Source organism: Lissotriton vulgaris, chromosome 6 (assembly GCF_964263255.1).
Source record: "Lissotriton vulgaris chromosome 6, aLisVul1.2, whole genome shotgun sequence".
Classification (NCBI taxonomy): domain Eukaryota; kingdom Metazoa; phylum Chordata; class Amphibia; order Caudata; family Salamandridae; genus Lissotriton; species Lissotriton vulgaris.
Genome location: NC_141694.1, coordinates 123376606 through 123520784, shown reverse-complemented (window position 1 = coordinate 123520784; position 144179 = coordinate 123376606).

Genomic DNA, 144179 nt, shown 5'->3' with positions numbered 1-144179 from the left:
TCAAAGCTACCATTCTGTGGCCACTACAGAACACCATCCTTTTTTAGTATATCGGATCCATGTCTCATTAAAGGTAATGGGGCCGATACCATGTTTCGAATATAACTCATAAGTGGGAGTTCCAACCGGAGGGATCGGACAAGAGTCCTCCAGCTGGGAATCCCTATCACAAGAACAACAACACCAACGTTTAAACTTACTGAACCAAGGCATCGTTATTTCACTGGTCTCTTCTCAATCATCATGGGGTTAATGCCAATAACAATGCACAAACGTACTTACCCCTTGGCTTCGGCCACTGCAGTAGCTGAATAGAAACCCAAAACAGAAACAAAACAAATTTGTGGGAGCGACCCACCAAATACTTAACTAAGTGTCTTCTTACACCACCGGAGGTCCGTCCACCATCTCGCAATAGCAATCATCACCGAAAGGACCAAGGCAGGGCGGCAGTCAGGGCAGCAGTCGTCAGCAGCCAGCAGCAAAAAAGGGGAAAGCCGCGATGTAAAGACCTTCGGTCCAATTATGACATGCAGGGGCCAATCGTGTGGTGCACTTCCTCTGGAATTTCTTGCGGGGCTCCTCACAATCCTCAGGCTGAACCGCTCCCACTGAAGTCGCCCCACCTGGGCGTCAATTGAAGAACCGGAGCCTTAAGGGCCCGGCGGCGCAGGGTACGCCTAAATCTTCGAGTTCTCCTGCCTGGTCGAACAGAGACACCGGACACTCCGTTGGCGTAGAAGATCGTATTTTATTAGCTGCAGCCAGCACAGTTGTCCCTGAAGTACAGAAAGTATGTTCAAAGGAGACTGCTCTGGAACTCCGTGGCACACGGGTTTATATATATTTGAGATACACAATGAACAATCCCAAGACATACAAATCAGACAAATGCGAGGGGCTCGGAAAGCAAAGTATTACGTAACTTCAAACAAGCTTGGTTGTCGGCTGTTTTTGTTACCCAACCCCTTAAGCTATTTGCAAATGAACCCACACAATCCAACTTGCAGGTGAAGAAACACATTTGTATGTTTAAGAAGGACAGTTGTGGAATCAGAGAGTTCATGGAGGGAATGGCGAAGGACAGCAGATAAGATAGCCTCAGGAAAGAATGGTGCGAACCTACAGATAGTCTGGATGGGGATTAGTTAATGTTAAACTCGGTCAGACCCTGACACTTGACTAGTAAATAGAGGCAAAAAGGTTACTTAGTATGTGAATGCAGGAAAACGACAAAGAAATACCTGGCTGGCTGTGCTGCCTGAGTGAGGGCAACACAAAATGGAGGCAAGTCGCAAAATGGCAGCCGAACACGAACAAAGTCGCGAAATACAGAACCTCACAAATAATGATAGCGTTCCAAGCAGTGCGCTCATATATTGTCTATTCTCTGTGTATCCAACCAAGAAAATCCCAAGGAAGTCTTGTTTAATTGGAAAGCAAATTACGAATTTATTATTCAATCCAATTTTTTAACACACAAGTGCATTATCCAATTTATCCAGCCAATGCTGTTCGTCCTACGCGGACATCATCAGGGCTTCTAATATCATGATAATCATATGACTTTAAATTCCTTTTTGTGAGCCCATCCTTCTTCTCGAATCAATCTTTGTTTATTGCAAACGTCAATTACTTTCCACTCTTCCTTCTAGCGGGTCTCCAACACTGTCCTTTTTTCGTACACTGTGTGTGATTATTCTTAATAGAGGGGGCAACCCACTGAAAGCTAGGCTCTAGCCAGATACCTAACTCTGGCGCAGATCGAGGTTCTCTTTGATCCTTTAGCTCAAAATGAGTTGAGCCCTTGTGCAGCTTCTGCCTGCCACCACACTCTAACCACAATTACCAATAATCAAACACATGACAGTGACTTTTGATGTAAAACCGGGGAGACACAGACACCTGCTTAGAGGCTGAACTCCACATTATGTGCCAGTGTTCTTGCTTCACCAAATTGTGTGATCCATGACTATTTTATTTTACCAAGACTTCTTTTTCTTCATTGTCAATGTGAGATAATCTTCAAATATGTGAGTTTGCCATCTCGTCTACAAAAACCTTGTGAGGATTTATACGCTATACTGTTGTTGCATAACAATAGTAATCAAGGCATTGTTTAGGGTGCAAATGACAAATGACTTGGCTCTTGGTACACCAGTGGCATTGCTGTACGGGCGAGGGACATGAATATATCTACATACATGTGTAAACGCCTGTCAATGTAGTGATATATAGCTGCTGTACTAAGGTGAAACACATTTTCATTCATTATTGAAATGTAGTTGTTTGAATTTTGAACTGACTATACCACTTTTGTTTATACATCGTGAGTTACAGGGAAAAAAAAGTGCGAGGGCTCAGCTCGTGCACAGGATCTTGGAGCCAAGCCAGACCCCTGGTTCTGCTCTGGCTCGGCTCTCCCTGTTAATTTCTTTACTTGTATATAACACCCAACAGGTATGGCAAAAATGTCTTTCCTATACTCATTTCAAGAATAACAAAACTATGCATTACAAAACACAGAAAACAAAAAGATTTGGATGGAAAGTCCTCACCCACTCTTTTGTGGCATGCTTCATCATCAGCTACCACCAGGTTAAGGTGATACTGACATGGTGGTCTCAACCTTAATGGGGAGGGACATCAGAATATTAGTTCTCTGGTCATAAAGGGGGACCGGATATTTATCTAAAACAACCTTAGTTTAAACTCAGGTATTTCCTTTATTGGGTATACACGGCTGGGTTAAAAAATCATGAAGATGCTACCGGCAAACTATGTCTCAAGCATCATGTCATCTTATCCTTGCCAACATGTTTCGGCCTCCATAAGATCCCTCGTGGAAGGGTCTAGGGGCTTCATAAGGGCAGTCCTTGGTACACCTACTGTCAATCCATAATGCACCAGTTATCTGCAGGTGGGTAAGAATTAATCTTACCTGTCAGTCCACATCTTCACCCGAAAATTGTCTGGTGTTTTTCCATGCAGTCAAACCAGGCAGGAACCTCTTCTGCTGTCACACATTCCTCCAGGTAAAGGTTCCTGCTGTTAACTTATAGCAGCCACCGGTGCGTTCCTTCTTCTCTTTTAATTTCTTGGCTCGTCAACCTCAACTTCTTAACTCATTGGCCACCTACATGAGGGCAGCGGTTGCCCTGATACGTACAGATGACAGCGACGGATGTGAGAGTCTTTATACAATTCAGAGTTAATCTCTGCATAAGTGCTTCTAGAAAACTCTGATTAGAACCATTATTCCGCTAGGAGATTTTCTACCAGCAGGGAATGCCGCACATGAGAATTAATGAAATCTGAGGAGTTTCTGTTGTCACCCAAACCAGGCTATTAATAAGGTTCCATCCAATGCAGATAATGCAGTGCATTGTTGCAAAATGGATGCTTTCCATGGTGCATGACTGTATTTAGTATACTATAAGAGCATTCGGACGCCCTAAACAATGCATACACTGTGTACATTAATCAAATTGACATAACTCCTTCTCTGGAGATCTTTACATGTGCAAATTTCTAAATTATAGAACCCCATCACAATGTGCCTGGATCTCTAAAGAGGCCCAGGGGAAGATTTCAGGTGTAAGTGGCCATGTTTCCCAGGTTCTATTCTATGCACATTTTTTGCGGGCATGGCGGTGCGTATTCATCCCAGCGCTAGCAAGAGAACACAGAAACTGCCCAAGTGCTCAGGGGGGGGCATAAAATATCAAATAACCATATTTTTAGGAGTTTATGAAAAATTGGTTCATAGTTGTTGAGTCTCAGAGAGAGACGAAGGGTGTTCCATAGTTTGGCCACCTTGTAGCTAAAGGAGCGTCCACCACTTCTTGCTCTATATATGGATGGAACAGTGCCCAGGTATCCATTGGTGGTACGTAAGGCTCTGTTAGGTGTGTAGTGGGAGATCAAAGGTCTAAGGATTATAGGGCCTTTTCTTTGGAGTGCCCTATGAACTATGCAGAGAGATTTGAATTTGACCCTTTGCTTGACTGGCAGACAGTGAAGGGTAGCCAGGTGAAGCCAGGCAGGGTGATGTCTGGAAATGTTCAGCAGAGCTCAGCCTGATGCATTCTGCCCCGCTGTAGTTTTTTGCTGTCCGACTTAGGGGCTCCCAGGTAAAGTGAATTCCCATAGTCCAGACAGGAGAGAATAAGTGCTTATACCACAAGCCTTCTGGAAAGGTAGGGGGGAGTAGGTGTAATACTTTACGGAGCATTCTGAGAATGCCGTAGCAGCATGCAGAGAGTTTTATGGCCTGGGCTTCCATGTCCAGTGATTTCTCTAACCATAATCACAGGCTTTTAATAACCGCCTTGGGGGCATGGGGCACCTAAGCTATCAGGCCAGCCCAGGTTGATGTGGAGGTTGATGTTATTGCCCAGGATTCTGCCATCCAGCCTGCGACTTTCTTCAGGCAAGATCCTAGTGTGGGGCATTGAGGGTCCTGTTCTTGGGTTAGAGAACACTAGTTGAGCGCTGTGGCATACAAGACCAGAACCATCCCAAATGCCAGTACTATACCAGCCAGTGGATGCATGTATATATTAAAGAGCTTCAGACTCAGGGACGAGCCCTGCAGAACTCCACAGCTCAAAGGGAGAATGTCCGATTAGCATGTTATGTCAAAGACTTGAAAAGTCCTGTCCTTCAAAAAGGAGATAAGCCATTTTAGTGCCAGGCCCATAACACCTGCAGTATGGAATCTGTTGATAAGAATGTCATGGTTTACGTGTCGAAAGCTGCAGTAAGTCGAGGAGGATAATGGCCGCCATACCTCCGCGATCAAGTAGCATTTATGCTTCCTCTACTAATACCAACAAAGAGGTTTTGGTACTGTGCTTACGACGCAAGCCAGTGTGGGTGGGGAGAAGAGTGTTATATGTTTCTAAAAAATCAGAGAGATGTTGGTTTACATGTTTCTCTACTAGTTTACTCAGACCCGGAAGCAGGGTGATGGGTCTGTAGTGTCCTGGGCAGAGAGGGTCAAGGTTTTTTTTTTTTAGAAGAGCTTTGACCATGTTTCCATGTGGGGGGCACTATTCCTTTTGCAAGAGAACGGTTGGCCATTTCCATCATCACCAGAAAGGTGAGTTCTGCTACTTTTAGCGAGAATGTATGGTGGAGCTGGACATGATGTAATTTTACTGAATAACAGGAAGAAGATATCAGGGTGAGACTGGGAGAGTCCAACGAGCCGATATGCTCCATGGTTACATTATTATTAATTAGGCTGGGACTACAATCCTTGCTGAGATCGGGGAAAGTTTGCCAGATATCAGTAATCTTTTTGAAGAAAAACTTTGCAAGGCCATTGCATCGTGTTGCAGAGGGTTCAAGGGTAACACTATAGGATGGGGGTTCCATAAGTGTTTTCACTATTTGGACCATCTCACGGGGGCACTGAAGGAACTATTGATCCTTGCTTCATGGTAGGCTGCTTGTATCTTTTTGATTTCAGAGAGATACCTCTTCAATGAGTCTTTATAATGAGATTTACTGAGTTCTCCATCATCTCTCCTCCAGTTCCTTTCCCCCTTTTCACAAGCCTTTTTTTAACATCAGGAGATAAGGGGTATACCAAAGAGCTGATTTGTTATTGGTGTGAAGTGTAAGTGTTTTTATATGAACTAGGTGGTCCAATTAGAGATTTATCCACTGGATAACATTACCATTTGCAATATGATGGTCCTTACCAAGATCAGGTCTGGATTCCCTAAGGCTAAACCATCAATTATTGCAATTGAGTTTTCACCAACTGCGGTCTTTCCAAGTGAATAGACTGGCCGGGCTTGCTGCTTGGAGTGTTCACAAGGAAGGGGATCGAGTGGTGGTCTGACCACACTATTGGTGGAGGGGTATGCATTACAAGTTAGGCAGTCCCAGTTTTATCTTAAAATTCTGGAACTTGTAGTCTTATTCAACCCAGTATAAAACCAGGACTACAAGTCCCAGAATTCCACAAAATACCAGGACTGGCCTAACTAGCCATGCATGGACCAGGGACACTTGACAGCAATGCTTTAAGTAGCATCTAAACTTGCTATACTCAGAGAAATGAAAGGCATTGTATCAGGACAGCTCTCCGGGCCAGTGGAACTGAAGGGTCATTGCACAGTCCTTGTTTCAGATACTGCCTGCAGCCCCCGTAACCAATGACATTGGATACTAATGCGTGCTCCCTCAAATGTGAAGTTCCTTCGTTTTGGATGGTGACTTTCAGAGCACTACGTGATATCTGGTTGGAGCAAGAAAGTCATATTGTTCAGTTCAGTGTATGACAAAGTACTACTAAGCTCAGGATGCGCACAACGGCGAGTTGGTGTGACCTTGTTGTTTTTATGCTTGTTTTCAAGTTGTTGGAGTGGTGGTCGCAGTAGTATGCAACAAGGTCCTCAATTGTTCCTAATAGTCTTTACAGACCTTGTCGATTAGCAAAGACACACAGATTGCCCACAGCAATGATGGATGGACGTGCAATCAAAAGGGGGTATGCCACCTTTACAGTCTGCTCCAGTGGCCCATGGTGCAGAGAGGACAAGGCCCAAAAGTCCATAATCCTTAAATGCACATAGCACATGGGTGTTTGGCCACCTGCGAGTACCACATGCAGGCTGTGTCTCTGCAACTGTCTGTCTCACAGGCTTCATGAACTCTTGCCTCACTCTCATAAGTGACTGGGTGCAACAATTACTTCAAGCCCCCCACAGTGGATTGAGAGAAGATTCAGCATGTTCCACTCTCAATAACTATATTTGGCCAGGCAAGATATTGGCAACAGATATCAAGTGTTGGCCAACTCCTAGCAGAAAGAGATCCATGTGGCACCAATGAACCAGTTAGTCCTGTAGTTCCGGGCTAATCCAGACAGGTTCTCAACATACAAGGACGTTAGGTCTCAGCTACTGCAGTTCTTTTCCTCAGTCTGGAAATATAGTTAATACTCCTTGAGGGAATACAACTGAGCTTCCTTCTTATGGTTCTTCCTTTGTAGGAGCACAGAGTTCCTTCAGGTCAAAAGCTGTACTTGGCCCACTAGCTCACAGAAACTGTGGCTTCAGAAATACTGGAAGTTGGAGTAAGGCCAAGTGGGCACTCTGATGAGAGCCACATGTGACTTTTTGAAAGGATCTAATCAAAGCCAAGTGCATTTTCCTTTATATATAGTCCAAACCCACAAAGTAATACATTGCATAATATATACGGTCACCCTGGCTCCATGAGGATGGCTGGCACTCCATAATGGCAACTGGTTTTTGTGCATCGTCCCACACACTCCTGCAGCAAATCAGTGATACTGCTGGGTTGAGCTTTCGTTGCTCGAGCTCTTTACAAGGCGCAGGGATGGGCTTGCAACCCATCACGTTGTTGAGGTTTTTAGTAGTGACCAAGTCCTTGAAATCAGACCTTTCTCAGGCCACAGGCTGACCTGCTGGAATAGGCTTGAAACAGGGTTGGTGAACACAAATAATCTTTCGTACTCCCTATGGAAAGATGTGCATTCTGAACCAAGACACAAAACAACTGCCTTTAAATGGTGGCTGCAGAGGATAGGAGAAAGTAGTGCAGGAACCATATCTCTGCCTATGGCGCATGCTATCACCTGTGGCTACCTGCATACTGGGATTTCCCAACCCTTTATCCATATACAGTAGTGTGTCAAAATAGTGATAACAAAATTAATATGTGGCCTAAATAGGGATAGGTTACACGCAAAGGACAGAGCAGAGTGCAACAGTACTAGAGGGGACTTTATGAACACACTATGGCGATGGCCCCTCATTTGTGGGTATTGGACTGAGATCCTGGAGGGACTCGTGGAGAAGTGTGGCTCACTGGTCAGAGCAGGCAGACCCTGAAGCAGAGGTCAGACTCGGGACCAGGGTTCAATTCCCGACGCGGCAGGGTCTTGAGCTCAAATGTCCATGGACTCGATAATTCTCGCTTCGGTGCCTGACCTAATCATGGGTTCACACTCTGCAACTCTGGGCATTAAGCTTGCTTAATCTCCACAACGGCCCCCCTGCGGCGGGATGCCTGGCTTTCACCTTGGGGATGCCCTGTAGGGGCTATCTCACAGGGAAAAGCCAGGACGGGTTCCCAAGGCAAGCGCGGAGATACCCCTTCGGGGGTCGATTCAGGCGCTATATAAGAAACATAATAATAATAATAGTAAGGTCCTGGAGGTTGTACTTCCGGCTGAACCCGCATATGTCATATTGGGCATCCCAAATGAGGTACATATTACAAGGTCCCACGTTTTTTTCAGAGCTCTGGGCATAGAAGTTGTAAAACGAGATGTGGCGCGGAGGTGGGGGGTGGCCAAAGTCCTGACTATTCAAGAGTGGATCTTTACAAGTCACTGAAAAAAACGTTATGATGCAGCCAGCGAAGGCCACATCATGTGTTTTGTGTTAGGAGGGCCAGCACAATAAACTCAACATGGAGTGCACAGAAGCTCAGCATTGGCTCAACATTCTATTATTCTGGGCTTTCAGTAACTTTCAGCCCTGCTGAACAGCAGATGTGCTGCTAGACAACATGGCCAAAAGACATTCACCTGGACAAGGACAATAGCTCGGGCATGGCCAAGAACTATTAGCTTAGCTATAGCTTGTTTTCTTATATTTATAAATTAATACTTCTATTCCTATCTACCTCTCAAGGAGCCACAAAAGCTCCAGCTCGTCTTTGCCCACACGAGCGAACTGTACTTCAATCTCCTTGCGGGTTCAACTATGACCGCATTGTCATGTGAGATTTGATTTTGCGACACCCCTTTCAACTTGCAGGCAATTAAAAATCACCAGAACCCTGACTTGTATACGTATGTTGAATGTACACCACCTACAGTATACTATTGTTACATTTTCAAAACTACAAAACGCTATCACTTTGAAGTTGCTTCAAATGACATGTATTTTTTGAGTTCTTCAGTGAATAGTAATAACTTTACGAAAGTTTGAAATATCGAAGCAAAAAGGCACTGGAGTTTCCAAAAGGTAATGTATACTGCCTTAGGGTTAAAACCACTGTGCCAAACTGCTACCATGTTACCAGTTGATGTAAAATTACTGCAAAAAATGGAACTGGTCCTGAACAGTGTTAAAACCAGAGACAATTGCCTGGAATGCAGGCTATATCTCGTCAAATAATGAAACATTCTACAAGTATCTGACAGCAAATAGTTTCTATATGTCATAAGATTACATGGTCTGTGTGCCTATAGGGAAGTGTAGTAAATGGGGGAGAATAGCTTTCCTTTTTAGTTTTTTTTAGTGTGTCATTGTATGTATATAATGTTTAATGTGGTCACCTTGGTTCGCGTGCATTTTTTTGTGTGTGTTTCAAATTAGTCAGTTGGAGACTTACCTCCTCATACTGCGCCGCTGACTTTCCGTGAGCTCCTGTGTGATTCTGCAATAAAAAATAAAGCTAGATTGCAAGGTTATTCCAATAGTGGATTTTGGAGCCCTTTCACGCCTTTGGGTACATTAGACCTTTCAAAAAAAGCAAATATTGATATTCTTTATAAGTATTGAATATCTCCGTTATTCCTTGAACTGGGGTCGAGGGTTTAGATTTGCCCCACGCAGGACAGCAAATGCCATACGGCCAATTACGTGTGTGTGATTAGTTCAAGAACTTTGAGAGCATGACGTGGGTCTATAAGTGGCAGAGGTCAGCTACGTCCACGTGCAGCGCGTGCCGCGCGCACAGCACGCCGGCCGCCGGGGTCAGCAAGAAGGAAGAGGGAGTCAGATCGGCCTGTGTGATGTATTGATCGTGGCACGAGCTCTGCTGGGCCAGCAGCGTGCCAGGCAGGAAGTAAGATATGTCTCTTAGCTAATTATCGCGGTCGGTTCGTCGTGCGGTTCTAAGTATCCCACGTGACATCTTGGGTCAGTGCGGACTGCTATGGCCAGGCGATACACGGGACTTGAGCTGTGCGAGCATGCTGCATCTTCATGCCTAAGGTTGCAAGATTTTAAGTGGTAGAACAAGCAGTGGGGTAGATAAGTCTGACTGTATCATACATGCCAACGTTTTAGAAGAGGAAAGTGGGAAATAAAAAAAAGAATTTGGAGAATGTATTACCCCCATTGACTTCTATTGAGGCCTGGATAGGGATATTGACATGTTTTGGCCTTGCAGTGTGGTGCTGCAGGGTCGGATGTTAGAATTACAAATATATGTGTTTTTTTCCTTAGCTGTCAGGAGCACGGGGCTAGCAGAGAGAGGGTGATCAAAATGTTGTGCACTGGCCTGTAGGAGCAAGTTACTGGCAGTGCATCTTCCGAGTTACACAAAGCCAGTCCCTGTTGGCTGAAGCCAGCAGAGGAATCAGGTTTTTGCATGCAGGAGTCTGGAGACTGTGATGGTAGTGAGCACAGCTGGAGACAAGTGTTATGCTGGGGTCTAATGGGGCTACAAATGGGGTTACAGCGAGGGAGGCCTAACTATGCTGGCGCGCACTAAGGGACACACAAACACTCCTTTACCCGGTCCGCGCCGTCAGCCATGTGCGCTGACGTCGCCGTTTATGTATACTCCCTGGTCCGAGCCCGGCCTAGGGAGTTGAATCTGCAACAGTGTATGGGAGCGGCCAAGTGGCTCACCACAGAGACTAGCCTTAAAATCGGTAGTCTGTGGTCTGAATCAGGAGGGTTGGCATGTATGATCTATGTATACATATACATGCATGTGTGGGCTTAACTCTGTGTCCCCCACAAATTGGGTGTTGTAATATCACACCTGCAATTAGAGATGCTGAACCATTCCAACTTTAAGTTTGGGGACTACATGTTAACAGAACGTGTTTTCCCTTTAGAGGTGTGAAAAATTGGTGCTATGTTTGCCTACAGAATTTGTCCAGATTTTACCAGCAAGCAGAACTCCCACAACATCCTGATTAAGGTTCAAACTTGATTTGTGCAGGGATACGCATAAGTCCTTAAGGGCCTCGTTTAGAGCTTCATGGACAGGCTAGACCACTGCATAAGAGTACCTTTGCCACCAAATTGACCATCCACCCATTCTCCTTTAGAGTCAGACGGACCATCATATTTCTGCCAGCAGACATCTTACACCATCGGAAAGCCGGACTTGGGACCGTCAGAATAAACATTTCAGATTGTCGATTCAGAGTGGACATCTAATGTATTTTTTTTCTGTTCAAGACTGACAGGAAACACCTGACCATCTTTAACAGAAAAAAATGATTCGTAGACCATGGAAAAAAATTCCCAAGATGTTTATTTATTTATTTATTTTGAAAGTTTTATAAAGCGCGAACAAGATCCTAGCGGACATCAGAGCGCTGTACATACAATAAATGTTACTAAAACAGAAAACCAAAGCAGATCAGAAATATATGTACAAGGGAAATAGTAAAAACAACAAAATTAGGTGTAACATCAAAGGAAAGAAAGTGTCTTGAGGATGGGGGCACATGTGCGATTCGTCACAGGACTTCAGTAGGTTCAGTAGCATCATGTGAACTTGGCCATGAGGTTGGCTTTAACTTCCTTTTTAAAAAAGGTAGTGGATGGGTTGAGTCTGGTTTCTTGGGGTAGGGCATTCCAAATTCTGGGTGCCATCCCAGAGAAGGATCTGTTATACGTTTTTTTCTTATGGAATTTTTGTGGTTTTAGTAGTAGTTTTGCCGCACTTCTTGAGGATCTGGGACCACCCGAGATCGTCAATTTCTGTGCCAAATAGCTGGGTTATTTGTGATGCATGGCTCTGTGTGTCATGCAGGCAATTTTCAGCTGGATTCTCGCCGCCAGGGGTAGCCAGTTCAAGGATTGAAGGTCCGGGGAGATGTGGGAGGTACGTTTAGATCCAGTTATGAGTCTTGCTGCAGCGTTAATGGATGCTCTGAGTGGTGCAGTTGATGTTTTGGGTAGGCCACAGAGAGAGACACAACCATATTCCACTCCGGGTATAACCAGAGATTGTACTGCCTGTTTGAAGTCATTGTGTGGTAAGTAGGGTTTCATTTTCCTCAACGCGTTTATCTGGAAGTTGGCTCCCTTTGTAGCATTGCTGATATGTTTTTGCATGTTGAGGTTACTGTCCAGAATCATTCCTAGTGATTTCACTGAATCTACGATGGTAGGTTTAACGTTAAAAGCAGTAATATGTTTGATCCAATCTCATTTTGGGGATTTGAGCCGGGGGCGCTATTAGTAGGAATTCAGTCTTTAGGGCGTTCAGTTTGAGATGATTTTCTGCAAGCCAAGTTTGGGTGCTCCTAAGCGCTGTATTAAGAAGTTTGACGTCCTCTAGGGTGTGTATCTTGAGGTAGAGTTGAGTATCGTCGGCGTACATGTGGAATTGCACTTTAAAGGCTTGTAGGATTTCAGTGAGCGGTTCTAGGAAGAGATTAAATAGTGTTGGGGATAGAGCGGATCCTTGTGGGACACCTAAAGATACTGGGACGGGTTTGGAGAGAGTGTTATTTACTTTGAATTGTTGTGTCTGATTTTGGAGAAATGACGTGAACCAACTAAGAACTGTCCCAGACAAACCCATTCTGTGTTTCAATAGGTCTAACAAGTTCTCATGTTTGACCGTATCAAAGGCCGATGAGAGGTCCAGTAGGATGAGTAGGCAGGAGCTATTTTGGTCTAGTATTTGCAGTGCATCGTCAATGATGTGTGTCATGGCTGATTCTGTGCTGTGGCCTGCACGGAAGCCTGATTGGTGATTGTTGAGAAGATTGAAGTGATCAATATGTTTCGTTAGCTGTAAGTGCACACATTTTCCAGCAGCTTGGCTAGGGTGGGGATATTGGAGATAGGGCGATAGTTGGAAAGGTCCGTGGGGTCTGCCGAGGGCTTCTTTAGAATAGGTGAAACCTGACCTACTTTGAGGGTATCTGGAATGCATCCTTGTTGAAGAGAGCTGTTTATGATCTTGGAACAAAGAGGTAAAAGCAGTGGAATGAGGTCTTTTTTTTTTTTATAAATTTTATTTTTGTTGGCGAGGATAGTAAAGAAGGCACAATTTATACAGTCAGCAAGCCAGTTGACACATAAGGAACAGGTAGGCCAGGGCCAAAGGGAGTACACAGCCAGGCAAGGCCCACATCCCGGAGGCAGGGCGGCGTCACGGTGAACCTGTTAAACAAGTAAAGGGATTCGCTCTTGTGCTTCAAAGTTCAAAGAAACAATATCAATGTCTACGCCAATTTTCATGCAAGATGCAGTTCCAACCTAAACAACAACATAACAGCAACGAAAAACCCCATGAATGGCACTTGTAGCGCTGATACGATCACATAAGGAGATGAAGGCAAGGGCCCATTAGAGCGCGGTCCTCATAGTACAGTGTGGTCAAATGGGAATCACAATGAGAGACAAATGTATGCAATAAGGAATATCGGCATGGCTCAGGGGACTGCTACACTACCTCCAGACACCCCTCCCCAGGTCCCCCCCCATCTTCATCAGACTCCGAGGAAGCGGAGGAAAACAGCTCAGCGCTGGTGGCGTCTGAGTCATCCCCCTCCATCCCCTCGATACACATGGCTCTCCAAGCGAGTAAGTCATCCTGGAGTTTCCCATCCCTGCGAGTGCGCTGCATATGTGTCTCCTCTGCCAAGGCCCATTCCCTGGCGTCCCGCAACCAACTAGGAATTTCAGGAGCCCTCTGGCCCATCCAGGTAATGGCCACCCGTCTCCTCGCCAGGACCAGCAGGAGTTGCAGTAATTTGTAAGACAGTCCCCTCTTCCTGGGTTTGGGCACTAACGCTAGCAAACAGTGAAGCGGGACTAGTTGCAACTTAAGATGTGTGATCCGAGGAATGTGAGCAACCACCTTATTCCAAAAATCATGTACCAAGGGGCACTCCCAAGCCAGGTGAAGGAATCCCGCCCTTTCTGCACTACACCTCGGGCAAGTATGGGGCCTATCCGAGGAGATACGGTGGAGGGAGGCAGGCGTCATATATGTGCGATGGACAAAGTTAAAGTGGATCAATTTGAAACACGCATTACAAGATACTTTGCGAGTCAATAGTCCAATTCGCTTCCTCTGAGCCGGATCCAATTCAATCCCCAGGTCCGCTTCCCAAGCCACCCAAGCTGGCGCCAACGGGGGAGTCGAGTCTTTGCGCATGGCTGAGTAAAGGAGGGAAATCAGTCGCCTACCTCTGCCACAGGACAAAATGATGTCCAGGGTATTAGTGAGCTGGGGCGCCTCTGGGAATTGAGGCCACGTCGTCCTGGCCACATCCCGGAGACATCCGTAGTGGAGGTACTGGCCCTCCTGGAGTCCAAAGGAGTCCGCCGCCCTCTCAAAGGACACAAAAGAGTCGTCCGGATAAAGATCCGCTAGGGTCTCGCAACCGCCAAGGCGCCACTCCCGGAAAGACATATTTGCCTCCATTGTGAGTATCGGGGCCAGGATCCAAGGGGAGAGCTCCCTGTGAAACGGCGCACGACGCAGAACCCGCTCAACGAACTGTTGCCAAATATTAGCCGTATGCCTGACGACATAGGGCAGAGTGTCATCAGCGCCCCGACCCCGCATGAGAGCCTCCTGTAAGTCCCTGTCCGAAGCCGCACCCGCCAACAATGCCAATTCCCAGTTCCCGTCGTCAGCGAACCACCTGGCCGCTGGGAGAAGCTGCGCAGCATAGTAGTATAGATCAAACCTCGGGGCCTCTAGGCCGCCTTCATCCCAACACTGCGTCACTGTGCGCAACGCGACCCTGCTACGTCCACCCGCCCAGAGCAGGGACGTGAGGAGTGAATTCAGCGTACGAAACACCCGGGGGGGCAATGGGCATAGGGTATTTTGCAGCACATATAGGACTCTAGGAAGCATCACCATCTTGGCAACTGCCAGTCGTCCCATAAGGGAGAGAGGGAGCGTGTTCCAAAAGGCAATAGATTTACGGAGGGCCACAAGAATTTTGTCTACGTTATGAGTCAAGAGAGCCTCGTCGGAGGCGGCCACCTGAATACCCAGGTATCGGAACGCCAGGCGTTCGCACCGGAGGCCCAAATAATAAGAATCCGCAGCCGGGTCGAGGACACTAGGAGTTAGTGGAAACACCAGGGACTTATTGACGTTCATGCGCAGTCCAGAGGCCGCACCAAAACGGTCCAAAAGTCGCAACAAAGCGGGGAGGGCCTCCACCGGAGAAGTCAGGTAGAAGAGCGCATCATCGGCGTATAGGGAGACGACATTGGTGGTGTCTCCCACCACGATACCCCAGTCATGCAATTCCTTGCGGGCAGATACGGTCAGGGGCTCAATCGCAAGGGCAAACAGAAGGGGGGACAGCGGGCAGCCCTGCCGGGTACCCCTCCCCAACGGCCATTCATCGGAGCGGGCCGAACCCAGACGCACCCTGGCCCGGGGCGCTCCATAGAGAACCCGGATCCAGTCTCGAAATCCGGGACCAAATCCCATCTTTAAGAGTACATGCATCAGGTAACCCCAATGCACTGTATCAAAGGCTTTAGCCAGGTCAACAGAGACCAGCACATGGGGAGCCTCTCGCCCCCGGACCTCATGCAATACATGATTCAGGCGGTGCAAGTTCATCGCCGTATTACGACCAGGGACAAAGCCACACTGGTCCGGATGAACGAGCTGGGCCACGTGCGGGGCAAGGCGATTGGCCAGTAGCTTAGTCAGGATTTTTGCGTCCGAGTTTATCAAAGTGATAGGACGGTACGAAGCGGGGTCTGTGTTATCACCCCCCGGTTTCAAAATCATACAAACCTCACCCTGATTCAAGGTGGGTGGGAGGGTACCTGTACTCAAAGCCTCATTGCAGACCTGTAGAAGGAGGGGGGCCAGGGTATGCCCGAACTCATGGTAAAACTCCGCAGGGAATCCATCCCCGCCAGGGGTCTTGGCCCGGGGGAGGGCGGCTATCGCCGCAGTAATCTCACCCAACGTCAGCTTGACATCAAGGTCTTTCGCCGCCGCCTCTGGCAGGATCTGCAGGCCGAGGTCTTCAAGGTATAAATGATAGACCTCCTCAGATATGGACAGGTCAGCCTCATACACAACCCGCAGATGGTCTCGCAGAACTGCGAGCACCTCGGCCTCCGAATGGACCATATCGCCGCTGGGCGTCCGTAGGGCCACTATACGTTCGGCCGTGAACTCACGACGAAGTATCCAGGCCAACAATCGTCCAGACTTATCCCCCTCACGGTGTAGTCTCTGTCTATATTGGCCGAGCGTGAATTTATCGAGCCTCGTGAGAATGTCGTGGACCGACCCCAGGGCAAGGCTCTCCACCCGTCGATCCGAGGCGTCCGGATCAGGCCGGGTTTGAACGCGTAAAAGCTCAGCCTCCGCAGTCTGCAAGTCAGATACCAGCTGTTTCCTGACCCCGTACGACAGTCCCATGCATGCTCCGCGGACGACCGCTTTCAGCGCCTCCCATTTAGTGGAATAGGACAGATCTCTCCCCGCCCAGTTGAGTTCCAGATAATCGGAGAGTGTCGATGCCACGTGGTCCCGGGCCACCTGGTCTTGGAGCAGGTCAGTCGGCAGTCTCCACGTGCGTGGGCGCTCCGTCCAATCAGGCCATCGTGCCACGCACGTGACCGGAGCATGATCCGATAGGTATCGGGCCTGGTGTGTAACCGTCAGTGTGAGAGAGGAGGGGAGGTTGGCTGCCAGCACTCTATCCAGTCTACTATGAGTACCATGTGTCGGGGTATAACATGTGTAAAGCTTCTGCGCGGGGTGACAGGCACGCCAGACATCGATTGCCCCTATGTTATGCATCACTTCCTGTAAGCACGCCGTCATACGAGGCTTAGTGCCCGCCCTAGGTGGATGACGGTCCAGTTCATGATGTAGCACGCAATTGAAATCCCCGAACCAGAGGAGGGGTGCGTCCAGGCTCGGAGCCACAAGATCTTGCATCTGGGAAAAAAATGTCGGGTCATCAACATTCGGCGCATACGTATTAAGGATCAGAAGGACTTTATCGTCCAATCTGAGCTTCGCCAATATGTACCTGCCATCCACATCCGCATCAATATATTGGACAGCGCAGGGAACCCCAGGGGCCACCCAAATCAGAACCCCCCTAGCATACGTAGAATAGGAAGAATGGAAAATCTGGCCTCTCCATTTCTTGGCCAGCCACTGCACACCATCATCATCTAAGTGGGTCTCCTGTAAGCAAGCAACTGAAACCCCATGGCGTTTGAGGAAGGTAAGGACCCTGTGTCTCTTAGTGCATGTACCCAGGCCACGCACATTCCACGTCAAGAATTTAAATCCCATGACCACAAATCACGCCCTGCCGGGCAACAATGTAAGCACAGCCTATGCCGACGCCAGGAGGCCCTCGCCACACAGTATTCTAGGGATGCATCGCATAGAATAAGCACCCCGCAGAACGGAATCAACATGCGCCAAATGCCAGTGTCATCATTGTCACAACCCCAGTCCCACCCCCCAACAACCCCAACATTTGAAACTTTGACTTGAACCCCCTCAACCCCACCACCCACGAGCAATAGGATAGCAACAACCAAAACTGCCACCCCGCCCTCCCCCTGCCAGTGCCAGGACGTGCACAGCCACCCCATACAACACACTCCACACACACTCACACAGAACAAACCAACCCCACCCACCCACCGTCCCAGCTCCCCGAAAGACCCAGTGGATCTGAGATAAGAACCCGGGCACAACTCCCAGCCGTGTCAGCAATGCGGGAAGGACCTCTGCCCACCCCACCCCCTTCCCCCCTGCAGCACATGATCCAAATGCCAATCCCAGGGTACCAACCAGTGTTCAAGAAGGCCCCAACAACAATGGTGTAGTGCGTCAGATCAAAGAAGTGCAGGACCAAGGAGGGTCACACAAGTAAGGACGGAGTCACAGAGTGGCCATTGAAATTAGAGCAATGTTCATTCCAACCCTGGTGCCGGTAGGGCAGTCTCCGGGACCACCGGGGCCGTAGAATCTGTGTTTAGCGGGGTTTCCTGCAAAGTATCCGGCACCAATACGTCATTAGGAGCAGGCGCCCCAGTCGAACTCGAGCCAGGTCTCGACGGCGAGTCGTCCATAAGGATAGCCCCATCCGGTCCCACCACGGGTCGGGCCTCAGGAGAACCACGGGACCCAGAACGGCGTTTCTTCCTGCCACGCCGCCTCCTCTGTGGCCTGGTCCCCCAAGTGTCACGCGTGCCACCTCGCTCACCCGGGGGCAAGTCATCCCCCCTGATCTCAAGCCACTCCCACACCTCCGCTGGTGTCTCAAAGAAATGTGCCCGGCCCTGGGAGAGTACCTTGAGCTTGGCAGGATAAAGAAGCATGTACTGAAGCTGCATGTCCCGCAGTTTTTGCTTGACTCCCAAGTAGGACTTCCTTTGTTCCTGGACATGCTGGGTATAGTCAGGGTAGATCGATACGCGACTGTTCTCAATCATATGGGGCCCCGACTCCCTCGCCGCCCTGAGAATACAGTCACGGTCTTTATAGTTTAGGATTTTCGCAATGAGAGCCCTAGGAGCCTCCCCTGGTCGCGGCGGGGGCACCAGAGCCCTGTGTGCCCGTTCCACCACAAAGACGCCGGACAATCCATCTGGACACAGATGTTCTCGGATCCAAGTTTCTAGGAAGCGCTCAGGGTTCCCCGCCTCCAGTCGTTCCGGTACTCCCAGCACTCGTATGTTGCTCCGACGCGCCCTCCCTTCTGCGTCCTCGGCGCGCCTCTCCAATGCACGGGTAGTAGAGGTAAGTTGGGCAAGAGACTTTTGCAGGGTAGCGACCTCCCCCTGAAGTTGGGTGATATTGCCCTCCGCATCTGAAACTTTGTCTGACACTTTGCGAAGGTCTGTCCTCAAAAGGTTGACATCAATAGAGACCGTCTCTATCTGGCGTTCCAGGGCAGTGTGTGAACCCTGAATAGCCTTGAGGAGTTCCGCTCTGGACGGCTCCGATGGGCCCGGACTTCTAGCGTCAGGCTCCGTCTGCCGCGTGATCCTTTGTGACGGCAGGCGAGGGGTAGTGTACTGCTCGATTGTGTTGGACTGGGAGGCCTTCAACCCACGGCCCGTGCGGGCCATCATAGCACCAAGCTTGCGTCCGTGCGTCCCAAGACGCGCACCTCAAGGGCAACCGGCCAGGGAGGGCCCCCCCAACCAATCCAGATCAGGTCACGGAGGCGCAGACCGTGGCGCTCAGATGATGCTATATCATATTATGCAGCAAAGGTAGCACCCAAGGCCGTCCAGTCAGGCTGAGAGGTAAGGCAGCACAGGAGCAACAGGTATCCACTACCCACCGGTGGGGGTCTAGGATTCGGGACCCCAGCAAAAGCAGGAGCGCGGGCACCACCACCTCCTCACCTCCTCACCTCGTGGTTCCCACTGCGTGTGAAACAGCAGCACAGGATCTCCCAGGCCCCGCAGTTCCAGGCAGGGAGGGACACAGGTGGACTTCGCCCCCAGCAGCCCCGGACGCCCTGGAGGCCGCCCGGTACAGTCCTCAAGATGGCGGGCACGTGGGGGGAGGGGCGCAGGTCGGTTTCAGCCCCAGCAGCGCTGCCCTTCAATCTCCCTCGATGCTGCAAGGCAGCGAAGGGCAAAACCAGTGTCCAAGTCAGATGGCGGTGGGAGGAAGGAGCAAGTGAAAGATCTCCGCAGGTTGCAGCGAAGGGGCCGGGTCCAACTAGGCACGCAGCAGTCCGGGACCCCCGCAGTCACCCCGCGCTAAAATAGAGAGCCAAGGCAGGCAGTACTCACAGCACTCCCTGCGAGGTGTAGTCGCTCCGATGTCTGGGCCCGCAGTCCCCAGCAGCAACAATAGGGGGGGGGGGGGGCCCCCGAGCTCCGTCAGAGGATCGAGTCACAAGATGGACGGCGCCTCCGTCCCGTCTCCCTCGCCGCCTCTCAGCAGTAGGATCTCTGCGCCGCCGTCTCCCGATCCACCGCCTACATTCAGGGAGCCCCGGTCAGGCCACAGGCGCTCATCAGGTAGCCCGCTCAGATCAGGAAGCCCTGGGTGGTACGCCCGCAGTCCGGCCCCACCGTGCAGGCCCAGTCCGCGGTGTCGCGTGATTCAACGCGACAGCGCCGCCCCCAGGAGCATTAGCTTTGCTGCCCACAGAGGAGCGCAGGTCGCGGGTCCCTTCATTCGGGCTCAGGGGTACCGGCGGGGTTACCGCTTCCCTCAACACGCTTTCCGGCTATCGGGAGAGCCCGGGCAGGAGAAAGTACAGGATTTTGCTGGTCTTCGGGACGGAGCTGGTGGAGCTCACGTCCTGTCGGCCATGCTGCTTGGCCACGCCCCGAGCTTTGCAGCGTGGAATGAGGTCTTTAACTGCGTTTGCTGGAAGCGGGTCAGAGAGGTGGTTGGCTGGTTTCAATGCACTGAGAATTTTGCCTATGGCCTCTTCAGAGTAGGAGGTAAATGATGACCAGGCTGCATTATTTTTTGGGTTGGGCTTTGATAGGAGTTGGCATGGAGCGGTTTGGGGAACAGGGGGGGTTTGTGTATTGGGTCTTGCGTATAAGGATATATCGTTTAGGAGGTCTTTCTTGATGGTGTCTGATTTCAAGGTAATGAAGGTGGAGAATTCTTCACAGTTTGGCTGCCGGGATTGTAACTCTTGTGGACGATGAGGGGCCTCCTTAGTTTGAGTTTTGATTAGTTCAAAGAGTTTTTTGGGGCGATTTCTTGCCTGGGCAAGTTGAAGGCTGAAAAAGTCGGCTTGATCTTTCGGAAATATGCGTTTCTTTTTGTCCTGAGGATCTTGAGGTGGTTGGCGGATGGTATAGATCTCCAGGCCCGTTCCGATGTTCTGAGAGAACGCCTGTCCTCGTTGAGTATACCATTGTACCAAGGTTTTGAGTCTTTCAAAGAGGTTCTTTTTAGTTGAAGAGGTGCCACCTCTTCTATTATCGCTGTCATGGTAGAGAGGTAGTGCTTGGTGAGATCGTGTACTTTGGACGAACCTACAGGGGGCAGCAGAAGGTTGGAGCAGGAGGAAGGCAGGGAGTTGAGGTTGAGTTTTCTCAGGTCTCTTTTCTACACTTTAGGTCTTGTGGATTGCACTGAGTTCAATTTCACCTGTTCCTTAATGGTGAAAGTGATGATATGGTGGTCTGAACAGTCACATGGTTGGATCGATTCTAGCTGAATGGAGTCAAGTTTAGAGATTACCAAGTCCAGAATAGAACCTTTGTCGTGTGTTGGGCTGTTGCAGAATTGCGTTAAATCAAGGTCAATAAGGAAATTCTTGAGACTGTTTACTGCTGTATCATTAGGGTCGTCCCAATGGAGATTGAGGTCTCCAAGGAATATTTGGGTATTTTGTCGCCCAGTGTTTGCAGATACCATGTCCATGAAATGTTCAATGAAGGTGAGGTTTTCACCTGGCGGGTGATAGATGATGTGCAGAAAACAGACAGGTTTGCCCTTGCTAGTGATGTTGAGGTACATGTATTCGCATGACTGGAAAGAAGGGGAAATGGCTCTGTTTACTGAGATACTCCTATGATGTATGCAGGCTATACCTCCCCCGGACTTATCAGATCTGTCTCTATCTAGCCTGATGATGTTGTAGTTAGGTGGGACTAAAATGTCAATGATAGGTGTGAAGGATTCTTTTAGCCAGGTTTCGGTTAACATTACCAGGTCAGGCTCATGTGTGAGGATGAGGTCAGCTATGTCCGCTGCGTGTCTGGCAGCCGATCTGCAGTTTAGGAGTATACATTTGAGTTTGGGCGTACTGATGGTTGAGGAAGGTTCCTGAGTCATAGAAATTCTTCTAAGGTTGTTGTTAATGACACCTCTAGAGTTTAGTCTGCTGGATCTAGGGGATTGGTGGCGATAGTAGGAATCAGCGATGAAGCCGGTGTGGTAGGCCTCATGGGGGCAGAGGCATATGAGTTCAACAGGGCGCATAAATCACTCTCTGAAAGCGGATTGGTGCTTCTAATTGGCCTACATGAATTGTTGTAGAAAGGGATGGAGGGCCAATTGGGGTGGTAGGGATTCATGTTCGTTGTAGGTTAGAGTCTGGGCCGACTAGTTTTGGGATGTCTTGTTGCTCTAATTCCCCAACGTTGTTTCGCGAGATGATCCTTGAGTGCTTGGAGTTCTTCTTTGATTTGATTCAATGAAACAATGATCTCATCAAGTCTGTCATTTTGTGCAGGCGGACGAGTGGTAAGCGGTTGTGTTGTGGGTGTGGATATGGATGCGTGCAGTTGAGTCATGCCTGGTGTGAAGTTTGTTGAATGTGAGAGTGAGGATAGGATGGGTGAAGGAAGTGGGAGTGGGAGTGTTGGGAGAGCTGTGTGAATGGCTACGAGTGGGGGATGGGTCTGTATTAAGGGTGTGGGTGTAGGCTCAGGGTGCTGGCCTGGAGTGCGGGTAGGGGCCACTGTAAGCAGGGGCAGTGATGGAGTTGCAGGTGTGAGTGTGTGTATTACAGGGACAGTGGGGGAGGGATGCAAGACTGTTGGCAGTAGTGGGGTTGCAGGTGTGAGTGTGTGCGTTACGTGAGCTACGGGGGAGCGGGTCAAGACTGTTGGCAGTAATGGAGTTGCAGGTGTGTGTGTTACGTGGGCTATGGGGGAGGGAGGCAAGACTGTTGGAGCATGTAGAGTTGTGGATGAGGGTGGGGGAGTTGTGGGAATGGCTGGTTGGGGAGTGGGTATCGGCGTGTAGGTAGCTTCAGTTGAGATGGGTAGGGGGTTCGGTGTGGTAGATTGATGTGTGGAGGAGTAGGCGGGAGATAGGGGAGTATCAGAAAGGTCACAAGCGAGTAGAGATCGGGAAGGAGTAGCATTGTTGTCGGTAAGGATAGGGTGTGGGGTGTTAGCCGAGTGGGTGGCATGAGTGACTGTTTGGGGGTTAGACACTTGCTGTTTGATGAGTGGGAAGATGTTGTCTAAGAGGCTTAGATTGCGATTAGTAGATTGCAAGAGAATGGTACCATTATTATAGATGGTGACAGTTGCCGTCGCTTGGAAAAATTGGGATGGGGCGATGGAGATAACAAGACCATGGGGAGTTTTTCTGGTGGCGGATAGTGTAAAAAGAGTTAGAAAAGCATTTCTCCATTGCGCTCTTCGTTTCGTGTGGAAAATAATATTATTGGTTGTGTGTCCATTGAGAATTGAGAAATAGGGATCCACTATGGGAGTTTCAGGACGACGTTTTATGAGATTGTGTTTAAAGCGTTTGGCGGCATTCTTAGAGAGTTTGGAGGGGTAGGTGATGGTGTAAGTGTGTGTGCCTGTGAGTTCCATCATAGGCACTGAAAAGTTGGTGGAGTAAAGTGAGAGGGTTTCTGTTAGCAGTCTGTGTAGTATTGTGTGAGGAAGGGCTAGGTGGGGGGGTCAGGTGGTGGATGGTATCAAATAAATAGGAGGATAGGTGCTACTCTGGGAGTGGGGGTATAACTGTGGAAAAATAGATAAAGAGAGAAAGAAGTGAGTTCTATAGGTAAAAGGAGAGTTGACGGCCAATGTGTGACTCAAAATCTAGTGAGCAAAAAGGATCAGCAGGCCAGGAGATAGTGAGATATAGTAGTGGTAGACTGAGAAATAGGTAATGGAAGGGGGGTCAGTAGGTGGGGCGTAGATTCAGGTATAGTAGTGGTGGACTGAGAAATAGAGTAATGGAAGGGAGGGTCAGTAGGTGAGGCGTAGATTAAAGGCGTAACATGGGCAGTCTGACCTGATATAGATTGTTAGTAGGTTCGTCTGACGTAGGGGACACGTAATATCCGTGTGTTGGAGCCCTTCCAAGATGGCCGCCTCATTTGTACAAGGACTCCTAATCAGCACAGTCCTATTTCTATTTCCATTGATTAGGGCTGTTGGCTGTAATTTTGTTTTTGTCTCTAAACCTTTGTCCTACTTCAGTTGTTGATCTTAGTGCTCGATCCACCAGTGAAGGTATCGGTTGAACCCTAGGGGGGTGTGCCTATCACCCTTGTAGTTGAGATGTAACAGCCATTTTGCTCTACTTTTGATTCAAATCTCCATGCCAGCCAAAAGCCACAAGGAAAGAAGAACATGAGAGTTGGAGAGTTCCGTGTCTTGAAAGGGGTAAGCGGGACAAATTCCCCTGCTGTGCTGGGGTTTGGGGGCGCGCACAGCGCCCCCGTGCTCTTGACGAGCTCAGCTCGTCATGAGCCTTGGTGGTCGTGTGCTCATGACGAGCTGAGCTCGTCATGACCACACCTGTTTCTTTAGACTGCTCGCATAGCAGGGGAATTTGCCCAGCATGAGAGCGTTCTAACGGTCATGACGAGCTCAGCTCGTCATGAGCACACGAGCACCGTGGCTCATGACGAGCTGAGCTCCTCATGAGACTCGAAGGTGGTAAACATATGCCTGCTTAGGTTTTATTTTTTGTAAAACAAAACAGTTTGCTTAACAGCCCCATGAAACTGTGCCCATTCAGCAAACTTTAAGTGACTTCAGAGAAGCCATATTGGCATAAAGTGCATAGACATTTCCGCCAGGTGAGGAGACCTCTTACTGTGGTGGGATGTACGTCAGCCGGTGCAGCAGAGTACATCCTGTTGAAACAAAGTTCAGCCCAGGAGGGTCTAAATGACAGTGTAACTATCTTATCTCAACCCGATAAATATAAACAAAATGCTTACCAAGTATTCCTTTAAATAATGCAATGAAGTATTCTGGAATACATGGTCTTCTGTTCCAAGTATCTGATGTAGTAAGTGATGAATCAATATTACTCCCTCCCCCCCAAAAACAACATATGCAGACCTGGAACATATACCAACAAATGGACAAAGCAAATACAAACACAAAAAGATCTGGTTCATTAATTATAGTAATACATATATAAAAGTCAGATTAACAATTCTTTTTTTTGGTACATACATATATTGCTGAAGGACCAGGTGAAGTGCACAGTGAAACTTGGTAAAGTGAGAGAATACAAGGGGTAAAAATGGTATTGTAGGCCGTATAAATTAGTGCAGAATGCTCAGTCTTCAGTGCTACTTCTGTTTGATGTTTGGGATTCAGTCCTGTCTATTGGTGTTAACCCTTTGAGGCAAATAGTCTGTGAGTGTCTTCAGGTCAACGCATGTCCTGCTTCATCTACGAGAATTATCCGACTGATGTTACTCCATTGTGGAAGTAAAAATATTGGGCTCAAATGTGTATGGCTTACTCTGAGGTAGGCAGTTCCTGTTCGTTGGTTGTCCGGGCAGGATCCCATAGAATACAAATATATCATTGCCAGAGAAGCAGAATTAATTTGCTCAGCAGCAAGCAATTGATCAATGTATGTGGTGCAGCAGATGCCACTCAGGCACCATCAACCCATCACCATCAACATGGCATTGGTGGTGTGCAGGGTCATGAAGGGCTCAATCTTGGCTTGAGCCAGATGTCTCACTCTGGCTTGGCAAAAGGTCCTCCCGGACTCCTTGTCCAAAAACAAGCAGAACTTTCTGGTAGCTTGCGCCTTCCCTGCGCTGGTTGGAAGAGGCAAGATAAAAAGACCTACAGAGTCAGAAATCATGAGAATGGGAATGAAGGAGGGAAAATGAGAGTACGAGAAAGATAAAGAATGAAACAGTGTGTGTGTGTTTGTGTGAATAGAAGTAAATGTGTACTGGTTTGAATAAAAGGCAGAAGTCAGTCAGTCCTATTTTTCTTGTTGGCTCTATAAGCCAAGCCAAACCCCTGGCTCGGCTCTGGCCTACCTCTTTCCATGATTTGTCTCCCTTGCCCACGTGTATATGACACTGGAATAAGTAGGAGAAACACTGGCGGCTCCCCATACTCCGGGGAATTTTGCATGTGGCGTTGCCAGGCAATACCAATTCCTCGAAGATTGTACTAAAGGACACAGGGCTTTGGAATGGCCAGTTGAGGGGAAGAGTAATGGGGATAGGAACATCTGGGAGGAGATCTAAAAAAAAATCGAGAAATAATAACAAATATATGTACCTAACCCTACTATTCCCTGAACCATCCTCAATGGTAGTTAACCCGGTTGTACAGTTAGGGACAAAACCTTCCTCGCTCCCAGATGATTTATTTCCTTCCCAAACAAATATACATCAGCTGAGGCTGCTTATATGCACTCCACTATGAGGAATGGCATTCCTTGTCATGCCAGTGCAAAGTTCAAATGTAGATCACACAATTATGTTTGCAATGTTAATTTTTCCTGTCAAGCAGCACGAGCATTATGAAGGTCCCAAATAAATATAAACAGAAAAATCACTCCATTCCATAGCACACACCTAACAAAAAGCAAGAAAAGTGAATAAAAAAATGAGGATGCATCCACGTGCCTGCTTAGAGCCTCCAACGCCTACCAGAGTTGCCGGCTGCACTCTCCATGAGCCGAAAACTAGCATATACGCTGCACAGGGAGGGTATGATAGGAGAGACAGAGGGCGTTTCCAGCTCTACGATGATCTTCTGTGAAGAAGAGGACCCTCTAAACATTGGGGATTCATTTTTTGTCAAGCCGCTCAGCAACACATCCGCTGTGATGTTTTCCTCATAATACTGAGCAGGAAACAGTTGACATCACCTTCTTTTGACCCAGTTGTTTCATGTGGGATAGCCTCAGGCCTCTGGGAAACAAAGTTTGTCGACCACACCGATGATGTCTCGGAAGTCGACAACAGTATAAAAAGAGAACAGAGATTCAACCCTGCCAAGTACCACACATCAGGCATTAGACTAACGCATTTCAGTGTGGTGGTCCGCATCACAGCACTGAAATGTATTGTCACCATATATAGTGCCTCAGCTCAGCTGTCAAGTGTCCTGAGAGCGGCATACTCCTTAAGCTCCCCTTGGGCACCTTCGTTGCGGGGGTGCCCTGCAGTGCAGCACACATTGTGCAATCAGCAGAGCTCTGCGAAGTTCACTGGCTGGCTGGGAAGATGGTAGTCGATGGCACAGGAGTGACACCCACATTCACCTATGCACCTTGGGTCTCTAGGGTCTAGGAGAGGTAGCTGACAACTATCATCCTGATCACGGACTTTGAGGCTCGAACGTTCACTAACGTGATAACTGAGCTGTGAAAAAATTATATTTAAAACCTGTGTTTCTGCTACAGGCTCCATATGGAATCTACACATTGTGATGCTGTTCAGAGTTTCCAAGAAGTCTCTGTAATGCACTAAGAACATGGCTGATCAAAGACATAAGTCTCTGTCCACATCAGGAGAAGCGCTGTACAAGATACTGAACCTGCAGAAGGGAGCAATGCACAAGGAAATCAAGAAATCCTTCAGGAAACATGCACTAAAACATCACCCATAGAAGAGCCCGTACAATCCAGAGTCTTCTGAGAAATTCAAAGAGATCAGAAGCTTGGAACCTACTTCCACCTCAAGATCAAAAACCTCTACGACAACTTCGCCGATCATCCTCCAAACACCACAGCCGGCCCCCCGCCCTCCAAAGACAACAAGCCAGCCCATTATCTCCAACTGGACACTGATCATGACCGAAGACACCACCTTGACCATGAAAGGCACCCACTAAGGAGCCCCCACCGACTCCTGCCGTCCTCACATCAACCGCAGACCTGCGTCCGTCATCGCACCCGAACTACAACACACCATCAACACCACAGTAGAAACAGGCACCTTCCCAGACAACTGGAAGTGTGCTGAAGTCAGGCCCTTGTTCAAGAAGCCCACAGCCGACCCCACCGAGCAGTGACGTAGCAAGGTCAGGTGGTACCTGGTGTGGAAAAATTCTTAAATTAATGCGTATCAAGAGAGAGAGAGAGGACCAGGTAGCTAGTCCGTATCCCCTAGGTTTACATATGTTTAATCAAAAGGAGACTAGCTCATCTATTACCAAATTACCGAAAGTAAAGGACTCGGGTATGTTTCGTCAGCGGGTGGGAACACCTGGTAGGTGTGTTCATGAAGCCCTCACCCACCAACCTAGTTGGTGGCATGCTTCATCATCGGGCCCACCCAGTGACACCTAGCGTGTCCCGGGTGTGCTTCGACGCCTGATTACAGGGGAGCAGGTATGTTGCTGAGTGTGCAGTGAGGAGTGTCAGGGTTGTGATGTTAAAACGGCTTGGCGGGGGTCCCAGTACCGAAGGGTAAATTAAACTTTAATACCTGGGCCTCCGTCAGCGGTTAAAAAAATCAGGCGTCGAAGCACACCCGGGACACGCTAGGTGTCACTGGGTGGGCCCGATGATGAAGCATGCCACCAACTAGGTTGGTGGCATGAACACACCTTCACACCTTCATGAACACACCTACCAGGTGTTCCACCCCCTGACGAAACATACCCGAGTCCTTTACTTTCGGTAATTTGGTAATAGATGAGCTAGTCTCCTTTTGATTAAACACGTGGAAAAATTCTTGTCACCCCCTGCCCACATTGAAATGATTAAAATAAGGAAAAAAAGATAGTTACACATATGTTTGCCATTTCAATCAGATTGCTATGTGTGACATTTTCATATTTTCAGTGTAATTATGAGTGACATTTCAACAACGAGTGACACTTTCTTGCAAGCAAAATCAACCAGTGAAGATGAGGGAAACATATAAATATCAGAAATCGCAGCCTGTCAGTTAAGCTGCCGCGTACTAGACCGTGGTGTTGGCAGCTATGAGGACTGGTGAAAACAAATGCTTAACCTCATAGCTGCTGCGCCCGTCCAGCGGCCGACGGCACCACTACCTCGGAAGTGCTGCCGTCGGCCGTTGGACGTTCCAACTGCACCTGCGCAATGGAACGTTCAGCACTGGAGCTGGACGTTCCAAAGCAGCTAAGGTGTTAACTGTTCTCATGATTGGTTTACCCTAAATAACAATAGTTCATGAAACAGGAATTAGTGGCTTGTTACATTTGCCCAGTGCTCTGATGCTCCACCCCTCAGAGAAGCACTGTCTGCGGAGGCTGCTGTTGCCTTCTCTGCCATGATCTCTTCTCCCACACTTCACCTGCCCCCTCATTCGCAAAGGAAAGGATTGGGAGTTCAGGAGATAGGGACGCTTCTTGTATGATTCCAATGATGGTGACTGTCCACTCTCCCCTTCCCCGTGCAGATTCCTGCTGGTGCTTCCACATACTGCTTTGTAATTCCTCTGATTGTCACAAGTGGCCTGCTGCCGCCTTGGGCTTCTCACGCTACTTACCACAAGGGATGAACCTGATGTCCATCTGCGCACCTTGATTTTAGCCCGCACTGAGCCAACTTCCTTGACTGGGCTAATGGAACATGTGTTTGGTCATGGGAGGCAGATATTGGAAAGACAGGATGGAGTTGATCAGACCAAAAGTAGTGGTGCTGCAACGATTTTCAGATTGGGGGTGCTGCCATCAATGCTACATCACTGAATTCATAGGGATTCTGAAAATCAAGACTCACACAAAGATTAAGTGTCGCAAATGAGACACACCCATTCAGCAGGAGAGTGGTAAGGGTGTAGTATGTAGCCGGTGGTGCACACTATCACAAAGACATTATTAAAGTATGGTGTGGTAGTACTTTGTCATGTACAGACTGCACATTTTCCATTGAAATGACCACTAAATTTGCACAGACATGCAGTTTTACTGATAAAACTACATAGCTTACAAACAATAATGTGTGGAAATTGTGTGTCTGCGAATATGTGTGCATCTCCAAGTAAAGGGCTGTGGTTTGTTTTGATCTTGTTAAAATCTTTGCGTCCATCAGACCTAAGATTTAGAAAAAAAAGTGCTCCATTTTTGATTTCTTAACTAGTTATCTGAAAATATTTGTACAATTCATTTATAGGTACGTATTTCAAATTTTTTTTTGTTTGAAGAAAAGGATATCCTATTTCCTTTCCTTCCACACAAGCAAGATTGTCACATAGTTCCCTTCACAAAATCCTCACCCTTTGCAGTAAGAGAAAGATAAGTAAACACTGGTCTCCATGTTAAAATAAGCAGCAATTTGTCAGAAGACTAGACTGACATTCTACTTCTGCCACTCACCTTCAGAACTCCAGTGCCTGATCGCCATCTCCAGTGCAGCAGTGTGAACCAAAGAGTTTAGCGATACTTTAAGTAATTTCCCCATTCACATGACAAGTCAAAACTGAAGAAACTGAGGTTCAGAACCTTTAGCCATATTCAGAACCAGATCTAGAGGTCAGGCGTTCCTACATCGCTCCTAAAGTGTGGAATGACCCCCCACTCCCTCTCTCTAGCTCCTCTTCTTGAATTCCGCAAGAAGCTCATGACCTGGCTTTTTAATTAACCAAACTACCATAGGCAGGGCTAGGCAAGCACACCTGCTCAGAACCTGGATAGTCTTGCGGCTGATAGTGTGCCTTACAATAACATACCATAACATAACATAGCATAACATAACATAGCATAGCATAACAAAGCAACCAGTATAGCCCTCAGCAGCAGGCTTTAAGGATATAATAGAGCCTGGGGGAGGAGAAGAACGAAGCACGGATGAACAAGAAGACAACTGATTGGTGCAAACAGTCTGCTCATGAGAAGTTGGTCTTCGGTTTATTCATAAGATTGGCTGCACTCCAGGACATATGTGGCAACAGTGACTGCGTGCTGGTTCCTGATGTCGTAACGGAGCAGGCAAATCTCATTCTCCTGCGGGAAGCTCTGTGCTAAGAGCCCCAGCCCTGTTTATTTGAGAACTTAATGTGCTGGCTCAGATTGCTGTTGCACTGGGGTTTGGAACAAAGCACACTGCCGCTGCCCAGCTTGTAAATTTTTCATTTGAACTAAGTCTACATTTTATAGAAGACTATTTTCCAGTTTCTGGTAATAATTATTAATAACCCCCTGTATGCTGCAACACAAGTGTGTTCTGTGTATTTTTAGAATGAAAGGAAAGCATAAACAACTGGCTTTTGGAGTGTGGTCATAAAGATACCAGCAATGGCCTCTGTTAATTATTTCCATAAGTAGACATGCATATGAGATTTGCTCATTGGATCACGCCGACCTGCCAACATTGCACAGTTGCCTGGTGAGGAGCCAATATCACCAGTGAAACACAAGGTATGCTGGAAACCCTTGCATAGAGTGGGTTTCCAGCTCTTCTTTGTAAGATGAGCACAGCTAATGTTTATTATTGTCCTAGGATCCTAGGATGTGGGCATCTGACAGCTTTTGCTTTTTTCTTAATTTTGCTTTTTGGAGGTTTAAAGGGCTTCACAAGCAGTGCTAGGCACAAAACCCCACCGCCTCCAAGACAGTGGCGTAGGAAGGGGGGTGCGGGCAGCCCCGGGTGTTATCACTGAGGGGGGGAGGGTGACAAAATGTCACTGAGGGGGTGACAAAATGGCAAACATATGTGTAACTATCTTTTTTTCCCTTATTTTAATCATTTCAATGGGGGCGGGGGGTGACAAGAATTTTTCACACCGGGTACCACCTGACCTTGCTACGTCACTGCTCCAAGGCCCCCTCCCTGCCTCACACAGAGAGAAAAAATTTTTTAAGTGGTCAAGTCCGGTCATGTGACAACAGTAATTTCTGCTGCGCTAATAATGGAGCGGAGGAGATCTGTTGAGAAAAGAAAGATAAGGGTTGAAATGGAAATAAGGCAAATAGCATATGAAAATTAAATGCAACCATTAAAAAGGTGATTCTGATGTGGGTCAAATTACTTTGTGGAGAAGAGGGTCTAAAAATCAGTCAGTAGAATTCTTTGATAGTCCTTCCATCCCCTCTTGTGTATTTCATTTATCACCAGAGCACAGTAAAACTGGCACAAGAAAAACACTGTTTATTCTGTCATGAATTGCAAGTAACAATTACTTTACACAGAGAAACAACTACATAGTAAGGGGGTCACCTGTGATTTTACCTTACTGCACAAATGTAGCCCCTTGCATCCTGGTCCTGATTAAATATCTTTTGTTAAAACATATACATATGAAGAGAGGGGATACCAGGAAAATACACTCTACATTGCAGAGAAAGGGTGACAAACATTGAAATGGAGGATATACTGTTTTAGACACCCTTGAAGACTCCGAAGACAGGAAGGGATTGCCCAAGATGTATTACAACATACAGTGCCCAGCACAATTTGGTTATAAAGATTCTTCCCAAATATTGTCCAGTTCTGAAGAACAATTCCATCATAGGAGGTACAATCAGTAATAGACCCAATATGACTTTCTTTAAACCAATGTCTATGTTTGATAGATTGGTTCACAGAAACGTAGGGAGGTGAAAGTAAAGGGTTTCTTAGAATTGATCCAAATGTAAACCGGGCAGACATGAGGTTTATTTAAAATCACTTTAAAATCCCTGAACCAATAGCATAAAACCACATAAGGAACAATATACTTGCAAGGCAGAATATGTGCTATATATGCTAAGATGCACTTGCCTAGAAAATACATAAGCAGGACGAAGTTATAAGTACATAGGAGGTATTACAATATCCGAGAGCCACAGAAAATAAGAATATTATCTACCCTGTATCTAGACATTTCTGGAACCACCATGAGGGCAAGCCATTTTACTCAAGTACAGTGTGATAGATGGGATACCCAACACGGCATGAGGTGGAAAAAGGGAAAAGGCATTACGGAAACTTGAGAGCAAATATATTAACCCTGGGCGTAGTTCGCGTAGTAGCGCTACGCATAGCTACGCGAAGTGCACTGTGTAAAATGCTGTTCGCACTGATTGCATAGTGCTGGATGCTTGTCCGCACTGTGCAATCAGTGCAAACTGTATCTTGCACAGTGCAAGCTGTCGTTTTCTGCCGCTCGAGTAGATTTCTACTCGAGCTGCAGCTTTCTCAACGGGGACTGGTAGTTTCTCATCGCAACGGTCGTGAGCATATGCGACCTATCGCAATGAGAAACCTGAGCTCCCCGCGTTGAGAATTTCTCCGGGAGGTTTATTTTCCATACTCGGCAACTTGATGTTGCTGATCGCGAACAAGAAAAAAATCTCGCCGGGATGTCATTTTGCTTGCTCTGAGTCGCCAACTTGTCGTTGAGGACCGCGAGCAAGCAAAAAATTACCACTATGCTACGAGTGTTTGCACTGTGCTACGTGCAATCCGCGTAGTGCGAAGTAGCGCAAATTTCGCAAACTACGCAAGCGTAGAGTAGTACTTCGCTCAGGGTTAAAATATATCCTTGAGCTAGACACCAAGAAGCCTTTTGGGTAAACTACAGATGAAGAAATGTACGTTAATCTATGAGAACTGTACACTAGACATTTGCTATTCATAACAGGATTTGCCCATCTTTGCTTGGAGAGAAAGTGAATTGTTTCCAAGTATTTATGTTTTGTTTGTGTTCCAGAACTTCATCGAGTACGGAAAACTCTGATTGATGGGGTTGTCGTATGCATAGGCTCTTGACACCACAAGCTAAGGGACTCAGCCCACTTGGGAACAATTAATTGTAATTTCTGACCAGGAAGTTTAGATTACTGACATGGTTTACATTATGCATGCACTTCTTGAATTTTAACATTAATTCATAGGTTATCAGGATGGACTGAGTCCGTCTGGGATTTATTTGAGGGGGAGCAACATCAACATATGAGGAGATAACTATACAAATCGTATTGACTTGATTATGTTTCAATAAGTATATTTATTACATTATGGTTACTTTGAATGAAGAATTATTATTTAATTTTAGCTGATATCGGTGCATAGCGATGGAGATGAAATAATATGCAATTGTACATTTTTTTAAATTGTTATGGAGTAGTGGAACTTGTATAAACAATTTAATGTTCAAATATTTCTTCTATCTTCATTCACATAACTCACATGTCCACTGGTCAGGTTAACTCAAATTTCACTATACTAATCCACCACTAATTTTTTTTGAGTTCCAGAGTAGCGAGCTATTGATTTTTCAGAAAGACACACATTCACTGGATGGTGTCATCAGTGATGTCATGAGTGATGTCACTGACCATGTCATGAGTGATGTAATATGTGACGTGATCAGCAGTGCATTGTAGGCGCGCAAGTTATAGTGACTCCAACTAACTATAACGTGGGAATTTCAATGGTTTTATGTCAGTAAAATTTCCAGCTAACTATAACTGGTGTGAAACCTATGGTTTTTTCAGTGAATGTAATAGGTTTTTTAAATGCTAATTCCTAACTATAACTGGTGTGAAACCTATGGTTTTTTCAGTGAATATATATATATATATATAAATGAGAGAGAGAGAGACTGGAAAAGCTGCAGTAATGTGTAAATTCCATCAGGGGATTCTATGCCAGAGAAGTAATCATAGCCAAATTAAATTGATTTGTGAGACCCCGGTTATAGCTGTTTTTATACCCAGTCCTTGTGGGTAATGCAGGTAACCTCCTTCGCCTCACCTGGTATCGAGTCTAGGGCACTCTCTCTTTGTCTCTTTGAAGGAGAGTCCAGGCATCAATTTTACTCAGCAGAACATTCAGAAAAATTAGATCAGTGGAGAAAACACCATGAAAGAGAATGACGAATTGCTGATGCGTTTTTAAGTGAATTCCAGCTTTTAAATTCGTAATTGCAAGCTGGGATTACTAAACGATGTACAGTCTGTACTGTTTATGTTACAGCAAGGGGGAGGGGGAGCTTGGTTCTGTGCCTTTGCCCTCCCTCGGCCATAATACAAAACATGATATAAACACGAACTCAGACGTCTCTGTTTACAGTAAAGCACTAATGCAATAAGGCAGCATCATGAGTCTGTTATGAGCACAGGTGGTTACGCCTTATTTGTTCTAGCAGCACTTGGAGATGCATGCAAGGTTTTCCTTAAAATCTACACACAATTGTGTCTGTCTCGAGGAAATCAAAAATCACAAAACATTACAAATACAAATGTTCAATGCTGTCATTTGCCCTAAAAGATCAGTTGGGTCACAAAGATGTTTGTTTGAATAAATCTACTCTCCAGGTGGAGAGAGGGGGGAGAAAGGGCTTTGCTAAGGTTGGAACATCCACAGACCTGTACATTTGTTGGTACTCACAAGCCTTCGTGCAGGCACTTGTAGAAACGCCCAGACATAAACTTGAGCAACCACACCAACACATAGACATGCACACACATAGATGGGGTCTCCTCCCTCCACTGAAGCCCCAACTTGCCTAGAGATGTGGCAATAGAACTCTTTATGTGATCTGGCTCCCTGGTAGGATTCGGCGCGGTAGCTAGAACAACAGAAACTTAACAAAGCTGAAACTGGTCTGAGATTGCTTGTGTTTCCTTCTGGAGGAGGCCTTGCTTGGCAGTTTGTGATGTACTGTTCCCATGATGACCAGGGTCAATACTGTTTGCGTAAGGTGGAGCTCAGCTGAAAGTGGCAAATGCTACCCAGAGCGGTTGCTAGTGGTTTAGATTATTTGCAAACATCCCTCCCATCACCTTTTGTGTTATATTACTTGGTATTTGCTTACTGCACTTTGACCTTTGGTATGGCTGAGTGGTACTGTGGGTTACCTAGAAGGTATTTTCTTATAAGGATTTGAATTTTCTATAGTACCAGGGCGGACTATAGGACATTCTACTGTCAGTTTTTTATAGTCTTTGCTTCAGTGATTATTAGTATAGAGCTGATTCATCCCCATTTTGGTGTCTACCAGTATGGCCTTTTATTCTTAATGATAGCAAGAGACAATTGGCCCATGAGAGATAGATTGTATTTATTCTTTTGGCATTATTAATCTATTAGTCACTATTGGACTACTTAAACTTACTTCACCTTCGTATTTTAATAGTTATATCAAAAGACTACTCAAGATGGCTGAAAATCATTTTTTCTCTCTATTTACAAAATAGTGCCAATATCCCTAACATTCAAAGCGTTACAAAAAATACACCCTCTTTCCTTCTATATTAGATTTTTTCACAAAAAGCAGCAGCAGCCCAAGTCTTGTTAAGTACTGGGTCCGTCTTGTAGGTCGTCCACGACGTGTTTCGGTCTGATGAATTTCAGCTTCCTCAGGACTATACAAGGTGAATGATTTCTTCATTTGAAAACATAAAATCAACAAATAACCTATATGACTATGGTTATCGCTAAAACAATCATTTGTATATTAACACAGCCAATATTTAAGTCTGAAAATATATCAAGTGCTAATGCAGTGCCCAAAAAGTTTTACGTGTTTATTAAAACCATCCATAAATGTTCATTAGAAAGCAGCCATGCTCTTATGTGCCCCAAAATGAACAACACCGCGAGGTTCTGGATGTGAAAAACAAAGTTGCGTCATTTACTGAGCGGAAAAGGTGAAGTGACCGCATGCCACTCGTGCAATGAGAACCAGAGATTTCTACCTATGCACCTATCAGTGCTTACTCCTGAAATGTCTCACTCAGGGGTAAAAATCTCTTGAGTACTGCAAATAATGAGAAAGAGAAAGGTCACATGGCGATAGGAGACTGATGATTCAAAACCATCCTCCTTTCCTACTTTTCTATTCTATGGGGTGACACCCCTCGGTATGCAAAAATCCCCAATCTTCCAGCAGCTGGAAGAAATTCCCTGTTTTATCCAATAGCTACCCAGTGTGGGGAAAAGTCAGTCGTGCCTGGAACACTTGGTACAACTGTCTGCACACTGAGAACTGCACACTCTAACACAAGGTTGCTGCAGGCCTGATCCTCGCACTACGTTAGTCATAACACAAATAATGTTTGTGCCAACTTTGGGCTTTACGTGAGTTCAAGATACAGTTACAGGGAATGAGAAAATACACTTGATGCTGGACATGCTGAGAGCTGGTAGCTGTTGATGTGATCTCCTCCTACTGAGAATTTGAGGTATGGGTCCGCCCAGCTAAGAGCCCAGATGAGACCTTCTTAGATATAATATAATATGCTAATTAGGGTGCGCGAAATATAGGTGATACAGAATTCTATAGATTTTTGCATCATAATATGTTATCACCATTTGCTTACTATGGATTAGTGACTATGCTGCTGACTCTGATTTTTATAATATGTATGTTGATATTATACAAGATACTGCGTTTGAGAATGCTGCATTGAAAAATAAACATTTCAAACTAGTACGTGTTTTCATTGCCTCCCAGTTTCGGTTTGTAATGATAATATAACGAAAGAGTGTTCATGTGTTCCACGATACCTGAGGTATTCTAAGTTCATGTTCTGGATTGTCTAAGACATTGGGAAGTATATACTACTGATGCGATACTGTAGCTAGCTAGGTAAGGGGATTTCTGAAACATAGGTGAGATGTGGGTCACCCTGGCTCACCCAGGTTCTAGATCTCTGTGCACAGTTCTGTGAGAGAACGGAAACCCTGCGACACTGTGCATCCCACTACTCTTTATTTTCGTTCAGGTTGGCAGGCATAAAGGATGTAAAATACTAATGGCATACCTATATGAAAGACGGCCGCAGTAATGGTCCCGTCTCCTATTGGCAATGGCGCTAACAATTAAGTATCCAAGCAAAAAGTATTTCAATCATTCGTCTTAGGGAGGTGGTGGCGTCTCCTCCGATGATGTGTACTCTACTCTCTCTGGATACATTTCCAACCTGTCGCAATATGTATAAACACGTGTTACGTAGTAATGTAGTGCATCCCGTTTCTCGAAAAAACAAGACATGGGGATCCCCATAGTCTTACCGAGTGGGTTAGTTCACTTCCGGCATACGACCCCGTTCTTCTTTCAAAGATGACTGGCGTGGGCATGATCAGTCAAATGCGTCTAATTTATGCGGACTGCGCGTAGCCAGAAGTGACATGCATGTGCTCGGAGTGTCCTTTCTCTTCCTCTTACTTGTTCTTTGCGGTACTCAAGCAATTTTTACCCCTGACTGGGGTGTTTTGGGAGTAAGCACTGATCAGGATGTGTAGGCAGAAACTTCTGGTTCACATTGCACGAGAGCCATGCAGTCACTTTTCAGCTCGGTAAATGATCCAACTTTTTACTTCACACCTTGAACCTCACGTGTTGTAAATTTTAAGAGCATTGTTGCTTTTTAATGGACACCTATGGATGGTTTTAATGAACACGTAAAATATTTTGGGCACCATTTCAGCACTTGACATAATATCACACTTAAATATTGACTGTGTTAATATACACATGCTTGTTTCAGTGATAACCACACTTGTATAGTTTATTTGTTGATCTTATGTTTTCAAATTAAGGAATCAATCTTCTTATATAGTCCTGAGAAGGCCGGAATTCATTAGGCCGAAACGTGTTGGGGACGACCTACAAGATGGACCCAGGTTTAAACAAGACGTGGGCCGCCACTCTTTTTAGGTGAACAAATACTTATAAGGAAAGTGTGTGAATTTTTGGTAATACTATGAATGTTATGGTTATTGGCACTATTTTGGAAATAGAGAAAGGAAAATAAAAACTGATTTACAGCTATCTTGAGTAGTCTGTTGATATTACAAAATCGGAATATGAAGTACGTTTAATTATTCCAATAATTATAAATACTATCTATCCCTCATGGGACAATTGTCTCTTGCTATTATTAAATTGCCAAACACTTAGAGGGATATTAAGGCTCTCCCCTGTTACATAGAGACTTGCATTCTTAATCATCAGTAATCAGGGAAGAGACAAAATACTGAGCTCAACTAACAGAAACACTTTCACCTAAACAACAAAGGCTGCAGTCCCACCCATCACCCCCACCATCTATCAAACAGCAGTGAAACAAGGCGACAAATCAGCAACTTCTATCAGCAAAAGGCCTAATAGAATATCTAGAGAAACGTCTGTGGTTCAGTGTCTAGGTCTCCTCCCTCCAGCTTCAGGCATTTCAACAAGGCAATTACGCTGTCTGTAACAATAACCTTATCTTCATCTTGTGCACAAGAACAGACAAGGAGTTTCCAAAATGGAACATGCAGGCCTCCGTTACTCTGGCTCTCTCATAAACACAATGCAAGTACCCCACAACCACAAAACACACAACATACACTTGGGGCATTAGCGTTAGGATCTGGGTTAGCGCATAGAAATGGAATATTACAGGAGTGAGCCAGTTGGCCTTCACTTCAGTGGCACAGATAAAACGCTTTAGTCACAACCATAGATTCACCAAACACAGTACATTAACACCACCGCTCTAGTCACAAACCAAAGTATGTTAACACCACCACCCCACATGCAAAACCCATCAGCACAATTAATCAGTAAAATGAACACACATGGTGTGCCTCTCCAAGTTCCAGGACAGGTCCAGGATTTACTCATAGCAAGGGACAGGCCTAGGACCCTTCACACATACTAGATTATTGTGAGGTTTAGGCCAAAATCTAAACCCAGGGTACCTGATATTCGCAGTCACGTACCCAGACTAGGGAGCAGGGCTGTACACAATACAGGAGACATTCCCATCCCAACAGTATGTAAAAAACAACTTGAGAATTAGCGATGAAGGGTGGTACTATGATCTCTACACACTGAGTGTGAGTTTGTGTCCATTCTTGGGGATGCATTTTTCAGATGTGACATAAGAGTTCTTTTTCTGTTGCTGAACCTATATGTGGGCTTAAGTACTTTAATATATAACTGCAAATGCTTTTAAACCAAAATTTAAATATAGTGAACTTATAAAAAGCCTTGAATACTGGAGGACACAGTCTGAAGCTGGGACTAGATATATCTTGAGGGAGCCATCCTGTAGACTTTGTCATAATAGGTCTCAAAGCCCAAGCTGACATCATCAAACTAAACAAACAAAATAGTAGAGCGCCTTTTATTTTTTATAAACATATTTTTATTGGCATTTGCAGTTCACAATGACAAATAGCGAAACAAGTACATTCAATTGAGTTGCATGCTTCATCTTCTACATCATAGTTTAACGCTATCCATATATGAAGCTGGTTGATAGACATTTTGTCAACGGGGGAAGGTTCATGGAATTTCTGGTTACAGATATCAGGTGTGGCGTTTGGGTGTTATGAGTCTCACAAATCGATGCCGCTGTGTACTGTTGGAGATGTGGGGATGATTACGATCGGTCTGGCTCCAGCGACTGGCCGTCCAGTGTGATGTGATGTGTGGTGCAACTGACCGTTAGCATTATGACTGTGCCGCCGGGGAGGATCCGTTGTGTTTCTAGAACGCCTTTTGTTGGGGATTGTTAGAGATTGTAGCGATTCAGAGTTGTTAGAGATACAAGACTATTAGAGATACAGGGCTGGTTAAAAAGAAATGCTTCTTTTCTCTATAGTAGGTTGCCTCTTTGAAATCCATATCGACCGTATCTTGTGGTTTTCTCATGATTAACCGCCAGATTCATGAAAAACGGCATTTGCGATTCTGTAATAGCGAAAAAAAGCGAATCGCTATTCAGAAATCGCAAATCCGAATTCATGAAGATTTGCGATTAAAAAAAGCGATTTGCACGCGATCTTGAATTTTAACATTAATTCATAGGTTATCAGGATGGACTGAGTCCGTCTGGGATTTATTTGAGGGGGAGCAACATCAACATATGAGGAGATAACTATACAAATCGTATTGACTTGATTATGTTTCAATAAGTATATTTATTACATTATGGTTACTTTGAATGAAGAATTATTATTTAATTTTAGCTGATATCGGTGCATAGCGATGGAGATGAAATAATATGCAATTGTACATTTTTTTAAATTGTTATGGAGTAGTGGAACTTGTATAAACAATTTAATGTTCAAATATTTCTTCTATCTTCATTCACATAACTCACATGTCCACTGGTCAGGTTAACTCAAATTTCACTATACTAATCCACCACTAATTTTTTTTGAGTTCCAGAGTAGCGAGCTATTGATTTTTCAGAAAGACACACATTCACTGGATGGTGTCATCAGTGATGTCATGAGTGATGTCACTGACCATGTCATGAGTGATGTAATATGTGACGTGATCAGCAGTGCATTGTAGGCGCGCAAGTTATAGTGACTCCAACTAACTATAACGTGGGAATTTCAATGGTTTTATGTCAGTAAAATTTCCAGCTAACTATAACTGGTGTGAAACCTATGGTTTTTTCAGTGAATGTAATAGGTTTTTTAAATGCTAATTCCTAACTATAACTGGTGTGAAACCTATGGTTTTTTCAGTGAATATATATATATATATATAAATGAGAGAGAGAGAGACTGGAAAAGCTGCAGTAATGTGTAAATTCCATCAGGGGATTCTATGCCAGAGAAGTAATCATAGCCAAATTAAATTGATTTGTGAGACCCCGGTTATAGCTGTTTTTATACCCAGTCCTTGTGGGTAATGCAGGTAACCTCCTTCGCCTCACCTGGTATCGAGTCTAGGGCACTCTCTCTTTGTCTCTTTGAAGGAGAGTCCAGGCATCAATTTTACTCAGCAGAACATTCAGAAAAATTAGATCAGTGGAGAAAACACCATGAAAGAGAATGACGAATTGCTGATGCGTTTTTAAGTGAATTCCAGCTTTTAAATTCGTAATTGCAAGCTGGGATTACTAAACGATGTACAGTCTGTACTGTTTATGTTACAGCAAGGGGGAGGGGGAGCTTGGTTCTGTGCCTTTGCCCTCCCTCGGCCATAATACAAAACATGATATAAACACGAACTCAGACGTCTCTGTTTACAGTAAAGCACTAATGCAATAAGGCAGCATCATGAGTCTGTTATGAGCACAGGTGGTTACGCCTTATTTGTTCTAGCAGCACTTGGAGATGCATGCAAGGTTTTCCTTAAAATCTACACACAATTGTGTCTGTCTCGAGGAAATCAAAAATCACAAAACATTACAAATACAAATGTTCAATGCTGTCATTTGCCCTAAAAGATCAGTTGGGTCACAAAGATGTTTGTTTGAATAAATCTACTCTCCAGGTGGAGAGAGGGGGGAGAAAGGGCTTTGCTAAGGTTGGAACATCCACAGACCTGTACATTTGTTGGTACTCACAAGCCTTCGTGCAGGCACTTGTAGAAACGCCCAGACATAAACTTGAGCAACCACACCAACACATAGACATGCACACACATAGATGGGGTCTCCTCCCTCCACTGAAGCCCCAACTTGCCTAGAGATGTGGCAATAGAACTCTTTATGTGATCTGGCTCCCTGGTAGGATTCGGCGCGGTAGCTAGAACAACAGAAACTTAACAAAGCTGAAACTGGTCTGAGATTGCTTGTGTTTCCTTCTGGAGGAGGCCTTGCTTGGCAGTTTGTGATGTACTGTTCCCATGATGACCAGGGTCAATACTGTTTGCGTAAGGTGGAGCTCAGCTGAAAGTGGCAAATGCTACCCAGAGCGGTTGCTAGTGGTTTAGATTATTTGCAAACATCCCTCCCATCACCTTTTGTGTTATATTACTTGGTATTTGCTTACTGCACTTTGACCTTTGGTATGGCTGAGTGGTACTGTGGGTTACCTAGAAGGTATTTTCTTATAAGGATTTGAATTTTCTATAGTACCAGGGCGGACTATAGGACATTCTACTGTCAGTTTTTTATAGTCTTTGCTTCAGTGATTATTAGTATAGAGCTGATTCATCCCCATTTTGGTGTCTACCAGTATGGCCTTTTATTCTTAATGATAGCAAGAGACAATTGGCCCATGAGAGATAGATTGTATTTATTCTTTTGGCATTATTAATCTATTAGTCACTATTGGACTACTTAAACTTACTTCACCTTCGTATTTTAATAGTTATATCAAAAGACTACTCAAGATGGCTGAAAATCATTTTTTCTCTCTATTTACAAAATAGTGCCAATATCCCTAACATTCAAAGCGTTACAAAAAATACACCCTCTTTCCTTCTATATTAGATTTTTTCACAAAAAGCAGCAGCAGCCCAAGTCTTGTTAAGTACTGGGTCCGTCTTGTAGGTCGTCCACGACGTGTTTCGGTCTGATGAATTTCAGCTTCCTCAGGACTATACAAGGTGAATGATTTCTTCATTTGAAAACATAAAATCAACAAATAACCTATATGACTATGGTTATCGCTAAAACAATCATTTGTATATTAACACAGCCAATATTTAAGTCTGAAAATATATCAAGTGCTAATGCAGTGCCCAAAAAGTTTTACGTGTTTATTAAAACCATCCATAAATGTTCATTAGAAAGCAGCCATGCTCTTATGTGCCCCAAAATGAACAACACCGCGAGGTTCTGGATGTGAAAAACAAAGTTGCGTCATTTACTGAGCGGAAAAGGTGAAGTGACCGCATGCCACTCGTGCAATGAGAACCAGAGATTTCTACCTATGCACCTATCAGTGCTTACTCCTGAAATGTCTCACTCAGGGGTAAAAATCTCTTGAGTACTGCAAATAATGAGAAAGAGAAAGGTCACATGGCGATAGGAGACTGATGATTCAAAACCATCCTCCTTTCCTACTTTTCTATTCTATGGGGTGACACCCCTCGGTATGCAAAAATCCCCAATCTTCCAGCAGCTGGAAGAAATTCCCTGTTTTATCCAATAGCTACCCAGTGTGGGGAAAAGTCAGTCGTGCCTGGAACACTTGGTACAACTGTCTGCACACTGAGAACTGCACACTCTAACACAAGGTTGCTGCAGGCCTGATCCTCGCACTACGTTAGTCATAACACAAATAATGTTTGTGCCAACTTTGGGCTTTACGTGAGTTCAAGATACAGTTACAGGGAATGAGAAAATACACTTGATGCTGGACATGCTGAGAGCTGGTAGCTGTTGATGTGATCTCCTCCTACTGAGAATTTGAGGTATGGGTCCGCCCAGCTAAGAGCCCAGATGAGACCTTCTTAGATATAATATAATATGCTAATTAGGGTGCGCGAAATATAGGTGATACAGAATTCTATAGATTTTTGCATCATAATATGTTATCACCATTTGCTTACTATGGATTAGTGACTATGCTGCTGACTCTGATTTTTATAATATGTATGTTGATATTATACAAGATACTGCGTTTGAGAATGCTGCATTGAAAAATAAACATTTCAAACTAGTACGTGTTTTCATTGCCTCCCAGTTTCGGTTTGTAATGATAATATAACGAAAGAGTGTTCATGTGTTCCACGATACCTGAGGTATTCTAAGTTCATGTTCTGGATTGTCTAAGACATTGGGAAGTATATACTACTGATGCGATACTGTAGCTAGCTAGGTAAGGGGATTTCTGAAACATAGGTGAGTTGTGGGTCACCCTGGCTCACCCAGGTTCTAGATCTCTGTGCACAGTTCTGTGAGAGAACGGAAACCCTGCGACACTGTGCATCCCACTACTCTTTATTTTCGTTCAGGTTGGCAGGCATAAAGGATGTAAAATACTAATGGCATACCTATATGAAAGACGGCCGCAGTAATGGTCCCGTCTCCTATTGGCAATGGCGCTAACAATTAAGTATCCAAGCAAAAAGTATTTCAATCATTCGTCTTAGGGAGGTGGTGGCGTCTCCTCCGATGATGTGTACTCTACTCTCTCTGGATACATTTCCAACCTGTCGCAATATGTATAAACACGTGTTACGTAGTAATGTAGTGCATCCCGTTTCTCGAAAAAACAAGACATGGGGATCCCCATAGTCTTACCGAGTGGGTTAGTTCACTTCCGGCATACGACCCCGTTCTTCTTTCAAAGATGACTGGCGTGGGCATGATCAGTCAAATGCGTCTAATTTATGCGGACTGCGCGTAGCCAGAAGTGACATGCATGTGCTCGGAGTGTCCTTTCTCTTCCTCTTACTTGTTCTTTGCGGTACTCAAGCAATTTTTACCCCTGACTGGGGTGTTTTGGGAGTAAGCACTGATCAGGATGTGTAGGCAGAAACTTCTGGTTCACATTGCACGAGAGCCATGCAGTCACTTTTCAGCTCGGTAAATGATCCAACTTTTTACTTCACACCTTGAACCTCACGTGTTGTAAATTTTAAGAGCATTGTTGCTTTTTAATGGACACCTATGGATGGTTTTAATGAACACGTAAAATATTTTGGGCACCATTTCAGCACTTGACATAATATCACACTTAAATATTGACTGTGTTAATATACACATGCTTGTTTCAGTGATAACCACACTTGTATAGTTTATTTGTTGATCTTATGTTTTCAAATTAAGGAATCAATCTTCTTATATAGTCCTGAGAAGGCCGGAATTCATTAGGCCGAAACGTGTTGGGGACGACCTACAAGATGGACCCAGGTTTAAACAAGACGTGGGCCGCCACTCTTTTTAGGTGAACAAATACTTATAAGGAAAGTGTGTGAATTTTTGGTAATACTATGAATGTTATGGTTATTGGCACTATTTTGGAAATAGAGAAAGGAAAATAAAATCTGATTTACAGCTATCTTGAGTAGTCTGTTGATATTACAAAATCGGAATATGAAGTACGTTTAATTATTCCAATAATTATAAATACTATCTATCCCTCATGGGACAATTGTCTCTTGCTATTATTAAATTGCCAAACACTTAGAGGGATATTAAGGCTCTCCCCTGTTACATAGAGACTTGCATTCTTAATCATCAGTAATCAGGGAAGAGACAAAATACTGAGCTCAACTAACAGAAACACTTTCACCTAAACAACAAAGGCTGCAGTCCCACCCATCACCCCCACCATCTATCAAACAGCAGTGAAACAAGGCGACAAATCAGCAACTTCTATCAGCAAAAGGCCTAATAGAATATCTAGAGAAACGTCTGTGGTTCAGTGTCTAGGTCTCCTCCCTCCAGCTTCAGGCATTTCAACAAGGCAATTACGCTGTCTGTAACAATAACCTTATCTTCATCTTGTGCACAAGAACAGACAAGGAGTTTCCAAAATGGAACATGCAGGCCTCCGTTACTCTGGCTCTCTCATAAACACAATGCAAGTACCCCACAACCACAAAACACACAACATACACTTGGGGCATTAGCGTTAGGATCTGGGTTAGCGCATAGAAATGGAATATTACAGGAGTGAGCCAGTTGGCCTTCACTTCAGTGGCACAGATAAAACGCTTTAGTCACAACCATAGATTCACCAAACACAGTACATTAACACCACCGCTCTAGTCACAAACCAAAGTATGTTAACACCACCACCCCACATGCAAAACCCATCAGCACAATTAATCAGTAAAATGAACACACATGGTGTGCCTCTCCAAGTTCCAGGACAGGTCCAGGATTTACTCATAGCAAGGGACAGGCCTAGGACCCTTCACACATACTAGATTATTGTGAGGTTTAGGCCAAAATCTAAACCCAGGGTACCTGATATTCGCAGTCACGTACCCAGACTAGGGAGCAGGGCTGTACACAATACAGGAGACATTCCCATCCCAACAGTATGTAAAAAACAACTTGAGAATTAGCGATGAAGGGTGGTACTATGATCTCTACACACTGAGTGTGAGTTTGTGTCCATTCTTGGGGATGCATTTTTCAGATGTGACATAAGAGTTCTTTTTCTGTTGCTGAACCTATATGTGGGCTTAAGTACTTTAATATATAACTGCAAATGCTTTTAAACCAAAATTTAAATATAGTGAACTTATAAAAAGCCTTGAATACTGGAGGACACAGTCTGAAGCTGGGACTAGATATATCTTGAGGGAGCCATCCTGTAGACTTTGTCATAATAGGTCTCAAAGCCCAAGCTGACATCATCAAACTAAACAAACAAAATAGTAGAGCGCCTTTTATTTTTTATAAACATATTTTTATTGGCATTTGCAGTTCACAATGACAAATAGCGAAACAAGTACATTCAATTGAGTTGCATGCTTCATCTTCTACATCATAGTTTAACGCTATCCATATATGAAGCTGGTTGATAGACATTTTGTCAACGGGGGAAGGTTCATGGAATTTCTGGTTACAGATATCAGGTGTGGCGTTTGGGTGTTATGAGTCTCACAAATCGATGCCGCTGTGTACTGTTGGAGATGTGGGGATGATTACGATCGGTCTGGCTCCAGCGACTGGCCGTCCAGTGTGATGTGATGTGTGGTGCAACTGACCGTTAGCATTATGACTGTGCCGCCGGGGAGGATCCGTTGTGTTTCTAGAACGCCTTTTGTTGGGGATTGTTAGAGATTGTAGCGATTCAGAGTTGTTAGAGATACAAGACTATTAGAGATACAGGGCTGGTTAAAAAGAAATGCTTCTTTTCTCTATAGTAGGTTGCCTCTTTGAAATCCATATCGACCGTATCTTGTGGTTTTCTCATGATTAACCGCCAGATTCATGAAAAACGGCATTTGCGATTCTGTAATAGCGAAAAAAAGCGAATCGCTATTCAGAAATCGCAAATCCGAATTCATGAAGATTTGCGATTAAAAAAAGCGATTTGCACGCGATCGCAAATTCCGTTAGCGATTACCGATAATCGCAGAAAAATCGCTATTTTCGGCTACCCGCGCCGGGATTGCGAACTCGCAAATAGCGATATCGCTATTTGCGATATCGCTATTTGCGAGATCGCAAACTCGCGAGATCGGGAAGTCGCATTTCGAGCCCAGTGATGACATCACAACCAGGAAGCTGCCAGTTCCCACCCCCATTCTCCACAGTGAGGCTGACTTCGAGGGAGCAAGTGGGAGAGCTGCTGCAATACAGGAGATTACTACACATCTACTACTTTGCTACAATGTCAGAAGAACCTGTTCCTGGCACCAGCAACTCCTCTGGGCGCAAAAGGAAGCTCAAATTTTCCGAGCAGGAGCTCGAACACTTGATTGAGGGGGTGGTGGCCAACCACGAGAAACTCTTCGGAAAAGATTCCAAGAGGGTCCCTGAGCAAGAGAAACGTAGGATATGGCAGGGGATTGCCTCCACTGTTAACTCCGTGGGAGTGGCTGACGGGTCCCTAGAGGAGCTGAAGAAACGGTGGTATGACCTCCGAGGCCGTGCCAAGGAGAAGGTGGCGGCGCGCCTTGGAGAGTCGTCGGGCACTGGAGGTGGTGGACCAACAGTCCCTCCCAACACAGCCATGGAGGACCAGGTGGAGGACACCTTAGAGAGGGAGGCCTGTATAGGCTTCACACGTCTCGACTCATCCCGCACCACCCAAGACACCCAAGGTAAGTGGCATGCGACTGCGACCCTGCCCCCTATGAATGTCCATGACCAAATAGGCTCCCCTAATGTCCCATAGGCATGCCATAGTTGCACATCAAGGAATGTCCTGATGAATTGTGGGAGATGTAGTGTGGCCACAATGTAGTAGTACCACAATGCAGCCAGACAGGTCCCAAAGCACACAAAGCCACAGCCATTCAGGGAATGTCACCCAGCATGCATGTAGCAACTGCACGTCTGCCAGATACATGCAACTAATGATCCTCCACTTACCCCCACAGGTGGCGGCGAAAGCAGCGATAGTGAAAGGCTGCAAATTGATGAGGAGGTCCAGGAAGAGGAGGTGCCACCACCAACCCAGGCACCAGCCCCTGCCGCTGCTACAACACCAGCAGCCAGATCCACCTGCAGGGTTCCCCCTGCGACTGGTGCAGCACCTACAGCCGCTGCCAGGCCAGCTACCATTGTGCCCCCTGCTACTGCTGCACCACCTAGAGCCGCAGCCAGGCCAGCTACCATTGTGCCCCCTGCATCTGGCGCACCAGCAACGCCAGCTGTCACACCCCCTGCATCTGGCGCACCAGCAACGCCAGCTGTCACACCCCCAGCAGCTGTCGCCACAACATCTGGGCCCGCGTCAGTTGCGACACAGCGGCCAGCCACAGACTCAGGCCAGCAGGGCAGGCGTGGCAGGTCTCGCCAGCACACCACTCCAGCAAGCAGGAGGGGCAATGGACAGGGACTGGCGCGTCTGAGCGTTGAAAGACGCATGTTGAGGATTCACCAGCGCCAGGCACGACAGCAAGGAGCCATTCAGCTGCAGCTCCATAAGATAGGGCGCAATGTGGCCACAGTCGCAGACCACATGGACCGCATGACGGCGGCCATGGCAGGTGTGGGGGAGCGCATAGACAACATGACTGCAGCCATGGCAGGTGTGGGTGAGGGAATGGCCCGCATGGCTGCAGCCATGGAGGCCAACACCGCTGCGATGTCCACACAGCGCAGTGCAGCACGCCGCCGCCACCGTCAACTCATGAGCCGGCTGGCCTCCTACAGCAGGGCGAATTATGTTGCTGCAAATGCAACTTCTCTGTTGGCGCGGCGGTCCCTAACACAGCAGCACCAACTTGTCCAGTGCAGTGAGGACATGACCAGGGTCCTGGAGCACCTCACCACGGCCGTTACGGCACTACACCCTCCAGCAATAACATCCACTGTGGGGGGTGATGATGCTAGTGAGGGGGCATCCAGCATCAGCAGCCACTCAGCCTCACAAATCCCACCACACAGCCGCAGCACCAGGCCCACGCCAGGTCCTGAAGCCCCGGAGGAGGATGCCCCTCAGAGGCGCTTGGGCGCAACGCGCAGTAGGCGCACTTGAGAACCTTTGACTTTCATTGGCACAGGCTGACGTTAAGCCTGCCATGTCCTATGACACAGCAGTATGCTGTAATACTGTTAGTGGGAGATATTTGTACTGAAACCTTATTTTTTTGTGATTTGAACAAATACATTTATTTTGCTACACACATTAGCGTTGTGTCATCATTACATTTTGCATGCATTGTTGATTTGTGGGGTGATGGAAGACGTTGTACTAGAAACTGTTCACTGCTGTGATGTGGTTGCGACGTCTGTGCCCTTCTGCTGGGTTCTCTCCACGTGCATGGCGCGCATGTGCAGGTGGCCGGTTGTCCCCTTCAGATTCACTGCCAGAGATGTCAACAGGTATCCGGCGCTTGGTTGCAATGTTATGTAGTATTGCGCAGACAGCCACAATGCGGCAGCACACTGCAGGACTGTAATACATGGCCCCACCTGTCTTATGCAGTATGCGGAACCTGCTCTTGAGCAGGCCAAATGTCCTTTCTATGCAATTCCATGTCCGTATGTGTGCAATATTGTAGCGCCGTTGCTGGGGTGTAGCAGGGTTGAGGTATGGGGTCAGGAGGTATTCACGGAGGGCGTAGCCACTGTCACCTGAATGAGAGGAGCAGATGGTGATTGCCTGTGCTGCGCTGTTACATCTTAGCAATGTGACATTTTCGACAAAGTGTACTTACCAAATAGGTGTCCTTCCCCAATCTCTCCCCTGACCAGTCGTGTGTGAAGGCCGCTGTGCCGGAATATGAAGGAGTCATGGGTACTCCCTGGGTACTGTGCGACAATGTCAGTGATGTATGTCTTAGCATTGCAGACCATCTGGATGTTGAGGGAGTGGTAGGACTTTTTTTTGCGGAACATATACTCCATGGCAGCTGGTGGGCAGATGGCGACGTGGGTACAGTCTATGCATCCGAGCACATGTGGAAAATGGGCTACATTGTAGAATTGTAGCTTGGTCATGTCCAATTCCTGTTGGCTGGCGGGGAATTTGATGTGACGGTGTAGCTGGGTGAGCATGGCGTCAACAAAAGTGTGGAGGCAGCGTGACATGGTGGGCTGGGATATCCCCCCAGCAGCCAATACTATCCCCTGGAAACTCCCGGAGGCCAGGAGGTGCAGGCTACACAATACCTGCACATGTGTAGGCACCGCATTGGTACGGCTTGTTGGGTGCTGCATCAGGGGGTCAAGGTCCTGTATTAGCTGCATTATCATTTCCCCATTCAGCCTGTATTTAGCATATATCTGCTCTCTGGTTTGGCCCAGCAAGGTGACCCACTGGCGAAATATCCTGTCCTGGATCCTGCGTCTCCTCCGTGCTAATCGCTGTAGCCTTCGACGCCTCACCACCATGTACATTCCTGGCATTGTGGGACTTCTAATGCTGCTGCTGATGATTGTCCTTATGTGTGATTGGTCAGGCCAGAACCTGTTGGTGATTGGACAACGGTTTTTTAAAAGTAATTTTTGCATGGCTTTTATGGTTACCACCTGCTTTGAGTTGTCCTTATTTTGCGCGGCGCAAAATTCGATTTTTGGGTTTTTCGCTATTAGCGATTTTTCTTGAATACCGATTGCGAATCTATAGCGAATTCGCTATTTATTTCACAGAATCCGTGGTTTCTCGCATTTTCCGATTCGCTAATGCTCACCTGCCGGGATTCTGCGAATATAATAGCGAATTCGCTATTCTGTGTTTGCGAATTTGCTTTTTTGATGTTGAATGCCGATTCCGGAAATTGCGCCCGCAATTGCATTTTCGCAGCGATTGCAGGCGCAATTTTACTTCATGAATCAGGCTGTAAATCCCTAAAATGTACTGCAGAGATGTCCTCTATAATATCTATTCAAGTGTTTTAGGGCAGTTTCCTAATTAGTATCACACAGAACTCCGAGCAATGTCCTTGTCAGGCTGGAACAAAATGATTACTTAGCTCATTAAACGTCGATGTAAATAGCACCGTGATTGAGAAGGAGGGAAATGTGTGCCCTGTTTGCCAAGAAAAACAATTAGATCCATCCAGACGGTACTGGAGTATATTTTGGCAGATATAGACATTTGAAAAGCTGACAGTGTACCAAAGAATGTTAAATTGGCAAAACCCATCGCAGCAAAGAAAGAAAGACAAATGGGCATCGCACAATCTTTCATTACTTTGAGCTGCGTCGGCAGGAGAATGCATTTGCTTTTTTAGGATCTGTAAATATTACAATGACTAATAGTGCTGATCTGGGTGAGCGTCAATGTAATAATAAAAAAATGGGATGAAGAAGTTAAGAAAAACTGGGGATATATGATGCCATCACTCTACCCACAATGTCTTTATACTATCCAGGTTTACTGATGTAACACTCTTTTGAACACGATTATGTCTAGTGTGGTTGCATGGAATAAAAGGACAAACGCAGGGGTAGTTAAAGTTGGAGACTTTATTAGGTCTCATAAAGAAGCTCCAACGGACCCAAAGTCAGAATGCTTTGCCACATTAAATAGTAATATTCTTAACCATCCCTGTGTGTCTCATATATAGAACATTACCCTTCCCCTTATACAAAGCAAATAGAACAAACCCCACCCCCCAAAAAAAACTTACAACCCACAAAACAACCTCAATACATGCATATAATAAATGTCATTGTAAATAATCATCCATGAATCTGTTAGGCAAAGGAGCATTGCAACAAAGTCTTGGTCTTTGTGCACAGTTGTTGACAGAATCATTAGTTGATCCCACACAAGAAGGTTCTGAGACAAGATTAGAAACAGCTTCTGAACTCAGGCTTGAAGAAGGTTCAGTAATGCTACTGCAACTCACAGACTCGTACCTGACTGAAAGACCACATTACCCGCACAAATCAAACTGAGTTGCAGGTAAATATCTGCCTCACCATCAGATTGATCTCCCACATCTGTGTGCTTATCACGCCTTTCGTTTGACTTCTTGAATTCTCCTTGCCTGCTTTGGAGATGTTTTGGCCAAGCTTCTTCTGCTCCACCGTCCCTTACTCTCTAAATGTATGGCACCCTTTGATACTTTGGAAATCCTAAAAGGAAGGGTAAACTTAGATTCCCCTTTTCTGACCCTTTTTGGTTTTTTAATGTGAATCCAGTCTCCTTTCTGTCGACATCTTTAGTGCTATGTTTCCTGTCAAAGTACTCTTCCATGGCAAGTTGTTTCTTCTTAGCCACCTCTTTCACATCTACATTTACATCTGAACCAAGATGGTATTTAACTCAATCAGGATTAAAAGCTCTTCTAGGAAACCTATTCCGCAACAGTTAGAACTTGGTCATTCTATGAGGAGTTACTAAGTAGTTCCATAAGTTTGTTTTTACAAACTTCTCCACTTAAACCACAGCTAACAATGCCATTTGTACACCTTCCTTTAAAAATCTTTTTGCTCTCTGAATAAGGACATTTGATGTGGGCGAATTTAGTGCTGCCTGAAGATGCTTGATGCAATGACTCTCAATGAAATTCTTCATATGATGTCATCCTTCGAAAATTAATGACCACGTTAGTGTCTTTTGGGTACAAATACATCATAAACCACTTGGAGAAATAGTTGACTAGCACAATCAAATATTTCTTGTTATTGGACAACAAATCAAAAGGTCCAGCAAAGGGCATGGCAATCTTAACCCACGGACCATCAGGCAAAGGAACCACATTTAACTTGGTGTCAGATGTTCTTTCTCTGAATTCAGACACGTGTTAACCTAGGCATCCATGCCTGGCCACCAATAAAACTACTTGAGACTACATATAGTAGCAGTCACACCTAGGTGACCTTCGCGTGAAATGGCAAACACTTTCTTAAAGACAAAGGTGGAAAGAGCATATCATGTCTCAGCACAAACCCACCCACAATAGATAGCTCATCTGATACATGTGGAAACAGCTTTAAAATTGATTCTAGATTTCTTTACTTAGGCCACCCATTCTTCACAATCGATCACACCTTGCAATGAAACATCTTTTTCCAACGCTTGTAATCCCCTTCATCTTAGAATAGACACAAATTTACTCAGTGCTCCTATCACCAATGAGAGCTACCACACTTTCAACGTTATCCACAACATTTCTGTTACTCTACCTTTCAAGGGCATCCTAGACAGACAGTCTGTCCTTGAGTTCTCACCTCCTGGAAGTTACTTGATACAGAAATTGTATTCTAGCAATCTTGAAAGAATTCTCACTATTCTCGCTCAAGCTTTCCCAGTGCCATTATATTAAGTTTATATATCAACAGCCCATGAACACACCAATGCTTCCTTTTCTACGGTGCTGTAATTAGCTTCATTGGAGTAAGCGTCCGGGAAGCAAAGGACACCCACTGTGACAGAATGGCACCCAAACCTAGTTGGCTGGTATCAACCATCAAAAAACAAGGTTTCCCAGCAGTAAAAGCAGATGGAATTGGTACAGAAGTAATCAACGATTTGATCTTTTTAAAAGCTCCAGCAGCATCATCAGCCCACACAAATTTCTGACTTTTTTTGAGAAGCTGCCTTAGGAGCTGCGCAACCAAAACATACCCACGACTAAAATGTGAATACTATTCTCAAAGGCCTAGAAATGAACATAAGGTGTGTTTGTTGTTGGGTGGCACAGTATACTGAATGGGTTAAAACAAAGACATTTTAAGTTTGATACCCTGATCAGATATACAATGACCCTAATTGACATGGAATTTACATTTCTCTTTCTTAAAGTAATGCTAACATCCTGAAATAAACTTAAAACTCTTTCCAAGATCAAATTGTGTTCCCTGACAGTTTCAGCAAAAATAAGGACAACATCTTGAAAGGCTTAAACTCCACTAATTCCCATCACACTCCTGTCCATACATTTTTGAAACATACTTTCTGCAGAGGCCAAACCAAAAGTCATGCTTGAAAATGTGTATACACCACGAGGAGTGATAAATGTGGTGAAATCTTGACTCTCTGCAGCAAGTGGTATTTAATGGTAGGTGGATCTAAGATCCAGCTAGGAGAACACTTTGGACACTCACAGATTTGTAGGTGGATCTTAGATCCAACAAGGAGAACATTTTGGACACTCCCAGATTGGCTAGAAGTTCCTGCACCTTGGGCAAGTGATGGCAGTCTGTGACAATATTCTTGTTTAAAGGGCGTGGATCCACACATATACAAATCTCACCTGTCTTTTTTCTGACAATTACAACAGGACTTGCCCACTCAGATGATTCTGTGGGACATATTACACCTTCAGAACACAACTTATCTACAAATCTTTTAAGTCATGACCTTTTACTCATAGGAAATGGCCTGTCCTTATAAATGACAGGGGCAGCTGATTCCTTGAGTTTTATTAGGTGTTCGAATTTAGTGAGGTTTCCAATATTGTGGGAGAATATACTGAGAATCATCATGTCATCATCTGATTCAATAAAAGATATGTAGTTATCTACAACAACAACTGGATTATCAGATCACGAAATGTGCATGATTCCCAGCCTGGCTTAGTCTTGCCAGCCAATAATGTTTCTCCCCTTGACAGCTACAGAGTTTGGTAATGACCCTTCTGCCCAGACAGGTAAGTACATCAACAAAGTAACCCAACATGTCAATCTCCTGCTCCCCAAACGCCTTGGGGTAAACATCAGTGTCATTTAACGGGGTCTTGTTCCATTTATCATTGTAAAAGAAATCAGAAATGATCATAATCTAAGTTCTTCAATCTTTGCTCATCGTACAGCCAATATAGTAGTCAAAAAAGACTTGCACAGTGTATACTTTAAACAAAGCAGGCAAGACCGCATCCCTCATACTGGAATGGTCCATATGAATGGAGCTATATAGGGGGCATGGCCAATCCGGCCAACATGGCGGACGCATCTCCCTGAGGCTCCGACTGGCGACCCGTGTAATCAACACGCATCATAGCCCCATGTACCTGCAAACTGAACGACACGCAGCACCTGAGACTGGCTAGCGCAGAGGAGGTTCAGGTAGGCTCAAATCCCCTAACCGTGCGATGACTGCACAGCTGAAGTGTCCTTCATGTGCTGCCCGGGACCAGGGGACAAGATGGCGGTTCCGCCGCACATCGGAGCGGCTCGCTGAGTAACGGAGCATGCGCCAACGTCGGAGGAAGAAGGCAGCAGAAGGCCAATCGGGTGCACCAGGTGAGGGCGCGGCAGCCCCCCGGCAGGCCCTGAGGGGGTGCACAGTGCCCCCTGAGGGGGCGCCCCGTCCCGCCTTCTATGGGCGGAGCGCGCCCATAGAAGGCGGGACGGGGCGAGGAAATCCCGTGCCCTTTCGGAGGGAGGTCCCTTCCGGGCCCCCCTCCATCCCCACAAAGTGTCTGGGCCTATGGGGCGGGAGGACTGAGACGATCCCCTGGGGGCCTTCCAGAACCTGCACTGCAGTCCCGCAGACCCCAGCAGAGCGGACCCAAGCCCAGAGCGGGACCCCCCGAGGTTGACGAGGCCAGCGCGAATCCCCCCCAAAGGTGTGGGCGAGAGGACAGCCTAGTGGTGGTCAAGCACGCACGACCGGGGCACAAGATAGACACCGATCCCCTGCGCACCAATACCAGGACCGGAAAGTGAGCCACCGCAATTTACAGACCAGTGGGGGCGCGGTGGTCAACCGTCAGGCCCCGGAGCGGTGGAACGACCTCGGGCTCCGGGTCCTGACGACTGCCCTGAGACGCCTACCCTGCAGCCCCGAGGCCCCACGCTGCTGGGGAGTGCAGCCTATGTCCCATTCTGATCAGGGACTGCAGTGAGGGGGGTGGCGGTTGATCAGGGAGGCTGCAACCAACCCCCCCCTGCCCACGTATTCACCGGGCTTGTGGAGACGCCCTCGACGCCCGGCCTATGCAGAAGGGTGAAGCCCCCCACTGCGACGACTACATAGGGGGGATAGGCATTGTGAGCTAAGGAACACTCCTGTGAGCACACTTCGAGTTACAGCTGGGATCTGAAACATGGCCCGCACGGCGCTGGGACAAGAGGTGCGCGGAGGGGTGGAAAGGAGAAGCGGATAGCGTATATTGACGCACACGCTGGTGACCGGCAGCCTGTGCGTTCGTGTCCCGGAGACCAAAGTGACAACATACAAAACCCTCCGCCCCAGCATATCATCCCCTTGCTGCATGACAGTGGGACCTGGAGCAGGTGGGGGGTAACCGGCTACCAGCATTATCAAGAGCGCCAAGACGCCTGCCTGCCTGCCTGCCTGCCTGCTGCATGGTGGCGGGTCCGAGGGTAGACCACCCAATTGTCACAGATCTGCATCGCTGCAGGCCGGACAAGCCAAGTGGAATAAGCCCCGGCCACATCGCTACAGCCTTGACAGAGCCACAGATTGCCACCCGAACGCAGGCACTGCACCTCAGAACCAGGGCACCGCACCAGAATACCACTAGCTGTTCTTCTCATGTGCGAGCAGTGACAATGACCCAGACAAGCGACGAGGTGGCTTGGGGCTGACTTTGCCCGGGAGACATTTGAGCTGTGCATCGCACGCACCGAGGGACGGACTTGCGGGGGGGGTCCCCGGGGGAAGGCGAGGAGTAATCAAAATCACAGCGGCTGGGAAAGTGCCAAACGCATCCGGTTGGGCGCATCCGCCCGGCAGATGTCCCTAAGGCCGAGAACATACAATACGCCCTCCTATTCCCTGCCAGACTCAAAATCATTCACAACGGGGCCACTCACTTCTTCACTGCTCCAACGGATGCAAGCAACTGAGTGGAACAACACCTATCCCACCTACCGAACGCCATGGGCACACAGGGTGGTCGACCACCTAGATGCTCAGGACGACGTTTCAGAAGGGTCACTCTCACACAACTCAGCGTGCAATCCGGTTCAGCCACTACAAGCTCCCCGGACCTCGCACAAATCATATCAGAATGCAGGAAAGCAATACAAGCAGTGACAACAATGAACCACACGGGGGAGAGCTCAGACATAGAAAGAGGCCCTCACTTGTTCAGCTCAGAAGACGAAGGCAGTGATGCACCCACATCCCGAGACGGTTCAGCGACACCCCGATAGTGACCCCTCAAACGGCGAACACACTGATATAATGAAACAGCGGCAACCAGAGACACACAGAGAGAACAACATAGCCTCAAGGCGAATCGTTCGTAAGCTGAGCGGCATCCAATCCCGTTGTCGCAACGCTGAGACCACTCAGGCCTGTCACATCACTAGTAGCAAGGAACAATACTTCAGCCCGAAACACATGGCAAAGAGCAGAAGCGGTGCTAGTGGGCACCACCCTCGTGTCATTTATAGACGGGCGGCCGTAGCAACGGAGACCGGAGGGATGCAGAGCCACCACCACCCAAGAACAAACTAAAGCATATGCATGACAAGCAGTTTGGACGTATTGCTTCGAGTGATAGGTCCTCCGAGTTGGGAATGTTTCCCAGTGTTACCGTTTACCACCCCCCTTCCCCTTTTCCCCCCAGGAGTCCCCAGGAGGGCGAGGAAATGAAAGCAGACAATACCACTTACAAATGACGGGCTGCGGGTGGATGGGTGTGTTCAACGGGTAAAGGGAGCGATACGCGACGATAAAATACAGACGCAACATCATACCTCATGACACCCAAGATCCCTAACACAGACATAAAACTTGTTACGTTAAATGTCAGGGGAATGCATACAGCCAATAAATGGTACTCTGTCTATGCATATATTAAGAGGCAACAAGCCCAAGTAGCTCTCCTACAGGAGATGCACCTGACGGCGGCGAAGGTATATCGTCTGCGCAAAAAATGTCAGGGCATCATATGTGCTATGACGTACTCTGCCAGAGGTGCACTCATATGGATCAGACCAGGGGTGCCATTCAAGGAGAAAACACGACTAATAGATAAGGATGGGCGATACGTACTACTGACAGGGCTCCTAGAAGGTCAACCACTACTCATCGGGAGCATATACGCCCCTAACGTAGAACAAGATCAATACTGGGATAGACTTACAGGCCTACTGGCTCATCACACATCGGTCCCGCGGCTCCTGGGGGGAGTCTACAACTGCACATTAGATGTACACCTAGACAGATCGCAACCCCCACCGGTACAGTCCTGCATATAGGCAGTCCGAGCACTTTCGTCGATGGGTAGATCGGTAGGCACTAGTGGACGCCTGGAGAGCACGGAACCCAACCACTAAACTTTACTCCTTTCACTCCATTCCCCACAACTTGAGAGTTAGATTAGATAGGTTTCTGTGCTCCACAGTTCTCCTACCAAAGGTATAACACACAGACTACTTGGGCACGATAGTGTCAGATCATGACTCGTACATGGTAATCCTCAGGTGGAGGTCGCCCCATCCCCCAGTTCCAACGTGGAAACTACCCCAGGAATGCCTCACAGACCAGGCGTTCCGCCAAATCCATGGAGAATACATTCAGGAACACTTTCTCCAGAACGCTGGCACTGCGTCCACCAAACTAATCGAATGGGACGCATTTAAAGTCAGCGCCAGGAGGCACTGTATCCAACAGGTGGTGGGAGTGCGCAGAATACTGGAAAGGGTGCTGCAAAATGCAGAGGCTAAACTTGTGGAACTGTCAAAAGACATGGACCAAGGGAAAACCACACTAGCTCAGCTGACAGCAGCAAAAACCTCTCATGCTGAAAATATGCGAGACCTGCATGAATATAACTTTCGCGCATATGCAGCTAGAGCACACCGGAAGGGCAATAGAACAGGGTCACTGTTGGCCTGGCTAGTCAAACAAGACACAGCGACGCGCCCAATCACAGAGCTCATTGACAAAGATGGGCATCCCAAACACATGGACAAAGATGGGCATCCCAAACACTCCAAAATCGATTTAATACGCATATTCCATGACTATTATGCAGAAATATACCGTGCCCCAGCACCGGGGACGCCTCGTGAGTTGACCAAATTTCTGGGCCCGTCACCCATGCCCGTTATCTCTCCCACAGACAGGAAGGAACTAGAAGCGAAGATCACGCCCGCAGGTATAAAGCATGCGATCCGATCACTAGCACGAAAGAAGGCGCCAGGTATGGACGGCTTTCTACTCGAGTATTGGAGTAGTGGAGAAGTGTGGCTCACTGGTTAGAGGAGGCAGACCTGGAAGCAGAGGTCAGCCCGGGACCAGGGTTCAATTCCCGGCTCGGCGGGGTCTTGAGTCCTAAAATGTCCATGGACTCGACAATTCTCGCTCCGGTGCCTACTCGATTCACGGGTTCACACTCTGCGACTCTGGGCAATAGCTTGCATAATCTCCACAACGGCCCCTCGCGGCGGGATGCCTGGCTTTCACTTTGCGGATACCCTGCCGGGGTTATCTCACAGGGGAATACCAGGACGGGTTCCCTAAGCAAGCGCTTAGAGACCAGTTGGTGATTTGCGCTATATAAATTCCTGTACATTTACATTTACATTTATTATAGCACGTTCGCGACCCACATGGCGCCTTGGTGGGCATCTATGTACGAAGATGCGCTTGCTAGAGCAGAGCTCCCTTTGTTCGCTTCAACAGTCGATTTTGGTGACATTCCCGAAACCACACAGAGATCCAACACTTCCAGCCTCCTACAGGCCGATAACGCTCTTAAACGCAGACTGCAAAATTCTAGGGAAACTGTTGGCTTATCGCTACAGTCAAATCCTTCCAGCTTCAGTACCCCCTGACCAATGTGGCTTTGTTCCACTACGTAATACCTCGCATAATCTGTGTAGGCTGTTTCATATCCAGGACAGAGTAAAAGACTAACTCCATGCCCGATCTTGGATCTGGAGAAAGCGTTTGATACCCTAACGTGGTCCTATCTGTTCACGGTCCTTCGGAAAATAAATGTCGGCCCCACACTCATGGCGTACATGCAGCTCCTCTACAGAGGTCTCACTTCCAGAGTGAGAATCAGAAAACGTATATCTGCCCCATTTCCGGTGGCGAGGGGGACCAGACAAGGGTGCCCCCTCTCCTCTCTCCCCTCTCCTTTTCGCTTTGGTAGTGGAGCCACTGGCTATAAGGCTACGACGGGAGTGAGAGGCCTGGGGAATCCCAATAGCAGACACCATGCATTGCGTGTCTCTCTACGCTGATGATCTTCTAATTTATGTTAGGGACGTCGCGGGCGATCTTACCTGGATGTGAGAGACGTTGCGGGAGTTCGGAGAGGCCTCAGGTCTTAGAGTCAATTGGGGAAAATCAACAATATTCCCACTCAGTCCCATCTGGCACCCCTAGACGCCAATGAGGGGTACCCAGAGGCTAGCATGGAGCACAGCGCCCCCCCCCAGTACCTGGGAGTGCGGCTATACCACTCCTCCAAGGATCTCTACGAGGGTAGTCGTCGCAAAGCGTTGGCGGTGGGTTTCTGAAAAAATGTGTCTCTGGCACCCATCGGACGCGTAGCCATAGCAAAAATGATTATGGTTCCTAGAATGCTTTATCATTTTACGAACCTCCCTGTGATCCCACCACGATCCTTTTTTCGAGAGCTAGACATACTACTTACAGCTCTGATTTGGGGAGACGGCCGTCATAGAATAGCTCTGCGCACGCTGTACCTGCCCACGACATGCGTAGGACTGGGAGCCCCATCCTTCAAATCATATTTTCTAGCAGCAAAACTTAAATGGCTGTCTCACTGGACAGCAGAGAAGCACACTGGGGAAACAATAACTGAAGATGGCAGACTACCCCTCCCCGCTATTAGAAGGATGTTACTGCCGGGCACTAAACCGGTGTGCACGCACCCGCTGCAGGTTACCATAGCCCGTAAATGTATGGTGCGAAAACACCGTATGTCAAGGGGACGACCATTGTACTCCCCGCTGCTTACCCTCATGGGGATCCCCCGGAGAGACAACTATTACACCACGGGAGCCCTCCAGGTTTGGACCGATCATGACGTCACAGAAGTAGAGGCTCTGTTCCACGAGGGACAGCTGAAGACGTATGCCCAGATGGTCGAGTGGTATGACCTCCCACAGGGACAATTCTTAACGCACAGGCAACTCTTAGCCACAGGTCGTCAACACTGGGACCTTCGGGATGGAGAGCCCCCGATGCATCCGGTATTGCACACGATGCTGCAAATGGGAGCAGGCATGCACTTTGTTACCTGGCACTACAAGCGATCCGGGAGCTTACTAACATTTCCCAAGACTGATTGAGACAGAAGTGGGAGAACGACGTAGGTCGGGCATTTCATGATAAAGAATGGGTCCAAGCACTAGAATATCCAAAAATGGTCTCCAGAAATGCAAGATTCAAAAACATACAGTTCAATGTCCTGCACCGCGTGTACCTCACGCCAGATAAATTGCACCGTTACTACCCCGACACACGATTCGCACGCCCCTGTTGTCAAAAATGTGAGGCGAGCTTTAGGCACATGTTCTGTGATTGTCCCAACATACAGCAATACTGGAACAAAATACATCAAACGCTCCGAACATTAGTCAATCTCCCAAACATTACCACATGGGAGGTGTGCGCTTTGGGTGTTCACCGGAAAAAGAAGTCCTTAAAAAATTGTGGTTTGCGTCATTGGCCATCCTACTGGCGAAGAGAAGTATAGCCATGCATTGGAGAACTCCAACAGGGCCCCCGGAGGCAGCTTGGGTAGGCGCAATGAACAAATGTGGGGCAGTGGAGGAAGAGACCCTGAGGGAGGAGGAAGTAAAGGGTACACGAAGGCACACGCTATCTATGGAATGGGCGCAATTATTAATCCATTTCAAACAGGAGACAGCAACGGGAGAAACACCTGAAGCAACGTAGCTCCTACCTCAGACCCCCCCCCCCCCTATCTGCCATGATACAGACCCCTGATATAGTGGAGTAGCACCTCGGCAAGTGGGGCGCATAGGTTAGATGGACAGTGTTCCTAGGATTTTCGTTTACCCCCATGACCGCTCTTCCCCCCCCTTTGGTGCCCCAGGGCTCACCCAGCAGATCTGTAGCTAGTCAACTTATAGCCCGTCATGACTGATCACCGTTGCCCGCACTATATGTTTCCCCACCCTCCCCAAGTTTCCCTACCCACAGTTCACAGTTATAAAACTCCCACTGGCAGTTCCAAAGCCGGCTTAATCGAGCAGAATAGACGACCAGGCTCTCCAAAAGGACGCGGCATATAAGTATGGAGTAAGGGGGGATACACCAACCCTCGCTACCATGTAATACAATAGACTAGACACAGCACACTTCATTACCACACAACGAGACAAACCAGTATTGAACATGTGGGTCATGATACGACGAGATGATTTGTGGACTAGAAAATAAATGACATTGCTCCTTGTACTTGTTACGGATACCCACAACATACATGAATGATTGTTAAACTGGGATATGTCTGCTGTCTATAATGGCACATTGTAATACAAACACTTCAATAAAAATTGTTTTAAACGAGAAAAAAAAAATGAATGGCGCTATACAGTGTTTTGGTTACTTCAGTCCCTTCCAGGCAATGGATTGAGGTGCCTACTGAACCTATCTCGCCTCCCACTCTATTTCCATAAATTCTTCTTTAAACACACTCTGCTTCATACATTTGATTAATACCATAAACATCTGCCCTAGTCAGCAGGGGTTTGTAGCACTTCAGCATGTGCAGGGGCCAAAAATACTGGGTACAGAGTACTTTGTATGCCAATTGCGTGTCTTCATGTCTCGCATAATACCAACAATGCCTACCCTTTCATGAGTTCATAACGTGTCATTTTGACAAGCTGACAAGCAGTGGATGCACGGTGTGCGCATCACGGAAATATCTGGAGATTCTTGTATTGGCATTACATTAGATAATAACATTCTTAACCAGCCTTGTGCATCTTGTGACACAGCTTGAGACGCACAGGAGGTTAGTAAGTAAACAACATAAATAGCAAGTGTCCATAGCATGTCAAAGACAGTACCTTTAGTTCAGGGCCACCGCTACAAACTAAGGTAGGAGGTGCTGCTTATCCCTGGCCACCATTGTGCCAGATGCACTCACAATGATGACAATACTCATGAGTGTAAGGTAGTATGTGTAATGAGCGAATTCTATGAGAAAGTCACAGGAAAGTAGAAAAATGTGAAGGAACGAATGCAGTAAAGAAATGAACTATTAGGTTTTATTCATTTAAGATTTTTATATAGCGCTGGTGAGACCCAAGGGTATCAGAGCGCTTTACATCAGTACATATTAGCATCAAAATAACGATTGTAATCAGAACAATTAAGTTCAGTCGAATTAAGCCAATGGTTGGGCATGTGGGCTGAGAAATACCATATGGTAGGTACATGGAGAGCTGAGGGTGGGGATGCGGTCTCGTTGATGATCCGCTAGTTGATGTGCCGATTGAGGAGCAGATCCTCTAGTTGTCTCTTGAAGCTCAGAAAGGAGGGGTTCATCCAAATGTGCATTGGTATGGAGTTCCAAATTTTAGGGGCGTTGCTCGAGAAGGAGCGAACCATGGTTTTGTGTTTGTGGGCTTTGAGCGGGAGGAGGAGTAGGGTGTTTGAGCTTCTGAGGTTTCTCGTCTGTTCTGCCTTTTTGATTTTAGAGGCGAGGTAAGTTGGTTTTCCAGCGTGAAGGATTTTGGGGGTAAGACAAGCAGTTCTGAAGCTGCAGCAGGCTTCAACTGGGAGCCATTTCAGTTCTTTCATTGCAGGGGAGATGTGGTCATATTTATTTATACCTGTGACCATTCTGGTTGTTGCATTGAGAGTGATTCTAAGGGGTACAAGGTGGGATTTGGCATTCCCCTAGACCAATCTAGACAGTACCAGCATTTGTGTGGCAGATTTGAGATCCCTCTGCGGTAGGTAGGGTTTGATTTCTTTCAGAAGTTTCAGGTTGTAGAAGGCACTGTTTGCACTTGAACTATTCCTTACATGGTCTTTCATGATCAGTTTGAAATCCAATGTGATACCTAGAGATTTGACGGAGTCAGCTGGTGGTAGGGTGCAGTTGAGTGTATCTATGGAGTTTATCCATTCTCGCATCTGGTGGGCTACTCTGTCTTTGTAAGAGCAGCATTTCCATCTTATCTTGATTGAGTTTTAGGTGGTTACGAGATAGCCAAAGTTGGATTTCTTTGAGTGTGGTATTTAAGCTCTGTATGTCGTCCAGTGAGGATATTTCCACATAGAGCTGGGTATCATCTGTATATAAATGGAAGGGGATTTTTGCTTGGTTGGGGATGGTGGTGGTTATGAAGTGCATGACAAGAGAATTAGGTGGGGCATCTTATGGGGATCCAGGATGCATCATAGGATTTCACATTGAGACCAGATATGTATCAGAAGTATCTGTAGAGGACACATTGGTTGCAGAAATATATGCATACACGACTTAAGAATATCGACTGTCTGCAGAAGACTCAAAAGTGAGAAAAGTGGTGGAAGGCAAATGGATAGCATCAGTGTATTTAGGCAAGGTACATAAACATCAAGATTGCATGGGTGGCAAATACATTGCAGGAGATCTGTTTGAGTGGCTACGTTGCCGTTCTTGGCATCCAGAGAGTAGAATACTAAAGCTGGCTTTGGCAACTGAGCAACAATCCAGTGATTCTGGGCATGACCAATTACATCCTTATGCCTTAAGTTGTAACTATTGTGATCTGACTATGTGCAGTATACTGTTCCATGCATTGTACCGTAAATATATTGTCTCATTCCTCACCAATCACATTCGCCACCTCTCCATGTGGTCACTTCGCCACCGATGACCTACCGAACCACCATGTTAATGTATTCAGCTTTTTTTTAAATAAAGATGACTTATTGTTAAATAACTACATTAAAAACATAAATAACACATCTGGAAAACACACGTGTCTCAGGAGGGTGGTAATAGGCCGTAAAGGTGAAGGTAGAGGCATTTAGGATTAGTTCGGCACAAAGGGAATGGAAACATGCAGGACATGAGTACCACCATTTTGGACACATAACTATCAAGACTGCGCACACGCGGTACCCTTTTCAGGTGAGTAGCTTCTGCTGCTTCGAAATGTTCCCTTGTGTGTAAATTCATCAGTGAAGCCACACATGATGTTTTTAGTGGGCCACAGCTCAAGACCTGGCTGTTCGAGCAATAGCAGACCCCTTCCCCAAAGCGCCTTGAGACCCTCCGGGTGAGTAGTGCGCTATACAACTGCTATGATTGATTGATTATATGACTGCCAAGGAGGGTCAGACTGGGGAACCAATAGCAGCCCTGGAAAAATGCTAAAACCAGGCCCCTCTGTCTCCTCATGCAATCTTTCAGTTTCACCCATCCATCCATCCATCCATCCATTCTTTCTGTCTCTCCTTCTCTCCTCTTCTTCTGATTGCCTTCTCTCTACCTGAACCCCTCCCTCCGTCTGTCTCCCCCTCTGTCTCATGAAGCCACCCAGCTGCATTTAACCTCTGGGAGTTGGGGAAAGTGACATATACAGGAGCGGCCTTGGCCTTTCAAAACTGCCTCCAGGGGCGTGGTCTGGCCACGCAGGAAGAGGGCCGCCTGCTAGGAGAGCTCCGCCGAGGGACGGACCCCTGACGAGCTTATCCGACTTGCCTGCTCGTGTGGGACGTCTCTTCGGTAATAGCAGAGCTCCGGAGACCGTGAGGGTTGCGGCGGTGTTCTTGTTTGCTGGGCAGCGGCTTCTGCACACATGGCAGCGGAGTTGCGGTGAGGCGGCCACCGTGCGCCTCGGGAGTCGCGCGCTTCTGTGGCCGCGCTTCTCTTCAGCCGAGGCGGCGCATAGGCTACCACAGGGCCGCGCCTCCTTCACGACCAGGCCGCGCCTCCTCAGACGGTGGGGGCGCGTTCTATAAACGCTGTAAGCTGCCTCTCTACATCTTTTAATGTAACTGCGAACAGTCAGCAGCGCCCTCCTCAGGCTATTCTAATATTGGTTTTCCTCACAAGCTGCAATTAATTCTTTTTTGGATAGGAAAGGCACCACAGCAGGAATGAAGGGAAACCTAACAGACTGGCACCCTGAAAACATGTCTACTTAATTAAATCTGCACATGTGCCCAGCGGATTTATCAATACTGGTGGAACTAATATTGCCTGAATTGTCAATTCTAACATTTATTATTCCATTTGGAAGCAAACAGTGACTATCATTTGAAAGGGCAGAAAAAATGGTACTGGCAGATTTAAGTGCAGGAGTACTGGTCCATTTCTCCCTCTCATTTTCACCACCTGATTTTGGTACTTGTGCTTAGTTGTTTTATGCGCCATAAGTAAAATTTGTGTCAGATTGACTTGACCTTCTCAGTTTTACTGTCCCTGTTCTCTGACTTATCCTCCCAAATATAGTATCTTACTAGTTACTTTATTACAGGGAGAGGCAGATGGAAAAGATTGACGGCTAATTTTTCATTTACAGTCGCTATTTTCTACTGTAAGCTCATGTACTTTGTTCTTCTTTGCAGCCATTTACTGTATTTACATACTTTGCCTATGAGGTAGTTTATGCACGCAAGTCTGGCTACTCTGATATCTCATTGGTTTCGTGGCATAATAATCTTTCAATTTCAGGAACTACTTGCCTGCTGGTCATATTGGTTATTTTCTTGCTGCGTACACCCTATTGCCTCATTGTTATTTACTACATTCCTGGCCTCACCATTGCCTCATATTCCAATATTTTCTCTATTCGCTACTGCAGACCACCATTGAAACGGTGTACGACCATGTCTAACAATAGAAATGGAGGTCGTGGACCTAAACAGCCACTTTTCAATTAAGTGGTGAAACAATCTTCTTCTGTGGCAGTTAAAGGTAATGGCTCTACGTCATCTCCTTCATCGCAAGTTGCACTGCCTCCGAGCGACAAATCCTTATCTGACACTATGCAACGTATTTAGCAAGAAGTCTCTGGGGTCAACCAATGGTTAGAGGGTCTGGATATTGCTATGACTTCATTGACTGCAGAAACAAAGTCTATCAGGGCAGAACTTACTACGTTTCACTCCAGGATTGATGTTATTGACTCTAAAATAATGGACATAGAGGGCTGTCTGGATTCTGTTCAGGGTTCCGATCAAGACTTACTTTTCCTACACAGTAAGTTCATCGACTTGGAAGATCGCAGTCGTAGGGACAATATCCATTTTTTCTCACACTACTACGCAGCAAAGAGACAAATTCAGATCGCCTCTTAAGACACCTTCTGAAGCTGACTGATTTTTTTTGATGCTTTACTGTTTTATTGCTTTTTCTTATTCTATAAGTGTATGGCACTGTTTACTGTTCATAATGTTTTCACTGGTCGTTTCGCTCACCGAGTTTTTTAATGCATGGTATAATAAGATCCACCCTCCTTAGTGTCCTATATAGTATTCTGTACCCTATTGTTCTTGTATATTTACTAATAATATGTGATTTATAGTTTGCAGTTATTTAAGTATTACAGGTTTTGTTTATTATATACTATAAGACTGTTCTCCATCCCACAAGAGATCTTTCTCTCCTCCTGTTCGCTCCCCCAGCTATGGTGTTGTTCTGTTGCTACGCCTCTCGCCATTTATTTCATGTATTAACTACTCCGGTTTTATATGATATTCTTTGTTTTACTGTTTTCTCGGTTTAAATTGTGTTTGATCATTTTTCTTTTGTTTCTTCTCTGTAGTATGGCTTTAGGAGGTCCTTCCTCCTCTTCTTTTACTCCCTATCTCTTTCCTTTTCTATGACAATGTTGGTATGTTTCTCATTCCTGTTTTCTTCTCCTTAGATCAGTTTTCTCTTTTTTCTTGTCATATTATTCTTGTCTACATTTTATTCTAACGGTGTGTTGTTCTTCTTTGTGGTGTGCTTACCTTTGTTCTATGTTTCATGTTGTGGCTTATGCCTCCTTTTTCTTTTACGTTTTGTATTAGGTGATTGAATCCCTTAGAGTATTTACTTGCCAATGCATTCCCCTTCCTATGATGTTGTACTTGTTGTTAAATGTGACATTATCTATTTCCTTTATTCTGATATGGATGGTTTCACATATTTCTTTAAATAGATTCTAATATTTTCTCCTGTGTCTATTACTCTACCTCTCTCACGCTTTTTCTTTTTTGTACCTTATCTCCCCTTTGCTTTATCCTTATTGCTTCTCTTCACTCTTCTCATGTCCTTCTCATATAATCTTTAGGATGCTTGGGGGTTTTGATGTATTGGTTCCTCTTCTTGTTAACTTTCGTGACAGTCTCCTGTAGGGACGTACAACAGTTGGTCCAGGCTTTTATGATGATATTTTATTCTCTTATGCTTTATGTATTTCATGTTATCATTTATCCTCTAGATCCCCATTCTTCTTCACTCGAAGGGGGTCCGGTTTCCCCCTGGCGTTGCTCTAAGTGCGCCCAGACCCGCAGTTAACAGTCCAAGTTGCTGTTTTCTCCTACTGTTCTTACTTAATTTTCTTTTTCTTTTTCCTTCTTTTCTTCTCTTTTTTCCCTCCCAGAGTAGCATTTCTCCTCTTTTTCTCTCTACTTTTCCTCACTTATTGTTAACTCAATCCTTTTATCATGCCTTCTATCCGTCCGTTGTCTGTGGTTTCTTGGAATGTTCATGGCCTCACCCATTACATAACACGTAAGAAAGTTCTTTCCTATTTACATTCTAAGCATGTGGATGTTGCTCTATTGCAAGAGACTCATTTGGATGATATTGAGTCTAGTAAGCTCAGCAGAGACTGGGTTGGTAAAGTCATTCATAGTTCAGTCTCTAAACCTGATCCCACCAATCCTAATCCCATTCGTAAATGCGGAGTCGCCATTCTTTTTCGGAAGTCACTTCCTTTCACAATTTTAAAGACATGGTCGGATCCGGAAGGTCGTATGTTTTTGTTAAATTGAAGCTCGGCAATTCCTTCCTTTGTCTTGGTTCTGTATACACTCCGCTTGGTTCCAAAAAGCAATTTTTTCTTCGACTAAATCGTCTTCTTACGGAAATAAATGCTTCTTAATTTCTCATTGGTGGTGATTGGAACTTGGCACTGGATCCTGCTCTTGACAGAACAGGTTGCATTGACACTGTCAACGCTTCAGACAGGGCCATCTTCGGTGACATTCTTGCTGACTTTGGTCTTGTTGACCACTGGAGACTAAGTCATCCACAGGATAAAGAATATACGTTTTTTTCTTCTACTCACGGTACGTTTTCGCGTCTTGACTACTTTCTTCTTTCGCAAGATTCAGTCCAACTGGTTACTGATTCTAAGATTTTAGAAGCAGCTATATCTGATCATTCTCCTGTCCTTTTGTCTCTAGATTTGGGTCTTATGAGTCCGGGGCGCAAACCGTGGCGTTTGAATATCAACAAATACAAATCGCCAGCGGGTTAATTTCTTTTGCAATCCCACTTACATGATTATCTTCTCAATAGTGTAGATTCGGTTTCCTCTAGACGAACGGTTTGGGCAGCTGCTAAGGCAACCATTAGAGGCCAAATTATGTGGGATGCTGCTCTTTATAATAAAAAGAACGCTGCCAAGCAGATTGAACTGGAAAAGGATAAAAGCCGACTCTCACAATTATATATTTCGCAACGATCTCTCCAAAACCGAAAGTTATTGGAACAAGCGCGTATGTCCCTAAATACTCTTTTTACTTCTAAGGCGGAATATGCCTTACAAAAGATGAAAGGCCGCCACTATGAACAAGGAGAGAAAGCTGGTTGGTTATTGGCTGCGCAGTTGCACCAAAGAGAGGCCTCTATGGCGATTCCAGCAATAAGATCAAGTGGTGGTGATATCCTTACTCGGCCACAAGAGATAGTTGAGGAATTCGCCTCATTTTATAGATCTCTATACTCCCCAGGCAGTCAGGTAGATAGGATAGTGATATCTAAATTTCTGGATGAAGTTCATCTTCCACGGCTCTCCGATGATGGTAGGGAACATCATGAAGGAGGAAATTTCTTCAGGTATATCTACCTTACCGTACCATAAAGCTCCGGGAGATGATGGTTTGCCTCCTGAATTTTTTTAATGGACTCGTCAGAGTATGCTTGATACTCTTTATGCTGCCTTTGAGGAAGCCGTGGAGGAGTCTTCTTTTGGTTCTATCTCTAACAAAGCCATCATAGCGGTCTTGCCAAAACCTGGCAAGGATCCTCTATTGTGTAGTAGTTATCGTCCTATATCTCTTTTAAATTCTGATGTTAAGATTCTTGCCAGCATTCTAGCATCACGACTCCGCAGGGTTTTGCCTTCTTTAATCCACAACTCCCAAGTAGGTTTTGATCCCGGTCGTTCCTCCCGCAATCATTTACGTACTCTCTCCCATGCCCTATGGTCCGCTAATCATCTTGCCGATGATGCTCTCCTTCTTTCTTTAGATGCTGAAAAAGCATTTCACTGTATTGAGTGGAAATACCTTTTTACCATAATGCAGAAATTTGGATTAGGTGATCAGTTCATAGCCAAAGTTTGACTACTTTATGATAGCCCATCTGCCCAAGTTAACTGTGGAGGTTTTCTCTCTACTCCATTTCCTATTCAACGGGGTACCCGTCAAGGTTGTCCACTCTCCCCTCTTCTTTTTCTTTTGGCTATGCAACCTCTGGCTGCTGCAATTCATCAACCGGCTGCTGTGGTGGGTGTTCCTCTTCCAATTGGCCATTCAAAAATGTATTTATATGCGGACGATATTCTTCTTACACTTACTAACCTTCCGCGATCTCTCCCTGCTCTCTTCCGTGTCATTGATGATTTTTCTTCTTTTTCTGGCTATAAGCCTATGTCCCTTGGTACTACAAAGGATGCAATCTCTGGTTTTCCATTTCACTGGCAACCTTATCGGCTTAAATACTTAGGAATACTCCTCAATAGGGAATTGGACAACGTTGTCACGGACAATTTAACTCCCTTGATTACGCAAATGCAAAGGGACTTCGATAAATGGAAGGTCTTGGGTTTATCCCTTTGGGGACGGGTTCAGGCGATTAAGAGGGTCACCTTACTGCGTTTTCTTTATGTTTTAGGTATGCTCCCTTTGACTATTCCTCTGGCTACTCTTCGGTCCATTGATTCAAAAATAATTTTTTTTATATGGGGTACAGCTAAACCGCGTCTCACCTTTGCTAAATTAAAATCCCACCAATTGCAGGGAGGTTTGGGTCTTCCCTCTATCGAGCACTACTCCCTTGCCCTACATCTTTCCCATCTTTCTTTCTTTTTACCTAAATCTAAGGACATCCCTCAACGGGTGCCACTTGAACGCCATTTATTGGCTTCTGGTACTGGTTTATCCCTTTTATATGGTAAGGGTTCCAGTTCTCTTGACCCCAAAAATCCTATCTTATCTGCCATGTTTAACTCTTGGCAAAGAAGTCACCGTCTCCTTAAATCTAACTCGCGGCTTCATTTTAATGCTCCTATATGGTCTAATTTGGCTATTCGGGTTCGAGGTCGAACTGTATCCTGGCCTTTATGGCAGGAAGCTGGTATTCATTCCCTGGAACAACTGTTCCATGGTGACAATTTTAAATCCTTTTCCCAATTAAGTGAGGAATTTCATCTACCGCCCACACAATCCTGTAAATACTCTCATCTTCAGCAAGCTCTCACAAAATATTTAAGTTTCCCACCTGAGTTGTTGTCCGTCTCTCCTATTTTATCTTATCTGAATTTATGGGGAACTTTTAAGGGTTTCACTTCTGGTCTTTACAAGACTTTCCTGCTCCCTCTATTTTCGCAACCTCTTTTGAAAGCTCTTCAATTGAAATGGCAAACACGCCTATCTGTGACTTGCTCTGATACTCAATGGGATCTCATTTTGGAAGGCTTACATAAGGGTGTTCGAGAAGCTCGCCTTAAATTTTGTATTTTTAAAATTCTCCATGAATGGCACTGGTCTCCGGTCAAATTACATCATGCTAAGTTACCTTCGCATTCCTTGTGTTGGAGATGTTCTACTTCCGGCTGTGATATAACACACATTATATGTGAGTGCCCTCGTACCAGATCATTTTGGCTTTTTGTACGAAACACTTTGGCTCATTCTATGTCATTGCCCTTACCCTTTACCTCTGCAAATATAATTTTACATGACTTTCGTGGCCTTTCCAAGTTTACTAAACCACAGACTGGTCTCCTCCATACTGCTTTAGCCACGGCAAAAATTTGTATATTGCCTCATTGGAAGAGTCTTCCTTACCTGCTTCTCAGGAGGAGTGGTTGCTGGCAATGATACAAACTGCTTCTTATGAACGTATAATCTATAGTCTACAGGACCAAGCTTCCATTTTTCTTCAAGTATGGTCCCCATTCCTGGAAACCACAGTGGATAATGACTCTGCCTCTACTTCTTCTTCTTCTACGACTACTCTTCCTTCTTAATTTCACCTTCCTTGTACCATGCTTACTTTCTTTTCCTTCTCTCTTTTCCGCTTCTTATCATTCTTCTTGCTTCCATCTCTCTTCGCAACTAGTTTGTTACTCTGGGGCTCCATTTCTTTTTCTTTTTCTTTCCTTTTCTCCTTCCTTTCTTCTCTCTTTCTTTTTTTTCTTTCTTACCCTTAATTTTGCCTTATGAATACTAGAGGATGTGTTGCTTTATGCCTCCTTTGTTATATTCTATGAATGGTTTCCTCATTTATACTGTGTTCCATTTCTTCCTCTGCATATATATCTGCATTTGTGATTTATTTGAAATTGTGTTAATAAACAATTTCAACACAAAAAACAAAACGGCCTCCAGACGTTCCAGTCCACCGGGGAAATGCCCAGTGGAATAAAAGGCCTGTCTGGTCCTGCTGCCAGGAAGAATGTCTGGCAATATTCATGGTCACGTCTGTGAAGACGGAAGTAACAAAAAAAAGGTACAGCCAATTTGTTTTACAATCCCAACTTCTGCGATTGCAACAGGTGCGGCTGTTTCTTTCTTGTAAAGCTGCTCTGTGAGTTCCTACTTCCAGAGCAATATTCAGTGTGGAGTTTACATGGGCACAAGAGGGCCAGGCCTCACCCCAAAGGCGGGCTTCCTTTGTTCCTGAGACTCCCCTGGCCGGGTAACGGATATGATAAAGATATTTGCTAACATTTTACACCTGAAATGCAAGCACTTCATTTGCTTGAACAGTACACTGAGTGGCCAGTGGCGTAGCCAGGGAGATGAGGGGGGAGAGGCAGTCTGCCCCGGGCGGCACACGTTTTGGGGGCGGCGGCTCCACCACCAGCTCTTACATGCGTTTGCCGCTGGTGCTGCAAACGCAGAATTTATCGCCAGCACTCCCCCTGCTCTTCAGCGCAGCCGCGGGCAGCAAAGTCAGGGACTGCCAAGGGGCGGCAAAGTGCCTAGCTACTCCACTGCGAGTGGCTAACTTTTAAAATGAACTGTTTGCGTTTTAGAAGTAACATTTATCACAACTCCTGTTGCCTGACTTGATTGACGAAGCCCAGGCAGGGTCATACCACAATGGGGCAGATGTATCAAGACTTTGCACCACTGTGAAGTCAGTCAAGTGATGCAAAATGTTGCTAGGGGTTTTTCTTTCAAAAGTTTTGGTACTGAAAAGTTGCCCTTTATGTAGAGCACATAGCACTATGTTTACTTTGCTCTGCATTGCGTCAAAGGGGCGTTCCATGGGTGGTACTGGGCATTGCAACGCTACACCCATGTTATGGAATGCAAAGCCAAATCTGCAAAGATTCCCAGATGTGGATGAGGGAGATGTAAAACAGGAGAAATGTTTTATTTATGTTTACGTTTTTCATGGTGTACGTATGCTGCACTGTACAGCATACATCCAATGTGGGAAATGTTAAAAAAGAATTGTCTAATCATAGTACATTGTAATGGAAGGCTATCTCTCACATACAAAGCCTTTGATAGACATCAAGCACACACCTTTACATCATTGTGCAAAGGGGTGTACGTGGCACTAGGTAGCCAGTGTATAAACCAGCAGAGGAAGCGAGCAGCAGCAGTACCATATTTACTCAATATGCCTTTGCATCATACACCTAGTGCAACGCAGTGCAGCAACTTTTGTTACTGCGCAGCGTTGCACTAAAATGTAATAAATCTGCCCCAAAGTATTATTACTCGACATGGAGAGCAGACAGGGAGGTCACCAGTTAGAGCCCACAGCTTAGAGCTACAAAGTACACACAGTAAGAGAGAGAGATGAAGAGTAGACTAACTAATAATTCGTACTGTGCATCACCAAAGTTCACATTTGCACCATTGTGCACAGGGATGTGTGTGATGCCAGCATATGTTTAATAGCGGAAGGATGAACTTTCAGTATAAAATACTATCCTCAGAACATACTTTAAAACTTCTTCCACTTTGAATGTGTGCTGTACAATGGAGCAAACTGGCAACGTTTGGAGACAAAAGAACCTACGTTGCTCCTGCTTCAAGGATTAGTAATTTGTGGCGCAAAGACCTTTCTATCATTGCTAGTGAATACAGCTTTGTGCCAAAAAACATGGGCGATAAAACGGGGACGTCCTCTGTACCACCCATAGGATACTCCCTTGGTTGTTAGCATTACTTTAGGTAACTTTTCAGCACTTTGCGCTGGAAAGTAAGTCTCAAATCAGCATTTGCACCAGCACTAAGTATTCATAAATCTGCCCCAATGTGCCTGAGCTGTCTGTAGCCGCACAATACATGCCAGCATTTAAGAAGAGGAAAATGGGAGATTTTGAAGAGAAAATCGGGGGAATAAATTTTTCCCATTGGTTTCTATTGACTCAGAGGCAAATTCAGGCGGGAGGCAGCTAAAAGAAAGCTCTTCTTGACTTTCAAAATGGAGTCTCCCGCCTCAATCCAGTTTCTTGGCATGTATGCTGCAGCACACCCCTCCATCAGGAATGATGCATGAGGAAACAATGATGGACAGGTGAGAGCAGGGCTCCTCAATGCAGGTCCTGAAGGAGGAGACGCAGCCTACTCAGGACATGCAGAGAGGCTTACCTGTGGAGTCGCGGCATCAGCAGGCTTTCATCTGGTGGCAGCTAGGGTTTTTTGTTGACCTGGTTGAGCTTGTATATACAACAGGAGTATGTACCCTTCAACCACGTTGGGATTGGGGTAGAAAGTAGCAAAATATATGTAGTATCCCAACATGTATCAGTAATAGAACAATTAGACATGATATGCAAAAAGCATTATCTGCAAGGAAAAAAGGAAATTCAATAGATCTGTAGAAAGTGCCAGGGGCATCATCTTTATCAAATACTAGCAGCCCGTCCCGACGTTGTCCGGGTATGAATTGCTGCCGGCCAGTAGTATATTGTTTTGTAGGATTTCGTTTTGATAGCATTTCTTATCTGTGACAGGCCTGTGAAACGCTCCGATTCACAGTGCACTGCTGATGCACTTAAGAGTGCGCGTTCAGTAGTGTGTGAACTCGTTTCCCTACTTTATTTTTCCTTGCAATATTATATAGCGCGAACTCGACAACATGGCATGAGCACAATGTACATTACAGAAGAACACATTCATTTGTGGTAGGCACGGGGAGACAAAGCGATTTGCCTGGAATCACAGGATGTTGAGCTGGTGCCAAGATTCAAACGTAGCTCCCCAGCTCTAAAATTCTAGATCTTGTGGCGGGAGGTGTGTCTAAAAGTGTATGTCGGTGCTGTCTATAAATGAGAGAGACCTGTGCATTTTTCAAATGGGTGGTGAAAAAATATGAGTATGTTGCTGGAGATGTGGGCCGCTGTGTCACCAATGTACTTACCAGGGGAGGGTAAACACCCATTATTCCGCAACTTTCTTTCCGCATACCATCACTCCGCATACTTTCATTACGAAAGTACCATGACTCCCTAAAGCCATTATAACGCATGGCATTACATTTTATATGCTTTTACCACGCATACATTTACAACAAAATTCGTTGTAAATGCATGAATGGTAAAAGCATGTTTTTTTTAATGTTTGGATAAGGTAAGTATGGGTATAGGGGTATATGTTTTGGGGTACTGAGGTATATGTTTTGGGGTGTTTGGGTATTTTAAGGGTTCAGATATAGTTTTGGGTTATGGGGTACAGGGGTGGGTTTAGGGATAGGTATGGGTTTTGGGGTACAGGGGTATTTTTAGGGTTCAGGGCTAGGTTTGGTTTTTGGGGTATAGGGGTATTTTTAGGGTTTAGGGGTAGGTTTGGGTTTTGGGGTACAGGGGTATTTTAAGGGTTCAGGGCTAAGTTTGGGTTTTGGGGTACAGGGGTATTTTAGGGTTCAGGGGTAGGTTTGAGTTTGGGGTACAGTGGTATTTTTAGGGTTCAGGGCTAGGTTTGGGTTTTGGGGTACAGGGGAATTTTTAGGGTTTAGGGATAGGTTTGGGTTTTGGGGTACAGGGTATATTTATAGGGTTAAAATGGGTTAGTGTTTAAGGGTGTTGGGGTATTTTAAGGAGTAAGGGTGGGTTGTGATTATGGGGTGCAGGGGTATTTAAAGGGAGCAGGGTGGGATTAGCACACAATATGGGACATGGCATGAAGGGCGGAACGTACCACACGCCCCCAGCGTTTGTCACACCCCCCAGCACACGCCCACAGCACAACGCAGACACGCCCACAAGGGACTACTTTGCTGGCACGGTTCTTTTATCTTTTAAATGTATATGGTGGGCGTCTGCATAGCCTATGTCCTTCTGCTGCAACTGCCCTTTCCAACGCTGCATTGGGTGTTGTGATTGGTGCTGTGGTTCCTGAGATTACCCACCTCAAAGGTTTGGGCTCTCTCTTCATTATATTAGTATAGATAAAAGAAACAGGGTTTAGTACAATTGTAGGAGCACTGCAGATAAACAAATGATACAACCCAAATTGTACTTGGTGAGTGAAAAGTCCATACAGTGAGCAAGGTGGCGACGCAAGTGACAAAGCGATCAGCTTATAAGGCACAGTGAAGCTTGGTGTCAATAATATACAGTGGTTTATATACAACAATATGGCTTTAATTGGTTTCAAGGTAAGTTGTTCAAGATGTAGCTTAGTTGATGATAACTTGTGCCATATTGAGGGTTGCACCTATTATTAGGCTGAGTAGTCGACGGCGTTTCGATCCGCATGAGTAGGGATCATCATCAGGAGTGGGTTGAACGAGCAAGAACAGTGCTGTACTAGGGGGAAAGGAAAGGGGGAAGGGTTAGGAAACTAGCAGGGGATGGGACATCGGCACAGGGCGGGCGCAAGTGGAGTGGTGACAGCGGTCGAGAGGATGGCGGGGAGCGTGCCAGGCACGGGGGGTGCGGAGGGTCCTCCTGAAAGTGGCGATGAACCGATGTAGTAGGCCCAGGGCGGCGGGATGCCGAGTAAGGTGGCTAGGGCTCTGTGTGGAATGGCGGAGGCACATAGATGGGCTGAATACCTGGTACAAGTCGGAGACCAGAGCTAATAGTGCCGGTGTTGGACTCGCAGCACGCATAGTGGCCCTGGAGTTTTGAGTCCGCTGGGGGTTGGGTGAGGACGATGGAGTTACGGGATTGGAGGCTGGGGCTCTACGCAGAATTGCGAGGGCTGCGGGTTGTAATGGGGAATGGAGTGGGTGCGTGGATGGGGTAAAGACAAGGTGCATGTCGGAGACCTAAGCTATAAGTGCCAGTAATGGAATAACAACGCACGCAGTGGCTATGGAGTGAGCGCTTGGAAGAGTGGAAAGTAAGGTGCATGTCGGGAACCTAAGCTATAAGTGGCGGTGATGGAATCGCGACGTGCACAGTGACTAAGGATGGACTTGCGTGGGGGCGGTGGAGAGGTGTAATCAGCCCGGGGGTCACTCCGGAAGGAAGGGGAGGGGTGGGTGCCATGGATCGGACGGGGCAATTGGAACGGAGGAAGTGTCGGGCTGGGCATGGTAAGGCAGAGGCAAGCGGGCGTGAGCATGATGAGGGGAATGAACGCTGGGAACACATGGAGATTACCTTGTACGGACGAGACACCTCATCTGTAAGTGCCGTCAGTCGATTAGAAGCATCGAATGGTCCTGGGGGTAAGGAAAAGGAGTAGATCACGAGGCCTTCGGGTAGATTTGCGCTCTATAAAACCCCTTTCATTCATTCATTCAGATCAGCGTGGGGGGCGGCGAGGGTGGCTGTGCCGGACAGCGGAATGGAGGTTAGAAGGCGGGGATCACTAACCTGGAAGACAAAAGTTGGGCCAACTGGGGATCGGAGTGTCTCTTCCAGCTTGAGGAGGCGTTGATGTGACCTAAATGGAACCGGGGGAGGTTAGGAATGACGGCGGGGGAATACACTCTTGTGATGGGGGAGGGGTAGGGCGGGGCTGAGACAAAACTAACCTGTAGCCCGTCGGAACTGGGCACATCAAGAAGTGGCCAAGGCCTGATCCCGTTGGTGATCAGCGTCAGCGGGAATGAATCTGCAACGGGAGGGAAAAGCGAGTGCTTAGGGCCAGGCGATCATGTTGGGAGACATCCCAGAGCACGATCAGTAGCCAGGGAGCCACATACCTCCTGAGTAGCAGCAGCGGCACCACTGAATCCGGACGAGTTGGCCGTAGTTAGGGAAACGCCACGAACGCCGGAACTAACTAGTGTGGAGCTGGGGGCGTGGTAGGGTCACGTGGAGGGAGATGGGCGGCTGGGGATGTGTGGTGATTGGTCAAGGGGGGGGGGGGGCGTGAACCTGCTATCTGAGAGCAGTGATTTGAACAGTCAGAGACTATGACTCAGGCCGAATTATGTACGAGTATCGGTATAGTACATAAACGACTAATTGATACAAGGTTGTACACGATGGAGTGGCAAAAGCGTAAAAAATGAAAAGCATACAATGAATGCGTGGAATAACAGTACATTATTGGTGGGATAGAAGATTATAGATGGTAATGGTGGGCATTAAAACAAGGTACACATGACTACATAATAATTATACAGTTAGAAGCATACAGTAGAGAACTTATAGATATGTGGCACTAGATTCAATGTTGGAGGAAACAGAGATCGTGACATCGTGCATGCCAACAATGGCATTAACAGTACATCAAGTGCATTAAAAAACATAATTTGGGTCTCGGACAGTGATGTAGCCAAGGAGGAAGAGGAGGGAGGGAGAATTAAGGGAACAGGGCAAGGCAGTCAAGGGTGAGTGTAAGAGCGGAGGAAATGCGCCTAGATAGCCACAGTGCTATTCCATTCGTCAATGGTATTAAGACCATGGGTGACGGAGTCGCAGTAGGTCATCCATTTACATTCACAGCGATTGAGGAGATTTTTAATGTCCCCACCTCTGGATGGTAATGTGACCTGTTCAATCACCTGCCAGTACATGTCAGTGTCTAAATGTTTCTTTTCCAAAAAGTGCGAGAGCAGTGGGGCAGTGAAATTTTTTCAGTTGATTCGGTTCTTGTGTTGGATTATTCTGTTTTTCACCAACTGGGTGGTTTGGCCGACATACATGAGGTCGCATGGGCATTTGATCACATAGATGACATTTTGTGATCTGCAGTTTGTGTGGTGTTTCAGCTTGTATGTTTTATTGTTGTAGCAGAAATCCTTGGTGTTGGCGGTTAGGTCGCAGACTGAACAGTTCTGGCACTTGTAGTGTCCGACTACTGGTGGGAGCCCCCATGCTGCAGTAATCGTTTGATTGTCCGTTGTTTTTTCTTTCCAAGTGATGGCGTGTACCAAGTGTGATGCCAGGTTATCACCCCTTTGGTATGAAAAGAGTGGCGGATCCTTGAAGGGTTCGAATGTTCGCAGTAAAGACCAGTTCTTTTTAATGATTTTGGCCACTTGATTGCTGGTGGGACTAAATTTTGACCCAAAGGGGATCCTTTTCATGGGCTTCTTTGGTTGGGGCGTCATCAAATGTTCCCTGTGGCAGTACCATGCTCTTTTTTTGGCTCTGGTGACCAGGTGTTTGGGGTATCCTCTGGTGATGAGTTTTTGGGCTAGGATATCCGATTCCCGAAAGTAATCTTGGCGCCATTTGCAGTTGCGTCTGATCCGTAGGAATTGGCCATATGGGATGCCATCCCTTAGTCCTCGTGGGTGGTAACTAGAGTATTGTAGTAGGGTGTTCCTCTCAGTTGTTTTTCGGAACAAGCAGGTACCCAATTTTCTTTCCTCTGAATGTATGATGACATCCAAAAAGGGGAGATCATTGCTTTGGCAATCGCAGGTGAATGTAAGATGTTGTTGGGAATTGTTGAGCCAGTCAATGAAGGTCATAAGCGTGTCTCTTGTACCAGTCCATAGAACAAGGATGTCATCTATGTAGAGGCGCCATAGGTTGACGTTATTCAAGTAAGGGTTGTTGTAATGAAGGATATGTGTTTTCTCCATGTGATGGACGAACAGTATTGCAAAATTAGGGGCAAAACACGCGTCCATGGAGACTCCCTTGATCTGTAGGTAGAATGTCTCACGGTATAGGATGTAATTGTTTTGGAGTGCGATTCGTACCAAATCCATAATTAAATCTGTAGGGATCTGGGTGGGTCTAGGTCTGTCCAGTAGGAGTGATTTGATGACCTCTAATCCTTCGTGATGGGGGATGTTGGTGTAGAGGGATTCAATGTCTAGACCAGCCATCAAGTCTGTGTCGGTGTTGTGTGGTCTGTCTTCAATTGTGTTAATCAAGTCCATAGTATCACGGATGAAGGTGTCAGTGGTAGGCACAAACTCCTTGATAATGGCATCAATGCATTTACCTAAGGGTTCCAGAATGGAGCCACATCCGGAGACGATGGGGCGTCCGGGTGGGTTGATGTTTAGGGCCCCATTGGTAACAGCAATTGCGTGTCTGTCTCTCTCCGGGGAATTGTGGTTATTGTGGTTGGTACTGTCGGTTTCTTACTGGTCTGATATAGGTGTGGGCGGAAAATCCGTTTTGCTCGCGGATTTTGCGGATTTTCGGTAAATTCGCAATCCGCGAGATTCGCGAATCTCCCGCAAAATCCGCAAATCCGCGAGCAGCGGATTTTGCTCGCACTGTTCGCACTGTTCGCGTGAGTTCGCGCCCCGCGAATAAGTGCAAAATTGCAGAAATACGATCTTAGCAAAACTGAAAGTAACTACTTACCAGGTTCAAAAGTTCAGGCTCATCATTAGTAGCCATTTCCTGTAGTGCTTCCTGAGGGGCCCCTCCAGAGTTCAGTTGCCAGTTGAAACTATTATGTGACCCTGCTCTGAACCTCAGAATAGTTACACATATGCCACAAAGGTCCTGAATTACAGCTAAGGGAGACAAGCAGGAGCCAGGCTGGAAGTTCAAATCCATTAATCAGCCCCTAATGCATTATTGTCAGTTGGGGCAGGGCAGGTGTTGTAACTAATTTTGCAACAATGAAAGCACTTAGCAAGTGCAAAAGATCACTAATCAGGAAGCACTAAGGAAGCAGGTGCCAGCTAAAAAAATATTCTGTGACACATTAATCAGCCCCAAATTAATTCAGGTCACTTGAGGCAGGGAAGGTGTGCTTGCGTTGCCACAATAATGTACACTGACTGGACAACCAGAGGGTGCTGTGATGAAACAGAGGGTGGCATGGGTGGGCCAGAGGGTGGCATGAGTAGTCAGAGAGTGGCAGTGGTGACAGAGAGTGGCAGTGATGAATAAGAGTGTCCCAAACAGGCTGGACACGTAGAAACAACAAGTTCGCGAAACTTGCGACCCGACAGGTAAGTTCGCAATTTGCGACATTGTAAAAAACCCTCGCGAACTGACAGAAACCCGCGCAAACACAAAAAAAAAAAAATCCGCAAATTCGCGAGAATTCGCGGATTTTGCGGATTGCGAGTTCGCAAATCCGCAAAATTCGCGAACGCGAGATTCGCAAAATTCGCCCATGCTTAGTCTGATAGCCGGTTGGCCGAGTCCGCGGCCCCTTCCTAAAAAACCGGGAGGTAACAATGGTTGAGGTCTGTTCTGATTGCTTGATCCTTCGTCTGGGTCGCATTCGTCAGCCGAGGTGTTGGAAGAATCTGAAAAAGTAATTCTTTGGTTGTTGCGGAATCGGCCCCAGTTCTTTGTTCTAGGAGGAACGTATGGTGTGTTATAGAACTCGTCTGAGAGGTATGGGTACGATTGGCTGCGTGGGCCCGTTTGACTGTAAGACGCCTTAAGGGAGCTAATTCATCACCCGCCACGGTAAGCCAGTTGTTAATAGCGGCCAACTGGGAGGTAGCTGCAAGGCTAGATAAGTCAGGGCTGGTTTTGGCCAGGGCTGAGCAAAGAGAAGGCATGTCTGTTTTGCCCCATTTCCGAACCCAGGTGTTTTTGGGAAGCGGGGGTTTGACCAGGGGCGCTAGAGCAAGGGAGAACGTGATGGTGGAATGGTCTGACCAAGAACATGGAAATATTATGGGGGATGTGGATGGGACGTTCAGTGACCAGATTTGGTCTAGCGTATGACCATGTATGTGGGTGGGACTATGAATGAGCGACAAGAAGTTCAAACTATTCATAAGGCTGGTAAACTCCTTTGATTGAGGGCTTTCGGCAGGATCGTTAGGCCAAAAGTTAAGGTCACCTAAGACTAGTACAGATGAGTTGTTAATCACCAGGGTAGCCAGGAGGGTCTGGATACTGGAAAGAAAGGAGTGAGTGGGTTGGGGGGGGGCGATAGATTAAGACAAGAGTGAGGGGAGCCTGGTGGGAAGTCGAACGGGCTACGAGGTGATCAACATCGGGGATAGGGGGGGAAGGGAGAACCTGGAAATTAAGATCAGTATGAGCTATTAGGGCCACTCCTCCACCCCACTTGCCTTCTGGGCGGTCCGCTCGGATGGCGGAATATGCAGATGGTAAGGCGGCAAGCACGTTGGGCAGGGAGTCGGTCTTGAACCAGGTCTCAGTTAAAAATAAGAGATCTGGTTCATGGGAGTCGATGTAATCGAATAGTTCGTATTGGTGATTGACCGCAGACCTGGTGTTTAGGAGTGTGTCCGAAGTGCTGAATAAAGGAGCAGGAGGGGCCGGTGGTGGCGGGGAAGCAGAGGGAGGTGTGGAGGGTGGTGAGGCTAAATGTGATACAATCCCGGGAAGGGAGTGGGGAGGGGGGGTGTATAGACCGAGATGTATCAGGTAGGTCGTTGTGGAGGGGTCGATGGAGCCAGGGGCCCAATGCAGGCATAACTGAGATGGTGAGTACTTGACAAAACAGGCAGCATCTCGTGCCCCTGGCCCCGGTCGGCCGCGGACGGGCGCAGACGGGCTTAACTCAGGCGCAACTCCGGCGCGCCTCCGTCGCGCCCGCTGCGCTCGTCCGCTGCGCTGCCTCATATTGCCTGTTTAAATAGGGGCGGAGCGGCGGGGGAGTGGCAGGGTTGGGATGGAGAATTCAGCCCAAGCTAAGATGGCGCCCGCTGCCGCTGGGAGCCCGCGAAAACACGATCAGCCCCAGCCGGCAGCTCACCCCTGGAAGCAAAAATTACATAAGCACCTGAATAACTTAAAAAAAGTTAGTGACAATGATTAAAAGCAATAATCAGCGAAATGACGCCTCCGCTCGCACTCAGCGGGGCGAAATGCGTAAGATGGTAGCAAACTCTCCAAGCATTGACCAATTAATGCCCACCATTACCATCTATAATCTTCTATGCCACCAATAATGTACTGTTATTCCACGCATGAATTGTATGCTTCACATTTTTGCCTCTTTTGCCGCTCTATTGTGTACAACTTTGTATCAATTAGTCATTTATGTACTATATCGATACTCGTACATAATTCGGCTGAGTCATAGTCTCTGACTGTTCAAATCACTGCTCTCAGATAGCAGGTTCACTCCCCCCTCCCTTGACCAATCACCACACATCCCCAGCCGCCCATCTCCCTCCACGTGACCTTACCACGCCCCCAGCTCCACACTAGTTAGTTTCGGCGTTCGTGGCGTTTTCTTGACTAAGCCCAACTCGTCCGGGTTCAGTGGTGCCTCTACTGCTACTCAGGAGGTACGTGGCTCCCTGGCTACTGATCGTGGTCTGCGATCTCTCCCAACATGATCGCCTGGCCCTAAGCACTCGCTTTTCCCTCCCGTTGCAGATTCATTCCCGCTGACCACCAACGGGATCAGGCCTTGGCCACTTCTTGACGTACCTAGTTCCGACGGGCTACAGGTTAGTTTTGTCTCAGCCCCGCCCTCCCCCTCCCCCCTCACAAGAGTGTATTTCCCCGCCGTCATTCCTAACCTCCCCCGCTTCCATTTAGGTCACAGCGACACCTCATCAAGCTGGAAGAGTTGGCCCAACTTTTGTCTTCCAGGTTATTGATCCCCGCCTTCTAACCCCTCTTCCGCTGTCCAGAACAGCCACCCTTGCCGCCCCCCCACACTGATCTACTCCTTTTCCTTACTAATTCGATGCTTCCAATTGACTGACGCAAAAACTACAGTTGATGGACAGAATGCAGAACAATGTCATACATTCACCCCAGTACAGGGATCTGAGCCTAAATCCATAGTTTTTTTTGCACTCCACACCACCCCAGTTCAGACATGGCCAGATGCAAATCAGTCTGACCCTGTGCCTCATGGGAACAGTCCAGCCCGAACTGCAAAGCCATGCCTTTCCTGGACCGGAAACAAGCTTCCGAGGACCGGTTTCTGGCATTCCAGCCATCTTCAGCCCGGCTTGCTTGAATCCAGTGGTGTGGAGAGCATGGGACTCACGTCTGAGCATACCCATCCCACTCGGGCGACAAATGCAAAAACCACAGTTGATGGACATAATGCAGATCAATGTCATACATTCACCCCTGTACAGGGATCTGGGCCAAAATCCATCGGTTTTTTGCCCACCACACCACCACAGTTCAGACATGGCCATATGCAAATCAGTCTGACCCTGTGCCTCATGGGAACAGTCCAGCCCGAACTGCCAAGCCATGCCTTCCCTGGACCGGAAACAAGCTTCCGAGGACCGGTTTCTGGCATTCCAGCCGTCTTCAGCCCGGCTTGCTTGAATCCAGTGGTGTGGAGAGCATGGGACTCACGTCTAAGCATACCAACCCCACTCGGGGCGACAAATGCAAAAACCACAGTTGATGGACAGAATGCAGAACAATGTCATACATTCACCCCAGTACAGGGATCTGGGCCTAAATACATCGTTGTTTTGCACTCCACACCACCCCACTTCAGACATGGCCATATGCAAATCAGTCTGACCATGTGCCTCATGAGAACATTCCAGCCCGAACTGCCAATTCATGCCTTCCCTGGACCAGAAACAAGCTTCAGAGGACCGGTTTCTGGCATTCCAGCCGTCTTCAGCCCGGCGTGCTTGAATCCAGTGGTGTGGAGAGCATGAGACTCACGTCTGAGCATACCCATCCCACTCGGGGCGACAAATGCAAAAACCACAGTTGATGGACAGAATGCAGAACAATGTCATACATTCACCCCAGTACAGGGATCTGGGCCTAAATACATCGTTGTTTTTGCACTCCACACCACCCCAGTTCAGACATGGCCATATGCAAATCAGTCTGACCATGTGCCTCATGAGAACAGTCCAGCCCGAACTGCCAATTCATGCCTTCCCTGGACCAGAAACAAGCTTCAGAGGACCGGTTTCTGGCATTCCAGCCGTCTTCAGCCCGGCGTGCTTGAATCCAGTGGTGTGGAGAGCATGAGACTCACGTCTGAGCATACCCATCCCACTCGGGGCGACAAATGCAAAAACCACAGTTGATGGACAGAATGCAGAACAATGTCATACATTCACCCCAGTACAGGGATCTGGGCCTAAATACATCGTTGTTTTTGCACTCCACACCACCCCAGTTCAGACATGGCCATATGCAAATCAGTCTGACCATGTGCCTCATGAGAACAGTCCAGCCCGAACTGCCAATTCATGCCTTCCCTGGACCGGAAATAAGCTTCCGAGGACCGGTTTCTGCATTCCAGCCGTCTTCAGCCCGGCTTGCTTGAATCCAGTGGTGTGGAGAGCATGGGACTCACGTCTGAGCATACCCATCCCAACCCCTTCTTCTCTCTCAGTTCTCCTTTTTCAATTATCCACGTATCCAGACTATGTATAAAGTAACCTTTTCTATTTATTCGCCCGTCGCCTTCCTCTTTTATTTGAACTTGATGTCTAGTCATTACCTCTTTTAGAATTACATTGTTTTTTCAGTTAAGTCCGGTAAATTCATTTCCTCAATCTCCTTTTCTACCTCCACAATCTACTGAGCGTACAAATCATGCATGATTTGTACGCTCCCTCCTAGTTTTGAAAATTTACCTTGTTTGTGGGGAGGCTGGCGGTACCTCTGGTAGGGGGTTGAGCGTATTTAACAGATACTTGGTTTTCATAATTGCCTTTGTAGTGTGACCAATCTAGCAACCCCATCATCGCCAAATCCTTGTTAGTATTTCACTCATAGGGGTTGGGACACACTAGGGTGAAGGAATGGATGATGACAGGGATAAGATAGCAGCTGAGCTTTTTCAATTGACCAAAGCCAGTAGCAGCGGGAGTAACATAGATAATAAGAAGGTCAGTTTACGATTTATTATCTTTAACAGATACTTGGTTTTCATAATTGCCTTTGTAGTGTGACCAATCTAGCAACCCCATCATCGCCAAATCCTTTTACATATATTTTGGGACCTGGTTGAGCTGGGATGGGATTGGGAATACTGCCAAAGTCAGTGGGCAAGTACAGGCGGCAGGGTTCTGAACCGGCAGGGTTCTGAACCCGAGGTCGAATGCGACCGCTACAGCGTCTAATCACTGCTCTGGGCATTTTGAGGCTGGGGTGGAGTGAGCCTAGACCAGGACTAGGAAGGGAGCTGCATCTGTCAGCCCCAAGAGGCCTTGTGTAGTAGATATGGTGTGTTTGCTTTCACAGGGATCAGAGGAGCTTGGTCGGGAGAGAGAGAGCTTACCATGACTGTGGGGAAGGAAGAGAGTGGTTGGGAAAGATTGGGATCAATGACAGGCTGGAGAGAGGTCTGGAAAGAATTCAAACTCAAACAACATACAGGGGAGGAAGATTGTCATGATGGACCAGAAAGGGGAGGGACCTAAATGTAAAGACGATGTGGCTATGGGAGGTTCTTCTATTTGAATGGGCGAATGAAAAGAAAGAATTGCGCTTAGCACCTCCCATGAACCAACTAAAACCAATAAGTGAAGAATAATTGAGAAGAGGTGTGCCGAATCTATCCAGGGAAATCCTTATATAAGTGTTTTAGTGACACAACAAATTGCAGCACAGGGAATGATACTTTCAACTCCTGCTATTTTGCTTCAGGTATGTGGACTCTGAATGGAGCAATAGATTGGTGGAAAGGAACTCGAAAAGGTGAAGGAGTCAACAGGGGGAAATATGTTGAACTCCTGTTATTCTGTTTTAGGAGATACCTGAGCAATTCCAAGACACAGAATACTGAGACTGCGGGAGCCTCACATGTGTTCATGGATATAATAGAAAGAGATATTAGCTGTCAATCTCACTATAATAAATATTTCAGCAGCATTCCACTGTGTGATTTGTAACTACCGAGATTTGTGATCACCTGTGTTTGAATACAGCAGAGTGGTTGATGGAGACAAGAAGGCAGGGGGCACTGCTATCAGTGATATATAGGTTGTCATCGACCACTTGGAGGATTTCTGGGGCTAAGCCCTGACTACTAGTCCAAAATGTGTTATCTATATTGGTTCTTGTAGTAGGACTGGGAAACATTATGAAGAATGGCACAAATTGACACATTTAAAAACAAATCAACAGCTTGGCTAATTGTAAAATTGATTCCATTTTTAATGAAGTGGATCCATTTGGGTGCAAAGTAGTGCTGAGTGGAACAACAGAAGGTTTGTCTGAGCTGATAAATTTTTCTGAATGAAGAAGCTGTTAGTTGCATCAGTCAACCTCTAAAATTGTCCAGTGTGTGTGACCTGGGGTCGATGTAGCGCTTAATGGCATTAAAGAGTGCATTGCTTCTGTTGTGGATATTGTGATGGTGATTGTATAGTAAGTTGCCTCAGCCTTTGTGATGAATCACCTGTAATGTGAACAGAGGGCTTAACAGCATATCATGTCACATCAGCCCAATAAGATTCAATAAAACATATTTTCTTACCATAATACTAAGTCGCTTTCTGGATAGCCGCTCCTCCCAGTAGCCATCGTGCCTCCCTGTGCAGAACAGTATATGTGAAAGTTGTCAAGTGTTCCAAATTGGGGGAAATCAAAGAGAAACCTCCTAGCAATCTCAAGAGTCTTGTTTAAAGGTACTGAGAATGAATGACGGAGAAAAGAACCAGGCCAATATATAGATCAATATACGTTCTAGGTCAGAAAGCACTAATGTTGTAGTCTGAATAAAATGAGAGTGGCCTGCTCCCACACTTCACAATATCCATTACCAACTCAAAAGTGTTGCAATATGTTAGTTAGCAGTAGTCCCTGGAAAAGGGGAATGGAATAAGAGAGAGAAAACAAGGACACTGGAGATCGCCACTGTGATCGGCACTCTGACTCACCAGTTTTGGTGGGCATGGACTTTAACTGGCCATTGTGAGTATCTTAAATAGATAAGACTGTTAGTGCCCATGAATCATGCTATCTCTCTATCTATCTATTGATCCATAGATAGATATAGTTGGAAAATGGCCCTCTCTGAAGGGTCATCCCCAGATGTTTTGCCTTCCTTCCTCTACTTTTTACTGACTTTGGCGAGGGGAAATACAGTGCACTAAAGCATTCTTATTGTTGCATGGAGCGGACCATGCACATCGCCTTCGGAATCAGCGCATAGCCTTTGACATCAATGCATTGTCTACTGCGGCAGCAGAACCCACTCGTCACATTCAAAACCAGTGCCTCACACTCAGAACTGATGCATCACTGCAGTAGCATGGAGAAAATCGATGCATCTCGTCCACAGTGTGGTTTGACACAGGCGCATCGCTTTGGCTGCACCTAACATCTTCATCAACGAAGCATCTTGGATCAAGGTACTTTGGTTCAGCTGGCCCAAGTGAGTCCCTGTATCTGGCCCACGCTTCATCACGGTCGGCGTAAACGTCGACCAAATATCCCATTTAAGCACTTATTGCTTCTAAGCACTACTCTACATTGATTGTTAAAAAATTCATATCCCGGCTCCTACTTATTGGAGTTTTGTTGTTTTGATCTTTTTTTATTTATAAAATCATAATCTATTTTTCCAACCTGCCGTGTAGTCTTTTTGTGGTGAAAGAGTTGCAGAAATTCTTTGTACATTTCCTTTTAAGGTAAGCCTGACTGCTCTGTGCCAAGCTACCAGAGTGAGCAAAGGATAATTTAAGGGGTGTTGTAACTTACCTTAACTAGGATTGTGGTTCATATTTGGAGACGATGCATACCTTTGACAACCAAAAACCTGATGTCTAACATATACACACATACATATGCATATAGACAATCATATTCTTTTCTGGATTAACTGTGTTTCCAACTTGTGAAGCGGAAAATCTGATATCTAAAAAAACAGAGATAACAGTTTAATATCTTAACTATCTTATAGCCTGCCCTTGTATTGATTCCGATATACCTTTTAATGTAGTCCCACTTTGGGGGCGTTGTCTGCAGCCGCGGAAGATGGCGGCGTAGTTCCCTAGCTCTGCTAACAGCCTAAGATATTACCCTTACATCCGTCATAATCCGATCACCGAAGCAGACATTGAAGACACCCACAGTTGTGGGAAAGTGGCGGTGGTCTGCGATGGTGTCTGGCAGCGGCGCGGGCACCTAGAAAAGCAGTTACTCTGAGCGCCGTGCCTGCCTCGCTCCAGTAGAAGATGGTGCCTGCCTGGGCTCGGTGAGCAGAGGCTGCCTGCGATCTGGCCTCAGGCATGGCGCACCGGCGATGAGTGCTGGCCCCTCCTGGACAGCGGAGAACTGCACAGCCTGTTACAGGACTGGTGATACGGGTGACAGGAGCGGTATTCGGTGAGCGGAGACTGCCGCATCGGAGAGAGGCCGCCATTTTGCTGCAGTGTGACACGAGTCTGGGGCCTGGTAATTTGGATCCTCGGTCAGTGATCACTGCCGGCCGTATGCCTTGGACTGCGAGAGGCTGCAGAGTCAGAGAGATCTGGGGGCGGCCTCTCCCCCATTAGCCTGACGGTGGTGCCAATAGCTAAAGTACAGCTTTTAAAGTGCTAAGAAAGTGACAGCGCCTCACGCACAAGGATGGGGACATATCGTACCCTGACGAACATTCCGCTAGGGGCCCTAATTGTATATTCTGAACTGCCCCCTATCAACTGGTGTTAGTGCCCGAGGAGTGGCTGTGGGCATTTGGTAGACGCTCCCACACATGCAAGGGACCTGAGACACTGGAACCCGCAGTGAGTAACTTGTTCACCATATCCCAGAGGCAGGTGGGATATCCTGAGGCAGTGTGGTCGCGGGCTGCCAGCGGCGTGAGCAGGAACAGGTGGGGCTCAGTGGAGTGCTGGTACTCAGCTCTGTCCTGGCTGCTGGCCCACCAGGGTGGTAATAGGGCTCCGGGCCAAACCAATCAAACAGAAAATTACAATGTTGCGATGAACTGAGAGGGTGGCGTGACAGGTGGCGGTCAGGACGACGACCCAGAGGACGCCCGGATCCCTCCCTGAAAGATATAATGAGGGCCATCAGGGACTTTCATGGTACTCTGGGGCCGAAACTGGATTCAGTGACAGAAGAGGTTAATCTCCTGAGAGCGGATTTCCAGAAGATGTCGGAAAAGGTCTCTGCTGCTGAAACTGGAATAGGGGGCTCCAATCGAAGACAAAGGAACTGGAGGAATAGGTGGCTGCTCTCACAAAGAGCCAAGCTGATATCCACGCCCACCTGGAGGATCAGGAGGGTCGGGCCTGTCTTAATAATATTCGCATAGTGGGGGTGCCGGAGGGATCGGAGGGCCCGTCGACGGACTGGTTTGTAGAAGACCTAATTCTAAACCACCTGAAACCTAAACGTTTCTCAAATTATTTCTCTGTTGAGAGGGCGCACAGAGCCCTGGGAGGAAAGCCCAAGCCTGGGGCCCCCCCACGTACGGTCATTGCCCGCATCCTCAATTTCAGGGACAGAGATGCTATATTGCAGGTGGCACACGCTCATGGCTACCTCCACCGAGATAATGCCACCATCCGCTTCTTCCCGGACTTCACGTTTCAGGTTCAACGACCGCAGCGTTCCTTTGATGGTGTAAAGAAGGTGAATGATAGGACCTGGATAATCATTGACTTTGGGCTTCAAGAGATGGGTGGCCGGGGGGGCTGAGTCCATGTTGATTGGGAGAATGAGACTGGTGCTTTTAGTCCGCTTCTTGGTCGGGACACAAATAGTAGTGGTTCTTTATTGAACATTGGGTCTGGTGTGGGGGAGGGCACTATTGTCTGTGGGCTGCTTTGGGATGTATAGTATGGGGGTGTTGGATCTGACACTAGTTGTGTACATCTTCTTTAGGTATGCAAGTCCACTGCTCCTCTCAAATGGTTTTGGTTGTGTTTTTGGGGCGACAGGCACTCTGCAAGTTTTCTCGGTGGGTGGTTTGGGTCTCACTAGGCAGGGCAGCATGGAGGGGAGAGTTGGGGTGTTGGCCAGGGGGGCTCGAAGGGGAAGGGGGAGTTGGTAGGGGGGCTGGGGGTTAATCCATTGGGGGTGGTTTGCTTTGCTCAATATCACTCTTGTTATCTGGTATGGTGGTATGGCTTTGCAGGGACACAATGGGGCATGGTCAATTCGAGAAGGGCAGACCTCATGCAACCTATGGCTGAACAGGCACATGTTAAGATATGGACGTGGAACGTGAGTGGGCTCAGGAACAAAATCAAGGGGACGCTGGTGTTGCAATACCTAAAGCGGCAAACCCCGGATGTGGTTCTCCTTCAGGAGACACACCTGCGTGGCACTAGATGTAAGGCCCTCAACCGCTTTGGGTATAGGATGGTGGCTCATTCGGGTTTCACATCAGGTTCAAGGGGAGTGGGAATCCTGTTTTGTAATACCCTGCCTATAGTAATCTCGGGCACATGGACAGATGACTCTGGGTGCATGGTGGCAGTGGCAGGTAGGTGGGAGGGACGGACAGTAGTTCTGGGCTCCTGTTACATTCCGCCTGGTTTGCATTCCACAACTTTTGAGAGACTGGGCTCCTTCCTCGCGGATCTTCCCCGGGGAGTACTCCTGTTGGGAGATGACACAAAAGCTGTTATGGATGCTGATGTGGACAGGTCAGTGAGGGGAGGGAACATAGGGGGGAAGTGGCCTACGAGGCTTTGTTGAGGCCTTAGGACTTGGGGACTTGTGGCGCACACACCACCCCTCTCACAGACACTACATGTTCTACTCGGACAAGACATGGGTCTTATTCCAGGTAGGACCATCTGCTCAAGCATGTTGACTGGCTGGGTGACTTTGCGGAACCCCGCATATTGCCTCTGGGAATCTGAGACCACTCTCCAGTAAGCGTTCTTCTCAGGGGCTCGGCGGTCGCCAGGGCCTCCTTTCCAAGGATAGACCCATGACACTACATGTTCTACTCGGACAAGACATGGGTCTTATTCCAGGTAGGACCATCTGCTCAAGCATGTTGACTGGCTGGGTGACTTTGCGGAACCCCGCATATTGCCTCTGGGAATCTGAGACCACTCTCCAGTAAGCGTTCTTCTCAGGGGCTCGGCGGTCGCCAGGGCCTCCTTTCCAAGGATAGACCCATGGCGCCTTAGGGACGAAACCATCAGCGACAAACTCAGGGAGGGTTCCCGACTATACTTCGAGGAAAATCTGACGATATGGGAAGCATACAAGACGGTTCTCAGAGGACAGGTGCATGCACTGATCGGCATGCCGAAGAAAGAAGAGACCTTACAAATTAGGCAGCTAGAAAACGAGATAGTGATTCTCAAGAAAGACGTGGGGGACGCCCTTGGCCGAGCAAAGCCATGAGCTGGCCTTGAAATGAAAGGAACTACGAGCGCTGGCAGAGAATGAGGCGTGTGCCTATTCCCTAGCCATGCAACATTGGATTTATGATTCTGGGGATAAAAGCCTGAAGCAACTGGCATGGCTTGAACGACGGAACAGGGAGCGCTCCTAGGTGGCCGAGATAAGGGATAGTGAGGGGTCATTGGCCTCCAGTGGCACAGACATAGCGGAAGCTTTCGCATCATACTTTGAAAGGGTTTACACTCCAGTGTGCACTAAGTCGGAATTAGACGGCTCAGAGTTTTTGCATGACTTTGCGCTGCCCACACTGTCCCAGGAGCAAAAAGACCAGCTAGAGGCAGAATTTACTGGGATGGAGATTGGTGAGATTCTCAATGCACTTCAGTTGGGAAAGGCGCAGGAGCCAAATGGGCTCCCGGTGGAAATATACAAGCGGCAGGCGAACGCTATCGTCGACCCCCTCCTTCAGATGTATTTAGAGGCACAAAAGGTGGGGACGCTGCTGTCAGATCAAAGAGAAGCCACAATAGTTGTTATCTACAAAGCAGGGAAGCCGGCTGATCAATGTTCATCATACCGGCCGATCTCGCTACTAAACGTTTGTTAGACGGGGACCTGGAGGGTCGGCCGAGTACAGGGGGAGAGGCCTCCGGTGAGGGCAGTCTCCGGCGATCGTACAGACAAGTAACTTCCCCCCCACAAATGGACACCACACAAGGATGAGATCTACACACTTTATATAAGGTTCTTGAGGCAAGGTTATCAACGATACAGTGGGGTCAGGACACGAGGATCCTCCCGATTCTAGTCTCTGTGGGGTAAGGGGTAGCGGGACAGTCTTGGTACCGGTCCGGTACAGGGGCGGCAAGAAGGAGCTCACAATCCTCGAGCTCAGGGGTCTACAAGGTCGGGCCGCGGCAGCGCCAGCAGGCTAGGATGATAGTTCTCGGCAAGGAGGGCCGCGGCAGCGCCAGCAGGCTAGGATGATAGTTCTCGGCAAGGAGGGCCGTGGCAGCGCCAGCAGGCTAGGATGATAGTTCTCGGCAAGGAGGGCCGCGGCAGCGCCAGTAGGCTAGGATGATAGTTCTCAGCAAGGAGGGCCGCGGCAGCGCCAGCAGGCCAGGATGAATGCTTTACGACGAGGAGGGCCGCGGCAGCGCCAGCAGGCTAGGATGAGGGCTCACGTTGCAGAGGGGCCGCGGCAGCGCCAGCAGGCCAAGGCGATGGTTCACAAGGATGGGCCGCGGCAGCGCCAGCAGGCCAAGACGAAGGTGCACGTTGCAGAGGGCCGCGGCAGCGCCAGCAGGCTTCAGAGATGGTTCACAAGGCAGGGCTGCGGCAGCGCCAGCAGTCCGTCAAGGATGAGTTCTTCAAGGTGTCTCTCGACTCCAGGATACAACTGCCTTCCTGCTCTGGAGCTGCCCCAGTTATAGGTCTGGTCTCCTTTGATGTCCGGACCCTCGCGCTTGGAGGTCGGGAGGTCCGGAATGAGGGAGTCCAGACACCCAGCAGGGGGGTGGAGCCAGCGCCCGGGGAGGCCGGGGGCGATCGACACCTGGCGGGGGAGAGCCATTGACACTCCTTTCTCCCATTGACCTGCCAAGTGGTCTCTTCACCTCCTGGGTGGATGGTGGTGCCTCGATGTCGGGGCCTGGCCAGGCCCAGGGTTGGGTTCGAGCCGAGGCCTCGCGGCCTCGTGATGCAGTGTCCAAAGATGGCGGCCGGGCCGGGGCAATGGTACCGACGGAGGCCCGGGCCAGCCGATACTGGGGTGTTCGGGAGCAGGCGTCCCGTTGGGGACGGGTTGCGGGTTGCCTCGGTGGGTTGCCGGGATGGTTCTTTCTGGGAATACAGGGAGAGCCGGTGTCCGGGCCCTATCATGCGGGGAGGGAGCGGCCCTTCCACGAGGCCTGTCCAACATGCGTCCCCCCCAGCTGAAGGCAGGGAGAGTCACCCATCCTCTTGGATACTCTCCTCGCCGAGGCGGAAAAAGCGTGACAGGCCGTCCGCGTTGGCGTGGTCCTGGCCAGGACGATGCTCCACCGTGAAGTCCATCCCCTGCAAGGAGATGGACCATCGCAACAGTTTTGGGTTCTCCCCCCGCATTTGCATCAGCCATTGCAGGGGTCGGTGGTCTGTCTGTACCCTGAAATGGGTACCGAAGAGGTAGGGCCGGAGTTTCTTGAGGGCCCATACCACTGCGAAGGCCTCCCGCTCGATGGTGCTCCAGCGCTGTTCTCGGGCCAGCAGGCGTCGGCTGATGAAGGCCACTGGCTGATCGACTCCCTCGGCGTTGAGTTGAGAGAGGACTGCCCCAACGCCATGATCTGAGGCGTCCGTCTGGACTATGAATTCCCGGCTGTAGTCGGGGGCCTGGAGCACGGGGGCGGTGCACATGGTGGTCTTCAACTTCTCGAAGGCCGCTTGACAGTCCGGAGTCCAGTTGACTGTTTTGGGATTTTTCTTGGATGTGAGTTCTGTGAGGGGCCCCACAATGCTGCCATAGTCCTTTACAAACCGCCGGTAGTATCCGGTGAGCCCCGGGAAGGCTCGGACCTCGGTTTGGGTGACAGGTGGTTGCCAGGACTGGATGGCAGCGATCTTGAGCTGAAGGGGGGCCACCAGACCGCTCCCCACTTGGTGTCCGAGGTAGGTCACGGATCCCTGGCCAATCTGGCATTTGCTGGCTTTGATGGTGAGGCCGGCCTGCTGGAGGGCGTGCAGGACTTCCCGGAGGTGGTGGAGGTGGTCTGCCCAGTGGCGACTGTACACAGCAATATCGTCCAGGTAGGCAGCGCTGAATTCTTCGAGGCCCGCCAGTTAGGTGTGGGCGGAAAATCCGTTTCGCTCGCGGATTTTGCGGATTTTCGGTAAATTCGCAATCCGCGAGATTCGCGAATCTCCCGCAAAATCCGCAAATCCGCGAGCAGCGGATTTTGCTCGCACTGTTCGCGCTGTTCGCGTGAGTTTGCGCCCCGCGAATAAGTGCAAAATTGCAGAAATACGATCTTAGCAAAACTGAAAGTAACTACTTACCAGGTTCAAAAGTTCAGGCTCATCATTAGTAGCCATTTCCTGTAGTGCTTCCTGAGGGGCCCCTCCAGAGTTCAGTTGCCAGTTGAAACTATTATGTGACCCTGCTCTGAACCTCAGAATAGTTACACATATGCCACAAAGGTCCTGAATTACAGCTAAGGGAGACAAGCAGGAGCCAGGCTGGAAGTTCAAATCCATTAATCAGCCCCTAATGCATTATTGTCAGTTGGGGCAGGGCAGGTGTTGTAACTAATTTTGCAACAATGAAAGCACTTAGCAAGTGCAAAAGATCACTAATCAGGAAGCACTAAGGAAGCAGGTGCCAGCTAAAAAAATATTCTGTGACACATTAATCAGCCCCAAATTAATTCAGGTCACTTGAGGCAGGGAAGGTGTGCTTGCGTTGCCACAATAATGTACACTGACTGGACAACCAGAGGGTGCTGTGATGAAACAGAGGGTGGCATGGGTGGGCCAGAGGGTGGCATGAGTAGTCAGAGAGTGGCAGTGGTGACAGAGAGTGGCAGTGATGAAGAAGAGTGTCCCAAACAGGCTGGACACGTAGAAACAACAAGTTCGCGAAACTTGCGACCCGACAGGTAAGTTCGCAATTTGCGACATTGTAAAAAACCCTCGCGAACTGGCAGAAACCCGCGCAAACACAAAAAAAAAAAATCCGCAAATTCGCTAGAATTCGCGGATTTTGCAGATTGCGAGTTCGCAAATCCGCAAAATTTGCGAACGCGAGATTCGCAAAATTCGCCCATGCTTACCGCCAGTACCTGGTTCACGAGTCGTTGGAAGGTAGCTGGAGCGTTTTTCATGACGAATGGCATCACCTTGAAGTGGTAGTGGCCATCTGGGGTAGAGAAGGCGGATCGTTCTTGGGCCCCGGGGGTGAGGCCGATTTGCCAGTAGCCCGCTGTTAGGTCGAAGATGCTCAGGTAGCGGGCGGCCCCCATGCGGTCAACTAGCTCATCTGCCCGGGGGATAGGGTGAGCGTCGGTTCTGGTAACGGCGTTCAGGCCCCGATAGTCCACACAGAACCGGAGCTCGGGGGCAACGCCCGGGGCGGCAGCCTTGGGGACCAGTACGACTGGGCTGGCCCAGGGGCTGTCAGATGGCTCGATCACTCCCAGAGCCAGCATTTTGGTGACTTCGTTCTGGATGCAGGCGCGCACCCGATCTGGCACCCGGTACGCCCTGTGTCGAATAGGTGGACTATCCCCGGTGTCCACGTCATGAAGGCACCAGGGGGTGACCCCGGGGTGAGGGAGAACAGGTTTGCAAATTGTAGCAGGAGAGCTCGACAGTCTTGGCGTTGCTCCGGGGACAAGGCATCGGAGAGTCTGACCCCTTCCACTGAGCCATCCTGTTCACGGGTCCTCAGTAGGTCAGGGAGGGGCTCGGAGTCTTCCTCCGTCCCACTATCGGTAGCCATCAGTAGGCTGAGTTCCGAGCGTACGAAGTGGGGTTTGAGTCTGTTGGCGTGGAGGACCCGTAGGGGGTTCCGGGAGGACTCCATGTCGATTAGGTAGGTGACGGGGCCCTTGCGCTCTATCACTTTGAAGGGTCCTGTCCATTTGTCCTGTAGGGCACAGGGTTCGACCGGAGACATCACCCAGACTTGTTGTCTGGTTCGAACTCGATGGAGGAGGCATGCTGATCATACCATTTCTTCATGTCCTCCTGGCTGGCTTCAAGGTTGGCTTTGGCGAGCTCCCTGAATCGCCGGGTCTGGTTGCCGGGGGGTCAGGAGATACTTATATATATCTGGAGGAGTCTTCTGGGGGGCCATCTCCCATCCTTCCTTGACCAGGCTGAGGGGACCCCAGACGGGGTGTCCGTACAGGAGCTCAAATGGGCTGAAGCCTAGGGATTTCTGGGGGACTTCTCGATAGGCGAATAGGAGGCACGGGAGCAGCACGTCCCATTGGCGATGTAGGGGTTCTTCTAGGCCCATGATCATTCCCTTGAGAGTGCAGTTAAACCGCTCGACCAGTCCATTTCCTTGCGGGTGATAGGGGGTCGTGAATTTGTAGGTGACCCTGCACTGTTGCCAGAGAGACCTCATGTACTTCGAGATAAAGTTTGTGCCCCTGTCGCTGACGACTTCCCGGGGGAAGCCCACCCGAGAGAAGATCCCCATCAGGGCTCGGCCTACCACAGGCGCTGTCACGGTCCGAAGAGGAATGGCCTCGGGATAGCGGGTGGCGTGGTCCACCAGGACCAGGATGAACCGGTGCCCTTGTGCCGTTCGGGGGTCCAGGGGCCCCACAATGTCTATTCCCACCCGTTCGAACGGGGTGGTGACGACGGGAAAGGGTTGCAGGGGTGCTTTGATCTTTCGGCCGCTCTTCCCGCTGGCCTGGCAGGTGGGGCAGGCCCGGCAGTGGTTGGAGACATCATTTCGCATTTTGGGCCAGTAGAAGTCGGTTACCAGGCGGCTGTACGTTTTGTCTTGCCCCAGGTGTCCAGCGAGAGGTACATCGTGTGCTAAGTTCAAGAGGAAGTCTCTGAAGCGGAGGGGTACCACCAGCACCCGACTGGCCCCCAGCTCAGCAATTCTTTGCTCACTGTAGAGCAGGTCATTGTCCCAATAAATCCAGTGGGCCCCTGAGGTTTCTCCTGCGCTCTGGCCGAGGGCTTGCTGCCGGAGTCCCTCGAGGGAGGGACAGGTTTTCTGCTCTTGTCGGAATTGTTCCTGGGTGGGACCACCCTCTTGACGCCACTGGGCCAGGTCGGGAAGGTCCTGGAGCCGATCGGGCCCTTCTTCGTTTTGTTCTGAAGGACTGGCTCCTAGGGTGGCTCCCTCTGGGAATATCGGGGGAGGAGGCTCTGGCCATTCGGGTTCTTCGGGACTGGGGATGGCGCGGGCGGCCATGGACCGGGTCGTTACGCAGGCCCATTCAGGGAGGCCCAACATCCCCAGGTGCTCTCTTCTTTCAACGGCGGCCCAGGGGGAACTTTCGAGGTCGTTCCCCAGGAGGCAGTCCACGGGTGCATCATCGCGGACAGTTACTTTCAGCATTCCGGACACTCCTCCCCACTTGAAGGGGACGCAGGCCATCCGACACAGGCTTTCTGAGTTGTCGGCTGACCGTACGGGGCAAAGGATGTTTGGCAAGATCTGGTCCGGGGTCACCAGATGACAGCGGACTGCGGTCACACTGGCCCCGGTGTCGCGGAGGGCTTCAGCCCGGCGCCCATTAATGTTGACCCACTGGCTGTATTTCTGCGTGTTGGCGGGTCGGGGGGCCCGCGGAATCATGTCTCTTTCCGCTAGGCAGACCAGGGACATGGCGGCTGGTTCCCACTCGGGCTGGTCGGCCTCGTACTCCTCAGGGTCTTCTGGGGTTTGCTCTTCCCCCAGGGCGGCGGCAGCGACCTGGCGGGGCATAGGGTTCTGGTTCTTCGGGCAATTGGGATCATTGGCGTAGTGGCCGGGTCGCTGGCATCGGTGGCAAGTAACGTTGGCCCGGAAACCTGGACGCATCAGGGGTTTCCTCTGCCGGCCGGGGGCGGGGCGTTGCTGGCGGGAGCCACCGGGACGGCGTCTCTGCCCCGACCCTGGCCTCCTCCTCCCCCTCGGGGGCGATGGGGTCCTTGGGTGGTTCTGTTCGGTTCGCTGGGCCCGTTTCGGGCAACTCGGGTGCTTTCCCATCGGTCAGCTTCGGCGGCAAGTTGCCGAGGTTCAGTCAGTTTACTGTCGAGGAGGTGCTGCCTGAGCTCGACGAAGCAGTTGTTAGAAAGGTGCTCCCACACAATAAGTACGAAAAGTTGCTCGTAAGTGGTCACTTTGCTGCCCTTGATCCATCCCTCGAAGGCTGGCTAAAGAAGTTCACTTACTCCACCCAGGTTGTACCCGGGATCCGCTTGCAGTCGCGGAACCGCTGGCGATACATCTCGGGCGTGATTCCGTATCGAGTGTGGAGGGCGGCTTTCATGTGGTCGTAGGATGTCATCTGATGGTCCGGGAGTTGCAGCAGGGCGTCTCGCCCTTCGTTGATGAACCTCCCCCATAACCCGGCTCCCCAGTCGCTCCGGGGAATCCGGTGGGAGGTCATGGCTACCTCGTAGGCTTTGAACCATTGCTGGATATCATCGTTCCGGTAATACTCTCTGACGACATCCTTGGGGATGTGGACCTTGGGGTCTGTAGTGGCAGGAGTGTTCGGGCACTCGGGAACCCCGAGATCTTTGTTCTGTTTCCGAAGCTCTATTTCTTTTAGGTTGCGCTCATGTTCGTAGGCTAGCTTTTTCTCTTCTAATTCTCTCTGTCTTTGTTTCTCTTCTCGCTCCTCTCGGAGCCGCAGGTGTTCCAACGTTATTTTTTGTTCCGCCAATTTCAGTTCTCCATCTAACCGAAGTCGAGCCAGTTCTAATTCATGGAGCCTGCTTTTTTCCCGTTCTCGGATCTCCTCTGGGGAGAGACCCGATCTTCTTTCTTCCGTCGGAGTGGTGCTCGTTTCCGGTGCCTCGAGGCTTTGGTTTTGGGGTACGGCCATACCCGTCTCTGCCCAAGATTCCAGGGCCTTTTTGAAGTCTTCTTTCGTGCTCAGTCCTGTGGTAGCAATGCCTAGTTCTATGCAGAATTGTTTTAGTTCTCTGTAGTTGTACTCTTCTAGTTTCTCCATCTGGAATTTTTCTGTGGTTCCGCTCTCTTTTGTTGACATTGTGGTTGAGTCATGGGGTGAGTTACTCTCTGTACGATTACGCGTTGGTTCGGATCGCGCCGCTGGCCACCAATGTTAGACGGGGACCTGGAGGGTCGGCCGAGTACAGGGGGAGAGGCCTCTGGTGAGGGCCGTCTCCGGCGATCGTACAGACAAGTAACTTCCCCCCCACAAATGGACACCACACAAGGATGAGATCTACACACTTTATATAAGGTTCTTGAGGCAAGGTTATCAACGATACAGTGGGGTCAGGACACGAGGATCCTCCCGATTCTAGTCTCTGTGGGGTAAGGGGTAGCGGGACAGTCTTGGTACCGGTCCGGTACAGGGGCGGCAAGAAGGAGCTACCACTCCTCGAGCTCAGGGCGCAGTCGGCAAGGAGGGCCGCGGCAGCGCCAGCAGGCTAGGATGATAGTTCTCGGCAAGGAGGGCCGCGGCAGCGCCAGCAGGCTAGGATGATAGTTCTCGGCAAGGAGGGCCGCGGCAGCGCCAGCAGGCTAGGATGATAGTTCTCGGCAAGGAGGGCCGCGGCAGCGCCAGCAGGCTAGGATGATAGTTCTCGGCAAGGAGGGCCGCGGCAGCGCCAGCAGGCCAGGATGAATGCTTTACGACGAGGAGGGCCGCGGCAGCGCCAGCAGGCTAGGATGAGGGCTCACGTTGCAGAGGGGCCGCGGCAGCGCCAGCAGGCCAAGGCGATGGTTCACAAGGATGGGCCGCGGCAGCGCCAGCAGGCCAAGACGAAGGTGCACGTTGCAGAGGGCCGCGGCAGCGCCAGCAGGCTTCAGAGATGGTTCACAAGGCAGGGCAGCGCCAGCGCCAGCAGTCCGTCAAGGATGAGTTCTTCAAGGTGTCTCTCGACTCCAGGATACAACTGCCTTCCTGCTCTGGAGCTGCCCCAGTTATAGGTCTGGTCTCCTTTGATGTCCGGACCCTCGGGCTTGGAGGTCGAGAGGTCCGGGATGAGGGAGTCCAGACACCCAGCAGGGGGGTGGTGCCAGCGCCCAGGGAGGCCGGGGGCGATCGACACCTAGCGGGGGAGAGCCATCGACACTCCTTTCTCCCATTGACCTGCCAAGTGGTCTCTTCACCTCCTGGGTGGATGGTGGTGCCTCGATGTCGGGCCTGGCCAGGCCCAGGGTTGGGGTCGAGCCGAGGCCACGCGGCCTCGTGATGCAGTGTCCAAAGATGGCGGCCGGGCCGGGGCAATGGTGCTGACGGAGGCCCGGGCCAGCCGATACTGGGGTGTTCGGGAGCAGGCGTCCCGTTGGGGACGGGTTGCGGGTTGCCTCGGTGGGTTGCCGGGATGGTTCTTTCTGGGGATACAGGGAGAGCCGGTGTCCGGGCCCTATCATGCGGGGAGGGAGCGGCCCTTCCACGAGGCCTGTCCAACAACGTTGAAGCCAAGGTCCTAGCCAAAGCATTGGCGACGCGGCTGCTCTCAGTTTTGCCAGATTTAGTACACGTGGATCAGTCAGGGTTTATGCCGCATAGGTGCACTCATCATAATCTACACTGCTTATATGGGGTCCTCTATATGACAGAAGACATAGGCAATACTCAGACAGCATTGATGGCGATGGTGCTGGACGCCTCAATGGCCTTCGACAGTATTGAATGGCCATACTTGTTCATGGTACTTCAACGAGTGGGCTTTGGACTGAGATTCTGCAGCTGGGTACGATTGCTGTATGAGCAGCTGATGGTGAGAGTGAGAGTTAATGGGGCGGTGTCTCTGGCCTTTCCCCTACGGAGGGGAAATAGACAGGGATGTCCTCTGTCCCCTCTCCTGTTCGCCCTGGCCCTAGAGCCACTTGCGCACTGGATCCGGAGGGACAGGTCATTCTGGGGCCTGGCATTGACCAATGAGTGGGAAGAGCGTATTTCTTTATACGCAGATGATGTTGTTTTTTACATGGCCAGACCTTATCATTCGATAGCGCAGGCGCTCCATCTCTTTGACTTGTTCGGTAGTTACTCAGGCTAAAAGATTAACTGGACAAAATCAGTAATCTACCCGCTCTCGGGTCCCCCCTCGAGGATACCATCCAGGTGCCCCGCCTCAATCGTGGAACACGGGTTTAAATACCTGGGGGTCTACATCACCAGAGACAGAGAGGAGTTTTTCACAAGGAACCTGGAACCCCAACTAAAGCGCTTAGGCACAGACGTAAGCCACTGGAGGTCACTGCTGCTCTCCCTCATGGGACGGGCTGCAATGTTTAAAATGCTGGCTCTGCTGCCGCTCCTGTATATCTTACAGAATATGCTGTATCTGGTTCCCCATGGAGTCTTCAAGCGGATCTCTCAGGCACTACGAACGTTGCTCTGGGAGCCAGGCAACCCAAGGATAGCGTTGCGTAAATTGACCAGTGGGGGTGTACGATGGGTCTAGCCCTCCCAGATGTACAATGATATTACTGGGCGTCACAGCTGCAAGTGGTTAACAACTGGGTATATGCGGCAGGGTCTGAGCCGGCCTATAGAGTTGACAGGTGGGTCATACCAGGGGGAAAATATGAGCCTTTCCTCTACGCGAAGAGGCCATGAAAGAACCGGCCATCGCACACAGAGGTGGTGATCCAATGCTGGAGGGAGGCAAATCAATTCCTGGGTTGGAAAGACTCCCTGACAGGCAGAACCCCGCTATGGTTTGGGCACCAGTTGCCAGCGATGTCCCGATTGACTGGCTTTAGGGTATGGAAACTAATAGGCATTGAGTACTTGGGGACGTATGAGAAGGAGATGCCCCCGACCTTTCGATCACCTTCAAAAAGAATATGACCTACACGATACACAACATTACCACTATATACGTCTTACGAAACATGCTCTACGTTCACATATGAGGGGTGTCACGTCAATCCCAGAGTATTCCCCTATGGAGGACAGGCTTCTCCTCGATCCCGTAGTGGAAAAACCCACCTCTACAATCTATCATAAACTTATTAACAACATGCCTGACCCCCCTAGTGTCCCTGCGGGAAAGATGGGAGGGAGACATAGGGGCCCTGGAAGACGACGACTGGCAGGATACATTACAGAGCCCCCAAGAAATTGCAATTCGTGTCATATTCAGATTGGTACAGCTAAAAATTCTATACCGGGTGTATTACCCCCGTACCCATCTATATGCCTGGGGAAGAGGCCAACCGGCCCTATGTGTGAGGGGATGTAGAGGCGAGGGCACATTCTTCCATGTCCTGTGGGAATGCCCAGAGATAGTCCCCTTCTGGGCTAAAGTTGCAGACACAATGGCAGCGGTAGTTGGTTCTCCGGTCCCGCTAGAGCCTAGGTGGCTATTGTTGTTGATCAAAGGGGTCACAGATTGGTCCAGTCAAAATGAACTCTGGCTGGCAATGGCAGCAGGGGTGGCAAAAAGAAATATTGCAAGCGGCAGGGGGGCGCAGGCGCCCCCACAGTGGGACCAGTGGGTGCAGGATCTAGATTGGTTTCAGAGAGCAGAAGAAACTATTTTTAAGTCCAGGGGTTGCATGAAGAAATGGAAAAAAGTCTGGGGGCCTTGGAAGAAATACAGGGCATTGAGGGGAGGACCAGGGCTAGATCAATGAGTATTGTTAATCCCACCTGTGTCATTGTCTGTCGTCCATTGTATTGTGAAATGTCATTCCACCATATGATATATGAATATTGTCTTGAATTGTATGATATTTGGAGCAACACTAATAAAAAGAGTTTTAAAAAAATGTAGTCCACTTTCAACTCATGATGCTTGTTATGAGTTTTTCTTTAGGACTTCTGTATGCTTAAACACACTATTAGATGATAAAAATTATTAATATTTTGAATTTTAATAACTTATCTGTTACCTTGGCATAATACAAATGCACTGAGAATCAATAGAACAGAAACCTCTTCAAATTATAGTCAATGATTTGTTTCTAGTTCATGAATGAACAAACTGAATACTCTCTGAATATAAATAATCGAAATCACATCCTTAATACAAGTGCATCTTTAGAATACTCTGAGAACAGTGGGGGGTTCTCGAATGCAACACATCTGTGGAAACAACATTCCTCAAGTTGTTGTGGGTTTCAAACAGCAAGATCCTGGCTGCAGCAACTAAACATCTTTATTGCCTTTCAAGAAGGCTATAGACCACAAGGAAATGTATTCTCAACATCAAAAACTGCTATCACTATTGCCAACGAATTGAGCGTTCAGGAATCATGGGCAATGGAAAGTGTGCTCAGTGCTGTCACATTGCGTGTTCTTCAACGACACAAACTCTTTTGTCGAAGGAGCTGACGTTCCTTGTCCAGCTCCCGCCATTCCTTCCGTAGCCTGAAGCTAAAGAAATGTGATTTGGTGGAGTCCAATTGGTTAAGAAAGAATACAACATTGGTTGTTTCTTCTGTTTTACTCCTCTTCCATGCAACCTCAATATGTAAACACTTGTTTCTTCTCTCTGTTCAAATTAATGTATGTGAACTCATTCCAAGTTGTTTTGCAAATGTCTTACTTTACACTTCACTCACCAGAATTTAGTGTTTAAGCTATCTTCACTTTTAATACATTTTTATTTCTTCCCTATAACTGGTGAGTTTAATGGTGGGTGTCCTAACAATAGATATCCACTAAGACCCTGTTGTTATTTACACATATCTAGTACCATTTTCAGGCTGCATCAGATGGTCCTCAGAAGTTTCTTCAGGAAAATAAGGGTTTGACTCAATATCGCGCACCATGTGGAAATCTGGCAGTTCACCAGAAATACTACTTCGCTAAGGGACCACCTCTCATCTGCAGCACCATACTGAGGAACAAGATGGATTCGCTGACACACAGGAGGTTTACAGACTGTAGAAACGCTCTCAAGATAAGGCAGGAAAAGTCGGAGAGACGTCCAGTTGTTAGTTACCTCAGTAGCTTGATCTTTCTAGGCTTCGTTCAGGGCTCTTCACTTGTTCTTTGCTTCAATTCTGTCGCCTATCTCTCCATACTTTCTCACCAACTATCTCACATTCCATCCACCGAAGCACTAACATTGCTGGCTGCACAAATGCACTCACACATACCGCTGTCTGTGAGAAACACATACATCTGTCAGAAGGCAAAGCAGCTCTGAACATGTTGTGCTTCATAAGCGTTTTGAAGAGTATGCGGTATATTTTTATAATGAATAAATATCAGCTGACATGCTTTTCCATCCCATCATCCAAGAATAAGCTTCAGACACCATTAGAACCAGCTGAGTTAAACTTCCCTGCAGCGTCCTATTTATGTCATGGGTACACAGCGCTTCCTGTCCATCAGCCGTGGGTTATAGTTTCCATGCAGCATGTCTAAGAACATATGAACACATTTATTCCATAATGGAAAGAACCCCACAATGTTTTGTAAGTACCAAAAAAAAATTGGGGAAGTGACTCAGCAGCACACAGTCTGCTGGTTGAATCAACAACAAGCCCCCTCACCCAGAATGTGACGCAAAAGAGAACAGGAGTCACATACATTGCAGATGACATGCTATTCAAAGACAAGCGTTCAGAAAACCAGATCAAAAGGTTTGAACCAATGTACTTATACAACTAAGAGAACATTAGGAAACATGTCCCATCAATGTTTGGCTCATCTCTCTCACTACAGAAGGAGATCCAATTTCGACACATCAATTTCCTCCAGCCACCAAAGTGATCAGTCTGTCCCAAATGACGAGGATATTGCATATCCGCATGAGAAAATAAATCACTCTATTGATTGAGTGTTCCAGCCTACAAAGAATAAACTCTGATTACTTATCTAGATTTATTTGATCCATTTTGGAAGGAAAGTTGTTGACACCTTCACCAAATTTGCACAGATATCATAGTAGAACCTGCAGCGGCCCGTGCAGTTAAGACCGGTGGGGCCGGATTTCGACAGATGATGGCGAGGGAAAGTTAAATAAATAATAAATTTTTCCTCTTCATCGTCCTTCGAAATCCCCCACCACCTGGCCCCACCGTTCTTTCTTGCACGGGTTGCTGCTCATTAGAACTCATTACTAAGCACACTCTGCCCTATTCAAATATCCATGCACATTTTTCCCATCACAGTCAATCACTGCCCTCCCTCGCCACACGTCCACACTAGATTTTTTTTTTCCTCCTTATTTAATGCGATGATCTATGATATTGTTATCAATGTTGTCATTTTCTATCTGATATGTACATTTTTACATCCTCCTCCATCTTATCTTATGGACCGCAGACTGCAAAATTATTTACTATACGACCATTCAGGACACTCTGATACTTTGCTGATATGAAAGGTGTTTGTATGTCCTCCCACGCGGAGCCATGCAACAGTAAACCTTATTAATGGAAATTTAAAAAAGTAATTCTGAGATAAAGTGGCTATCCCCAGACATGAATGACAGACCATCACTTGCTGGGCTTGGAGACTTCAGCTATGTTGCAATGATGAGGACCGGATGAGTTTGAGGAGACGCGGGGCCTAGCATTGGGTACGTTTAGGTTGATTTGCATAAAGATGACAGCCTCCTGCAGTGGAAAAGACAATACATGAAATAATGGTCAATGCTTACTCTAAGAAATTCCTAACAGTTTTAAAGCATTTGCCCATGTTTTCCTAGCAGATTTTTCAGAACTGACTACTCTCAAGTGATAAATGTCAATCAAGGTCAGTCAGATCTGACCATTCATTGTAGAAATTACATTCCAAGTCGATTGCTAGAAATAGGCTTTCACATCCAAGGACCAGTAACTTCCTCCCTTTAGCGAACTGACAGAGATCCAATTGATCACACTTCTACATGGGATCAAATGGCTTCCTACACTACCTGCCAAACATATTCATGCTTGGTCTGTTCTTATGAAAAGTTGAAATTAAAATATATACATCATCAACTTACCAAGTGTATGATTAATAATAACCAAAATAATATTAATGATCATCTTCACTGGAACATGGAAAGACAGATGTCCAATCAGATTTCTTAGAATGCAGTCCATAACTATTATTAGAACATTGGAATGTTGAGAGCTCCATTGAAAACAATGGAGTGCTCTGGGCTTCTAATAGCTGGTAGAAGCCCGGAGTTCCAGCATTCCAATGTTTGTTTACAGTTCATGCTGTGAACAAAAGGCCTCATGGAGCCCGAGGGGATTTTCCTCGGGCTCCCTGAGGCCTTTGTTTTACAAATTGGAACTTACTGCTCACTAAGGGCAGAATGTTCAAATAGCCACAGAGCCCTGCCTAGCGGGCTCTACCGGCCATTAAAGGCCCGCTCCCCTGTTAAAGGCCCTTGCCGAGCTGGAGTGGGCCTTTAATGGCCAGTAGAGCATGCTATGGCAGGCTCTGAGTCTATAGTTTACGCCTGCTGTGGAGTCTCTGATAGGACACATAGCTTGTTCAAAGCACTGGTAATAAGTACGCACAAGTAGTTGGCAAAAAAGGCAAGAGCACTGGTCAACCTATTGACCTTGTAACCGGTGTTATTGTCTTTTCTTTTCCATTATGTGTCCCTATAAAACCAAGAGAGGCCCATTAACATGCATTACTGCCCAGCTGTGCTCTCAATAGTGCTACAGTATTGCTTTGCTATATGTATTACGTGTAGTCCAGGGCTCTAAAGGATTGTTGTTGTTTTTCCAAATGGGTTCATGCATCAGTGGAGCTTTATTTTTGGAACCTTCAAGAAGGTCTAAGGACATTTTCACAAAGTTTGTGCAGTTTTTTCGCTTTGCCACTTCTATCTGCAAATTGTGCGTTTGGGGAATAATTGTGCCACGCTTGTCTTAATTTAACACTAGCAAAGCGGTTCTGCATAAGATATACCATGCAGAAAACCTGCATCATGGTATACCAAGCAGAAAACAGTTAATCGCCGTTTCTTCACCAATGCCATCATATATAGATAATCTCTGCAAAAGGTACATTGGCGGATAATATTTTTGGAAACATTTAACATTGTGCATAGAAATATTGTTCAAAAGTATACACAAAATGTCGGAAAAAACACTGTTTAGGAGCAGGAAAAGGAGAGAGTTTGCGAACTTAATTTCCGTAAGAATAGGGAGAAACTGCCATAAAACTGCGAATTATGTATAGAGGCTTCCATTAATCCAAAGTGAGTTACATCCTCACATCATTTGGGTCACTATTAATTAACCCCTCACTGTTTTCCTAACTTTCTCTTCCTTCTTCTTTATCTCTTCTCTGCCTTTCTCTCCCTCTGGGTCAAAGCCTGATTGTGAACAATTAGTACCAGGGCCTAGAATGAGTAGAGTGCCCAGCATCTGCAGTAAGTAAGCATTGTTTACTTCATTAGCCAGGGGGTAATAACCGAAGCCAATGGCTTCAAGGAAGGCAGCAGAATCCTGGTGCTTGACGCACGTGTTTTGTACAATCACGTGATATTTTTTGGCAGAATATGTTCCTTAAAGGTTTTTCTTTTTAATTAGTCACCATATGGGCCAAGATTATGCAACGGCTCTGCAGAAATGTGTTGGCTGTAAATTAAACTCAAATCTGATGAACTGTGTGACAAAGGCACTAATCATCCCACTTTATAACTCAAACCGAAGAAGATTAGATGTTCAGAAGAAAACATGATTGGCTGAAGAATAGGGGATTTAATTTTGAGGAATGAACTTGTGTCAAACTTTAGAGCAATGAGGAGTCCGTGGATTGGTCTGAGGCAGGTGGTGGAGGCGGGTGGACGACGATGCCTGCAGGGGGACAGTGCAGGGTGAGGCAGGATTTGGGTGGGGGGGCCTCCAAACAGTAGATATAGGACAGTGGTTCAATACTCCCCCTTGTAGCAGCAGAAATTGCTTCCGCTTTAAAAAAAAAAAAAAAAAAAAAGAACACAAGTTTTGCACATTGCAATTGTTTTTTTGTGTTTTTTTTTTAAATGCAAAATTACAAGTCACGTGACTTTTCTTGAGGAGTCCATGTGCAGCAGCTGGGCTCTGTTATTTAAGGCTGTCTTAGACCCCTGTACACTTGGTCCCCGGAACCTGTCCATATGAGTTAGGTCTCTCATCAGGGTTTTAGGGTCGTCCGTGCTCGTCTATCATTCCCCAGGAACTTAAACAGGAGCGGGTCACCTTGCTGTCAAAACTGAGTTTGCATTAAGTTCACTGAGTGAACTAAAGGCACCCATTTTTATACTTCTATTTTAAAAAGGATATGCCTGAAGTTTCTGCCTCAGGGCAGCGAAACCTAGCAACATCAAAATGTTTATAAAGATCTTTTAAGAAATCCAGCGAGGTGGGGCTGGAATTCAGCCAACGGGGCTTTTGTACAATACCCTGTAAACAAATGAAAGCAAACTATCTCGTTGCATGTCTGCTACTAAAAGCCTATTAAAAAGTAATTGTCTTCGCTGCAAAGGGACTTCTCTTTCCAACCTGATCTAATTCCGCTTTAAACCTCACACCGCAGAGCCAATCCCATTTTAATATGTGGATCTTTTCACCCCAGACTTTCATACCTTTTTATGCTGTCTCACGTTGGAACCGTCAAAGCAGTTTGCTATTGGCTGAACTTACTCATGCTGTGATTGGTCCCTACATCTACAGAACTCTTCATTCAGTGGTATCCCAACCCAGTCTACAGCTCACTTTTTCCGTGGTTCCAAAGGTCTCTTCGGCATTCAACTTTGACAAGATATCTGGTTGGATCATGTGTATATGTGCTCCTAGCCCATATTTGGGGCCACCGGAATTATGTGATCTTGCAGCTAAAGCGTTTTCCACATTATTATGGCTTTAGCTCATTTGCCACATAATCCATCATCTGCTGCACAATCTGCAGATTTTTACAAAAACACTGAGACGTGCTGTCGCAAAGTGGAAAGCACGTGGCAAAGGTTGACTGGTCGCCTTTGAATGAATGAATGAATTGTGTCTTATACCGCGCTAACTTAGCCCAATGGGCGTCAAGGCGCCTACAGCAAATAAAGGAACTAGCCAGGTCAGACAGCAGGATCTCATTGGTAGGCTCTGATGAAGTACCAGGTTTTAAGGGCCTTTTTAAACAGGTCGATGGAGGGTATGGTTTTGATCTCCACCGGAAGGGAGTTCCAAAGCTGAGGAGCGGCAACAGAAAAAGCTCTCGCTACCCATCTGGTCAACCTAGCGCGGGGCACTACCAATTGGTGTAGCCCGGCCGATCGTAGGCATCTCGTGGGTACATAGCGGGTGAGCAGGGTACCAAGTGCTTCCGCAGGGCCAGCCGCAAGTGCTCTATATGTAAGACATAGGAGCTTAAAGGAGATTCTAAACTGGACGGGGAGCCAGTGAAGATTTCTCCTAGCAATGGTGGCAGATGATGCTATGGGAAGGGCCAGGACGAAGCGCGCTGCGGCGTTCTGTACAGTTTGCAGTCGATGGATAAGGCCCTTGTTGGACTCCACATAAAGAGAGTTACAATAATCAAGCCTGGAGCCAACAAGAGCAATCGCAATCTGTTTGCGCGCCTGGAAGGAGAGATAGTGGAGAATTCTTTTTAAGATCTTGATGACACCCCAGCAAGTGGCCACGGTCCTATTCACTTGGAGCGTCATAGAGAGTGAAGTGTCAAAGATGACGCCGAGGTTTCTGGCCGATTGGGAGGGAGTGGGGCAGGTGCCGAGAGATGGAGGCCACCACTCGCTCGACCACACGTGTTGGTCTTTACCGAAGACCAAGACCTCTGTCTTGTCGCCATTCAGCTTTAGGGAGTTAAGGATCATCCACTCCGCCACACGCTGCATGCATGACCTAAAGCTGAATGCGGATGTACTGACCGAGTGGGCCAGCGACACCATGATCTGGGTGTCGTCGGCGTAAGACACCACCTCCATCCCCTGCGATCTTACTAGTCTAGCAAGGGGGGCCACGTAGATGTTGAACAGGGTCGGGCTCAGGGCCGACCCCTGTGGCACCCCACATTGCAATGACTTGGCAGGGGAGAGGAAATCTCCGAGCATGACTCTCTGTTCTCTGTCATGGAGAAAGGAGTTAAGAAGACTCAGGGCCGGTCCAGTAACCCCTGCCTCCCTGAGCCGAGATGTTAAAATGGCGGGAGACAGAGTATCGAACGCAGCCGTGAAGTCTAATAGGACCAGCACTGTGGTTTGGCCAAGGTCAACTTTGTGGCGAATGTTATCCACCACAACAGTGAGAGCGGATTCGGTGCTGTGATGTTTTCTGAACCCGTGCTGCGAGCTATCAAGATACTCACTAGATTCAAGAAAGGTGGAAAGATGTGTATTAAGGTGCGCTTCTAACATCTTTGCCGGGGCTGGAAGTAAAGATATCGTCCTAAAATTCTTAAGGAGGCCCGGGTCCAGGGACGGTTTTTTAAGGAGAGGCTTCACTATAGCCTTCTTCCACACCGGCGGAAAAGAACCCTGGACAATAGCCCCGTTCATGATTTCAAGCAGAGGCGGAAGAATGCTGTTTCTGCACTCCTTTAACTTTTTTAGCGGTACAGGATCCATAGGGGAGGAGGATTTGGTCCTGGCTAGCAGGAGATTAAGTCCTTCCAGTGAGAGTGCTGGAAATTGGGGGAAGGATTTGGAGGGGCCTTCAACCAAAGTTTCAATGTTGGCTATAGTGAGAGGAACATCATTGTCCAGGGAGTGGCGTTGAGCTTCTAAGGAAGTGTGGATATCCGCGATTTTACTATAAAAGAAATCCGAGATGTTATTGCAGAGATCTTGTGAGCTCACCACTGGATCTGGAAGTTGGAGAGAGCACAGTGAATCAGCAATTTTGAAGAGTTCTCTAGATGAAGTTAGAAGTAAGATTGGAGAAATACTCCTGCTTTTCCATGATCACTCTCTGTTTGTATTCCCGCAAAGCGGACTTGTGTTCCTCCCGGTCCTTCATATCCCAAGATTTCCTCCAGCTTCTCTCCTTACTCCTACAGCTCTGCCTCAGAAGTCTCAGATGTTCAGAGAACCAGGGAGCAGTGGGCTTCTGCCTCGCCACATAGCGGAGAGAGGCGGGGGCAAGCTTCTCAACTGCAGTAGTGATGGAGTCCGCGAGTTCTTGAGCTGCCTCACCCGCCTTCCTTGAGGAGGAGGGCTCTGTAGCCCGAACGTAAGGGGAAAGAGCTTCGTCGGTAATGTTTCTATAATTTCTCCTGAGAGCATATGTGGTGGCGACCTGGTTAGCCGTGACCGAGGCAGGGAGAGCAAGTTCTAGCGGCACTGCAAGATGGTCTGACCAGACCAGTGGCAAAGGGGGGCCAGTAGATAATCTTGAGTCACTGGAAAATACCCCGTCCAGAATATGGCCAGCCTTGTGTGTTGGGCTGTTCACCATCTGAACGAGGTCACAGGCTTCAAGTGACTCAGTTAGTGTAGAGGTGTCCTTTGAACCAACTTCATCGAGGTGGAAATTGAAATCGCCCAAAATAGAGAGACGAGATTTTCCGAAATAGGGTTCAAGGATTCTAAGTAGATCTACACAAAAACTAGCTCTAGGACCAGGCGGTCTGTATATAAGTATCCCGGTGAATGAGACAGATGGGGCACACAGAATGCAGAAGTATGTTATATGTATATTTATTGCGCGCACAACTACTCAAGAGTATCCCGGTGCGAAGCATAACCACAAAGAAGTCGAGAGCTGAACATCCAAACAGAGCCGCTTTAGTAGGCTATATTAAAAAGATGGGTCTTAAGGAGCTTCTTGAAGCAGCCAAGGTCTCTGGTGTCTCTGAGAGTGAATGGGAGGGAATTCCAGAGGGTGGCAGCTTTGACCGAAAAAGATTGCCCGCCCAATCTGGTTCGCTGGAAACGGGGAACTGTCATCCTTCGTTGGAAAGCTGACCTTAGGTGGCGATTTGGAACATGGAAAGACACTCTTTTCCTGAGATAGGCAGGACCTGTATCATGAAGGGCTCGATGGGTAAGTACCAGGGCTTTGAATTGGACTCTTTGGGCCACCGGTAGCCAGTGAAGGGTAGCCAATTGATGTCTTATGCTGTTTCGTCTGGAGATGCCCAGCAGGAGTCTTGCGGCAGCATTCTGGATAAGCTGAAGTTTATTAACCAGAAAGGAAGGGGAGCCCAGATATAGCGCGTTAGCATAATCCAGGCGAGATAATATGAGGGCCCTAGCGACCGTTTCTTTTGCTGGCTGTGGTAAGAGAGGGAAGAATCTGCTCAGAGATTTGAGGGTCCCAAAGCAGGCACCCGTCAGTCGCTTGATCTGTTCTGCGAACCTCAAATCTTCATTGAACCATATGCCCAGGTTCTTGGCTGGGCCACCTTCAGTGAGGGGACGGGGAAAGTCAGGGGGCCAAATTAATTCAGTAAATTGGCTTGGAAATTGACCGTATAGAAGGATCTCTGATTTTCCCTCATTGCATTTGAGTTTGGCATGGGCTAACCAGGTGAAAACAGTTGCCAAACATTTTTGTGCTACATTAGTTTCTACAGTCGAGTTGCTCCAAGTGAACAGGAGCTGGGTGTCATCGGCGTAGGCCATAATTTTTGCACCCAGCTCCTCGGCCAGGTAGATCAGCGGGGTCATATAGATGTTAAAAAGAAGTGGGCTCAATGTAGAGCCCTGTGGGACCCCGGTCTGAACAAGCCTGGCCGAAGAGGAGTAAGGGGGCATCCAGACTTGCTGATAGCGGGAATCGAGAAAAGATTCCAGCCAGGACCACACAGCCCCCGTGATGCCAATCTCAGTGAGGCGAGCCAGGAGGAGTTGGTGAGGGACCGTATCAAAGGCGGCAGAGAGGTCCAATAAAATTAGCGCCGCTCTGCCACCCCTGTCCGTACACTCCCTAATGGCTTCCACCACCTCCACCAGTGCTGTCTCAGTACTGAAAGATGACCTAAAGCCCGACTGGGCTGGATGAAGCGCACCAGACTCCTCCACAAAGGCATTCAGCTGCCGAAAGACAACCTTTTCACAGACTTTCGCCAATGCAGGGAGCAGGGAGATGGGGCGGTAGTTGGCTGCCAATGCAGGGTCTGCCGAGGGTTTCTTCAGGAGAGGCAAGAGTTTGGCTTGCTTCCACTGCTTAGGTACCACTGCCGATTGTAGAGACCAATTGATCAGAGTAGTGACCTCAGATCCTACACAGTCTGCTACTCCCGCCAGAACTCTTGCCGGGCAAGGATCCGAGGGGGAGCCAGATTTTAAGGATTTTAGAAGTGTTAGGATGTCCAATTGTTCCACCATAGTGAATTTGGAAAGGCAGCTACTAGCGGGGGCGCTAGGTGCCAGCTCAGGGGGGTGTGAGGCAGCAGTACTCATAGCTAATCCCTCTTCAATAAGCTTGATTTTATTGATAAAGAAGGAGGAGAGCTCCTCACACCATTCGGCGGAGACTGGGATCTTTTTGTGCTCCGCTATAGGTGAAAGAAAACTTTGGACTATTGCAAAAATGTCCTTATCATTGTTATCTGCTTTTAGGATCCTAGCCGCAAAGTAAGCACTTTTCGCAGTTTTGACTGCTGTGTAATACTCTCTTTGGGCTACACGGAGGTCTGCTTTAGTTTGCGGGGAGTATGCAACCCTCCAGAGCCGCTCAAATTTTTTGCAGGACCTTTTTAGTTCTTTTAGTGCTGGCGTATACCAGGGTTGGGAAGGTAACACGCGTTGGGAAATGTTCCGAGCCGGTTTAGAAGCAGTCTCGACCCCCCGACTGACCCAGCTGTTGAAAAGATCCACTTGGTTCTCTAGGTTGGTGGACCGGTCGATTTGGGAGCGCGTGAGGGCTTCCACCAGACCAGGAACGTTAATTTTTCGTGCTAAGGGGCCAGACTGGGTAAGAGGGTGATGGGATGACAGTGTCACATACCAGGAGAAGATAATCACGGCATGGTCAGACCAGGTAACAGGCTGGGGATCTTTAAGGACCAGAGCAAAGTTAGAACACACTAAGTCCAACACGTGCCCTAGTGAGTGCGTCGGTTTCGAGACCCACTGAGTTAGGTGCGTTAAGGCCAAAATGTCTAGAAGGCCCAATGTGTCCGAGGAGTTAGATGAATCCATGTGAATGTTAAAATCCCCTAAAAGGAGAAACTTAGGGAACTGTAATGCACGGTCCGTCAGAGTGTCACCCAAGGAGTTCAGGAAGGAGCCAATCGGCCCCGGCGGTCTGTAAATCAAGGTCCCTCCTAAAGTGAAGTGGGGAGAGAGTGTAAAGGAGAGGTCAAGAGCTTCGCCATCCAGCACACTCGGAGAAGTGTCGCAGGAAAAGGTCCATGTATCTCTGAATATAACAGCAATGCTTCAAAACGGTCTTGGAGCATCGATAGGGGTTTGATGGTGCAAGAAAGGGAATATTTATAGAGGATGGCAAGTCCTCCACCTCTACGGCGCAATCTGTCCTGCCTGTGGAGAGAATAGCCATCAGGGATGGCCAGAAGTAAGTCATGACCGGAGGAGTCCGAGGCCCAGGTTTCCGTCACAAAGACCCAGTCTGGCTGTCTCTCTTCCACGAACTCGTGGAAGGCAACATTATTTTTAATGAGCGAGCGCGTGTTTATTAGGAAACCCGTTCTAGGAGGGATGGTAAGCTGTTTTCCAAGGCGCGAATGGGGTCTTATAGGTACGGGAGCGGGGAAGCGAAGGGGAGCTCTGCATGTAGGACAAAAATGGGAATGTCATATCCCCTCTGGAGTAAAGCAATAATAGCAAGAATGCGCTGACGGTTTAAGAGCCAACAGCTCAGAAATAGAATATTGCCTAAGCACCTCAAAAGATGAAGGAGGAGTGTAAGCCGAGTCCAGCCCGTCCTGCAGCGCGTCCTCAACGCGGACGGGCGCAGACGGGCTGAGCTCAGGCGTAACTCCGGCGGATATCCGGCGATCCCGCTGCGCGTCGGCATGGCTTGTATTTATGTTGGTCTAGCCTCCTAGTGAGAACTAGGCTGCTGGAAGCCTCACCCCTCACTCAAGATGGCCGCCAACCAGACGGGGCGAGGGACCCGCAAAGTGCGGTGTTCTTCCAATTATAGTGCAGGTGAGCGGGTCAGAGGTGCAGGTTAAGCGTGGCCGGCAATTTAAAACCAAGGAATAAGTGATACAAGTAAAAGTAACCAAGAAGACAAAACGGGGAATTTTAAAATTCACAAGAGCTGCGCAAAGGTACAGCGCTGTCTAGTAGTGCGCCGAGGCTAGTAGGGGCGCCACCTGGGATTTGCCTTGTATTTATGCTGGTCTAGCCTCCTAGTGAGAACTAGACCGCAGGAAGCCTCACCCCTCACTCAATATGGCCGCCAACGAGACGGGGCGAGGGACCCGCAAAGTGCGGTGTTCTTCCAATTATAGTGCAGGTGAGCGGGTCAGAGGTGCAGGTTAAGCGTGGCCAGCAATTTAAAACCAAGGAATAAGTGATACAAGTAAAAGTAACCAAGAAGACAAAACGGGGAATTTTAAAATTCACAAGAGCTGCGCAAAGGTACAGCGCTGTCTAGTGGTGCGCCGAGGCTAGTAGGGGCGCTCACCTGGGATTTACCTTGTATTTATGCTGGTCTAGCCTCCTAGTGAGAACTAGACCGCAGGAAGCCTCAACCCTCCATCAAGATGGCCGCCAACGAGACGGGGCGAGGGACCCGCAAAGTGCGGTGTTCTTCCAAATATAGTGCAGGTGAGCGGGTCAGAGGTGCAGGTTAAGCGTGGCCGGCAATTTAAAACCAAGGAATAAGTGATTCAAGTAAAAGTAACCAAGAAGACAAAACGGGGAATTTTAAAATTCACAAGAGCTGCGCAAAGGTACAGCGCTGTCTAGTGGTGCGCCGAGGCTAGTAGGGGCGCTCACCTGGGATTTTCCTTGTATTTATGCTGGTCTAGCCTCCTAGTGAGAACTAGACCGCTGGAAGCCTCACCCCTCACTCAAGATGGCCGCTAACGAGACGGGGCGAGGGACCCGCAAAGTGCGGTGTTCTTCCAATTATAGTGCAGGTGAGCGGGTCAGAGGTGCAGGTTAAGCGTGGCCGGCAATTTAAAACCAAGGAATAAGTGATACAAGTAAAAGTAACCAAGAAGACAAAACAGGGAATTTTAAAATTCACAAGAGCTGCGCAAAGGTACAGCGCTGTCTAATGGTGCGCCGAGGCTAGTAGGGGCGCTCACCTGGGATTTGCCTTGTATTTATGCTGGTCTAGCCTGCTAGTGAGAACTAGACCGCTGGAAGCCTCACCCCTCACTCAAGATGGCCGCCAACGAGACGGGCGAGGGACCCGCAAAGTGCGGTGTTCTTCCAATTATAGTGCAGGTGAGCGGGTCAGAGGTGCAGGTTAAGCGTGGCCGGCAATTTAAAACCAAGGAATAAGTGATACAAGTAAAAGTAACCAAGAAGACAAAACGGGGAATTTTAAAATTCACAAGAGCTGCGCAAAGGTACAGCACTGTCTAGTAGTGCGCCGAGGCTAGTAGGGGCGCACACCTGGGATTTGCCTTGTATTTATGCTGGTCTAGCCTCCTAGTGAGAACTAGACCGCAGGAAGCCTCACCCCTCACTCAAGATGGCCGCCAACGAGACGGGGCGAGGGACCCGCAAAGTGCGGTGTTCTTCCAATTATAGTGCAGGTGAGCGGGTCAGAGGTGCAGGTTAAGAGTGGCCGGCAATTTAAAACCAAGGATTAAGTGATACAAGTAAAAGTAACCAAGAAGACAAAATGGGGAATTTTAAAATTCACAAGAGCTGCGCAAAGGTACAGCGCTGTCTAGTGGTGCGCCGAGGCTAGTAGGGGCGCTCACCTGGGATTTGCCTTGTATTTATGCTGGTCTAGCCTCCTAGTGAGAACTAGACCGCAGGAAGCCTCACCCCTCACTCAAGATGGCCGCCAACGAGACGGGGCGAGGGACCCGCAAAGTGCGGTGTTCTTCCAATTATAGTGCAGGTGAGCGGGTCAGAGGTGCAGGTTAAGCGTGGCCGGCAATTTAATACCAAGGAATAAGTGATACAAGTAAAAGTAACCAAGAAGACAAAACAGGGAATTTTAAAATTCACAAGAGCTGCGCAAAGGTACAGCGCTGTCTAGTGGTGCGCCGAGGCTAGTAGGGGCGCTCACCTGGGATTTGCCTTGTATTTATGCTGGTCTAGCCTCCTAGTGAGAACTAGACCGCTGGAAGCCTCACCCCTCACTCAAGATGGCCGCCAACGAGACGGGGCGAGGGACCCGCAAAGTGCGGTGTTCTTCCAATTATAGTGCAAGTGAGCGGGTCAGAGGTGCAGGTTAAGCGTGGCCGGCAATTTAAAACCAAGGAATAAGTGATACAAGTAAAAGTAACCAAGAAGACAAAACGGGGAATTTTAAAATTCACAAGAGCTGCGCAAAGGTACAGCGCTGTCTAGTAGTGCGCCGAGGCTAGTAGGGGTTAAGGTTAAGGTTACAAGAGATAATAAGAGTCACCTGGTCAATAGGCATTGCAAGGATCCAGTTTTTAGGGGGATAGCCCAGTCCAGTGTCATCGAGCGTCTGAGGGGCCCGGCACAGACCCGCGCGCGATCCCGCGACGCGGGGGCTGTGGTGATTGTGAAGCGCCTCTGGGCGCGAACCAGGGTGAGTCACTTCCGGTGTAAAGGCGCTGGGGAGCATGGGAGTTGTAGTCTCCCTCCGCTCGGCGGCCACAGGATGACGAGCTGCGGCGGCGGGAGGGAGACTTCAGGGACACACCAGCACAGAGGAATCAGAGGGTCTCAGCAACACAGCAAGCAAATACTAAATGGCCCCAGTCAGGATTTCAAGAAGAAGAATTTAGTTAAACTATGTTGTCTTAGAATGTATCTATTTGTGGGAGTCTGTATACAGGAAAGTTAAAGTAAGCTCCAAGTTCTGTGCTCCCCAATGATCTCAGAGTTACTGAGAATTACTGTGATTACTAGCAGGTCGCCCAGGTCACCCAGTTCACACGCCTACTCTGGGCTTAGGGCTTTTTGCCCTAACTTATGCCCGTGACTTATTGCGCCTCGCGGCTTGTGGCTCCTCTACCTGCCACTAATGCAGGTTTAAGGCTCACGGTCCCCCTGGGTGGTGTCTCCCGCGACTCCCGGCTCCACTGCTCCGCTGGCAAGATGGCGTCTCTCGCTGTTCTTCACGGCTCGCGGCGTCTCTGCCGCCGCCGCTGCTGCCGCTACCACTGGCTTAGGGCTCACGACCCCCCCGGATGATGGCTCCCGCGGCTCATCTCTGCCGTCGCCGCTGTTGCCTCTGCTACCCGCCGCCGTTCTCCACAAGGCTGATAAGTGCCTGCCTCAGCTGCGGCTTTCTGACTATTGCTGGATTTGGGCGTTGAACTTGTAAGAAAGAGTTGAAACTATCCTCCAGACAGCTTTAACCCATTGAAAAATGACTAAATCATAGAGCAATACTATTACAAAATGTGCCACGTTGCGGCACATAATTAGCCTTTTCTAGCTGCAAAGTCAGCCATGCCTCATATTTTTGTCCTCCCCTGCCTAAACTGCAGCCCAACACATATGAGAGATTTGGGACCCCATTCCTTCTTAAGCACCCATGTCAGTCCTGGTTAAGTTGTCACCCTCTTTGAGCTGCCAAGCCAAACAGATTCTAGACAAATTTCAGTATCACTCTTTTGGAACCTTCATAGTCTATTTCCTAGAGAACCTTAGACTTTCCATCTCCTCCCCTTGTGAACCGATGACTCCTCCAGTCCACCACCTCCTTCTTGAAAAGCATCTATATGCTACATAGACCCTGGTTTGGCTCTAAATGTTCTCCGATAACCTCCCTAAACCTTTTTTAGAAACTTAACGAGGTCAGCAGTAAACGAGTGAGCATCACTATCAGACATTTGAAGAAGTACAGCCCCAAAGCTCGCTTCCGTAATGATCCACTTTCTGAATCGGGGATCCAACCCTTCGGTTCATTGAGATCCAGCCTAATCTTGTGAATCCCTATTTACTGGGGAAAAGAATGAGTGTTACAGAGGCTACGAGTGCACTTGCACACATTTGTGTAAATACAAAGAGGGAGGCGAGGCCATACTTGTTTGATTGACCGTGGGTACAGTGGGCACAGCATGGCTACGCCTTGTTGGCGAAAGATCTCTGTTTTAAAAAAAGACATTTAGAAGGACAGAAATGGACCAGAGTTCACTAGGAAGCGCATTCAAGAAACAGGATGTCTCATCAATGAGAGAGGAAGCAACCAGTCAAATCTTGTACTTTCGAGGCTTTTCAACTGAGAGGACAAAACACTCTTTCTTTCACCTGTGAGAATGTATTATACATGAAAAGAGAAATTGAATTGGTATGCGGGAACCAGAAGGTTTCTATCAAAGATGTGTCCAGCATCTTAGGCTTTTTGCTGTCTTTTCTTCAGTCTCTTTTTGGGGCAGTTTCTTTACAGGATCCAGCAGAGGCTGACGATTATCTGAGGAAGCATTCATATTACATAGATAAACTCTCTTAAAATGCAGAAGCCCAGAGTGAACTGCAGTGGTGGCAGGGGCCCTCTTTAGTCATTTCCTCAATCTCATAATATTCAGATGCCAGGCCAGCAGGCTGGAGTCTACTATTGTGCAATGTGAAGAAAGGGGCAAGTGGTCTTCAGGGAAGTAATCAGGTTCATGTACCATCTTGTGGTATAAGTTCCTGAATGTTTGCAGAATTAGCTAAAGATGTTTGTTCCATTACCTGGATTGAAAACTTGCATTCTCAGCTTGAAACCCTCCCAGTCGCTACAACGCAGTAGTGAAATGGAACTTTCAGATCCAAGTCAGGTCCAATGATTGGATCCTGATCACAAATCAATTCTGCAACACCAACCTATAGGCATCTCGTATGAATGTCTAGTTTTATGATTCTTCAGGTGTGAATATCCTAAGGGCTTTATTTCTGGTTCACTGCAAACAGGCAAGGCTGATTCTGAGGACACCCTTTTTGGAGGACACAAGAATGGTTACTAATTCTTCAGCAGAGTTTTATAGAGATCTTACACAGACTCCAGCTCTCCCGTTGAATTCCCAGGTCCACCCTCAATCCTTTATCCTGAATGGATCCATAATATATGCAAGCTTGGGAATTTCATGGATCCTTGGGGAATCCTATGCCTTACACAAGAGGCCGAGTGTGCTCTAAGCACACCAAAAACAATTAGGTTGGCTTATACCTTGACGTGACGGTAACGTAAGGAACACTTTATGTATGTGCTACAGATTGTCAACTTCTTAGCAGATTTTGCAAGACAAATCATTTCGGACAATCAATACTTGCACAGCTGTGGCTTAGTTGTTGGTGTGTTTACTTTTAAAAATTAGTTATTTCGACTTTTAGATATAGGAGGATGTGGGATGCCAATAAGGTGATCAGATTTTTGAGAGATTGGCCAGATAATGAGCAGCTATAGCTAAGACCCATGTCAGATGAGCTGACCTTGCTCTTTTGTATGATATCCTGGGATAATTGCAGATGTTAGAGCCTTTGGATGTTGCGACTAGAACATTTACATCAGGAGTGTTGTTTGCAATATATCCAACCCACTAAAACAAAGATGATAAAGGCCTCTATCCTGGATTTTTTTTGCTGCCCAGATTGAGTGTGAGGTTTGCTTGCATGATTTTCAGCTGAGGACTGAAGCAGCTTTGATGTCCAGATAGCTGTTTATTGGTAAGGGGGCGCTACATTTGCTGGTGTGCTCATCCAAAGACAGCAGCACTGACCAATAGACACAAATTTATGGGGTCTAGGAGGGGAGATGGGCAATGTTTGACAGATCACCATCATCCTGATGGAACTCCACTGGCTACAAAAGCAGCTGCCTCATTTACAAGGTTATCATGCCCCGAACATGAATTAAAAAAACAAGGCAACAGGCCTTCTCCATGTATGTACTCAGGATCTGGGACAACATCACTGTATCCTCATGGATTGACTAACCCGGCTCCAATTCAGGAAAGAATTGAAGCTGCGCCTCTTTCGGATTCAATCTTTTTGATTGGCTACAGTATTACACAGACTGGGGCTCCTGTCTTGGACTGCCTTTAAGGAAAACAAACTTCTTTAGCTTCCGGCGAGTTCTGGAACGGGTGACAATATGTTGTTGGCAATCCGCAAAACAAGTATTTTAAATCTTGTTGAAGGCGCTGTCATTCCAGATAGAAAATACTATTGGAACGGCTGCTTCCTCAAACCTTTTAGAAGCACACGCTTCAGAAAACTGGCACCATATTTACATGGAGGGCCTCTGAATACACTAGATAAGGCTGTCCATTCTTGCTCTTTTGCGCTATCACCACAATTGCACAGACAGTTCTGTATCATCAGATGCATAATAATACAGTGACAGGTGGATAACATTCAGAGTCACAAATATTTCAACAGAGCCAGGCACGCGCTATACAAATACCAGCAATATGACACAAATATTCAAATAAAGCAGAAACACATATGGTTAATCTGGAATAAACACTCATATTTCAAAAGCAGGTGGAAAAGCAAATATTTTAATGAGATAATTTTTGACATATACAGAAGACAATGGCACTTTTTAGTACACTACATTGTATAACTACTCTGAAGAGGCATTTCTGCGTGTTACAGCCGTGACATATAGCACTCATGTTCTCTTATTACAGATGTATACCTGGGGCTATCAAAGTCAACATCAAAGTAAAGGCTGCTAAGAAGACGCGTTCAGGAAGAGTGATGGTGGCAGACACCTGGGCACTTCTCCTTCCCATGATCTCACCAAACTAGAGCTTTCCATTAGCAAAGGCTGCCTCCTGGAACTGGGGGACAAAGGTTTTGAAATGCGCCCTGAAAAGATAAAAAACATTGGTTATTGGGAGATTGAGGAATCCAGTGCTAAATATCTAGCTTTAAAATATGTTTGTCTTGTTATTTGCAATTTGTTGCAAAAAAAAGAATTCTTTCATAGATGTGTGACGAAGGAAAATCTTGTGATCTTTCGATACTTTTATCTGAAAATACAGGAGGCGCCCTGATCTTGCAGCTAAATTGCGGATTGTGGAACGCAACAAACTGACTTGTTTATTTACTTTACATATGTATTTAACAAGTTTGGTATCACATACATAAGATCAAAATGTCTAATATTAAAAGAAAATCAAATAAAAGATTATAGAATGAGAAAGGGTCCACCAACAAATGTAAGCATTTTAACAAATCAAACAGTAATTAATCGTAGTTCAAGTATTTGATCACCATAAGCTATTTTGTATATACTGCCAACCACAGTTCTACGTGGAGAACATTACTGTTCTAAGATTAAAAAAACATAACACTCAACGTACCCGACTATAAATCCCAGCTACAACTCTTCACTAAAAATCTAGCATTCTGACAATTCACACTTCATCTGTCTGCACCTCATATTATAAATGTGTGTTTTAAATACTCCTGATATAAAATGGCGGATAGTTATCCCTACTACTGATATGACACGGCAGTACTCTGTAGTGGAGTGTTGCATCCACTGCTTCCAACAACATATATGACCAGCGAAACTTAAACACAGGATTGAACCGATTGGGAAGGTATTTAAAAGGACAACCTTGGTTTCAAAATATTCCCATATTTCATATTATGAATAGATGCCCATGCCGTAGCCCCCCTGTATAGTTAGATTTAGATGTCTTAAAAGTTGAATACTCGCACTACCAGAATACAGGCAATTTAGGAGAAAGGTTGAATGACATGATATTAGCAAAGGGACTGACTGTAAAGCAGGTAATGTGGAAGTTGACTGTAAAACTGGAAACAGAGAAAAGACTACTTTGGTTAACAATTTGACTTGGGGACGAAATGGAACGTGTAAACCCCAATAACTACCAATTTCTCCTTGCATGTTTTATTGTCTGCATGAAAATTATAAAAGTATACGGTTCTCTATACCCTTTTGCAGATGCAGCTTTATCTACAACAACACAGGCAGGGTATAAAACAGGTCTACTGGTGGTCAAAAATACAGTTTCATCCGGGATATCTGTGGTTGACCCTGGGGAAACTTAACAGAAAATCAGCAATTCCAACTTAAACGGTGCGAGGTGATGTCGAGTCAGCCCTATCCATCTCCACTACCTATGTGGGCGCAGTAAGAGGGCATTTAAGTCATGTAAATTGCGTTGGGCACTACCCCTCACCAGAACAGGATGCTGTTACCCAGGTGATTTAACTAAGAATTCTAAACCATTATCCAATGGTAGAATTGTTCAAGGTGGACTATAGCTCAACAAAACGTAATGTACTAAAGGCTTAACTGCATCATGGAGAGATGGGCAGTAATGGGAAGCCACTGATAATCACTGAGTTTCCCAATGAGGACGACTCAATATACCCCATCTTATTTAGAGGTGTAGAAACAGCATTGTGTTTGAATGCAGACCTCAGCTGGCTACATCTTCTGAAACACCTTCCGGTAGTGACCAGCCAAAGGACCTCCACAGAGTTAGTATGCCCGTCCTATTAAGGGTGGGCGTTCAATGATGCATTTTCCTACCTATAACTGGTGGAAAGGGCATGACAGTCCCAGGTGGAAAAAAAAGAAAAAATGCCAGTGGGTCAAGCGAATTGCTATAAAAAGAAAAAAAATAGTGAAAAAAAGACTGTCCCAACATCTCGCAATGCAATGGCGAGCTAACCTGTGTTGCACAGTTGTGTTGAGAAGATGGGAAATTCTACGCTTTTTCACCTCAGAAGTAGCTCCTCTTTTGAACAGAATCAGAAGAAACACTTATCTGCAATAGTGGTTCTGAACCATCTGTATTATCTATCCAAGGTAGGTAGATCTTCTGTGGCTGGGAGACGATCTTGCGTCTCTTGAAGCCTCTCTTTTCTCCTAGCATATTCAGGTCAAGAGGAGGTCAATTAGCTTAAGTTACCGAGGTTCACAAATTCTAGAGATAATCCCAAGGATCAGTAGCAATTCTGTTTTGTTTCAGAGCATTATGAGGTTTGCAAGATGACGGAATCTTAGCCACTCTTTTGTCCATATAGGGGGAACTGTTCATACAATAGTTTAAGGAGAACCAATGAATCCATACTTTGTTCAAATAAGCTGTTATTAGGGGAGATTTAACTTTCTTTCTCTTTTGATAAAGATGTATGCCATATTGAGGAAAAGAATATTGCAATAATTTGTGTGTAGTGCACAGTCGATACCCTGCTCTCACTAGTACAATATGGCTGACATTACCTGTTCCCAAGCCTTCTGCATGGAGTAGTATCATCAAAGATTTTTCTGAAGTCCAAGTCTAAGACAAGAATATCTATGACTCGGACTTAATCTATTACCATCCTCCACAAGGCCAAAAAACAAAGTTGGAATTGTTTAGTATGTCTTAGCCCGTGTAATATCATGATGGTGTTGGTCCAATCCAATCCTGCGAAGTACCACGCATCTTAGGTTAATATAACGCATTTTAATGCATTTGGTCCGCATCAACGCACTAAAATGCTTAATCACGTATTACAGGAATTGCTAGTTGCTTATTTGTGCCATGAGGCGCAGTGCAATGGAGTTTGAGGGTGTTTCATGAGCAGCCAGTGTGAGCTGAGCTCAGGCAGAGAGGTAGCTGGTGCTATAGTGACCTCTCCATCTGGGTTCAGCTGTTTCCTGTACTTGGTACCAGCTTTGTATCCTCAGTCCTGTTCCAGAAGGCATCCTGTACTTCTATGCTCTGAAGCCAATTGTTCTTGCTCTGATGACCCAACAGCTCACACAGAAGGTATCGCTGCAGAGTGTGCTCTAGGCAGAGGTCACAGCCAGCACATAGGATTTGGTATACATTAGAGTGTTAGCATTCTCTTATTCATTCAATAAATTATTTTCCAACTCTGGGCTCTTGGAAACTGTGACTTTTGTCTCAACGTGGAGCCGCAGTCCCAATGTCCTGTTTCCTATGTGATTATTGGGCGGTAGTGTGGAGACCTTAGGAGCTCGTCAACTCTACGAGATCACGCTAGCTCGTCCCTGTAGCCTGACTTCTCCACAGAGCTGCCTTGTAAACTGGAACGTGGCAGTTGGCAGTCCTACCTTGTATGGAGGTAAGACACATATCTGAGGATTTGTCTGATGCATGTTTTTGGGGAGAGGAGGTCAGTGGCATGGGAGAGTGTTTCATGTTTCAAGGAATTCTTATTTATTTTAGGAGTTTTGTAAAGAGCGGACTAGCGATGGATTGCCACTTTGTAGTGGTGAAAACAGTGAAAGGGGATGTCTTTTTATATACGCTTTCTCATGCACCTATGCTGGGCAAAAGGCCTGGTGCGTGAATAGTGAAAGCATTGATAATGATAGACTTGCTGATCATTTGAAGATGCTCTGGGTCGTACATGAGACGAATACTTCTGTACATGTCAGGGGGACAGCAGATATTGTGTGCTGTGCTGCATATTCAAGGGAAGTGTGAATATTTCAGGACATCGTGATGCATGTTGGAGGTTCAGTTTGGTGCATACTATGGGGCAGTCTCATGCACATTTGAGGTGCTATCTAAAGCCCCTTTGTTGTACAGTCTGGGACCTATTTGAGGGAGTTGACAGTCTTGTATATTATGAGACAAGGCATGATGGGGCAATGCACGTTTTGCCACATGTTCACTATAGTTACTATTTGATCCGCAGATTTTGTACCACTGGCGGTTAATTTCATAAGTTGTATTTTAGCATGCATAGATCATTTACGCAGTCTCATTATTTTGTTATGACATTCTAATAGCATTTGAATGCTTTCAGCGTTGGAGTGTGTGCCACCCTTGGGAAAATCCGCCTTTCACAGGAACACCAATTGCATGTCAAGACTATTTAGCTCATGTATTTAATAGGAAACCACAACTACATGTTCCAACATGCCAAGAGTTTTTGGCAGAAAAAGGCAGGACTGCCTGGTGTCACACATGATATCATTCGCTTGAAGGGGAAGTGGTAAGCTCATGACATCACCGCTAAGTAGTCCCCTGTCTTGTACTGTTCCTTTGTTTGTCCCGACCAGCATTTTGCTCTCAGTGTTCTCACTGGGTGAGATGCATCCTTCCATAGTAGCACACTGGAGGAGATCAGTTTTATTATTTGTTACTGAGCACTCTATGGGACTGCATGTGTTCCCTTGCTTGCTCTAGCTTTTTCTGAGATTGACGGTCACCCCTGCGCATTCATGTTTTTGCATGCCAGTGCCAACGAGCATTAGCAAAGTCAACAGGTCAGCTTCTTTAAAGTCTAGCCCTATTGACTTTGCCACAGTTTGTTTCTATGTCTGTTTAAGCAAAGCCAGGTTTGCATACCCCATCAGTCAGATCCAATGATCTTCAGTAAACAAATCTCTTTATTCTAAACTTCAAATAACCCCCTCTGCAGAAAGTGTTATCCCTTAATGCCATGTGCAGAGGACAAACACATATTTGACCTCAAATAGGTTAAAGACCGAGGTGCCCATGCAGACATACGAACCTGTGACCTACAGTTGGTACATTCATTCTTGGAGCGATCTCATCAACTTGTACACAGTCTTAAGACATGTATGGCAAATGAAGTTTGAAATGCGAACAATGACCACCAACAGGAAGGGATCAGTATTAGCTCCCAGAGCTGAGCTCTTGTGCTTTGAAGAAAAGGAAGATAACAACAAATCAACATAAAAACCCTGTGACTATGCAGAACAATACACAACTCTAAAGAAAGTCAGCGATAACCACAAACAGACAATGAGTGAAGTTATGCCTAATCCCAAAAATAGGCAGACATGTGCACTGTTGAACCCGTGAATATCTGCCCTTTGGTACATGGCAGGGGTAGATTTACTTATTTTAGTTGTAGAGTGCGCTGATACCCGCCAGGGTGACCATGCTCTACTAAGTTAGCAAAATTAAGTAGGAACTGTAGAATTTGCTTAATGAGAAGGCACGTTTTTAAAGGTTTCCGAAACACGAGAAGGCCAGGTTGTGTGTGGATATAGAGAAGGATAGAGTCCCAATGTTTAGCTCCTAAATAAGTGACGCCGTCCTACTGGGATTCCTGAGGCATCAACAGGGCGTCAAGGAAGACCACAGTGTTCTGGCAGGAGCGCAAGGAGTGAAGACCCTTGCCGTTATTCGCTTTGGCAACATATTGCACTGGCGTTCTTGGGACGCTGGCACCCCCATTCTCTCTGCACCTTTATTGTTATTTTTCAGTCTGCCAGTGACCGGTTCTGTGCTTTGTCTTCTGGAAGACTGGGGATTGACTGCCAACCTCTACAGTGTTGGGGGTGTTACACCCCCTAAAAAATGCTTTCTCTAGTAAATGGTTGGGTACCGGTGCTTTCAGTCGGGTTTGGTATGGTGTCTGACGGATTTTACCCCGGATTTTTACATGCACTCAAACAAAAACACACACACACTCTCTCTCTCGTCTCTGCCTTAAAACTTGGTTAGTTTGAAAACAAACGTGTTCTAAATACCCCTAACAATCCACACTCCTCTCTGTTTCCACTGCCTCTTAAGCCCTCCTCGTGTTCTACTTCTGATAATGTATTTTAACAAGATGCCTCAGAGTGATTGTTGGGAAATCTGAGGCTCACCCTCCACCAATCTACGCTCTCGACAGTACACACAAGATGACAATGTGCTCACTTTGAAACTCACCAAAGTGCGTGCATGTACTGAACATAAAATGCTCTATCGAGACTGTAAACTGAAATGTTATGCAATGGCCAATGTCCTCCCCTTCTGGAATTGAAAAAAACGAGAATTTGTTTTTCAAAGGTTAATTACCAAGACGTTTGTGTAGATGTTATGCAGACATGCGATTAAACATGTCATTAAGAGCGATACTGTGATGGTGACCTTGATACCAAGCCAAGCACCGGACGGTAAGGGACAACCCCTTTTTAGGGTGCAGTTAAGTGGCGTGATTCGGGCACGATTACGGCCTTTCTCGATACGCCCAGCTGTGGGGCACAGGGATGGACACTGCCCCCTGGAAGCCCGAAAATCGGAAAAATGCGGGCTTCTGCTGTGACCCACAACCGAGGAACGTCAAGGCCGGACCCTGGGTGTGGTGGGGTGTGACCCGCGGCGAGGCTAATCCCTGGAAGGGTGTTACTGTACACACGGGGAGCCGCCACGACAGCTGGCGTCATTATAGCTCGCGCGCGGTCGGACGGGCCAAACCATCCTGTCACGCGGCCAGGGGCAGGTTGTTCTGGATGCCGAAGCTTTTAGTGAGAAAAGCAAACGAGTTTTCCCGGTTGCAGGACAAGCTGCAGCAGGACGAGGACAGCAGGGCTCACCCCGGAGCCGGGATCTCAGACGCCCCTTGCTTGCTTCAGAGCAGGGCGTGACTCCATGACAGCCGCCCCGGCTCAAGCCCGCGGCCTGTGACCTCAGAAGGATGCTGTTCGAGCCGATGGAAAGTGCACGGTTGCACACACCCGTGCTGCTCCAGTCGGAGCTCAGCTGAAGGGATGCTGCTCTGGGGGTCTTGGTTACTTTAAAAAACACATATTCATGTTCATGCATTATTTGTAAGGACAGGTGATGCCAATTCAGGCGTAAGAGTATTGTACTGAAGCCCTCAGCATAACATGGCAAAGATACGGTGACAGATACATGCGCCGATGAGAGAGAGTACATTTGGAATGCCGTAAGTGGTTACAACTCGATGACCTAATATGGAACCTTAGCGTTTATTCGTCCATCAGCATTGCCTCGCAGTGCTATATGAAAAAATAGACATGTGCTTATAAATATTATACAATGCCCATTTGTTCTGAATTACTTTACAGCAGGTGGACCTGTGATATAAAACTGTGCATATCAAATACACCACATGCTAAAGGTTTAGGGTGATCAGACGTCCCTGTGCCACGAAACTCTCGTCTAAAACAAAATGTCCCGGTTTTTAAGAGGGGGTCGGGTGAACCTGCACATTAATCAGTGGTGACTCCTCCACTGAGGGGGTGGAGCGGCACCCCACTGCTTTTAGCAGTGGAAATGTAAACATAAAATGATATTAACTGGATGTTATTATCATTTAATTTGTTCCGGTGTCCTTGCGGGGCAGGCTGCTCTCAGAGGAGGGGAAAGATTGGAGGCACTCTGTAAAGTGCGCATGAATGTTTGACCGGCCCTCTTGGGCCGACCAAACAGTCATGCACCCCTTGCATGTTCTTCATACCTGCTGCATTACAGTATGCACGGAGAACATGCCCAGCCCCCCATTTCCCATCTGAGCGCAGAACCACAGAGCTCAGATCAATTACAACACTGCATTGCAGCGTTGTGATTGGTCATGGGTGCTTATCAATCACCAGGAGGGCCAAGCTGCTTCCTCTTCCTGGTAGAGGAGGACAACGAGGGATGACCCAGAGAGTTGCAAGGAGGTAAGTTTTCTTTTTTTAATCTTTAACCCTGCCTGCCCCGCCACCCCCAATCCATGCCAGCCGCTACTGACAATAATCATAGTGTTGTGCAGGCTCACATTTCAACTGGCCCTCTTAGAAACGGGGATAGAAGTTCACTTCTTTAAACTCTCCTTCTGAGCTGCTTCGCCTCATTCAAGCAGCTCAGCAAAATCAATGAGGTGTGAATCAGGGCTGCAGAGGCTATACGGCAAGGCCAGGACCACAGCAGCCGGAGCTCTTCATAGAATGGGGAGAGAATGTGAATATATATAAATATGTATATATATATGATGCCCTGAGACCTAAAAGGACATTTAGTCCTATTTCTATGTCTGTCCCGGTTTTTCGTTCTAAATATCTGGTCATCCTATAAGAAAAGATTGCCAGAAATTCAAGTACAATCACTAATACGGCCTAAACTTAAGTGCACATGGCTGGGTGTTGTTTCAGAGATGTAAGCCATTTCAAGCAATGACGTAAATATTTTGCGTGCCAGAAAAAAAATATTTACATTTGTGCCCGGTAACCCAAGTCAATGGTTATACATTTTAGGTCCTTCACAAGAAATGCTGTTTTCATCAGCTATGATTTGTAGGTGGCAAATTCGAACCCTGGCAAGGCCTACTCAGCACTTCATCCTTTCAAGGGTGAAATATTAAGCACAGAATTAAACTGGCTAATAATAACGCCTGGTATTTACTCTACTCACAAATGGCAAAATTGCAGTATCAATAATTATATAAAAAAAACTAATTAGTATTATGTGGTGATTTTTGTAAGTATGATAAAGAGAGAAAATTTCAAACCTAAAAGTATTTTCTGTTATTACAAAGTTAGTAACAACTGTGCTTCTCTATTAAATAAACATTTATATTACATTAAAGAAATATCAGTATCACTGCCGAAGTATCGAACTGAAAAAATATTGCATCTGCATTATTGTTTACAATTGTAAATTCTGAGTGGTGGATATGTGGGAAGATATTGATTTAAGATTCTCAATTCTACATCTACTTGTTTTGGACAATATAGTGGTTGATGTCATTGGATGCAATGTTTTTTATGGCCAATTTTTCAACTGTGATAATATGACGCACTGCTCTCATTACAATGTCACAGGGTTATAATACCGCAAAAATGAGATATTGATACTGCGAGTCAATACTACCCATCATTACAAATTCTACACTTCAGAATATAGGTAAGCAAATACAAATTAGCACTTTTTTCTTGTTCCGTGGTGCGAAAAGTAGGAATGATACCGTTTTTCTCCACATAAACTCTGCCAAGTTTGCAGGCAAAAACTGTATAGGGAAAAAAAACCTAACAGGTGTGGGAATTACCGGAAAAGCCGGAATATCGATTCAGGCTCGAAGAATCAGGATTCATGTTTGAATTGTAATGAGAGCTTAACCCCTTCGCTGCTGGCCCGTTTCCGCCGCTGTGCGGTAAACAAATGAACAGGGGCGGGCCATGACGAACCCCAGCCGTCATCAGCGCACGAGCACCGTAGTGCAGGACGGCTGGGGTTCGTCATCAGCATGCAAGGGGTTAAGCGATTCAGCCCATCGACAAACAAAAAATACAGCAGGCAAAAACACTGTTAAAAACTGAACTCTGCAGTCAAACTCTGCCAGCGTGCTATGTACCGTCTGCCAATGTTCAGAGCGAAAACAGCTTCCTGGGCCAAGCAGTTCTACAGGAGTATGAGGGCATCGAACAAACAGAGCTGGGACTATGTTTAAGGTTTATGGAGGAGTAAAAGCTAAATCCAGAGACCCGTTTTATTTCTGGTTTGACTAAGAATCCGCATACCGTTACATCTGAGATTCTGGAGAAAAAAAACATCCCATGGAAGTCAAATTCACTGCATGCATACGCCTAACTTTAAAATGGTGGCTTTTCCACATACAGACAAACCATGAGATTATGGTTTAGGTGAACATAATTATTTTCCTTTTTATATTCACAAGCAATATCTATACAGATGCAGATAGCGCCCCATCCTCCTACCATGCACCCCTTTCAAATATGTGGGTGACTGAAGCTTTTTAACACTAGTTATGTTTACCACTTGCAACTAAGGGTAGGTGGGCAAACTGGGTGTGATAAACTAGTGGCAATATTATGAATAGTCAACAAAGTTGGAACTTAGTTGGTGTTTGTTCATTGTGTTCCTAACCGGCAACCCCATCCTTCCCCTCCTCTAGGAAAACACCAATATCCCCACCCTACCACCTAACACTGCAGAAAATCTGCAATACTGTCAGCTGTTCAGGGGTCATAAGTGGGATTCAGGAGGGTGTTTCGAAATGAAGAGAGGATCACTGAAAAGGATTGCCTACTGTTATTCAATTCGATGACGAGAAAACTGCCCACTGATCCAAGCTGTGTAGCCGATCGTACCGTAGAAGACTGTTATATAAAATATGTGTACCATATTTCACCATAAGAGCTATCTACAATGATTTGAAAATAACCCCCTACTACATTTACAGGTAGCAACAGTTACCTTAATCCGAGATATTAGTTCAGAGTCTAAATTAAAGGCAATATAGCAAACTTGAGTGACTAGAGGTGAGCACACCAACATCTCGGCCTGCTCGAAAACAAAGATTGAGAGCTTTACGAGTCAACTAAGGATCAAATTGTCTGTTTTCTCAAACCATCCAGTGGTTCATGGGCAACATGTACATATGAAAGTGTCAGAGACACGCACGCCTCCCAATCAGAAAAGGATCTAGGTGTCACAAACATACATTTAAGTTTGATATTGGTAGGCATCAATGAGTTCTGCCCATGGCCGGAGATAAATGTGAAACAAAATGGTGGACAATGATGAGGTATGTGGCACAACATAATAAAATAATATGAAAGACGAGACAAAATGAGGTAAAGCAACTCCATGAGAGCAATTTGTTAGATAAAAATGTTCTTCATGGCCAATCTAGAAACCCCAATTCCCTTTTACAATTTTGGAGGAAGGCATACTAAAAAATGAATGGTATACAATGAAATGACAGATTTAACAAGCCCAAGGCCTTGGTACCAAGCATGTAGACCTTTAGCCTGAGTTTATCTAACATAGGATTAACTTGACTCTGTCCATTTAAAAGGGTGAAAGTTATCTTCAAAATTGTTAGGGCAGAACATTTACTCCACACAACTCTGAAGGTCTTAAATTCCCACATTCTCCAAAATCTTATAAGGAACCAGTAGCAGCAATATTGGACAAAAACTAGTAGGTTCCTGAGTCCATGGACGTTTTTTGTTTTAGTAAATGTGTTGTCTCCGCTTGCTTCATTTGACAACGTGTTGCTGATGACTTCCAGGAGAGAAAGACCTTCAAGAGTAAAATAAGTCCATCACCCAACCATCAAGGAAGGGGCAAAGTGGAGACCCTGATTAGAATTTGCCTAGGAATTGCTTAAGCTAAAGATGGTAGAAAATTCCAATATCATGTGAGATTGTATGCCTCCTTCACTGAAGGTGGGAAGTAAACTGAGCCTCCCTGTAGTTGATATTAATGAAAACAAAAGATGCCCTCAAATTTTTCACGGGACACATTTAGCTCTTAATGCATGGTTCAATGTAAGCCTTCAAACCAATTCAAATATCTTCATTTGAGATTTTCTATCTAAAATAAGTGCGTATAAACAGGTGCCTCAAGTATTCAGCTCTCTGGACCTGGATGTTTAGCTTACCAAGACTTCACAAAACCATAGTGTTGCGCTACTCTGAATAACAACCAGCTTCTAGTTTTTAGGGGCAGTAATTTCTGGATAGCAATGTATTCAGTCACAAAATTAAACTTATTACCCACCTTGGTTACTTCTCTTTCAGGCCTGGGAGTGACTCCTCTAAATAATAAACACATCTTTGACAACTTTCTTACAGTTCTGACTAGGCTGTCACTCTGGTGATGCTCTATGTCACACAGGACTAATACCCAATATGGGGTGTGGCAGCATTTTGACATTAAAGTGTCTCTCTGAAGATTCTTTGCTAGTCAATAATCTCGCGTCTGTGCATTCAGGAAGTTGCAGAGCACAATTTTGTTTCATAATTTTATTTTTGATGTCATTGCACTCATATATTTTGGCACATACCTTGATATTAATGTTTCATTGTCCTTGCTGCTCATCGGAATGGATTATCTCTTATCATTTGTCAAGACGGCGCATCTCATGCTTCCTAGGCCGATCACGCCTCAGAGTGCACGGTGCACATACAATGTCTCCAGGAACCACTTCAAGCAATATTTATCAGGTTTTGGGTGCCCCATAGCATTCAAGTAGTTGCATTTTACATGTATTTCAAAATCTCACTTTTCATTTCCCTGTGGTCATTATTACAAATTATATATGTATATATATATATATATATATATTTTGATATATATATATATCCGATTCAAGCTCCTGCTACGTCTCCATTAAGGAAAAGCATTCCAAGAAAGAGAAAGCCACAGGTACAGACCACTCCACAGCGCTGCAAATGGAATTCAAAGGTTGTTTATTGACTCCTTGTCGCCAGCATGACGCGTTTCGGCTACGTCACGGTAGCCTTGATCACATGCCTGGCGGAACCAGTAACAGTGTTTAAATATAGTGCACAATTAACAAGTAAGGGGCGTACCCATCCATGGACATCGAAAACACACAATGATTACAACGTATCCTGTTAGAAAACAGATCCAGGTTTAACATATGCGTTAAAAAAGACAATTATAATTTTTGCTATATTATATATAACTGTCTAAACAGCATTATAAATAAGAATTATACTCTCTATTTACACGGGATCACAAAATAGCATAAATTTACATATTAATTTCTACAATCATACCTGTGCAATAATCTGCGCAAAATCTTACAGGATAAAAACAAGTTATATAGTACAGGATGAAATTGATACTAACATACTGCCCCTACGTATTTTAAAGTGCAAGTGCTAAAATTCATAAAGAAATCGTGCAAAGTGCAAAGTGCAATGTCAGCCATGACACAGAGGTAGATCCCTGCCTCAGTTATAACTCATGGGTCACTGGCTGATTAATCAAAAGGGGGGACAAAGTGGTTTAAAACATGTTAAGCCAATTAAGAGGTTTACATGTATTAATAAAATATTTGAATCACTCATCTACCAACACAAAAGTAGTTAGGAATGACTATCTCGGTGAAATGACAGCTATTAATCAGAAAAAAAGGGAAGGAAAAACTTATGGCATAGTGCCCATTTCATCCTAAAATTCTGTTATACAATGCTGTCTATCACTGCTTACTGCTCAAAACATCAATTAATTCAATGCATACAATATTACAACCCATACATATGCAGAAGCAATTCTGTCATAATGATCTATTAGACACTACTTGATAAGCCAGATGGAAAATTCTCATGGTAGATAGCAGTTAATTACATATTTAAATATGCATAGAGAGCAGGCTATACTGGGTTCTTACAAGAAAACCTAACAGTATTGGAACAAGAAATAAGGGGGGTGCAACTTGAACAGTTAACAGAAGACTGCCACTCTTCTTTTTGACATAATATTTATAGAAAACAATGCAGATCCTCCCCTGTATTGATTCCATTAGGAATTCTAGTGTCTAAAAGCAGAATGTATTTGCTTTCCAGCTGCCTTAACAATTTCTCTCTGTTTCCACCCCTGATGTTCTTGGGAATTGCATCAATAATGAAATACTGTAAATTGTTCAAAGTTTTCTTGTGGACCAGACCAAAATGGCGCGCAACTGGGTAGTTCTCATCAGAATTTACAATTGCCCTTAGGTGCTGGAGGATGCGATTAAACGCCTGTAGTTTGGTGCTCCCAACGTACTTGAGCCCACAAGTACACTGGAGCACATAGACCACAAAATCAGTGCGGCATGTGAAATGCCCTTTGATTTGGATAGGCACCAGATCAAATGCAGAGCAGTATTCCTTGGTGTTGATACCAAATTTGCATGCTCTGCAAGAGATACATTTGTAAAACTCAGACTTGTCAGATAACCAATTTTTCTTGATGGTCACCTCTGGACTAGATCTGACCAGGGCATCCCTCATTGAGGGAGCTCTTCTAAAGATTATAGTTGGTTCATCTGGTAACAAAGGTGCCACACTGATGTCAGTTTTTAACAAAGGCCAATGCTTCTTTAATATCCCCCTCACCTTCCTTTCCTCACTGTTGAAGGTCGTGATTAAACTGATCCTATATATATATAGTGAAGTCTTTTGACATCAATGTTTCACAGTCTTTACAGAGGCCCTGAACAGCTTATCATTCGAAATTCAACTATAGCATAATATTTCATAAGGTCTGTGAAACATGTGTGAGCCGACTTCTCAATATGTGTGATGAGTGGAAAGAGAACACACCATGTAGAACGCGGGTTTTCTATTGCTTCTTGCATCCACTGCTACCAGCTGTGTATGTGTACTTGGCATCTGCGAGACAGAATATACAACGCTGGTAATGCCACGTGGGTTGATACCAACGTGGACGTTACATTGTCCGCGTTGTTACCACGCATGGCATTACATCGCAAGTCGTTTCAACGACTTGCGCTAGGTGGCGTGCAACACTAGGGAATATGTTGGATTTTAAATTCAACACCTTCCCTGCTGTTGCGCTAATTGGAGTAGGAATATTAATTTATACTATTCCTAAGTCCAGCGCGCCATCTAAGGCAAGTCGTTGAAATGACTTGCGAAGTAATGCCATGCGTGGTAACAACGCGGACGATGTAACAACCGCGTGTTACCTACCGCGTGGTAACACCACGCGTTGTAACAGCACATATTCTCGCCATCCTTCTAATCTCCACCTTCTGTAGCTTCCTGAAGCTGCTGTCGCCAGCTCTGCTCAAAGTTGAAGCCTTGGCCATCTTTGTTGATAGTCTCAGGGCTCATTAGATGTGTTCCAGAGTGGTATTAACAGGTCACAGGTAGGCTTTATCTCTACTGTCCCTGTTCGCCATTTCTCACTTCTGCTCTGTTCTGCCTTTCTCTTTAACCACATGCGTGCGGGGGTTATTTTTGCACTGTGCGGCTTTTTTCCAAAAGCCGCGTTACATGACGAGCTCAGCTCGTCATCCACACACGACCACCGTGGCTGATGACGAGCTGAGCTCGTCATCAGCAGCGAAGGGGTTAATGAATAAGAGATTTAGGGCCAGATGTACAAAGGGTTTTGGCTTTTGCAAACCCTCTGATTCGGTAAATCTGAGGGTTTGCAAATGCTAAAAACCTTTTTCAAAGGTACCAAAGCCCATTTCACTATTTGGAAAAGTTTTTTTACAATTGTTAAATAAGTTCAAGAAACCGCTTCGACTACGGAAACGCCATCTACGCGGGAGCCCCGACCAAGCTCATCAAACGACTACAACGCATCCAAAACGCCTCAGCACGACTGATTCTCAATGTACCATGCCATGGCCACATCACCCCCCACCTGAGAAACCTGCGCTGGCTCCCCATCAACAAGAGGATATCCTTCAAGCTCCTCACCCACCACAGAAGGCACTCCACAAGACTGGCCCAGCCTACCTCATCAGACGGCTCTCCTTCTACATCCCCAACCGCCAGCTCCGCTCCGCCGACCTCTCACTCGCCACCGTCCCGCGCATCCGAAGAACAACCACAGATGGGAGATCCTTCTCCCACCTCGCCGCCAAGACATGGAACACCCTCCCACTGAGCCTACAACAGACCCAAGACCTGCTGACCTTCAGGAGGATACTCAAGACCTGGCAGTTCGATCAGTAGCGGCTCAACCCCCAGCGCCTTGAGACCCTCATGGGTATGTAGTGCGCTCTACAAATGATTGATTGATTGATATCGAATTGGCATTTGGAGGGGGCACGTTTAGGGATGACAAATACTGATTCATTATGGTGTATATTAATGCTTTGCATCCAAAATACGGTTGTAAAACATCAATATTTTACCACCAACTCAAAGGAAGTGGGAACCCATTTGCAAATGTGAATGGTCTCCAAGGGGGCCCATTCCCCTTTGAGTATGCTGGCAAAAACGTTTAGGAGTAGGCAGTGGTCCACAGGACAATAGCTTACTCCTAAAAAAGGTTTGTGAAATTGGTGATTTTTTTTTTTTGCGTACCCAGCTTTCCCTTAGGGAAAACGGGCTCCATTTTCAGGAAAAAAGTTGCTTTACATATTAGCAATCACAGATATTGTGGTCTGCTGACATCAGCAGGCCACCATCCCAGTGATTTGGCCAATCGTAGTGGGCCGCAATTTGCACACCACTACGATCCCATATTTTGAAACCAATCTACTTGTACATAGATCGATTGACAAAATCAAAAACATTTTTGTAAATGCTGAATAGGTTTTTTGTACACGAGACCCATAATGACTACGGGAGACAACTGGCTGTCATTAAGAGACATGTTTAAAGCCATATCTGTTGCTGTTCAAGATGTGCAGCAAACTGCCTTTTTCCCTATATTTGCAGCTGTCGTCAGAAACACAACAACCTCATTTTGCTGTCCATATGGGGCTCTTAGAAGCGCCTCAACCAAAAAATTAGAGGGATCCTAATCTCCAAAGGGACAGGACACCAAATTGACACTAGGTCTGAAAAGAATTCCCTAGGGGAAACAGCAATAGCGTTCTCAACTAATCACTCATCTCTTGCACAACCAATCACACAGAGACTATAACAGTAGCAAATAAATCAAATATATTAAATGTTTATTCATTAAGTAAATGCAATAAGTTAAAAACAGTTAAAAAGAGCTAATTAACTCTGATATTAAAACCACATTTTCTACAGAAATTATCCCACAATATGTAACAAAATATAAGACAAAGCGCAAATCAACTGTATAAATCAACATTGATGATCCATTCAACATCCAAATATTGTCATTATATTATTGTAAAGAACAACAATTGGTATGCACAGAAGTTATTTTTAGACAAGACCAAGAAGCTCTCAGAAGCGCAACACATTGAATTTGCAGCACCTTTGCTGTAGGTATAAGACGGACAACAAACTAATTTCCCTCTGTAGTTTCTGCTGCCCTGGCGGCAGACCTGAAATGTGAAACAGTATGAGTTCTAACTATATCTGCAGATGTCCTAAGACGTATAACATATTGAGTTTACGTCAAAGTCAGTCACATCTTTGATATTGTAAGAGACAAGCCCTAATACTAAAGTGAACACTGTACAAACAGTGCAGTCAGTTGTCTCTGTTGTTTGCTACTTTCTTTATTAGGCAAGCTTAAAAAATGATGCAAAGAACACTTTAAAATTGTTTTTGCACTAGTGACAAACATGACGTAATATGGTCTGAAATGTTGACACTGATAAACAAAATGTCTGTAAAAATATGCACAGCAGCAGGCTGCAGGCAGTGCTTAATCTGTGTTGGTGGCTGCAGGTAGAGGCACTTACAGTCATTTTTATAGGACCAGCACTTATTTCTCATCATCGAATTTTGATCTACGGCAAAACAGAGAAAGACAGAAAAGAGAGACAGGAGAAGGAAGATATGACAAGAATAATTAAGGGAGAAACGGCTGAAATATCATTTCCATAAGTGAGATCAAGAGACAGGAACAGGAGGGTGGTAGGAGAAAGAGCCGTGAGCTGAAATCCACCGAGGGCAGCCTTACATGAGGCAAATCAGGCATTCAGCAGTGGGCTCCTAAGAAAAACTTTGGGCTTCTGCACTTTTTCCCCTTTTATTACAAATTGTTAATCTAGCCATTTTGTCTTAATTGTAGGCTCTGATTTCAGCCTCACATGTTCTCTGTGGGATGAGCCGTGGGCAGAAAGGGCAGTGACATTATTTTCCACCTCCAATGTGTAATACCTCAGCTTCCTCAAAAGATGAGCAAGTCATTCCAGAAGTATTCATCTCGGGATCTCAAGTCAGCTGCAGAACCATTGCTCATCCTCATTTTCTCACCTCCTCAGTCATGTGTATTGCCCAAGATCTAGTGTAGTTGCCCAGTTCTGAGTAAGCCCAGTGAGTAATGCCTGTCTAAAGGTGTCTTCGACTCTGCCCAGAAGGTGCCAGGCAGGATCAGTTAGGGCACGTAAGGACAGTCCAACTGAGATGTCTTAGTAATCAAAATGTTGGACATTTTACACATTTACTTCACGTTTGTAATTTAGGTACATGTCTGCGGAATATATATTTTTAAATCGATCTCTGCCTGTATTTTGCGACAGAGAGAAGGTGTGTTCAAGTGTCAGAAAGCAACATGGCCATAGGCAGTTACACGGACCTGCAGCACTCCAGGCCCTGAGTGAGGTAAGCGTAGACGTGTTCATTCATTTTAATAGCAGCTTAGATGTGTTACAGACTGGGCTGAGCAGTGGACACCTGTGGTGGCTTAGCAAGGATGCTGAGGGCCTCATGAGGCCTGTCAGAAGTATCTGGGTAGCCTGGGCCAACATTTTATGAGGCACTCCACATAACACAAGCAACTGTTTCTGAATTAAAAAATATCCTCTAGAGATGAAAAAACACAAGGAAGCCACAAAATCTGCATCTGCCTCGCCATTAATGAACAGGGCAGGGCAGCATCAAAATCTGTAAATGAACTTTGCAGCAGGAGCAGGGCCCAGAAACAGAGCAGGTCTGGGGAAAATCGCTCCCTCTGCTCCCCCTTCTCTTGACCGTGGGTCTAATGCAAGTCAGAGGAATTGCATCTCTTACTCTTGGTTGGGTAGCATCCTTTGGCTGAAGAGAGTTCCACAAAGACGCCAGCTGTTAAGTACAAACAAATGATTTAATCAATAAAAGTACCCCATGGCGTTCTTTCCCTTTAATGGCAGCCGCGCCCCTTTCTTTTGACACGTCTTGCTGTAAGCTGAAGATGGTGAGCAGCGTCTAAAGAAAGGGGCGCAGCCACCATTAAAGTGAAAGCACAGTATGGGGCGCTTTCACCTAAAAAAACAAATCAAAAGTTCCGGAGCGCGGCTGCAATAGTTAAAGCAGACCGCACTGGCAAATAAAAGAAAAAAAGAAGTACTGGTCTATAGTTAAAGCAGAGCCGGCCGCATTACTAATAAAAATAGAAAAACGGGGGCCATGCTGATTTGTAGGAAAACATGTTGTGGGTGGAATAGGGGAAAATCATTAAAGAAAATAGAGCTCACCGACTGTAGATAAAATAGACTGTGTAACAACACAAGTAACAAGTACGGTCCTCATGGGAGGTTCCAAACGCAGACAAGGCGGTACCAAGGAGGGACTAATAAGCCTATTTATGAATCAAAAGCAACTATTTTCAAAGGACAGTAACAGGAGCCAATTGAAAAGATGAGTGGAAAATGAGCGGAGCTTCGAGTCCATACCTAAATACAGAATGCCTCGCAGAGTAGCACATGCGCTGCTCAGGCTCAACCTAATGCAGAGAATGTATGCACTGCCCAGGCTCGACCTAAAAAGGGGGGAAGCAAAAAGCAATAAACAAAAGGAAAGCCCAACTTGATGAACAAAGACCTGCTCTGTTGCTGGGGTGTGTTGGCTGACTCTAGTAAGGGGACAGTAAGACTGGGGGTGATGCAGTGCGGCAGGGGTTTGAATGTAATGGATCCTCATCGCAATCATTGCACGTCAAAGTGTTGTATCTATGTGGAAAGAGTTCCCGTCAAGGATGGACAGTGGTTCAATTCACCATCCGATCAATCTTCATCTAGTGCGGCCATCAGCAGCTATCAATGGCCGGTTCTGTAATATCCACTCCCACGCATGTGTGTTCAGGGATACGCCGACCCTTTCGAACTTCGAGTTTGATAATGGCACCCTCACATTCCGCTAATCTGGACAGCTCCCTCTTCCATGCCAGCACAGAGGGACCTGTGGGGAATTTCCAAAACATGGAACTATTCCGCAGGCCTAAACTTAAAGTTAGGCGTGCGAACTTTGAGGTGATAACTCTAGTATGAGGTTTGGTAAACAATCCCAGAAGACAAGACAGACAGAGTTGTATCAAGATTGCGGCCTGTGGCAGCGGTAACAAGGGCTGTCAATGACTCAACATGGCGTAAGGCTCTGGTAATCCCTTACTATGTGGTAGACATTCACATTATGTAGTTGGCATCTGAGATAAGTCACTCGGGTCCGGCAACATTCTGATCAGTTGCTTAGGTGTCAGGTATACGCCATGAAGGTAGCAATTTTGGATCAGTTTAAAGCGGGCGTGCAGGAGGTGCGAGGAGTATAGCTAAGATTGTTAGGCCAATTCTCGTCTATCAGTGACCGGCCCAGTGGGCCGGTAAGGGGGGGGGGGAGATCGTGTCTAGTTTGGGAGAGCAGGGAGTGATAGAGGAGTGCAATTAAGGCCCAAGATATTCAACTGAAGCCGAAACCACCTACCGCTGTTGCTGAATGGCAGTGCGAGCATCACCTACTAAACAAGTGTGACATTTTGACTACTGCTGGTCTATGTATGGCATAGAAGTGCACATTTTATTATTTAGTAATACAATGATTGGCTAACCTTTCATGCTGAGCTAACAAAATAGGCTAAGCGCACCACCATATGGTGCATTTTCATTATTGCTGGCATTTAAAAATAAGTGCCGGTGATTAGCACTGGAAAACACTGGCACAAATAAAGCCATGATCCAAACCTACTAGCATGTCCATGTGGTGTGGTATTCATATGATAAAACTAATATGTATTTATTAATCCACAGTTCAGTGTGACAATCCTCTTACAATACACCTTAGCTCTGGTGGCAACTTGTAAAAACTCCACTTTACTTGGGCATTTGCTCTCATGATATTACAACTGAACCACTACCACAATAGCAACAGACATATTGTATTAATGAATATACAAAATTCAGTTTTGTTTCCTAGGAATAGTTGTGACATTCCATTGCAATTGACAATTTGGTCAGTGTATTTTGTGGATATGAAAGCAATCCTGAAGAAAATCACTATAT